Source organism: Bos grunniens, chromosome 1 (assembly GCF_055505025.1).
Source record: "Bos grunniens cultivar Pamir isolate PY7600 chromosome 1, Bosgru_T2T1.0, whole genome shotgun sequence".
Taxonomy (NCBI): Eukaryota; Metazoa; Chordata; class Mammalia; order Artiodactyla; family Bovidae; genus Bos; species Bos grunniens.
In genome coordinates this window covers 89,800,379-89,943,202 of record NC_141165.1, presented here as the reverse complement: position 1 = coordinate 89,943,202, position 142,824 = coordinate 89,800,379, and the positions used below count along the sequence as shown (strand labels likewise).

Below are 142,824 nucleotides of genomic sequence, written 5' to 3'. Positions count from 1 at the left end.
GAATTCCATCACCTCCACTAGCTTTGTTCGTAGTACTATTAAAAAATAAATGTCATGAGCAAGCTGCTCTAACTTGGAGACACTACAGAGGATTTCTTCAGCCTTGTGACAATATTAAAGATATGGCTTTCATATTGCTTGTGCCTAAGAGTCTGTTGAAAGTCAAACATTAAAAAGAACTTGAGGAAATTGAGACCAGTGGCATATTTGGAGAAAAGTATCCCCTGGTGAAGAGGAGGATGATAATAGTGATGTTTTGAATAAACTGGTGTCTAAACACTTCTGCACCATCTCTTGGCAATGGTGAAAGATAATCTTCCTTCACATCCAATCACAAAGCTCCTACATGTGAGGAAGGCACTGTGGGTCCCAGTCTAACTGATGATGGTAGAAATGCAGAAATAACTGATACAGTTACCACGCTGCAGAAGGGTTAAAAGACACAATGGCCACAGCCAAGAAGAAAAAGCTATTCTAGAGGCCTGAGCAATTGCTGGGGAGAAGGCAGCTCTGACCTTTGATTTGCTTAATTTTGCAGAAGAACAACTTGCAGTATGGTGCCCCCAAGAGCAGGCTGGATACAACCTGCACCCAGGTTTATGAGAGAGAAACAAATAGCCAAAAAGCAAGCTGACTTTGTGGCCTTTCCAAGAGAGCACTCTGCAGGGCATTTCCTGGGGTCAGTGACCATTCATCTCTATGGGCCATCCTGTCTGCCACCATTACCTCCCTGCAAAGTGAAGGCTGTAGTTTGGGAGGCTGACCAGAGACTGCGTGGCATGGAGGGACGCCCAGGCTTTGAAGGCACCCAGCTCCGACCACCCCTGCCTCCAGTCTCCACCTCTCCCTAGCTGTGTGTCTTGGGCGAATTCCATATCTTTTTTCAACCTTAATTTCTTCACTTAAAAAGTACAGATAACAGGCTCATCCACCTTAAAGGTTATTGGAAAGATTAATGGAAATAATGCAAATGTGCTTATTGTTTTGTGGATCCTACTCCTTTATCTGGGGATCCCTCCAACTCCACCTAGAAAGTTTCCAGGGTAGTCATCCTATGGGTCTGAGACACACACCAACCAAACTGGACCAACTGGAGTCCTATCCCCAGGAGTTCAGGAACTGATTCAACCAAAGAGAGCAGGGCTATTTTCTTTCTGAAACTGAAGACCTATAAACTCGAAGATGAAAGCCCTGTTCTGCAGAGCAGAAAAGGATGGTCATCAGTGAGATAGAACAAGAAAGCGGGAGCCCAAAGATAAGCAGAGAGAAGAAGGAAATTTCCCTGGGCCCCCCGACACACCAGGGCTCCAGCTTAGTCCCAGTGATTGCCTAGTACTCAGACTCCAATTAGAGACTGCATAAATTCTTCTGATCATCTCCATTTTTTTGCTGAGCTTAGCAAGAGTCATTTCCTGATACTTATGACCAATAGAGTTCTTCATAATATAGCATATTATACAGCAAGGGGTTCTTACTCATTCAACAAATATGTCTTGAGTGCCTGCTCTGGGCTAGGCATGTCCTACACAGTCTAGTGGGGAATACAGGCATTCACAAATAATCACCCCGAAAATATATAATTCCTGGTTCCATTTCCTTGTGTTGTTAGAAAAAGGCTGAAGTATGTTCTGCACAGACAATTGAGAAGATGGAGAAGCACCTTAATGGAGTTAGAAGTCAATCCTGGCTCTTGGACAGTTAAAACGTCAGTCATGTGGAAAATGTACTAATCCCAAGAGCGGACTCCCTCCTGCCACGCGAGTCAAGCCTTGATGTGTATCCATGGGCCTCACGTTTCCCATCATCACCTTTATTGCTCTCTTTAAATCCTGGGGTTTCAATTTCCCTTCCCATCAGAAAGATTCTGCTTTTAACAACCCCAGACCTTTCCCCCTGTTATTCCGTAGCCCCAGGCTGGTGCATCCACATGATAGGAGAGGTGTCTCTTCCAAGCAGAGGGCTTTGCGACCCCAGGGAGCTGTGTTGTCATGATTTATGGCTCCCTGTCCTTTGCCTGTTGAGGAAAACCACTTTATCAAGATGAAAAGTCAAGGGTGGGGGTGGAACAGGGCTTCCTGTTTGGCTCCACGCACTCTCCTGTGTATTCCAGAGGCGCTTACATTTACAAGTCATCAGGACTACATGTGAACGATGTGGAGAAAAATCACCAAATATTGAAAAGCAGTGTGTGATTTGCCTTTCATTTATTCAGTTATGCTTTCAGGATTTTAATGTGAGGCAGGGAAGGGGAGCAATTCTGCATGTGGAAACAAGGAACAAAGCCAGCCTGCCTGCAGACGTTTTAAGGAGATACTTTTCTGCCTCTTAATCTGCCATTTAATGCTATTGAACGCACTTGGGGTTCATTAGCATTGTCTTAATTGTCATCAATATCACGATCATTACGTTTCAGAACCGGAAGTTTCTGAGCATCCTTCTAGTTGAGTCTGTTGTTTCACAGATGAGGAAACTGAGGTTCAGAAAGGAGGAATGACGTGCTCAAGATTAAACTATTAAACTGGGGCAAGAGCTAAAAATCAGATCCTCTGATTTCTTTTCCACAATGATCACACTTTTGTTTTGGGTGAATCACTGGATGTTGGCCTCAGCATGGTAGGTGGAGTTTCAGACAGACATGAATAAATACACAAGGCAGAATTCTCTTGCTATTTGTTTCTGTCTAAGTAGCAATGTAACCATATTGTAAAAACTTGGAAAGTAGGGAAAATTATTCCCATCATCCTAATGCAGTCTATGCTAGCATTTTGTTCTTTTCTAGTTTTTTCTTTTGGAGAAGGCAATGACACCCCACTCCAGTACTCTTGCCTGGAAAATCCCATAGATGGAGGAGCCTGGTGGGCTGCAGTCCATGGGGTCGCTAAGAGTCGGACACGACTGAGCAACTTCACTTTCACTTTTCACTTTGATGCATTGGAGAAGGAAATGGCAACCCACTCCAGTACTCTTGCCTGGAAAATCCCAGGGATGGGAGAGCCTGGTGGGCTGCCGTCTATGGGGTCACACAGGGTCGGACACAATTGAAGCGACTTAGCAGCAGCAGCAGCAGCAGCAGTTTTTTCTTTTACATTTAGTTTTCTTTGCATGTGATCAAAGTGTATCCACACACTTGTATCCTGTGTTTTCATTTAACATTACAGTACAAGCATTTTCCAAGTTACTGCTTTGTCTTCTTAGCCATAATTTTAATGGTTATTTAATAATCTAGCAGATAATTATACCACAATTAACTTACCCATACCTGTACACTGGACATTTAGATTTCTCTAGTTTTCCATTAATATAAATAATGCTGCAATGAACATCTTATGCATATAGCTTCCCCCTATATTTATGTTATTTCTCTAGGATGGATTCCAAAAGTAGACAAAGTATGCCAATGATTTTTAACAGTTTTATGGTTTCTGATATGTATTGCCAAATTGCCTGCTGAAAGCTTCTTAACCAATTTACATAAGCAATTTTGAATGAATCAAAATAGTGATCAAAGAAAAACTTAGCAGGAAATGAAGAACCACTTCCTGTATCCATCATAAACACATGCTGGGTAAACACATTCTAGGCTGCTGGTGTGGGATAATCCTAATCTCACAGGGTTGAAACCAGAGGAAGAAAGTAAAGGCCCTCATGTTTGTTGTGCCATGTTTATCTCCAGACTTCTGGGGTGCAGTTTTTGTGGCTGCACAGGGGAATCACCTAAAACAGTTATCAAACTGGATGTCCTGGGCCAGCCCTCAGAGATTCTAGCTGAATTGACCTGGGGTGTGATTCAGCTTCGGAGATTGTATTAGGTGATTCTAATGGGAGAGAGAACTTTCTTCCTTGGACCCAGAGACAGGCAGGGAGGCTGAAGAGGTCAACAGAGGCAATGATCCTGAGTGATGTCTCCAGACCCACTTCCTTCCCTGCTTCCTGTGCCCCCAGGGAGACCTCAACCCACGGGTGCCGATAAGTCTCTCACTGCTCCTCCCATCCTGAGGCCGGATGTGCCTGGCTGCATTCAGCTCCCACGAGCCCTGACTTTGGAGGCCCAAGAATTCCAGTGAGGAGGAAACTCAGAAGAGCACAATGTTAGGGACAATTGTAGAGTCTTCATCAGCCAGCTTGAAGTACCTTAAATGGATGGGAATCCTGAATGTCTGACCTTAAGGGATCGGTAAACACGTAGTATAGTGTGGAGTATCATGTAGCCGTTAAAGAGTATGTTCATGCTAAATGCAAAGATCTTCAAAATACTAAAGGAAAAAAGCCAGGTACAGAAGAGATGTACAATATATTCTGATTTGGAGATAAAAAGAACCCATTGCCTGCATAGTCACTTGCATGGGCCCACAGGTGTCTAAGATACATAAGAAATGAATAGAAGTAGTGGTCGTAGGAGGGTGAGATTGGGGCCTTGCGGTAGGGAGAATGAGGGCAACTTGAACTATTTACGTTAGGCCCATCTCTACTGCTTGTATTGTGCGCCTCAAGAATGTATTGCTTTTAATTTTATTTTTAAAAAATATTATAAGGTTTTCCAATGGCAAAGTGGCATGAAAGAGAAACAATAATAGGAAGAATAATTATCTCGTACATTCCTCACAGCCCATGACACTTTTAAAAGTGCTACCACTATCCATTTTGGGATGAGTTGGGTCAGTATTATTCCCATTTTATAGACAAGGAAACTGAAGCTCACCAAAGTAAAGAGATAGTCAAAGCATCAGGACCATGTCAAGAAGTGGACTGATGTCCAGGGCTCTGGACTGCAAGGCTCTAACCTCAGTAACCTTTTTCCATTTCCATACTTCAGAATTAAATTCCCAGAGGAGCAAGATTCTGATGTCCCAGAAACCACTAATTTCCACTGGTCATGGCTTCCCCTGCTCCCACCCTGTATGTAGTGGAGCCCAAAGTAGGGACCTCAGTGCCCTAGAACCCAGCTCCCTGAGGAGACAGGAGATCAAGAAGAGCTGGGGAGCTCATGTGCCAGGAGACCAATGGCAGAGATGAGGCCAAAGAGGCAAGCAGGATCCTCTCCTGGAGGTCTCGTTGTTATAGTTCTTCTGCCTCCCGGGTGTGGGTTGAGCAGAGGAGACAGGCAGTCTAAGGGTGAACTTGCTGGAAGTGTTTGTGGGGAAAGAAGGAAATACAATCTGAGAATTGAAAATGTGACATGCACCATGGAGCTCACAGGTAACACTAGGGAGCCACAAGCAGTCCAACCCCATCCAAGCACCAGCTGAGTCTGGGCCTTGATTCCTTTAGGCCAAGGGTGGAGCCTTTCAGAGCAAGGGGGAGAGAGAGAGGGAGAGAGTGGGGGAGAGGATAGCTTATAAATTCCATCAGAGTTCCATAAACCACCACACCTAAGAGAGAATCTTGTAAAGGTCACTTGTGTACCTGTCTTCTGCACTGTACCTGCTCACCTCTCCCTACTCCATCTGGTGTGCTTGGGGAGGTGGGAGATGCATTTCCTTCCTTCTATGTCCTCTGTCGGAGAAGGCAATGGCAACCCATTTCAGTACTCTTGCCTGGCAAATCCCATGGACGGAGGAGACTGGTAGGCTGCAGTCCATGGGGTCGCTAAGAGTCAGACACGACCGAGCGACTTCACTTTCACTTTTCACTTTCACGCATTGGAGAAGGAAATGGCAACCCACTCCAGTGTTCTTGCCTGGAGAATCTCAGGGACGGGGGAGCCTGGTGGGCTGCCGTCTATGGGGTCACACAGAGTCGGACACGACTGAAGTGACTTAGTGGTAGTGGTGTCCTCTGTAGTAACTTGCCAGCTGGTTGTATAAAAACTCCTTTATGAATATATATCAAAATAAGACAGAATGGACACCAACAAAGATGGTGATGGTCAATATTTATTCCATTTTATTAATCAATTTATTAATTTTATACATCATATAAATTAGATGGACCTTATATAATGTCATTATATTGCATCAATTTAATACATTTCCATAAATTATAGAAGAATTTATAGAAATTCCATAAATTACAAAAGAAGCTAACCATTATTGACTCCATTTTACAGACAGAGACTCAGCCCAACAGAGATAAGGGAGCTTGTCTGAAGCCACACTGAGTCAGGGGAGCCAGGCCCCCTGGGCAGGGTGATTCAGAGTCCTCCAGCTCCGCCATGGCCTACACCACTTTCCAAGGGCAGCACAGTTCTCCAGCAGAATGTATTGAACCTTAGTTAGGCAGTAGGAGATTTCCTGCCGCAGGATGGGGTAGTTAGGGTGATGGTTTCAGGGATAGCTTTGATAGGGAAGGATGCAGGATTATTATATGAAGAATGAATCTGTGAGATGTGTTCATCTGATGAAAAATCAATCCAGCCACACTTATGATTTGTACACTTTTTGATATGTAGGTTATGCTTCAATAAAACTTAAATTAAAACGAATGAGCCAGCAAACAGTCCCTGGAACTCCTGGTACTGTATTATACAAAAGAATGACTAGTTAATTCGTCTCCTCCCCCGTGGGGCGGGAGATGGCATGTGTTGGTTTCTCAGCTGCTCAGCATCCTCCACACTGCCACCGAGCTGTCATCCTGAAAAAAGGCTGGGCAAGTCATCCTCTGTCTACAGTTCCTCATTAGCTTCTCATTCCCCCCAGAATACACTCCAGACTCCTTGGCAAAACTAGCCATGTTCTGTGCCTAACCGACTTTCCAACCTACTCTTTCACAGGAGACGCGACATAAGACCCTGAGCTCTACCATCTCCTGGCTATGTGACCTAGGCAAGTGACCGAACCCTACCTGTAAGACAGAAGTGATGGTGGGCTTCCCTGATGGTCCGGTGGTTGAGACTCGGCCTGCCAGTGCAGGGGACACGGGTTCAATCCCTGGTCGGGGGAGAGTCCACACGCCACACAGCAACTAAGCCAGTGCGCTGCAACTACTGAAGCCTGCTTGCCTAGAGACTGTGCTCTGCGACAAGAGAAACCACCATGATGAGAAGCCCCAGCACTGCAATGAAGACCAGCCTGCACTCACTGAACTAGAGAAAGTCTTAAAAACAAACAAACAAACCAGAAAACAGGAGTGATGGTTATCTACCGAGATCGTGGTGAAGACAGCAGAGATTATGTCCTTGGAGTTCATAAAACAGTTGGGGGCCCAGTTACTACTCAGTAACTGATATCACGTCTCTTTTTTCACTTGACTACCCAGACACAGTAGGTTTCTTCCCCACTATTCTCTGATTTCTTCTTCCTCTCTCACCTTTACATTTTCTTCACTCATCCTAATTTTCCTCTCCTAAGAGAAGCTCCACCCTCACTCCTCCAGAGAGGCTCCTTTTGCTCCCCCCACCTCCATTCTGTTTGTAGTGGGGGTTCTCAATCCTCTCTCACATTCTCATGATGCCTGTTTGTGCTTCCACTGGAGCACTTATTCTGTGGGACCTGTCATTAGTGCTTTTGTAGGGACCTTCTCCCTTGCTCTAGTGTAAACGTCTTCTTGCTCATCTCTAGGAATCTCCCAGTGGCTGGCACTCTGCACATTGGAGTGGACAACACCTGAGATGTGTGTCCAGCAGGTGAGCCAATCTCCCAGCCCTTTCTCTGAGGCATGTCCACGAACACTTTATGCAGTGTGACTCCTTGTCCCTGCTGTCCCCTCCAGACAGTATTGATAGCACTAGGTATCAGTCGCTGGCCCAAGCTGGGCTGATCAGAATGTTTGGTCCTGGGAGCTGGAAGTAGAGGGGACCTTTATGTTGTTCTGCCCCAGCATTGTCCCACCTCTGTTATGACTTGAATTTCATGGGCTTCCCTGGTAGCTCAGCTGGTAAAGAATCTGCCTGCAATGCAGGAGATCCTGATTTAATTCTTGGGTCAGGAAGATCTCCTGGAGAAGGGATAGACTACACACTCCAGTACTGTTGGGCTTCCCTAGTTGCTCAGTCAGTAAAGAAACTGCCTGCAATACAGAAGGCCTAGGTTCAATCCCTGGGTTGGGAAGATCTCCTGGAGGAGGGCATGGCAATGCACCCCAGTATTCTTGCCTAGAGAATCCCATGGACAGAGGAGCCTGGCGGGCTACAGTCCATGGGGGTCTCAAGAGTCGGACACAACTTAGTGACTAAACCACCATCATGTGCGTCCCCACTCCCCCGCCTGCAAATAATGTTGAAGTCCTAATCTCCAAGACCTGTGAACGTGACCTTATTTGAAAATAGAGTCTATGCAGATGATTAAGATGAGACCCATTGGTATGGGCCCTAATCTAAAACACTAGTGTCCTTATAAGGGGAGGAAATCAAGACATAGAGACAGATACATACAAAGGAAAGATATGAAGACAGAAGAGAACCTACATCTACAAATCAAGGAATGTCTAAGGTTACCAAAAGTGAGGAGGGAAGCCTGGAAGAGATTCTCCATCCCAGCCCACGAAGGAACCACCCTGCCCACATCTTGACTTCAGATTCTACACTCTAGAGCTGACACAATTAATTTCCATCCTAAGCTACCCAGTCTGCAGGACTTTGTTACAGCAGCCCTAGAAAATGAACACACACTCCTTTGGTTGAACTTCTCCTCCTGTCTCAAGCATATGGTTCAAGAAGAACGTGTCTCCTCTTGTCCTCTCTTGCTGCGGTTGTTGTCATAATCGTCACCATCATTATCGTCATTGCTGACACATAGAGTCTTACCATGTGGTAGGCATTATTCTAAGCACTCGGAATTTAATCTTAGTAGCAATCTATGAGATGGATCCTATCATTATTCCTATTTTACAGACAAAGAAACTGAGGCATAGAGAGGTTGATTACGAAGAGTTACACAGCTAATAAGTAACAGAGCCAGGATTTAAACCCAGGCAGTCTTACTCCAAAGTCTATGCTTTCTCCTCTACCCTTATCTAGTGACCCTCTCACCCAACCCACGAATGGAGTCATGCCCCAAGCTGGATCAATTCAAGTCCACTCTAAGAATTTTTCTTAAATTTGAATTTATGGAAACGAGCCGATCTTCTCAGGTGGCAGATTAAACAGGTGTCACTAGTGTCCTTTAACATGTGGATACTAGGTAGAGTCGATCCACCTTAAGAAAAGGATGATCACAGGCAGAGTTGGGAAATGGAGAGAGAAATGACATCCAGTCTCTGTAACCTCCTTTCCAGGAGGCCTCACACAAGCCCTCCCTTCCCAAAGCTTGTTTATCAAAGCCTATAAGTGACATTTTTGCTGAGGTTAGTTATGTTGGGTGTCCATCATTTGCAGGCAGAAGATTTCTCACCAGCATACCTGCAAACTGGAAACTGGGACCAAAAGACTCCCTTCCCCTGGGGGGTGGTCTCTTGAGTGGTGTCAATAAGAAGAAACCTTGGTTCCTGTGAGGCAGGCATCTTCTGCACGTGACTGAGTACCAGAGAGAGCTGGAGTCTGCAGGGGAGATGGAGGGGCAGATGCTAAAAGAGGCAGAGAAGGCATTGTCAGAAAACACCATGGAGTCCTGAGAGTTTTCTAGGTCTGAGGCTTGGCTGCATTCCTGCCCATGAGTTCTGTGAGATCCCACCCGTAGCTATGTCATCAAATCCCATTTTCAGTTTAAACTGGCACATGTTGTTTCCACTAGGTTTTATGCAAAGAATCATAAATAATTCACATGCAGTTGGGACTTGATACTGTTGACTATAATAGAAAGTTTCCAAGTGAAGTGATGGTAGCATAAGGACTATTCCTGAGGAATTATTGCCCTGGAGGCTGTATGTAGGAGAGATTATTTGGGGGAACATGGATGGGAAGCAGCAGGGATAATAAAGAGGGATGTTCCTGCAAAAGGCCAGTCTGAGAGGTGTGTAGAGCCTGAATGACTGGAGAGAGAGGTGAGGGTTGCCGAGGCAAGGGATGTGGTTGAACTCAGCAACTGAGAACATGGGGCAGTAAGGGAGATGGATTTGTCAAGGAAGACTGGGGATTTGAGACTGGTTTCAAGAAGGGAGGAGGACACCACAAATGGAAGGAGGGCAGGCAGGAGAGAAGCTGAGTGGCTCTCACACATCAGCCCTGAGCCAAAGTACCAGTGACAGAGCTAATTAGAGCAGCTAAACAGAAAGAAGCACGTCCTGGTGTTCAGGAGAGTAGCTGGCTGTAGAGCAGAGACTGCAAGGAGGCTGAAGGAGAGCACAGAGGAAGAAAAGGCAGTGGGCGCCTGACAGGAAGTGAGAGAATGAAAATAGGGAGAGAGCACTCAAGAGGTATAGGGCAGACATGCAGCATGGGCAAAGCTGAGGAAACCGACAGTTTCCAGAAAGAAGGACAAGATCACAGGAAACCTGTAAGGGAGCCAGGAGTGGATAATGAGGGGGAAAGGCAGGTGGCAAGGCTTGCGGGAGAGGACAGGCTAGAAGTAATTCAGTGCCCCTGTGGTCTGCAGCTGGGTTTGCCTTCTCAGCGGGTGGTGAGACTGATTTTGCAGCTAGGAAGATGTTTGGACAGCCTGCTTGAGTGAGGAAATGAAAGCTCCCGGAAGTAACCTGGGTAGGCTGGTGACATGAGGAACCTGAGTCTGAACTACTCTGCTTGATAAAAGGGGAGGGTGAGAGCCTGGGGCTGTGGGTCAGGGGTCAAGGAAGATGTAAATAAGTAGTACCAGTCCAGGCTCTTGATTGTAAACAACAGAAACTGGATAATTTATGTAGAAAAAGAAACATTGGAAGGCTTTTTGGTGGCTCACAGAATCCAGAAGTGTAATAGCTATTGATGCTCCATAACAAATCATCCCAAAAGTTAGAGGCTAAAAACCATGCACATTTATTATCTCCTAGTTTCTGTGGGTCAGACATTTGGGAGCAGTTCACCTGGAAGGTTCAGGCTTGTTAGTCAAGGCATCAGGTGGGGCTTCCATCATCTGAAGTTTGACTGGGGCCAGGGAGCTGCTTTCAAGATGGCTTGCTTATTTGGATGTTGGCAGGAAGGCTCAATACTTCATTAGTTATTGATAGGAGGCTCTTATCCCCTGTACAGATTTATGAGTTTTTTCCACAAGACTGTCTGAATGTCCTTATGGCATTGGAGCTGGCCTCCCCCAGAGTGAGGGATCCAAGCAAGAGTGTCAGGAGGAAGCTGGAGTGCCTTTCATGACCTAGTCTCGAAAGTCATACACTGTCACTTCTACCATATTCTGTTCATAAGAAGAGAGTCACTAAGTCTGGCCCATCATCAGAGGCAGGGGGAAGTGAGCCCCAGCTCTTAGAGAGAGGAGTATTGAAACTTTGTGGATGTGTTTTTAAACAATAACCATTATAAAACAGTTAGAGGATCAGACTTGAAAATCAGGCTGGAAGCCAGATACTCATCCAAGGTCACACCAAGGAACAACTGGTTAAGGGTGTGTGACCTGCTGCCCAAGCATGGGTCCTCCTCTTGTAAACATTCCGTGTGTTTATGTAGCATTTGCTCCAGAGACATAGTCACTCTGGCCTAAGCAGCTGATTGGCTGATTTGGATCACGTGCCCATACCCTGCCTGCCACACAGCCTTTCAGTTCAGTTCAGTTCAGTCGCTCAGTCGTGTTCGACTCTCTGCGACCCCATGAATTGCAGCTCGCCAGGCCTCCCTGTCCATCACCAACTCCCAGAGTTCACCCAGACTCACGTCCATTGAGTCAGTGATGCCATCCAGCCATCTCATCCTCTGTTGTCCCCTTCTCCTCCTGCCCCCAATCCCTCCCAGCATCAGAGTCTTTTCCAATGAGTCAACTCTTCACATGAGGTGGCCAAAGTACTGGAGTTTCAGCTTTAGCATCATTCCTTCCAAAGAAATCCCAGGGCCGATCTCCTTCAGAATGGACTGCTTGGATCTCCTTGCAGTCCAAAGGACTCTCAAGAGTCTTCTCCAACACCACAGTTCAAAAGCATCAATTCTTCGGTGCTCAGCTTTCTTCACAGTCCAACTCTCACATCCACACATGACCACAGGAAAAACCATAGCCTTGACTAGACGGACCTTTGTTGGCGAAGTAATGTCTCTGATTTTCAGTATGCTATCTAGGTTGGACATAACTTTCCTTCCAAGGAGTAAGCATCTTTTAATTTCATGGCTGCAGTCACCATCTGCGTGATTTTGGAGCCCAAAAAAATAGTCTGACACTGTTTCCACTCTTTCCCCATCTATTTCCCATGAAGTGATGGGACCAGATGCCATGATCTTCGTTTTCTGAATGTTGAGCTTTAGCCCAACTTTTTCACTCTCCACTTTCACTTTCATCAAGAGGCTTTTTAGTTCCTCTTCACTTTCTGCCATAAAGGTGGTGTCATCTGCATATCTGAGGTTATTGATAGTTCTCCCGGCAATCTTGATTCCAGCTTGTGCTTCTTCCAGTCCAGGGTTTCTCATGATGTACTCTGCATATAAGTTAAATAAACAGGGTGACAATATACAGCCTTGACGTACTCCTTTTCCTATTTGGAACCAGTCTGTTGTTCCATGTCCAGTTCTAACTGTTGCTTCCTGACCTGCATACAGATTTCTCAAGAGGCAGGTCAGGTGGTCTGGAATTCCCATCTCTTTCAGAATTTCCCACAGTTTATTGTGATCCACACAGTCAAAGGCTTTGGCATAGTCAATAAAGCAGAAATAGATGTTTTTCTGGAACTCTCTTGCTGTTTCCATGATCCAGTGGATGTTGGCAATTTGATCTCTGGTTCCTCTGCCTTTTCTAAAACCAGCTTGAACATCAGGAAGTTCATGGTTCACATATTGCTGAAGCCTGGCTTGGAGAATTTTGAGCATTACTTTACTAGCGTGTGAGATGAGTGCAATTGTGTGGTAGTTTGAGCATTCTTTGGCATTGTCTTTCTTTGGGATCAGAATGAAAACTGATCTTTTCCAGTCCTGTGGCCACTGCTGAGTTTTCCAAATTTGCTGGCATATTGAGTGCAGCACTTTCACAGCATCATCTTTCAGGATTTGAAAGAGCTCCACTGGAATTCCATCACCTCCACTAGCTTTGGCCTATGGGGCTCCTCTAATATGAGGCAGAATCTTGACTCCCACCAAGACCTACATGCAGATCTTCCAAACACACACATCTCAGAAGACAATGCCTATCACAGAAGGACTCCTGTCTGATTCTCTAATGGGTATCCAATAATTCAATTCTGACACCAACTCTCGGATTTAACATGAACCCTGTAGGTTAAGGGCTCAGTCCCATAAGATTGCCCCACTTTGGATGCCAGCTAGAAATGGAGTCCCTGGGAGACCCACACTTCTGTCTGGCTGACTACATATTTGGAGGTTCCCACAATCACCTTCAGGCTTGATAATTCACTAGAATGACTCACAGGATGCAGGAAACACTTTACTTAGGTTTACTAGCTTATGATAAAGGATTCCACTCTGTTACAGTCTAATGGGCAAAGTATTTGTGAGGGCACAGAGCTTCCATGCTCTTCTCCACAGGCATCATCCTCCCAGCACATCAATGTGTTCGCCAACTTGGAAATCTTATTGTTCAAGAGTTTTTATATCTCAGTCTCCAGCTCACTCAGAGAAGGCAATGGCAACCCACTCCATTACTCTTGCCTGGAAAATCCCATGGGCGGAGGAGCCTGGTGGGCTGCAGTCCATGGGGTTGCGAAGAGTCAGACATGACTGAGCGACTTCACTTTCACTTTTCACTTTCCTGCATTGGAGTAGGAAATGGCAACCCACTCCAGTGTTCTTGCCTGGAGAATCCCAGGGACAGGGGAGCCTGGAGGGCTGCCGTCTATGGGGTCGCACAGAGTCGGACATGACTGAAGCGACTTAGCAGCAGCAGCAGCTCCAGCTCACTACCTCTCCCTGGAGGTTTGGGTTAGGGGTGGTAATTTCCCACTCTGTAATCAGGTGTTTGGTCTTTCTACTGATGAAAGTGAAAGTGTTAGTTGCTCAGTCGTGTCCAACTCTTTGTGACCCCATGGATTGTAGCCTGCCAGGCTCCTCTGTCCGTGGGATTCTCTGGGCAATAATACTGGAGTGGATTGCCATTCCTTTCTCCAGGGAATCTTCCCTACCCAGGGATTGAATCAGGTCTCCTGCATTGCAGGCAGATTCTTTACCATCTGAGCTACCAGAGAAGCCCTTTTCTACTGATGTGCGTGTGTGCTAAGTCATTTAAGTCGTATCTGACTCTTTGTGACCCCATGGACTGTAGCTTGCCAGGCTCCTCTGTCCATGGGATTTTCCAGGTAATAATACTGGAGTGGGTTGCCATGCCCTTCTCCAGGGGATCTTCCTGACCCAGGGATTGAACCCATGTCTCTTATGTCTCCTGTATTGGCAGGAGAGTTCTTTACCACTAGTGACACCTGGGAAGCCCTTTTACTGATGGGTTCTGTTCTATTCAGAAGCTTTCTAGGGGCCCCATCCTGAGTCACTCATTAGCATAAACTCTCGTGGGGTCCACAGAGGCTCTTATGGATGACAAAAGGCACTTCTGTCACCACTCAGGGAATTCTAAGAGTTTCAGGAGCTCTGTGCCAGAAACCCAAGACAGGTGATGCACAATGTGGGTGTGGGCAGGGGGTCTGAGAAGCCTTAGCCAGCAAGGAGCTCCGTGGGATGGAGTGTGCAGTGAGCTTTTATTATATATTCCAATTTAGGTCATTTGCCATTTGTGGTATTGCCTCGTAGTTGCATGATAATGTAACGCTCCTTCATAATCAATAAATCCTTCAATAAAACTCTGCTGTATCCTTGTGCTTGTGCTTGCCTTGGAGAATCAAAGGCAAGGGTGGCTGCATCATGTTTGTGTCAGCACCGGGGGGAGAGAAACCAAAGTGAAGTTTACATGCTGCAGTGGAAGCCAGATACCAGAGCTCTCATCTTGGAAGCCCATCCGGGATGGTTCTAGGGACTCTCCAGAGGTGCATGGTGGAGGAAGGTTTTGGGCAAGGTGTTGATTTGTAAGTGTAACTATCAACAGAAGAGTGAACCCACCAGGTAGAGGATGTGAGGACATCCTGGCTTTTGACACTTGGCTTTAGATACAAGCTTGGTCTTTAGTAAGGTGAACACTGTTGTTAAGGAAGAAAACAGATCATCTAAGGTCAACTCTGAATTTAGTTTTAGCAAGTCAATTTTTTTTTTAATGAGCTCAAGCCTGGGGCCCTGTAGTTGAAGCCAGTTAGAGGACTAAGTCCTGAGGAAAAAAAGAAGGTGAAAAACATGCAGAGACATCAGGGACACAGTCTAGGAGACCTGACCAGTACAAAGAAGTACAAAGCACAACATCAGGCTGCTGTGGTTTCACACTGGGTTCAGGCCAGGGGGACATGGCTGGGTAGAGTGCTAGGGGCTTAGAGGGAACCCAGTCACACAGGAAAGATGACTGTTTTAAGTGAAGGCCCAGGGGTCGGCTTGGGGGGACCTCAGGTTTAAACATGCTGCTGGCTGGAGTTAGGACAGGCAGGAGGAAGGTGTGGGGGGTGAGACCATGGGAAGAACTGAGGATCAATGCCAGAGAGGACAAGCAGGAAGTACTCTTACTAGCTTGAGGACTGGTCTTTTAACATGATACTTTTTTTTTAAACAAAATGTCAGAGGGAGGCCCTGCAATGAGCCTATGTTCAATCAATATCCAATAATGAGTTACTAGTTATTATTCAATAGCCAAGCACACTCTTTCCAGGCCTGCCACAGAAACGAGGGGCAGACCTCTAAGCTGTCCCTTCTATACCCCTGTTCAGAAGTACATACTCTAACCCAGATCTCTGAGGTTCTTTTTTGGTCTCCTCCACATCCTTGATGACACTTGTTTTTTGAGGGTTTGCTTGTAACCCTTGTGGCAGAAAGTGAAGAGGAACTAAAAAGCCTCCTGATGAAAGTGAAAGAGGAGAGTGAAAAAGTTGGCTTAAAGCTCAGAAAACGATGATCATGGCATCTCGTCCCATCACTTCATGGCAAATAGATGGGGAAACAGTGGAAACGGTGTCAGACTTTATTTTGGGGGGCTCCAAAATCACTGTAGATGGTGATTGCAGCCATGAAATTAAAAGACGCTTATTCCTTGGAAGGAAAGTTATGACCAACCTAGATAGCATATTCAAAAGCAGAGACATTACTTTGCCAACAAAGGCCCGTCTAGTCAAGGCTATGGTTTTTCCAGTGGTCATGTATGGAGGTGAGAGTTGGACTGTGAAGAAAGCTGAGCACCGAAGAATTGATGCTTTTGAACTGTGGTGTTGGAGAAGACTCTTAAGAGTCCCTTGGACTGCAAGGAGATCCAACCAGTCCATTCTGAAGGAGATCAGCCCTGGGATTTCTTTGGAGGGAATGATGCTAAAGCTGAAACTCCAGTACTTTGGCCACCTCATGTGAAGAGTTGACTCATTGGAAAAGACTCTGATGCTGGGAGGGATTGGGGGCAGGAGGAGAAGGGGACGACAGAGGATGAGATGGCTGGATGGCATCACCAACTCGATGGACATGAGTTTGAGTGAACTCCGGGAGTTGGTGATGGACAGGGAGGCCTGGCGTGCTGCAGTTCATGGGGTCGCAAAGAGTCGGACACGACTAAGCGACTGAACTGAACTGAACTCAATGGATGTGAGGTGGTAGCTCATTGTGGTTTTAGTTTGCATTTGCCTATTGATTGGTAATTTTGAGCATCTTTTCATATGCTTGTTGGCCATGTGTATATCTTCTTTGGAGAACTATTGAAGCTCTTTGCCCATTCTTAAATCAGGTTGGTTTTTGTTGTTACTGTTGAGGTGAAGGAGTTCTTTATACATTCTGGATATTTACCCCTGTCAAAAAATATCCAGACAGCTTTACTTGATATGAATATTTTATTGAGTGAGAAATAAACTGTTAAAGAACAGAGAGACCTCAGAAGCTTGTTTTCACCAGTTGCAGCTCAGTTTGTGAAGCATGAATGAGGAATACCTTGTTTTTAGTTGTGACTGGTTCTTAGAAATTCACGTTTCTTTTCATTGCATAAGCTTGTTTATTTGTAGCTAATTGGCTGGGAAGCCATAATACCACATTGACATGAAGAATGCTTAAGCTTTGTTTACGGTCAGAGTCAGTTTTTTGGGAAAATCAGGACACTTACACGTGACTATGAGCATTAGGTCTCTGGTTATATTCAAACTGTGGCCTCTGTTTTGGTTTACTTTAGTGCCTTTTATTGGATAAATCGTATATGATTTGCAAATATTTTCTCCCATTCTGTGGGTTGCCTTTTCACTCTGTTAGTTGTGACCTTTGATGCGTGGAAGTTTTTAATTTTGATGTAGTCCAATTTACCTATTTTTACTTTTGTTGTTTGTGCTTTTGGTTTCATATCCAAGAAATCATTGCTAAATCCAAAGTCATGAAGCTTTCCACCTGTATTTTATTCTAAAGCATTTTATAGTTCTGGCTCTTATATTCAGGTCTGTGACCCATTTGAGTTAATTCTTGTATATGGTTCAAGGTAAGGGTCCAACTTCAATCTTTTATGTGTAGATATCCAGTTTTCTTTCTTTCTTTTTTTTTTTTTTGATATCCAGTTTTCTCAACACCATTTGTTGAAAAGACTGTCCTCCACTTTAAACCATTTTAAAGTCTACAATTCAATGCTATTAAGTGCATTCATATTGTAGGGCAACCACTATCCATCTCCAAAGCCTTTTCATCAGTCCACTGAAATTCTGGGCTTCCCTGGTGGCTCAGTGGTGAAGAAATCTGCCTGCCCATGCTGAAGACGTGGGTTTGATCCCTGGGTCAGGAAGATACCCCGGAGAAGGAAAAAGCAATCCACTCCAATATTTTTGCCTGGGAAATCTCATGGATAGAGGAGCCTGATGAGCTATAGTCCATGAGGTTGCAAAGAGTCAGACTTGATTTAGTGATTGAGCACAGCACTGAAATTCAGTAACTATTCAACACTAAGTCCTAGGTCCCCTCTCCTCTCATCTCCTGGAAGCTACTGTTCTACTTTCTGTCTCTATAAATTCATCACAGTCCATGTTCTTAAGGACCTCACTCCACATGGGAAATTGTGGGAGTACAGAGAAGGGACACTTAGGCCCAGACTGCTGGGTGTGTTGGTGGGAGAATGATGAGTGTCAGAAGAAGCTCTTGGAGGAGGGGTTACCCAATCTAGGTGGGTATCAGCCAAAATTGGGGGGTGCAGGTGGAGTGACATCTCTCAATGAGCAGAGGCAAATGCTTGTGAGCATGGGGTGTTCTGCTAGGACTAGCTTCTCACCCAGGTGTAGGGATTACTAATGATCTCCCAGCTATCTCATTTTAGACTTTGCCCCTCCTTCCATCATCCCTATGCAGTGCTGACTTCTTTTTCCCTCCATTTCATTTCTCCTCTTTTTTGTTTTAACCTGTGACTTCTTATTCAAATATAACTTAAGAATTGGATAACCTATGAAAGTGTGTGATGAAGTTTTACAAAGTGAACGTACCCAGGTAGGTACCCTGTACTCAGATGGAGTAACAGAACCCCAGAACCACAAGAAACCCCTTCCAGTGACTACCCACATCCTTCCCTCAAAGGTAACCACAATTCTGACTAATAACAAAACAGAACTTTTGCCTTTCTTGTAGCTCACATAAGTGGAATTATACAAAAGAAGATACTCTTTTGTGTCTGGCTTCTTTGACTCAGCATTCCTTCTATTTCGTTCTGGCCAATTCTCATCCAGACTTAAATGCCAGAAAATGGTCTTTGTGCTAGTCTTCATCTCAGCCCAGATGATGGAGAGGAACTGGCTACACAAATATCAGGTGGCGGTACAATTCACAATTCACAATAAACCTCAGGACGAGAAGTTTCTCTGGCTGGCCCCGTGGGGCTGCTGCTGGAGAATGGATGGTTTCCATTGAGGGCTGTAATGGAGGAGGGACAGCACTTGCCCTGCACTATTCTCCTAATATTTCAAGGAGAGTGAAGCTTAGAATTGTTAAACATTCCCAGAAGGGACATAAATCTCATTTTAGCTTGTTTCAATTGCAGGATGAAATGGCTTGTTTTCTTGGCAATTTTTATTTTTCCCTCTCAGTCCCCTGCCCTCTGGTTCTCCGGCTCATAGGCGCATGGCTTCCTTCCTTCCTTCCTCTCCTGGACTCTTTCCCTTTTGGCAGTCACATCTCTGCAGAGTTCAGCCCTCCTCTGGACCCAAGAGCTTTTAGCTAGTCTTGGACTCAGGAGATACAAGGGATTCTGAAGATTAGCTGATTCATTCTATCCTTCGTTTTTTGAACTTTTAAAAAATCAAGATATGATTTACATATAGTCAAGTGTACAAGGGCTTCCCTGGTAATTCAGCTAGTAAAGAATCTGACTGTAAGGCTGCTGCTAAGTTGCTTCAGTCGTGTCCGACTCTGTGCAACCCCATAGACGGTGGCCCACCAGGCTCCCCCATCCCTGGGATTCTCCAGGCAAGAACACTGGAGTGGGTTGCCATTTCCTTCTCCAATGCATGAAAGGGAAAAGGGAAAGTGAAGTCGCTCAGTCGTGTCTGACTCTTTACGACCCCATGGGCTGCAGCCTACCAGGCTCCTCCGTCCAAGGGATTTTACAGGCAAGAGTACTGGAGTGGGGTGCCATTGCCTTCTCCGACTGTAAGGCAGTAGACACCAATTGTCCTGGGTCAGGAGGTTTCTCTGGAGAAGGGCTGGGCTACCCACTCCAATATTCTTGGGCTTCCCTGGTGTCTCAGATGGTAAAGAATCTGCCTGCAATGTGGGAGACCTGGGTTCAATCCCTGGGTTGGGAAGATCCCCTGGAAGAAGGCATGGCAACACACTCTGGTATTCTTGCCTGGAGAATCCCCATGGACAGAGGAGCCTGGTGGGCTACAGTCCACAGGGTTGAAAAGAATCAGACAGACTAAGCAACTAAGCACAGCACAAAGTATACAAATCGTATCATATAGCTCAATTAATAAATTAGTCTTTACATATGTAGACTGCCACATAACAGTCGTTTAATCAAAATATAGAACATTCCTAGCACCCAGAGGTTTGCTCATATTTTTTCCCAGTTGATCTCTCCTGCTCCCCTCCCTCCCCCGACCGTGGGAACCCTTAGTTTTCTTCTATCACCAGAGATCGTGCTTGCTTGTTCTTGAATTGCAGATAAATGGAATCATACAGTATGTGCTTTTTCATGCCTGGCTACTTTTGCTCAACATCAGGGTTTGGAGATTCATCTATGTTGCTGTGGATATCTGTACTTTGTTCTTTTCTTGTTGTTGCTGTTGCCGAATAGAGTATCATTTACTTATCTACTTTTCTTTTCAAGGGCGCTTGGATAGTTTTCAGTTTGCCCCTATATCAGTTTGTTAGGGTTACCATAACAAAGTACCACGGAGTGGTTTAGATAACACAAATTTAGTTTCTCACAGTTCTGGAGGCTAGAAGTCCAGGGTCAAAGTATCAGCAGGGTTGGTTTCACCTGAGGACCTCTCTCCTTGGCTTGTAGCTGGCCACCTTCCCTTTATGTCTTTACACAGTCTTTCCTTTCCTTTGTCTTTTTATAAGGACACCAGTCATGTTGGATTAGGGCTCACCCCAATGACTTCATTCAACTTAACTACTTCTTAAGGCCTTATCTCCAAATACAGTCACATTCTAAGGTACTGGGAGTAGGACTTCAATATATGAACTTGGCGGGGTGGGGGGGCAGTGGTGGAGAAAGAATAAAATTCAGTCCCCAACAAGCTACTATGAATAAAGCTGCTATGAACATTTTGGTACGCGTTTTGTACGTGCACCATTGTCCAAAGTGGTCAAACCAATTCACGCTCCTGTCATCATTTGGGAGTACAGTTGCTCTGCATCTTCACCAGGTGCTTCATTTTACAGATGAGAAACAGAGACCCACAGAGAGGAGCTGAAAGGCCCACTTTCCATATGTAGATCATAAGCTTGAAGATGCAGAGCATGCAGAGGAAGCCCCGTCTCAACTTGCTTTGGGAATTTCTGAAATTCTCCAACACTTTACTCCATTCAATCATTCAGTTACTCATCAAAAAGAATTCCAAAAACCACATGAGGCTCAGGTCCTATGCTAGGCTCTGAAGTTAAGTGGTTAACAAGAGAGATGTGAACCTTATATCCCACTTGTAGCAACAGAAAATGAACATACCAGCTAAAGAAGTAATTGCAGAATATGGTAAGTGCTAGCAAAGAAACAATGGAAGCTGAGTTAGAGAATAAGGGGGTTGGGGTGGAGAGGGTATAATCGCCTTTAAATGGGTTGCTCCAAGGGCCTTTGTCTTAAATAGAGGCAAGCCCTGAAGGGATGAGAAGGTGGCAGCTGGACCAAGGGCCAGGGAAGGTGTTAAGGCAGGGAGAATAGGAAAAGTACTAGCCTTGAAGTAGGAGCAGCTCTGATGGCCGGGAATGTGCAGGAAATAATGGTTTGTGTAACTGGAGCCAAGTAGACAACATAGAGGAGAGACAGTAGATGAAGTCTAGAGGTCAGGCCCAGACCATTCACGGCTCACAGCTCATGCGGAAGTGTTTGGATTTCATTTTATGGGCAATGGGAAACCATTGGAGGGTTTCAAGGAAATGGCAAACAAAATCCAACTGACATTAACAACTGTATTGTAGGGGGTATAGGGAGGAAGGAGCAGCAAATGGAAGGAGCAGTCTCACCCTTGCATGGGGTGAGACATGTCAGTAACTTAGACTTGAGAGGTGGCAGAAGAGAGATATTGGGTTGGCCAAGAAGTTTGTTTGGATTTTTTTCCGTAACATCTTATAGACAACCTGAACAGACTTTTTGGCCAATCCAATATTTTGGCAGTAGAGCTGACATGACATGGTGATGGGTTGAATGGGCCTGTTGAGAGGTGAGGATGGATCAAGGATGACTTTTAGGCATTGAGCTTGGGACCTCCAGACAGTATGAAAAGCTCTTTCAGCTATAACCTATCAATCCTAGATTGTACATCCTTGTCCATCTCAAACCTCAGAATATAGTAGGTGTTCAATAAACATTCTTGAATGAATAACTGATTCCATGCATGAATGTTTTAGCACATGAATGGGTTCAATAAAGGGTTTTTAATGAGATAAAATTCACAAAACATAAAAAATAACCATTTTAAAGTGTACAATTCAGTGGCATTTAGTACATTCACAAGGTTGTGCAATCATCACTTATGTGTTGCTTCAAAACATCTTCATCACCCCCAAAGGAGATCCTGCACCCACTGAACAGTCACTCGCCAATCCCTCCTCCTCTCAGCCCCAGGAAACCACTAATCTACTTTCTGTGCCTCTGAATTTGCCTGTGGATGGTTCATAAAAATGTAATCATACAATATGCATACTTTTGTGGCTAGTTTCTTTCTTAGCATAATAGTTTCGAGCTTCATCCACATTGTAGCATGTATCAGTAGCTCATTACTTTTAATGATGGAATAATATCCTGCTGTATGAATATATCCCATTTTGTTTATCCATTTATCTCTCAGTGGACACCTGGGTTGTTTCCACCTCTTGGTTATTGTGAATACCGCTGCTGTGAGCATTTGTGTAACAGTAGTTGTTTGGATGTCTGTTTTCAAGTCTTTGGGGTACATGCCCAGGAATGTGGTTATTGGGTTATATGGTAATCTGTATTCAACTTTCTGAGGAAATGTCAAATTGTTTTCCAACAGATTAATAAAAATTTCTTGAATGAAAAAAAAGCAACAGTAGGTGGGAGACAGGGATGAGGGCTTTTCGGCCCTCCACAAGCAGCACTGGACTGTGCCATTTGCAGGCTATGTGATCTGGGTCAAATGACTTAAGTTCTCTGGGCCACCTCTTCATCCTCAAAGTGGGGAAAATAAAACTTTTCTCTGTGAGCCGAAGGACATGTTTTTTCTAAAGTTCTAGGCACAGAGTAAGCCTCCCATATTAACTGCTTTCCCTTACTCTGACCTTGACCATATGGCACTAGGCTCTTGATTCTACCTGGCCAGGGGGCTAAGTTCAGCCGTGCTGCAAACTACAACTCCCAGCACGCACTTCTCCCGGGCCGGCTCTCCCAGCGTGGTGCGCATGCTTTGGCAGACGTGGCACCGGGAACTCGGAGGCGGGGAGCAATTGGGAAGTGGCGGCGGCGGTTGCACCCGGCGAAGCTGCGGTCGCGGGAGCCCGAGTGGGGACCGGAGCCGGCTGGGGGCAGCGGCAGCAGGGATGGCGCGGGTCGTGCCGGCGTGGCTGCTCCTGCCGCTGGCAGTCTGGGTAAGGCTGTGGCGCTGGGGTTCGGGCCGGGACGGCACGTGCGCCCGGCGTGCAGGTCCAAGCTCCCTGCTCCCGGCGCTCCCGGGGCTTGCGGGGAGATGATGCCTCCGGGCGCCTGGGTGGGGGCATGCGTGCTGGACGGGCGGAGACCCGGTGGCTGTGCGGGAGGCGGCGGAGCGGTCGCCGTGCCCTCCCTGCGGAGTGCTTCGGCGCTCAAAGGTCGAAAGGAGCCCGGAGTCGGGGAGCCTGGGGGCGCTGGGCAATCGCTGGCTGGGGGCTTGCGAGGTGGACACGACTATACAGGGGTGCAGGTCAGGGGGCGGCCACGGGCTAGGGCGGAAAGCCGGCGGCTTGCGGGGGCACTGCGCCCCAGACTCGGGGCCCTGCACCTGTGTGAGTTTGGGGTAGGAAGGGGATGCTTGGCACCTGCACTGCCGGAAACCTTGTTTTAGGGCCGTCTGGTTCTTGGTTTTGGCCCTGAGCAGCCGGGAAACTGCCGGCCACCTCGTGGACTGCCCTCCCGAGCAGCCCCCGCCGGCCAGACTTGGCTGGGCCGGGTGGGGTCGCCCGGGCGGGGAGTTCTGCTCCTTTACCCAACTGAGGTTCCAGCCACTTTCTGGCTTGTGATGCGGCCTATCGTTTAATGTAGGTGACTTAGTCTCCTCATCCATGAAATGGGGACGCTTTAGATACCACTCCAACCCCCCACCTCCCGCCCGGTTGCCAGGATGACAAATTGGAGGAGGAAGCTCTAAATTTCGAAACCCTACAAGAGGGGAGGAGGGACGGGCCAGGGTTATGGGAGTGTGGGATCTCCGGAGCAATTTGCTACGCTTGGGGTTGGGGGTGGAGAGTGTACCTCAGGGCATCGCTGAGAGAGGTCGGAATGGGTGTGTCCACAGCACCCAGGGCCGGGGGTTGGCCCTGGTGTTCCCGTGGGTGTGTGATACCGTCTCCTTCCATACCTCTCTTGTAGTTTCTGGTCTCCCTGATTATAGGACAGTTTTGGCTCCTTCTTTTCCTGAAGGTCCTGAAGAGAGACTCCTGCTGCTGGAACTCTTTTCAACCTGGATTTTCCAGTTTTTTGTGTTTTTTTGGGGTGTGGCAAGGATGCTGGACAACGCATGAGGAGAAAAAATGGAGTGTGGATTGAGTTGTTTTAAACACTTCCAGCTCTCAATACTGTGCCCTTCTGGGATCGCCATTGAGGAGTGGCCCAGTAGTTTCTGGTTGTCCGAAAGTGGGTAGAAAAGGAAGCTCCCTGTCCCTCTAGATCTGTTTCTCCCTCTTAGAAGCAGGGCTGGAGTAGGGCAGTGTCACTCTCCCAGGTTTGTTTAGGTTTGTTTGATGCTCTGTTTGCATTCTGTTCCCTCGGCCAGTTGGCCTGGATGGTCTCTGTGCCAGGCCGCGATGCTGGACTGTGTAGAGGGGGCCATCTCCAGTGCCACCCGGGAAAGGTGTTTGAATGCAGTCTGTTTTAGGAGGTCTACTTTCTTCTTCCCCTTCCTTTTCCCTCCTGTGAAAATGAAAGACTTGGGACTCTGACCAGAAAGAAGTTTCATTCGGCAAACATTCATTTATTGGCTGGCACTGGGTTGGATTTGGGATCGAGGGCAAAATACACATTGTTCCTGCCCTCTGGTGTTGCCCTGAGTTGGGCAGGGAAGTCAGTCCTGTGGGCAAATAAAGACAGAAGAGTGAGTACCCATACTCGAAGTTCTGGGAGCACCACTGAAGGAGAGCTGTACATTAATTTGCAGGGAAGGTCAGCCATGACTTTCCTGAGGGGTGAGTTGAGCTGTCAGGAGTGAGTGTGGGAGTCATCTAGGCAGTTGAGATCTGCTGATGCCCTCCGCTGGGAGGTGTGGAGAGTGGGTAGGTTTGCTGAGAGCACTAGAACCTGGGAGTCATCAGCAAGGAATTGGCATTTTCTCCTTTCCCCAAGCCCAAGATTGGCTTAGCAGGTGTGAGACTGAGGTGTAGAGTCAGTGATGAGTGGTGAGTGGACACCAGGGTGCCATGCTATGCTGTTTCAGTTGTGTCCAAGTCTTTTCGACCCTATGGACTGTAGCCTGCCAGGCTCCTCTGTCCGTGGGATTCTCCAGGCAAGATTACTGGAGCAGATTGCTGTGCCTTCCTCCAGGGATCTCCCAACCCAGGGATCGAACCCATGTCTCCTGCGGCTCCCGCATTGTAGGCAGATTCTTTACCACTGAGCCACTGAGGAAGCCGGACACCAGGATGGGCCTCTGTGAGTATAAACTGTGTCCATGTGATAAGGGTTCCCCAGCTCCTGGGAGTGGATTGGGTTTCTTTGTTCACTCATTCTTTACTGAGAGCTGAGATGTGCAGGGCACTGGGCTGTGACCCAAGAAATGCAAAGAAGTGTGAAGGGGTCTACAGAGATTCATGGACAGGGGTGTACACACATCCTATTTTTTACAGTAGCAAAAATATGGAAGTGGCAAAAAAAAAAATATGGAAGTGGCTTACATGCTTAACAGTAGCACCATGTTTAAATGACTTGTAGCCCTACCCATACCATGGAAAGTGATGTTTATAAAGGATGTATGTATTTGCTAGAATGCTGGATTTATTGTCAAAATATTTTATAATGCTTATGAGGACTATCTAAGGACATGAAAAAGTACTTGTGTATGATAATTAGGGGAAAAGCGGGATACAAAACGGAACCCCAGGGTGGCTGAAGCTAGCTATAGAAGTGAGGGATTAGCCAAACCTCCAAATGTCAACAGTGATTGCTCTGGAAGGTAGAGTTGTGGGTGACTTTTGCTTACTTCTTTGTTTAGGCTTTTTTTATATTTCCCAAGTTTTCTTGAATTTAATGAATGTGTATTAGCTTTTAATCAGAAGTTAGTAAAGGAACTTAAAAAAAAATGTTTCTTTGGGGACTCCCAGTCTTCCAACACTGTGACGTGGAAAGAGGTGCAGTCAACACTTGGACAAGTTGGTCCCAGCCTTCCAGGCTGGGTGTCCCTGCCTGGGGCCTGCAGCTGGGGGGGCCAGGCTGTCCTGTCCCCGACGCCTGTGGCTGCCTGGCCCTTCATGCTGTCCCACTTAGCTCCTCCCTGCAGTCAGCCCTTCCTCAGGCCATCCATGCCGACTGTCCTATAGTCTCCATCCAGAACTTGGGAGGACATGACCTTACCCTGCTCAAGGGTCTCGGTGTCAGGCCAAGGCCCGGAGTGGGCCTGTGATGACCTTTTCACAGGTTCATAGACAAATGGGAAAAATAACAACGGTGAACTTTTTCTTTCTTTTTTTTTCATGATTCCAAATATTTCCAATTCAAAAACTTAATTTCTCTGACATGGTATCCATATTGAGAGGGTGCTGGGAGAGTGGCTTAGAGTGTCCTTTTGGAAAAAAAGATGAAAGCAGTGATACTGTAATGTGATTTTTTAAAAAAGCCTTCGATTGATAAAATCTAAATTCAAATATGTATGTTACATACATAATATATTTTAACATATTTTAAAAATATATTTTTTAATTATTTAAACTATATTTTAAAATACATCCTGTTACTCTGTGAGCATCAGAAGTCTGAGAACTATTGACCTAATTCAAAATTCTCTGATTTCACAAGAGAAAAATGAGGCTTTGAGAGAGAAGGGACTCACCCACGTGAGGCCACCAAGTTTGTAAAGACAAGGCGGGTGTGAGAGCCAGGCTCCTGAATTACAGATGGGTATTCTTCCCACTCCATGTATGTCATCCAGCTCCCACCTGCTTCCTTCCACCCTCGCCACTGCCCAGGCCTCTGCCCCTGAGGGTGGCATGAAGCTCAGAACCTGGTGGGACAGGGGGCGGAGGTGCAGGGAGCAGCAGATGTTTGCCCCATCTCTCCTGCAGAGCTTTTAATGTATACGAATTTAGGTTCTACACCATTATATATTTAATAGGCTCTTGTGGGCTGGCCTGGGGGCCTAATTGCCAATTATAATGCTGCTTGGAACCTGGAGTGCACTTTTCCCACAGAAATAAGTACTTTACAGAGGAAGTGTTAAAACAGAACTGGCACATGAGTTGGGGGGATGGCCAGGTGCCTTAGGAGCGGCAAACAGGGTGCTGTGGATCCTATCCAGGGTCAGCCTCTGGGGCACCCAGCGACCAGAGAAGGGCCCCAGCTTATGCCTCACAAGGAGGGCAGACCCTGGGCTCTGTGACAGTGGGGATCCTCTGTGTGCTGGCACCTCGCCCAAACCTGACATGCAGTCACCCCTGGTCCGTATTTGCTGGAAGGAATCAGTGTTGCAGGCAGGGAATCCAAGACAGAATTGTAGGCAATGAGGAGCAATGGACGAGGCTAGATGGACAGAAGGATTTCCAGGCACCTGGGGCTGGGGAAATAAGACTAGAAAAGTGAATCCAGTAAAAAAAAACCTTAGATGCCTGGCAAAGCTTTCAGGACTCAAATCTGTAGGCAATGGAGAGACATGATGAAAGTTGCCCTTTTTAATAACAAGAACAGTGAGGCCACGGTGCAGAGTTGAGTTGGAGCGGGAGAGACTAGATTAATTTTCCCAAAACAACACTTTCTTCCTCTTACTTTCTTCTCTGTTATCTACAAGATGAAGTCCAGTGTGATGTTACGGAAAGAACACGAGCTTTTAGCCACACTCAGGAGCTGTGTGACCTTGGGCCCTGCCTATTTTCTTGTTTGTCAGCAGTGGTAATAATACCCATTGTGCAGAGTAGAAAGGATCAGAAATAATACAGGGAGCACCCAGCACAGCGCATGGCACATGGGCACGCCCAATAAATAGGAGCCGGCAGGCACCTCGGGTGGTTGGAGAAGGGGTGCCTGGAAGCCAGTGAAGGGCCAGAGGGGCTGTGAGTGGAGGCTGTGAGCCGTGGGTAGGGGGCTGAACCATAGGATTCTTGGATTCTTGCCATCATGGGTCCCTGGAGCCGAGGTCCTGATGGCTCCTTGCCCCTCTGCACTGGGCCCTTCAGAGCCTCCTGATGGGTGGGGGGTGTGGGGGTGTGTGCGCAGAAGGGCTAAGAGTTTAAGTGCTCTGCTTCTTCCCTTTTTTTCTGAAAGTGGATCCTCTCTTGAGACTGGAGATACCAACCACACTGCCTCCCTGGAGGGTTTGCCCCAGCTTTGTGGTTTTGTTTGGTGAGGCTCTTGTGTTTCCCTTGGTGGTTGTAGTAGGTTTGGGAGGCTGACAGTGGACCAGAGAGTGACCCCCGGGGTGTAGGAGAGCCTAAGTTCTCCTGCATTACCGGACTTTGGTGGTTTTCTTGCCCTCCTTTCGTTTCCCCCACACCTGGCATCTTGGTGGGAGAGGGAAGGAGCACTGTGCCTTGCCCATCCTGCAGCACTGACCTGAGTCTCTGGCTTCCCATCGACCTATCAATGAGAATTATAAAACACCTGGTACATTGTAGAGGGCTTGCAAAGTATTTCGGTGTATCTCACGTCTGTGTAGTTCTGCGTCCCACACGAGCTGGGTGAGATGAGCTGGTTGAGTACTGTTACTTCAAGAGAGGGATGGGTAAGTTGACAGAGAGTGGGGAGAGAGAGACCATTGATGGACATGGCCTGGAAGGGGAGGGCATAGACAGATGAATGGGTCATCTGACTGAGCAGCCTCCTTGGCAGGTGCTATTTTCTGAAATAGCAGCACCAGCCGGTTACCTGGGGTGTCCGTGATCCTTGCTCTTTAGCTCCTTGATGGCCTGAATACGGGAGGCGGGGCCGCAGCCAGGCTCTCACTGACCACCCTCCTTGCCCTTCTCATCACCCTCCCTGCAGGGCTCTAGGTAACTGTCCCCTGTGACCACCTACGTCCATCAGGGCCTCATTCCATTCACCAGTTTACAGTCACTTCTAAATAATTAGCTTTGCAGTTATGTGGTGAGGGCTGGGGATGTGGGGTTGGAATAGCCTTTTTGTATCTTTTTATTCCCTCAAGTCATACTGAGCCCCCAGCTTGGATGTGTGCTCTGTGCCCAGATGGCCTGGTCATGAGCCTGTGCCCGGCTTCAGGGTATCCCGCTCCTCACAGCTGGCCGGGGCAGGAGTAGAGATCCATCACCGCAAAGAATCCCACCATTCCTTTAACCTTGGCATGAGCAAATGTCTTTAATTCGTGAGCAGATCCTTTAATCCTTGCCTTGGAAGGTATTCATGGAGATCGAGGTCGAGGGCTTATGCTGGGGCTTAAACATAAGGGTGATATAGCTTCTGAGCCAAGTCGTGGGCTTGGCTGGAAAGCTCTGCTCCAGGGCCAAGTAGGGCAGGCTCCCGAGGAACAAGCACGTTTGCTGTCACCAAGGAATCTGACCTGGCTGGGTCCTGGGCAGGGTGTTGTATGCTATGCTATGCTAAGTCACTTCAGTCGTGTCCGACTCTGTGTGACCCCATAGACGCCAGCCACCAGGCTCCCCCGTCCCTGGGATTCTCCAGGCAAGAACACTGGAGTGGGTTGCCAGGCGGGGTGTTGTACATGCTCCTTTATTTCAAAGGAACATGGACCACCGTCTGCGTGTTACATATATCATGTTCATTCATTCCACAGATCTTTTTTTAAACAGACACCTCATGAGACTCTTTTATGAGCCAGATATACTGTGCCAAGGCATTGGGGACAAACTGATAAAAAGGATGGATACCATCCCTTCCTCCCTCTGCCTGGTGAGAGGCCACTAATTTATTATTTAATTCAAGTAGGAAGTGCTAGAAGGAGGGAGATAAAGTGGTTAGAGCGTGTGTAACAAGGGTCCCTACCCTGTTGCAGGGCGTCAGAAAAGGCCTCTCTGAAGACTTATGGACCCTTTCTCAAAAAAATGTTTTTAAATGTATAAAACAGTATGCATATGATTATAGCAGAAACCCGTGATATTGAAATAGTTATCAAAATATTTTAACAAATTGTGACAAAATAGTATGTATTTTTTTTAATGCATCATGTAGGAAGATCTAGTGACAGAGTTGATAATTTCTATAAATTGTAAGTAGTGATGAGCATAGATATCTGCAATAATCCTCTTGTTCTGAGAAGATGTGATTTCTATTGGTGACAAGGTCACGGACGTTGTCAGTGCTACTGTAATTGGTTACCTACATTCATAATAAAGGGAAGACTAAATTTCAGTGAAATTAGTGAAAATAAAGATCCCATCCAAATTCACAGACCCCCAGTGTAAGAAAAATTATCCCCAAACTTGGAAATTAAATCTGATTTCATGACTTTCTAATGTCACACTGGAGCATTGTCTAGGAAGCCCATAGGGATTGTCACTATGATTTTATTTCTTAAGACCCATACTCTGTAAACTTAGAAAGGATGCAGATGATTTCTGTTAGGGAAGAGAGAGTCTTCAGGACATTAACTGGCTTTTTATCTCATTTAACAATCATATCATACCCTTTTTCATCGATCATAACATCTTTTTTTTAAAGAATTTGGCTGTGGGCTTACAGGATCTTAGTTCCCCCAATAGTGAAAGTGTGGAGTCCTAACCACTGGACCACCAGGGAATTCCCTATAACTTCTTTAAAAAAATATTTCTATTAACCTTTTTTTTTTCCTTTCTTACATCCTCTTTTGACCTAGCTTTGTCATTTTAGTGGACCCCTTATTGAGTTAATAACACTTTGAAATATGCTCAATCTTTGCATGAAAATTGGGTTTTTAAATTTGAAAATTATACTGGATCCCTGTTGAAGAGCCATGGAGTGAGCAGAATGTGAGGTTGTGGCACTCAGAAGGGAGGTCTGGGTGGGGCTGTTAATGTAGGGGTGCGGCTCAGGTGGGGTACCCCAGGGGACAGTGTGGGGCGGGTAGAGAAGATGGACTGAGTGAGCCCTGAGGAACTTCTGCATTTACAGGATGGTGGCAGTGGGTTAAGGGAGGCCAAGTGTATTGTGCTGGGGCTGAGCAAAAGGAGAAGTGGAGGTGCCCGTCGGGTCAGCCACATGGAGGTCATTGCCGAACCTCCACCAGGAGCCTCTTTGGTGGTGGGGGCAGATCTGAGGGATGCTGAGGACTGCTTAGACGGGGAGGAGGGAGGTGGAAAATTCTGGCTGTGAAGGAGTGGGGAGTGGTATGGGGTCCAGAGAGGAGGTTTTTGAAAGATGGGTTAGTGGCCTTCCAACCCAGCTGTGACTCCAACCACCTCAAAGAGGTATGTGTAAAAATGGATTCTTGGTCTCTCCAGACCCACAAGATGATTTTCTTCAAGGATGAGGCCCAGAAAGCTATCTTTCCAGAAAGCTTTTACTTACTGCTGTTGTGTAGCTACAAACCAGAGATGTTTACAAGCTAACATTAATTTTACGTGGTGGACATATCTTGCCAGCCAGAGTTGCCTCTTTGGGCCGAGTGGCATGACACAACGTCTGCCCATGATAAGAGCCACATACACCAGTGACGCTGTGAGACTCACTTGGCTGGAGCATGTGCCGTTTTTGCTGTTTTCTGTGGGCAGTGAGGGAATTGTGCACAACAGGTAGCAGAGAAGAGATGACTCCCACTGTCCTTGAAGCTCTTTCCAGTTGGTTGCACTCAGTAGCTAGATTGGAAGGGGAAGCCAACTTGCTGGCCTCTCAGGTCTTGTTTGGGTGGAGCTCTGGGGAGTGGAGAGAGCTTGCGGGACATCAGTGGGAAGTGTGTGCATTGACAGGCAAAGACAAGAGCTTGTGATCTGTGCCTAGAAGACCTCTGAGTCCCAGTTCTGCTGTTTTAGGCTTCACCTAAGTTGAGTGCCTTTACTTCTTTGAACCTCAGTTTTCACATCTCTAAAGTAGGGATGGTACACCTCCCACACAGATTGTTTACAGCAGGTTTTCAAACATTTTTACTGCAATTCCTGCAAGAACAGTTTTGCATTTTACATTTATAACCAAGTACATATATCTATATATGAACATAACAGTTGCAGATTTTTCACTGAATACACAGTCTTGCTACAAATGTACACACTGATGTTTCCTTCTTACTGTTATTTAAAAAAAATGCTGGTGGTAACCCACTGAAGTGATTTTATAACTCTGCTCTTGGGTTAAGGCCTGAGGGATAGAAAATACTTATTTCAACTCTCAGCTTTAGGGGATTGAGTGAAATACTGTATGTCAAAGCACAGATGTATCTCATGGGTCATGAGCCCTTGAATTGTTATTTTCTTTTCAATTAATGGAGCTTTGAGACAGGGTTGGGTTTCCGGAGTGGGAATTCACCTGCTCTTCCTCAGGCCCTGCTGCCTACTTCTCTGCTTCCTCCTCCAGCTCTTCCTCGTTAGCAGGCCTGGCACACCAGGCTGGCAGCAGCCCAGAGCCCTCTTGGCTCTTGAAGAGGTTTTCCACAACATTAAAAGCTTTAGGGACTTAAGTCCTGGTTAAATGCACTGCAGTTGCAATTTCAGGATAAAAAAACCTGTTTTTATAAGCTCCTGGATCAGTCGTCCTGCCCCCGAACTGCCCCTTGTTGACAGTCACGTTTGTGCCACGGAAAATGGGTGGGAAAACTGTGGAGCCCACGTCAACGGTGTGGTTTTTAAAGGAAGCAAAATATAAGACATAACCTGGCTTTGCATTCACGGGAGCAAGTGGTGAGACGTGCGTGGCTCTTGGTCTTTCCACTTCATCTTGGGTCCGAGTCAGAGCTTCTACCTACTTGCCGGGTAATGTTGAGCAAGTTTCTAACTCTTCATTTTGGCTTCCTTATCTATAGACTAGGTATAATGAAAGTACCTACTTAATTCACTTGTCAAGAGAATGAGCTGAACAGTCATGTGAGCAGTTTTGCTGGCTCCTGGGCACACATGAACACTCTAAACTCACAGCTCCTGGAATGATCATGGCCTCGTCCCCAGACCTTTGGTGTTGGGATTAAAGAGTCCTCTCTCGGGTTGGGTTCCATCCCAGCTGAGTGCTTTCCAGTTTCCCTCTCTTTCTTTAGCGCGTTTAGCTCCTCAGCTGCAGCTAGTCAGGGGTCCACATTCCAAGGGCCAGGCTTCTGTCTTTCTGCCACACAAACACACGCACACACACACACACGCACGCACGCACGTGCCATCCAGGCAGTGTTCATTTTTATTTCAAAGGCTGCTGGGTGGTGGACTTTTGAACACTGGGAAATATCAGTGGTGAAATCTTCAAACTTGGTTTGAGGTCAGGCCTTAGCTCCTTGTGAAGAGGGTATTTAGCCATGGTGATTGGTGACAGATGCTTACAATTTGTCCATTTAAGGCGCATAAATTAACCTGTATTTAAAAGTGAACATTTCTCTCTCTCTCTCTCTCTCTTTTTCTCTCTCGTCAGAGCCATTCTAGGTATGCGTTGCATGCAGAGTTCTCTGCTGATTCTGTAGAATAGTTCTTATTAAAAACTACGTGTCAGGTGAACAGAGGAGCCAGCAGTCAGTCCGCTCAAAGTGAAGAGGGGAAGATAAGCACTGCTCTCGCTTGGGAAGGTGCCAGTGAACGCTGAGATAGATGGTCGAGGGTATCAGGAGGCCTGTGAAAGAGCGGGGGCAGTATTTGGTTGTATTCTGGGCATCTGGGCATCTCTCTTTTTTTTTTTTCTGTCTTATTTTAGGTGTTTTTTCCCTAGCTCTAATTTTGAGATAGAGAAGAGCTGCAAGAAGAGTATAAAGGATTTCCATCTTCCTTTCACTCGATTCTACAAATATTAACATTTTATCACATTTATCATACTCTCCCTCTGCATATATAAAGTTTACAGACACAATTCTCCTTTGTCCCATAAATACTTTATTGTTTCTTAAGAGGGAAGGACATTCTCTTATATAACCAGAGAACAACAGTCAAAATCAGGAATGTAGCACTTGGCTCAGGACTTGATCTAGAATCACGTGTTGCATTTGAAATTAATTGTCATGTCTCTTTAATCTCCTTTAATCTGGGCCACTTTCTCAGTCTTTGCCTTTGGGGACGTTGGCATTTTTGAAGAATGTCCCTCAGTTTTGTTTTGGATGATGTTTCCCTTCCTTCGGTACCTTTTATCAGGAAACATATGTTCATTTGACCCATTCCTGGTGGTGTTAATGTTGGTCCCTTAGTTGAGTTCTCTGCCAGATTTCTCGTCTATGAAGTTACATTTTCTTGTAGTGGAGAAATACTTGGAGATTGTTAATTGTTTCCATGATGGTAGCCAAATGATGGTAATTTTAAAAAAGTATTTGTATCAGGTATGCCTATTATGGTTAGAAAAATACACAAAGGAGAAGAATAAAATCTATTCAAGGACAAAGCCTTACTTTGGTGAATTTCTTTTTCTTCCGGTCATTTTCTTAGCATAATTGGCTGTATAGTTGTAATCATACCATGTACATTTTAAATTCTATTTTAAAAACTTAACATTAAAACAAATATCTTTTCACTGCACAATCTTTGAAAACATCTCTTAAATGCCTGTTTCATCCTGTCAAGTGGTTTATTCTAAGAAACAGTTCCCCCGATGTTGGATATTTAAGTTGTTTACAATTTTTGACTCTTATGAGTAAGAATGAGTGAGTCATATATGTGTCAGAATCTCTGCGAATTTCCTTGGGACACATTCCCAAAAGTGGAATTACCACGTGGAGAAGCAGAAATGCTTTTAAGATACTTGATTAATTGTGCCAAATAGCTTTTCAAAAGAATTGTACTGGCTTAAGTCTTTGCCAGCACTATATGACAGTCAGGTGTCATATTTTAAGAGATTCACTAACGGTGTTTTTCAATTTTTTTTAAAACCCATGATACAAAAATCAAGATTGGTGTTGAGATTAATTTCCTGTATTTTGAATTATGAAAGCATAGATATTTATTTCCAAAAGTAAATTATAGTGTAATATGGCACGTTACTCCCTTCAGTCTCTGCCACCCCACTCCTGGCCTTGGGATAGCTCCGGGAACTGGGAGCATGGGTGTGTCTAGGGCAGACTATTCAGGACATTGAGGGGCTTGGGGGCACGTGAGGAATTGGGGAATTTCACCTACAGAATCCTAAGAGTGAATGTGTTTGCTGTCTTCAGAGTGTGGTAGGCAGGCAGAATGGCTTGGGACGGGGAGGGATTGGAACTTTCTAATGACTGGAGCTGTCCAAGATGAAATGGTAGGACATGGACTTCTGTGCATTAACATGTTTAGTTTCCACAACCTTCCGGACTCCAGCGTGCTGAGCAGCCTCAGGAGATTTTGAGTACTTGGCTCTGGAGGCTGGAGACGGCATGGAGAAATGTTGAGAGGAGTCTTCTATCTGGAAACCAACCAACCCAGCTCAACTCTGAGGGATGTCCTGGCCTGTTGGTCTCCTGCAGTGGTTTCCTTACTATTAATAGTGAAGGGCTGGGGTTGCGGGGACTGAAGAGTTATTAGTTTTTCTTTCATTTGTGGGTAGCCATCACCAGGTGACCAAGATACTTGGGATGGGAATAGGCACAGTGAAACTCGAGTAATTAGGAGGAAGACAGTAAATCAAACCCTTGGTAGTCTGTCTCCTTCCTTGTAGCAGTTGATCTAAAGTATAATGCATGATTTGATGCCTTGAAGTATCCCAAATTGAGTAGTTGTTAATATTTCTTTCTAGTTAAAGCTTTTGTTTCAGTAGGCACTCAAGATCTATTTGCATGTGTGCCAGAAAACCCAGAATGATAGTGCCTCAAAGAGATTCTTTATTCCACTCACATAGAAGTCTGGAAAGGGGTGTTCCAGGGCCAGTGTATTCCTCTGTGGTATCATAGTCCCAGGTGCCTTCTATTTTGATAACTCTACATCTTTAGCAAGTCCTTCAAGGCTATGGTTTTTCCAGTAGTCATGTATGTATGTGAGTGTTGGACTGTGAAGAAAGCTGAGTGCTGAAGAATTGATGCTTTTGAACTGTGGTGTTGGAGAAGACTCTTGAGAGTCCCGTGGACTGCAAGGAGATCCAACCAGTCCATTCTAAAGGAGATCAGTCCTGGGTGTTCTTTGGAAGGAATGATGCTAAAGCTGAAACTCCAGTACTTTGGCCACCTCATGTGAAGAGTTGACTCCTTGGAAAAGACTCTGATGCTGGGAGGGATTTGGGGCAGGAAGAGAAGGGGATGACAGAGGATGAGATGGCTGCATGGCATCACCGACTCGATGGAAGTGAGTTTGAGTGAACTCCGGGAGTTGGTGATGGACAGGGAGGCCTGGCATGCTGCAATTCATGGGGTCGCAAAGAGTTGGACACGACTGAGCGACTGAACTGAACTGAACTGAACTCCACCTCATTGTCTCAAGGTAGCTGCTTGAGTTCCAGCCATCTTTCCAGATTCTAGGGAGCAGAAAGGAGGAAGGGACTAAGAAAACTCTTAGACTGTCTATTAGGGACACTTCCTAAAAGTTGCCGCATAACACTTCGGTTTACATTCCAGGGGCTGGAATTTAGCCACAGGGCCACACTTGATGCAGGGAAGACTGAAAGGTTTGACTTTTAATGTGGGTGGCCACATGCCCAAGGCAACTCAGCAGTTTCTTCTTGAGGTGTAATTACCTCACTGTACTTCTCTGGTAGTGGTCACTAGATGAGGTTTGCAGAATATCATAATTGTAAAGGACTTTGGAAATCACTTTCAACCCCTTCATTTTACAGAGAAAGACACAGAGAAGGAGGCATGGCTTGTCCAAAGTCACATAGTCAGTAAATATCAAAACCAGCACAAAACTTGGGTCTCTGACTCTTGCTACCAAACCTCTAGCTCTCAAATATTCAGCCAGCTGTGGTTCTCTGACCTGGGGTTCAGGTCATGTGTTTGTAACCTTATTCCTGGATCCCTTTACCACCAGCTTCCTAAGAGTCTAGACTTAGATTCTGACATTTCAAAACTATTTTGAGTAAGATGTGGGCTACACTAAATTAAACCAGTTTCTTCACAGCTCCAAACATAAGAAGGCTATCTTTTTTCCAGGTGACAGAGCAAAAAGAAGGTCAAGTCCCACCTCCACCCTTTTTCCTAAATGTTAAAGTTCTGTCCTCAACTCTTCCTCCTTTAGCAAGTCGCTTTTACATACTTGAATACCTCTGGCTTCATAATCTGCATTGAATAGTGAATCTGTAACAACAGACAACCTCCTGGGCTATAGAGAATGTGAGGGTGCTGGCATGTACCCCAGAGATCTGGAGCTTTTTAAAGCTGAGGGTGTAATGTGGCAAGGACTGATCTCCTGTTATCTTCCAGAATTGCATGACTCTGTGTCTAGCCTTGGTGGTGATGGTGGGTGAGGTTAAGTGAAGACAGCGGAAGTTGTGATGCGATGTATTAGAGAGAATGAGAGGAGGCAGAAAGGAGTCCAGACTCTGCACATACCTCTGATGAACCGCAGATCTGGGCTGACTGCCCCAGGGTCTTGAGAAAGGTGGCCAACAGCAGGTGTTCTGGGCTTGCAGGAAGTAGAGAGTTGGTGTAAATCCCTGCTGGGACCCTGCTTGCCCATTCTGGAAGATCTTGTCTTTTCCTGGTTGATTTGATTTTCCCCCAACCGCGGGAAGGAGGTGCTTCTGGGAAGGATCCACTTAAGGTGCTGTGAGTCTGGGAGCTTGTGGGGTAGAGGTAAGCCACTACCTCTGGCCAGGACCTGGGAGGCCCGAACTCTGTGGCTTGACCTACTGTGTGACCGTGGTAAGTAAGTTAACCTCCCTGAGCTTCAGTTTCTTCATCTGTAGGATGAGGCTAGTGCCCACTTGTCCCGGAGGGGCAGATGGGCACAAAGCCAGGAAGGACCGTCCTCCGTGTGCTGTGTAGCCGGGTAGTTATTCTCGGTGCTGATGCTGGATTTGTGTACGTGCACATTTCTTCCTGCTTGGACGTGCTGTCCTGCCTGATTGCAGGCAGGGCCCTGAAGAGGAAAAGGTGGTGCTGGGTCTCCTGTTGTCCTTGCTCTGCCTGTGATTTATCTCTCTAATAGTACTAATACAGATAATTACGAGGTTTGTGTGCTGTGTGCCAAGCATAACGTTAGGTTCTCTGTGTAGTTTAACTGCCTTGTTTGATCCTCAGCCAACACTGCAAGGCAGGTGTCAGTATTATCTTCTCCTCTTTGTAGGTGGGGAAGTGACACTCGTAACCCCTCAGATCATTCTGCTGTAAATGACAGTGCCTGGATTTGAGCCCAGGTTTGCCTGGACTCCAGACACAGTGCTCTTCCCATGTGTCTTGGCGGTGGTGAGACCACAGGGGGAGGAGAGCAAGCTTCTTGGCTGGAGGCCCCTGTTTCCAGCAGGCCCTAAAATGGGCAGACACCTATTCAGAAGATGAGGGGAGAAGCCAGTGTCCTCGACCCCATTGCCTCCAGCTGTAGTAGAGGGTGGGGGTGAGGGCCTTTGTGTTGGGCACCCTGAGTGGCTGCTGGGCTCTGCAAGGTGCCTTGTGCTCTGATTGGGGGAGGGGCTCGCGTGGAGGAGACTGCTTCTCTGATGCTGGGTCCTGGTGTTCTGAGAAGGGTGCTGTGACAGGGCTTGGGAGCTCTGGGATCAGTACTCTGATGGGGGGCACTGGCTCTCTGATGCAAGTGGGACCTGGTTTTGGGGCCCGTGTTCCCCAGCAGTAGAAGGGAGTGTCCTTCCCAGGTGTGTTCTGCCCTGCACCCAGGGGAGGATTTATGGGTCTCAGCCCAGCCGGTGGGGTAGTTCAGCCCTGATGGAAATACTGTGAAGGCTGGGGTTGGCGAGCAGAAAGAAAGCAATTATTGGGGGAAAGTCAGAAGGAGTTTGCACAGGCAACATAAGGGGATTTTTTTTTCTCTTCTTCCTCCAAAGTGAAAGACTTAGGGTGTAAAGAGCCTGCTTGCCTGCCAAACCCAGGAACAGCTCCATGGTTGGCTCGGATGGTGGCTGGCTTCCTTCGCACACATTGCCGTGTCCCCTCCTGAGGGCTTGACAAAACAGAGTTTGTGCATCATTAACATTGTTATTGTCGCCTTAGTTATTGTTATCAAGGTTTGTGGGTTGTGACTTATGAAGTCTGCAGGAAGGCTCTTGGCAGGGCTATCCAGGGCTCCCTGGAGCTGCATCTTAAGGGAGGGAAGGAGTGTGCATGCTGGAAAGGTTAGACTGAAGCGGAGGAGAAAGGAGAATGCTAAGCGGCTGGAGGAGAGTCCCCTTCGTTTAGAGGAGGGAGGAAAGGGCCGTGCTCCTGCCTGTCCCTGTGGTTGCTTGCTAAGGTGAGGGTCTGTCTGAGGCCATATATAGGGGCCTCTTACCCTCCTGTCAGAGATACTAAAGCGAGCATCTGAGCTCTTTGCACACCAAGTCCCCTGATTTCCCCTGGATCTACCTATCCTGACTATTTTCCTCTTGTTCCCTTTATTTCAAATCCTCTCCTGGCAAATCCTGCCTCTCCTGTGCCCACAAACGTCCACGTGGCTCCCCGCCTTTGGTGGAGACAGCCCGCGCTTCTCCCCACCCTGAGCCGCCAGTGCTCCTGCATGTGTGTGCTTCTCTCTGCAGCCTGGCCTCCCACTGCACTTGGCCTGGCCTTTGCCTGTGTATCTCCTCCCTGGTCTGCGTTGATGTGGTACTTCCTGCCTTCTTCCTGACTTTTCTCCTGGTCCCTCCTCCTCCTCCTCCTTACTTCTCCCTCCGGACCCTGACCTCTGAGACTTCACTGAGTCTCACTCTCCAGTCTGGAGGACACCTCGGTGGGGTGTCTTGTCCACATATCTGTGCCTAAGCTCATTATCACCTTCCTCAATGGAAACAAAAGCCTTCTCTGCTTCTCCATTCTTGCAATTTTGATTTTTGTTCCATTTGGGTCATTTCGGCTTCTACTCTTCCTCCCTTGCTTACAGATGAATAGTCATTGAGTTCTGTTGTTTTTCTCTTGAGCCTCTTGGAGTGAACCATTTCTCTTTACTTGGGTGCCCCACCAGGGAGTCCCTTCACCTCCAGCCTTCTGACTGCCCAGTCTGAGATCACAGCCAGATGGGGCTTTCGAGCCAGGCTTTCAGGGTCCCACCCCACCCACCCTGGACTGGCCCCACCGGCCCTTTCCTACCACTCTCCAGCCCAGACCCTCCCTGAATGCCCTGGGTCTGTCTGGTTTCCGTGCTCCCTCTGGGTCTCCCAAGAGCTGTCACAGACTCACCTTGTAACATGCTCCCAGCGGAGGACCTCTGCAAAGGTCAAGTGTGTGGCAGTCGTGTGTGTCATGTTTATTGTGTTGGACAAACGTATCCTAAGGGCTTTCAAGGGGCAGGTGCTCCTAGTTTAGGGAGTGGAGTAGGGATGGCGCAAGGTGAGGAGGAGATGGACCCTCCATAAAGAGTTCTTAACCAGGCCGGCTGCAGACAGTGCTACGTTTAAGCCCCAGCCTCAGTGTATTTCTGGTAGACCTGAAGCTGTCTGCTGTGTGAGGGTGAATGCTGGGGCAGAGGCTTCGGTGGTTTGTGTACTCTGAGAGTAGCTGTTGGTTAGAATATAACCGTTAGATGACCTGAGGGATTCACTGGGCTTTCTAGGAAGGAAGCTGTGGATAAGCCTTGAGACTTGGTGCTCTTGTGGTTTCTGCTGTGGACACTTTGCTGTCGCTTGGCCCAGCGGAATGCTGCTGTGCTGCCTGGGCAGGTGGGCACAGGGCCCGCCATCCCTTCCCCTTTCCTGACCCTCCAGTCCAGAAATGCAGGTGCCTCTCAGGAGCGCTGATCTGCGGGTCAGAGTTCTGAGGCACTGGTCAAGGGCAGTTGTTTCTATTGACTACCCAGGTTATTTGAGGATTAAAAACAGCAGCATCAACATGTTTTTCCAACAGATTCTTTTCTTTTTTTCTTTTAACCATGTGCATTTTGTTATGGACCTTTCTGGAACAACTTGTAATAATAAGGTGGAGTGGACTTTCTGGTGTAGTCTCAAAGCTGCTGTGTGAAGGCGGGGGGTCCTCAGGCATTGCGCACATCCTGCCAGGGCAGAATAAAGGAAAAAGCATTCCTGGACAACTCCTTCTGATGGTTTTACTCTGTGGAGAAGGTTAAGTTGCATCCAATGGCAGATTATATTTAGAAGCACTAGAATATGGACACATTTCTGTCTTGTACTCTGCTGAGATGGAAATTTACATTATATATTACAGTAACTGGTACTGTTAGAGTGCTGTATGATTTATAAGGCATGTTCGATAAGTTACCCCCTTTCATCCTCACAGCTGTCCCACGAGGGGAGGTATCATTATGTCCACATTGGATGCGAAGCACTAAGTCTGTAGAAGGTTGAGTGATGTTGCCTGGGCATCTTCGCTATTGAGTGGAGCTCAGACTCAATGCAAGACTTCTGGCTACAAAGAGGCAATGGCCTAAGAGGACCTGGGGTCACATAGAGAGACGGGGGTTCAGATGCTAGCCCTGCTTCTTATTAGCTATGCAACTTTGGTCAAACTAACTGATCTATAAGATCAAGCGCATCGGATAATCTGTAGTTGCCTCTTCTTACTACATTCCTCCTCCAGAACCCTCTTGGGGGGACTAGGTTAGCAACATTCTGGAAGAGGGAGGGGAAGGTGCTGAGGGGTAGAGGCCTAGAGAAGATGGGTGATCTCAAGGTTCAGTTTGTCTGCACCCTGCCTGGTGTCTCCTGGCAGAGCGTTTCTTATTCCGTCTCTCCAGGTGTTAACTGCGGTATTCTTTGCTGGCTGTGCAGGGGCCTGTTGGCCGGCTGTGTGGGTGAGGGGCTCTGCTGTGTCACAGTTTTGTTCAGACATTTAACAGCCTCCCCGTCCCTGCTCCTGCTTTCAGCCCACCTCTCATGCCTGCAGCAGGGCCTGGTACTTCCAGGGCCCAAGGTGTTCAGGGTTTTCTGTGGGAGAATTGGCTTGTTTCTTGTTGGCTGGTCTCCTTAGACCATTAGCTAAGTGGGGGAAGTGGAAAACCCCTCACCCACCCATTCATTCCCATCCTGAATGGGATCACATTAAGAGGCGATCATACTTCTCTGTGGATTTGGGGCTTTGGTGCTTCTAGGCGGGATGGAGTTTTCACATCGCTCCACTGTGTGACATTTGAGGGCAGGGCAGAGTACAGACCTTGACCTCGCAGAGAGGTCTTGATTGAAAGGGTGGCAGGAACGTCCATGCAGCATGCTTATGCACCCATGCAGTCCGTATGGCCTCATACAAAAAGTGCACGAAGAGGAAGGGGGAGCTGGTGGCTGGGAGTGGGCTGGAAGAGTCCCTGTGGGAGGGGTGCTACTTGGAGAGTACGTGCGTGAGTGCTAAGTTGTTTTAGTCGTGTCCCACTCTTTGTGACCCTGTGGACTGTGGTGCTCCAGGCTCCTCTGCCCATGGGATTCTCTAGGCAAGAATACTGGAGTGGCTCGCCATGCCCTCCTCCAGGGGATCTTCCCAACCCAGGGATGGAACCCGGGTCTCCTGCGTTGGCAGGCGGCTTCTTTACCACTAGTGCTGCCTGGGATTTGGAGAGGGGGTGAGGCAAAAGGCAGGTGTCGTGTTGAAAGGAGGGTTGTACCTTATCCCTCCCCAGTCAGTTGTGCCTAGGGGCAACACATCTGGGGGTGCTTCTTGTCCTCGGGCCCACTGGGACTTGGGACTCACGGTCCTTGGCTCCTTGATCCCCAGGTGGTCCTGCCGACGTGGCTGTCCTCCGCAAAGTTCTCCTCACTCATCGAGAGAATCTCTGACCCCAAGGACTTGAAAAAACTTCTCAGGACCCGGAATAATGTACTGGTGCTTTACTCCAAATCTGGTGAGTGCCTCTCCTGGCCTTGGGGCCGTGGTCAGGGATGCAGTGGGATAGAAAGGAAGGAGCGGGGGCAGAGATGGGAGGCAGAGACCCCAGGACTAAAAACTGCTCACCGAGGGTCCTGACGAAGGGGCATTAGTGCTGCTGCTTTGGATCCCTAAGAGGTTATTTTAGTTCCCTTTTACCAGGGTTCCTTAGGAAAAGCCCCCTGGAGTCCCTCAGTGCCTCAGGAGGGAGACGAAATGTGTGTGAAGGAGGCCAGAGGACACCCTGGATGGACTCTCTGGCTGCTGGACAGCAGGCCATCCCCACCAGGGCCACACTTCACCAGAGCTGTGGATTAACTGACTGACTGGGCCAGCCTGTCTCCAGCTGATGCCCCAGGCATGGGGGCACACACCCAGGCTGGCAGTCCTGGCCTTGCCTGGCCCCAGTCTGTCTCGCTCTGGGGTCAGAACAGGAGACTGAGTTTGGAGTGGGCTCCGCGCTCAGTGTGGGGTGGAAATAGCGGTTTGCTTCTTCTGACCTTGAGGCTGGAGAGGGCATCATAGACGGAGAGGTTTGCTCAGCTCTTGGCTGCGACTTCGAACATCTGACTTGACACTGTTCCAGCAGAGTTAAGTGTTCTTGCTGCCCTCAAGGATGCCAAGTTTTCTGTGCCCCAGAGAAGCAGTAGCCGGTAGTCGGGGCCAGTTCCGGCACAGCTCTCTCAGCAGCTCATACTCGACACCCAGCCCAGGGCGGGAGCAGGGAGGTGGTGGTGCTGATGGATCTTCTGGATAGACACGTGTCCCTCCTGAGGCCTGCGTCCTCCACACACCCGGCACGTGCTGGCCCATGCCGTTCTGAGGGCCTGGCACACGCTCCCAGGGATTGTTTTTCTGTTGGGAATGGGGGAAACTGAGGCAGGGGGCAGTAAGAGTCGCTCCTGAGGCCTGGGCTCCAGGGCCCTGAACAAGCGTGTCTCAACATCCTTGGGTGCCCCTGGAGCTAGGGGGTCGTCAGCCCACCCAGGAACATGCTCACTTTCTTCCCTGTGCACACCCGTTCCCATAAGCTCACCTTCTTAGAAGGGCTCTGCAAGGAACTTCTGAGACACACTCTCATTTGCTGCCTTGCCATGAGGGAGGCGGAGAAGGCAATGGCATCCCACTCCAGTACTATTGCCTGGAAAATCCCATGGACGGAGGAAACTGGTGGGCTGCAGTCCATGGGATCGCTGAGGGTCAGACACGACTGAGTGACTTGACTTTCACTTTTCACTTTCATGCATTGGAGAAGGAAATGGCAACCCACTCCAGTGTTCTTGCCTGGAGAATCCCAGAGATGGGGGAGCCTGGTGGGCTGCCTTCTATGGGATCACACAGAGTCAGACACGACTGACGCGACTTAGCAGCAGCAGCGTGAGGAGGCAGTGCAGGTTGTCAGGTGATGTCCAGTTTACGAGTGAGGAAATTGGAGCTGCCTGGCCTAAGGTCCTTCAGGCGGTGGACGCTAGGGCGGGTCCCTCTGTCCCCTTTTTTTGCCTGGCCTCCTCTGCTGGAGGCAGGAATAACGTGCAAAGTCTGCAGTGATGGAGGCTCAGCCACCAGGAAAAGATGCGGAGAGTAGAGAGTGGGAAGGTGAGGTGTCTAGCCCAGGGCCTGAGGGGCTGGGAGCGCTCTTGTTTTCTCTTCTGCCCTGGCCCAACCTCTGTCCCTGCCTCTTGGCAGTGGAGCTCTCAGCAGCCCTGTGCACCTGGCTCCTCCCTGGTCTGGATCTCTGGGCTTGGACCCCAGTGGTCATTTTACCTTCATGCCTCCTGCCCAGGCCTGTCCTGACACTGGGGACCTCCCGTGGCTTCAGGAGCACTGGCTTCTCTCCCCTCCTCTTCCTAGCCAGTGCCTCCCTTTCCATGGCTGAAAGGCAGGCTTAGGGAGAGGGCTTCATGTGCTCTACTCAAGTTTCCCTCCCCCGCCTCCCGATCCCAGTCTGAAGGGTGAGGACGACCTTTCCCACCTCGGCTGAGCCCCCGCAACCCCCCACCCCCCGCATTGGCCTGGGGGTTTCAGGGAGGGCCTCTGTGGGTGGCTCTGTGCAGGGCTCTTGAAGGATGTTTTCTGTTCACTGCATAAAAGACTCAGCAGGCTTTGTGTTCACAAACAGCTTCCATTATCCACACTAGAAAAGGAGATCTGAGGAGGCAAATAATTCAGATATCATTTCTGCTTGGCTTTGAAACATATCATGCAGTTTCTGGCGGGTGAGGGCGGCAGCCTGCTGTCCCCACAGTGTCTGCATAGGGGCCCTTTCCAGGGAGCTAGCTGACAGGGACAATGGGGGAACGTGACAGCCCGGCCACAGCCACCACGCAGTGGAGCACCACAGGCTGGTGGCATGGTGATCCTGGCCACAGGGGCTCCATGTCTAAGAGCCTGCCCTCGTAGCGTACATTCCAGGGGCTCTGCCCCAACACTTCGTCCTTTCTCATGCTCACTCTGCCTGGCCCTGAGGCGTAGTCCGTGGTCCTGCAGCTGACCCCCCCGGGGTACTGCCAGGCTGGAGAAGCAGGCTGTGAGAGTGACTTGGGTACATTTAGCGTCAGTCCATCAGAGACCAGAGTCGCAGGTAAACCTCATTTAATCACGGTGTTATGCAGAGCCCCTAGGTGAGTGTGTGATGCACAGGTGAAGGAAAGGGTCTAGTCCCTGCCCTTGTCAGTTCCCAGGTTGGGCACCAGGTCAGGCAAGCGTGGAACCAGCAGACTCATTGCCTGCTTAGTTATAGAACTGTAATTGTTTGGTTATAGAATTTTCAAAGTGTGTCCCAGAAAGGTAACGAGTCAGAGATTCTACAGGGAGTTGAGGATCTACCTGAGAGACTTGGCAGAGTGAGGTGTGAGACGTGGCTTGAAGGAGGGGTGACGGGTTCTGCGTCTGTGAGGGTGGCGGGAGCGGGGCTTTCTGAGAAGAGCTGGATGGTCCTCAGTTAGAACCGTTGCCCACAGGGATGCATTCTAGCTGGTGCTCAGAACCTCGCCTCTAGGACTGGCCTCCGTCCTTCCTTGCCGAGGCAAGATGGCAGGGGTGGGGGCAGTGTGCTTGGGTACAGGTGTTTATTTGTTTGTTTATTTTGCAGAAGCTGCAGCTGAAAGTCACCTCAAGTTATTGTCTACTGTCGCCCAGGCAGTGAAAGGACAAGGCACCATCTGCTGGGTGAACTGTGGGTATGATCCTGGGGACGTGGGACATGGTGGCTGGAGGGCGAGGGGTGGGCTCTGGTAGGTTGGGTGGGAATTGTTCCTGATTGATATTCTGGGAGAGGAGGTATGATGGAGAGACAACTGCAGAAGGACGCCCTCCCCCGAAACCCCCCAGTGATGCTGCAGGACCGCTATGGGCTGGAGAAGGGTAGGTGTGGCTCCCCCTCCTGTCTTTCCCCACCCCTCTTCTTCCCTTTTACATAGTACTTTTACTTGTTACTCTGTTAGTCATGCACTTGATTTTTGTCTTCTCAGAGGGTGGCAGAAGGAGCCTTGATGCCCGAAGAGGCAAGATGATTTTCAGGGCCACTTGGTGGGCTCGTTTATGGGGGGAATCTGCGTTGAGAACCATGTGCTTTACCCGCAGCCCAGGCCCTTCATGGGGGTCTCCAGGGCCCACAGGGCACAAGTTGGGAGTCAGCTGGCAGACCTGTCTGTTGCCCTGGCTTCCGAGGTGGCTCCGTCACACGGGTCAGTCCTGGACAGGTGGCTGAGTCCTTCCAGCTCTTTGCTCTGGCCTGTGTCCCTACCCCAATGTGTCCCGATGACAAGGCTGTGAGCTGCTCCTCCTCCTGCTGCCCCTGCCCCCTCCCAGAGACTCTGTGTCACTGTCATGGTGGCAGAATCACACGCCAGCCCACAGGAGGCCCCTTCTGAGTGTGGCAAAGGGGGCGCTTTGAACTCCTCAGATCCTTCTGAGTTTGGGGGTTTTAAGTCCATGGTGTTTTCGGCTTCCCTTCCTTCTCCTCATTAGGAGTAATTGCCACATCTCTCCACATTCAGCACTTTTGCTGCTGGGATTTATATACACACACCTCTTGTCACATAATTAGTTCCCAATTGGGCATAGATTGGCAAAAACAGAGCAAAGACACAGACAGTGAAACATACGGAAAAGGTCGGGAAGAATAGGTTTGTTCTTTACACGTTTGTTGAGCACTGTCTGCCTGCAAGGCACTGCACTGGGTGGACACCAGCATTTACATGTCCTTCTGATCGAGGACAGGAGGTGTTCCCAGGGCCGCTGGGTCCTCACCTGGATGTGGGGTTTATTGGGAACGTGAGTTTGGGAAGAGCAGGGGAGAGGATCACAGGTAGTACTACAGTTTTGTTAGTATGGGGACGAGGTGGGGCTCTCCTGGGAACATGGCAGTTCTTTTCCTGCATGGCCCATAAGGGTCTTTGTAACCTTTAATATCTCTGTCCTTGCCTGAGTCACAAACCTTTTACTACTCTGTGGGTTCCGTGAGCTGTTACTCACGGGGCTCCACTCCAGTGCAGTCATCTCCCTCTTCAACCTAAGTTCTCAGTGGCTGTTTTGCAAATAAACTTCTGGGACACAACTGTTTTATAAGTTGGTAACCTCAAGCTGCAGAGGAGCCTGGTAGGCTGTAGTCCATGGGGCCGCTAAGAGTCAGACACGACAGAGCGACTTCACTTTCACTTTTCACTTTCATGCATTGGAGAAGGAAATGGCAACCCACTCCAGTGTTCTTGCCTGGAGAATCCCAGGGACAGGGGAGCCTGGTGGGCTGCCGTCTCTGGGGTCGCACAGAGTCGGACACAACTGAAGCGACTTAGCAGCAGCAGCCTCAAGCTGGTCCTGCCTGTCATTGGAGAGAACTGATAGAAAGTCATATTTTGACAAAGCACTGAATGAGAGCAGAAGACGTCTTCGTCAAGCAGTGTTTGCTGTACTGTGTGTGTGTGTGTGTGTGTGTGTGCGTGCGTGTGTGTGCATGCGTGCGCGCGCGCACCTGTCTGGCCTCACACCTCCCGATTGATTCAAACACCAGTTTAATGGAACAGATGGCTCACTAAACAGTTGACGAGATTTCAGTTGTTGGTTGCTTCTAGTTCAGAGTGGGTCTGGAAGTGTTCTTGTCTCCCAGGTGTGTCTCTCTCCTGTATTTTACCAGGACTGCTCTGTGTGACTGGCAAAGTGATAGAGCCCGTTAGAGGGGATAGGGTGTTCTGGAATCTCCATACCAAGCCAATGGAGCCTCATCACAGGGAGTTCTTCCCAGGCTTGTAGGTGGCGGAAGTGGGCGGGAGAGCTTGGTTTAGGTGGATGAACCCCATCCACCTGGGTCCATTCACTTGAGCACTTACTCTGTGCTTTGAGGCACAGACCTGGCTAATAGTGTCTTTGAGGATTGCAGTGTGCAAGGAGGCAGCAGACATCTAGCCAGGTGATTACAGTCACTTCATTCATTCTGCCTAGAAAGGTTGAAGACAACTTCACAGAGGAGGTTGAGTTCAGACTTGGGGCAAGCCTTCAGAGGACCAAGTCTTTCACATGCCCGGGGCTTCCCTGCAGGCAGCTCCCTGTGGTGTGGCCCCTTGGGTTGTCTGGCCGATGGGACTGGAGGTGACAGTCCTGCCTTGCTCCCTGGACAGGCAGGACTGTATGGGACTGGGCTTGGTGTGTAAAGACAGACTAAGAAGAAGAGAACTGGGGACTCATTTGGAGACATAATGTCTGGAATCAATAAAAAGTGCCACTGGGAGAGAGAATCCTGTGATTTGATGCTCTAAGATGAAGATCTAGGGGGCAACTTATGACTTTAAAGAGGTAACCTGAAGACAAAGGGTTGACTGTTCACATAATTGCTACTCAACTCATGCCTCTAAGAGGAGGCATAAGCTGAAATATTAAGTAGCTTTTAAAAGTTTAGATAAGTAGGTGGATTATGGAGCTATAATGGATGATGTTGGAAGCCAGAATATCAGAGGTAGGATACAACTAAATCTTCCCCAGAACAACCACAGGGGTAGAACTGGGAGCTCTGGTCCATGCGGGCCGCCCTGGGGGGCAGGGCACGGATCACCATTACACAGGGAGATCCCCATGGATGTGAGCTGGAGAACCCCTTCTGTCAGCTCTCCTGCTCAGAGATTTCTGAACGTGCCCCATAAACCATTAGGGGAACCCAGTGTGTTCTTTCCAAGCCCTGTGATGACAGCTCTTAACCGTCGCCTTAACAGCACTCAGCTGTGTTCTTGAGTCTGAATGAGATGCCCCTGGGGTGGGCAGATGGAAGGGCAGAAATGCTCCGGCGAGTGCTCTCCTCTGCTCTGCAGGCGTGTGAGCGGGGACCACAGGTGAACAGCCGGAGCACGGCTGCCCTTGCATGGGCCCTGCTGCATGTGGTTCCCCACCTCTGCGTCCCGCCTTGCCAGCGAAGGGATGGAGGCAGAATAGGGATGCCGGGTCTTGCGGTGGGATGATGGCCCCTCTGCTTTCCTCCTTTAGAAGGCAGGTGAGGGGGCCAGGGGGCATCTGGGGGAGAGAAGACAGTGCTCCAGGGTGGGGAGTCTGTAGAGTGTGTGCTGTAATGACACAGCCCCTGGCTGAAGGGTCAGCTCAGCTGCTTAGTAGCCCAGTGACCCTGGCCAGGTCGCTTACCCTGAATCTGTTTACTCATCTGTAAACGGAACAATAATACATAGTCTGCTTTCTTTCTGGGTCCGTGGTGAGGATCAGGTAAATGAAAGTTCTTTGTAGAATAGAATTTAAATCTGAGATCCCATTCTACTCTTTTTATTTTTCATCTGGGCCAGTTTGTTAGGGCATCAAGAAGCTGGAGGGAGGGAGATGATGTATTTGTCTTCAAGAGCTTTTCCTTGGGTGAGGACCCCTTGGTCATTGTGAGGATGCCTCTGAAGAGAGATGAGTCAGCTGCAGTGCACAGGCTGTTCTGTTTGGACCCTTAAGAACTATGGGGTGCTGTGAAACTTGTGGGACTGTAGGTTTGAGGCCTGGCTTTGAGCCTAGGCTCTGACAGCAAATAGCTGTGTGACCTTTGGCAAGTCACTGCCTGTCTCTGGGCTTCAGTCTACTCTTGGGTGAAACATGGAGTTGAATCTTCCAAGTTGCTCTCATCCCTACATAGCCTGGTTGAGAACATTCTGGAGCTACCAGGCTCTTACATGTGTACACATAGGTGCCTGTATGTATGCACATGAAGGCACATGTATTCATCTAAGTGTGTGGGAGGGTGTGTCTTCTGGTCTTCATGCCTTTCCCCACCCTAGGTATCTGCCTCTGACATCCCTCCTGTCCTTCCCTCTCAGCCTCTCTCCTCCTCTGTTCCTCTCCTTTGATGGTTTCTCTTGCCTCTTCCTTTCTCTGGTCCCTGCCCATTCTTTTGGTCTTTTTCCTCCTCTCTTCTCTATGTGGATATTTCTTCTCTTTTCCTTGCTTTTCAGGCTCTTTCCTCCCTACCCCTGCCTACACACCGACAGCCACACACACCCTTCTCTGCCGGTTTTCTCCCAGGCCCCAGGCCCGTAACTTGTTGCTCTGAGGTGTCTGTAGGCTTTCTGGCCTCCGTCCAGGGACCTGTCAGCTCTCCCTTTCCCTCACTCTACCTCCTGGCTCAGATGTCAGCAGCCACACTCGGGTTGGCTGGTGGTACTTGTTCAGCTCTTAAGTGGGTTGTGTGTAAGGGAGTTGGTATTCCCTGCGTGCTCTGCAGCCTGGCATCGGGCTCGGCCTTGGCTCGGAGTGCTGCTGTCTGGACAGCAAAGCTGGAGCCAGCAGGCGGGACCTGTGCCCGGCGTGCTGATTCCAGGGGCTGATTCTCACTGGGCCGAGGCAGCCTTATGGGGTGCTTGCCGCTTTCTTCTCCCGAGGGTGAAGGTCATTATGTTACGGCATTTTCCTCCTTCCCCGCTCTCATTCTCCCATCTGCTGTCTTTCTCCAGGAGCAGCACTGGCTTCCCAGATCCGAGATGGGGGGGCCTGCCAGGGCAGGCATAACATATTTTGAAGCCCATGTTTTCTTCCAGAAATTATTTGCTCCTTTACATGTAAGCATGTGGAATTACCATGGGATATAAAGTGGGCTTCCAGAAACGGTTGTCGTGCTTTTGTTGTAGCTTCAGACACCTCCTGGCATGCTGCCATGCTCTCATGAGGGCTCTGTGTCCCCTCCAGAACCGCTGGGCTGGGGAAGCAGGTGGAGGATGGGATGACACACTCCTCTTTCTTGTGTCCTGTCTCTCTTATGAGCTCTGCTGGGTGATTCATGCTCGATCAGGTGCCTTCTTGAGGTCGTACCCAGGAGGACAGGCAGACCTGGGAGGATCCTGCTGTGGGAGTCCCGTTGTCAGCAGGGCTAATGACCAGCCCCCCAGGTCCTGGCAAACTGGAGGCCTAGCTCTTCCAGGGCTGTTCTCTGTCTCCCGGCTTTGTCCTCCAACCCCTTCCTTCCATGTCGTCCTCTACAAGTCACTCTGATGCTGTTTCTTGCTCACTCGCTCATCTTTCATTTTCTTCATGTCTCTGAAGGGGGGAACATGTCCCACCTTTCCTCTCCTTCTCACCCTCAGGGTCACAGGTACATCTGCTCAGAATCCTGCCGTGTTAGACCCAGCAGATAGGGTCTCTTCTTTGGTGGGGAAACGGACCCCAGGAAGGCTGAGTGGGCCAAGGGCACACAGTGTCCAAGACAAGCTGGGGATCCTTATAGTCTGCTTTCTGCCTGCTGCAGGAGGCTGCCCAGGGTTTGAGTGGATGTAAGGTTGTTGCCTGGCCAAGCGAGGATCTGATCGTGAGTTAGGAGAGAGATGATGGAGGTTCAGATCTTTTTTGAATCTCCACCATCTGTCCTGGCTTCTGGCTCCTGGTTCATCCGTCGTATGCAGGCAGCCTGCCTTGGTGTTTTAGTAATACTTGACCCCATAGGGGGATGGAAAGCTCTGTCCAGCTTGTGTGACAGCTCTGCATTTTGCAGCTGGGGAACCAGGGTCCTGCTGGAGGTCACAGGCTGGCTAGTGGCAGAGCCAGACCTAGATGCCCAGTCGCTGCAGCTGGCGGCCACTGCGGGAGGATTTCCTACTTAGGCTGTGACTTCTGTAAGTCGAGTACCCCCTTGCAGAGCCTCCAGCACCTTACTTCTCCCTCTTCTGCTTTCACCCTCTCACCTTTTATCTCTGGTGGGTCTCTTGAATGATCCTCATTGCACGTGCAGATCTAGTAAGCACAGCACTGTATACCTGCAGCCACTCTCTGCACTGCTGGCCAGCGACCCACAACAAAGTTGAACAAAAACACTGGGCTGTCTGGGCTGGGGATAGGGAGGGAAGTGTGAAAAGGCTTCAGTGATCTTCCTCCACATTCTCTGTAGAGCAGAGTCCAGGGAGGCGGGGGAAGAGGGGATGTGGCAGGTCGGGGTGAGTAACCAGTAACCAGGCAGAGGACGGTGAGGAGCCAGCAGAGAAGGCTGGTTCCTGCAGGACAGTCTGGGGAGTGACAGGTGAAGACCTCTGCACTGCCAGTCACTTTCTGTGGTTGTCCCCTCCCTCTCATCCCAGCAAAGCAGCTCATTCCCTGTTGTCTGCCTTTGTCTCCTTCCCTGCCAGAGCATTAGTCATTGGCTAGGGAAGGGCGGGAGCACAGTTAACTGCGAAATCTATCAACCCAGATCCTTTTAAGTCCCTGAGCTTGGGTAATTTCTCCCCTTCTTGAACTCTTACGACTTTTCGTGTACTGCACAGTTAGTGCATATGTGCGCACACACACACACACACATACACACTCTGAGAGTCAGAATCATAGGACGGAGGGGAGCCGATCTGAAAGCGCACTGTCAGGAATTGTCACCTGGCAGGATTCCTGGAGCTAAGTAGGCAGAGCCCAGAGAGCCAGCCATGAGCGCCTCATCCCAGCACGACAGCCAGCATCACTCACTCACTCACTCAGGCTATTTATAGAGCGCCTGCTATGTGCCCTCAGCCGTTGTAACCCTGGGGAACCAGCCATGAACAAAACAAAGCCATTGGCTTGGTGGAGCAAACCTTTCTGATGGGGCTGACAGTCAGTGGACATATTGGGGGAAGGGCAGAGAGCCAGTGGGGAAGGGCGGGCGGCAGTGCCAGATGAGGGGGCATGAGGTGCTGGGATCTGAGAACAGAGGTGCTCATAGAGGTTGGGAAGCGGGCTCCCCACCCACCGTCCTAGGTGCCTGCGCGCGCTGTGTGTGTGTGGGGGGGGGCGGTGGGGGGTGGGGGTGTGTGAAGCAGAGGAGAGGAGAGGGTTGCAGAGTCAGCCTGAGGGATCCTGTGGCCAAGATGGAGTTGTGGTTGCTGGAGGGTCATGGGGTCCTAGGCTGGCAGCGGGTGGGGCTGGACATGCCTGAGAGGAACCTCCATGCCCACCCCCAAAGCTCCACCCAGCCCAGCCAGCTGCTTTGGGACAATACTCCTAAGCCTGGCCTGGATTCCCCGGGACAGCAAGGCTTTTTCCCAAGGAGTAGGTTTTTTCTGCACAGCCAGCCGGGGTTGGGGTTGCAAAGACTAGGCCCCGTCTCTCCTCTCTTTGCTTCATAAAATCACAGGAAGAGGCTGCCAGCCAGGCTCCATGAGGAGAGCGCTGGTGTGAGGCTGCCTTGCAGTCTGGGCGCCCCTGCTGGATGCTAGCATAGGGCAAGGGTGCGGCAGGTACCTGAACCTGGTTTCTGCCATAGCCGCTATTTGTTGTCATGTTTGAGTGGACAGTAGGTGGTCCCAGAAATCGTTGCATAAAGCAGAACAAATCCGGACAGGGAAAGTGCCAAGGGAATGGTTGTAAACATCCCAGTTGAGCCCTCTCGTCTTCCTTGGGGCACGGAAAGGGCACCTCGGACACAGTTGTCAAACAGACCCTGCTGCCTGTCCATGTGGCTTCACCACAGAGCACGTGTGGGACAGGGCAGACTAGACGGTAATCACCACCGTCAGTGGGTGCGTGGCTTCGTGGCTGCACCTTACAGGCCCCCACGCTCTTGGCCCTTCTGGGTCCCCTCCGCACCCCAGCTTCTCTGTCCTCTCTGGACTCCCTATCTTAAAAGATTCTCACCTCCCTGGGGGAGCAGCCATGGCTGCGTCATTAGCCTTCCTTCCTGAGATCATTGAGCGTTTCTTGAGTTCTCTGTGAGCTGGGGCAGGGTTGTGGCTAGAAGCTGCAGGGGCTACAGTGATGGCCACTACAAGTAGGACTGCGTAGGGAGGGATGGTGTGGAGGTTTCGGGGGGTCCCTGAGTGTGCCTGACACACCCTCTCCAACCCACGCACCTGGCCGGTAAGACATGCTTCTTGAATTGCAAATTGCATATTCACACTTGAAATGAGGTTCCATAGTGTTGCCTGTCCATTGTGAGTGTGGCTTTTAGAATTGAGCTGAATGGTGTAATTAGTCCATCTGCTCCAGGGCTGGTGCACAGCTGTGTGAAGCTGATGGCTGTCAAAGGTGAACAGGTGGGAGCTGACAGGACTTCCCTCAGGTGGTGGTCATACCAGGCAGAGCAAATTTTCTCATGCAGTGTGTACCCACTCCAGTGTTCTTGCCTGGAGAATCCCAGGGACGGGGAAGCCTGGTGGGCTGTCGTCTATGGGGTCACACAGAGTCGGACGCAACTGAAGTGACTCAGCAGCAGCAGCAGTGTAGTCAGCTGGGATTGGTGCAGGGTGGGGGGGCTGCTGAGAGACCCTCACTGAGTAGTCCACTGAGATGTGGGGAGAGGGTCCTGGCATGAGGAGCAGGGCCGTATGAGTGGGGTAGCTGGTTGCCTCTGGTTGGAAGTTGGGAAGACTTGGCTGAGTGTGGTGAGGTCATAGGGAGGCTGCAAGAGCAGGTGAGGTCTCTGAGGGGACTGGTGCAGGGCACAGGGCAAACCAAGCCTCATGGGGGTGGGAGAGGGGTTGGAGAGATGAGGGAGAGCCAGGCAGGGTAGCAGCAGGCATCAGATCACCTGGGAGCCTCCTTAAAACACGGTTGCATGAGGACCCGCTGGGCGTTTTGATTGAATAGGTCTGGGAAGGAGCTGAGAATTTGCACTTCTGACAGGCTCCTGGGCTGTGGTGATACTGCTGGTCCAGGGACCACGTTTTGAGATCAGAGGTCTAACAGAACGGGAAGCAAGATTAGAGGGGTCATGCATAAGCACTTGGGGAACAGTGGATGGCACCCGGCCGACGCGTCTCGTTAGAAGGGCTGCAGGGGTGTGATCCTGCAGACGCTAGCACCTCACTGAACCTTTCGCTGTTCTCTCTCTGGCTTTTATCAATAACTGATCAGATTTTGTAACTCCTTCAACATCATAGAACATTTTTCTCCTACCCTGGTCTGGTGGTGGCACATGCCGCAAATCAGAGGTTTAAAAAAAAAAAAACTCGCTGGGGCCACAGGTGGAGCCTCTGAGTCATGGTCTGCGAGAGGGTCAGGGAATCAGTATGTTTGAAAACTTCCCCCAGGTGATTCTAATGAGCAGCCGGGATTGGGAACCACTCCCCTGAGCTTGTTTTTCTTAAAATGTGCCACCTGCCCACTAAGCTTTTAGGGAACTTACTTTGTCTGGATCCACCAGATGGCCCCTTACAGGCAGTGATCTGTCCTCCCCATCTGCTTGCCTCTGTCTTTCCAGATCAGTCCAGATCCTGCTGGTTTCCCTCCTTCCTCCAGTTCTCTGAGAACTCATTTGTAGTGAGGGCCTCACTTGCTATTGAGAATCCTAAGTTATCTCCTTTACTCTTAGGTCACCAGCAGATTTTCCTCTGTCAAAACCTTCACAAGGACTTTAGGTAACAAGTGTCTTTTCCCCAACATTTGTGTCTTTCAGTGACGCAGAAAGTAGAAAATTGTGCAAGAAGATGAAAGTTGACCTGAGTGCAAAGGACAAAAAGGTTGAATTATTCCATTACCAGTAAGTACACATGGACTTTTCCAATTTCCAAATAAATACTAAAAGCTTTCATTGGTATTCTCTGCAAACCAGTTTTTAGTGAGATTAATTTTATTTCAGAATGATGTTTTTTGTGTTTACAATTATTTCTTAAAAAAAAAAACTTGAGCTGTGTTCAACAGCTGAATCTTACTAAGATTCTGCAGGAAATCTAAAGGTTAAGTGTCTTCAGGTGAGTGTGTGCCAAGTCGTATCTGACTTTTTGTGATGCTGTGGACCATAGCCTACCAAGCTCCTCTGTCCCCGGGATTCTCCAGGCAAGAATACTGGAGTGGGTTCCCATGTCCTCCTCCAGGGAATCTTCCCTACCCAGGGATCAAACCCAAGTCTCTTATGTCTCCTGCAGGCAGCTTCTTTACCACTAGTGCCACCTGGGAAGCCCATGTCTTCATAACCAATCCTAACATTAACACCTTTTTCTCGTGTTTTCACAGGGATGGTGCATTTCATACTGAATATAACCGAGCTGTGACGTTTAAGGTAAATTTCCCTGCCTTGTTCTCAGCAGAGGAGGAAGGGCAGAGTGATCTGAGGGAGTCTCATCTGTAGAACACAGGTCAGCAGAATGCCTGGAGAAGTTTGTAGCTGTGAAACCAGAGGGGATGGCCCGCTGCTTGGTAGACAGTTTATGACTCTTTCAGTGAGAGAGACATCTGACATCACTCTGTCCAGTGAGACATCTGACATCATGCCCTCCTCTGCAGAGGCCAGAGTCTCCCTTCAACTGTCCAGAGCCCTCCTTCACCTCTGCAGTCATGTCCCTGGGGGCTGCCCATAGGCCTGAGGGGGCCAGTGGTGCCCAGGTTAGCACAGCATGCAGGACCCGGGCAGGGCAGCAGCTGGGTCCAGATGAGATGCCCACGTCACTGAGCCATTCTCGGCTACAAATCCGATTCAAAAAGAGATAGAAAAGCGTCAGTGAAAATAAGGATGGAGATTCTCTGCCCTGCAGGTGTTATCCTGTATCCCCTGGCAGCTCTCCGGGGCCCGAGTCCTTCCACTGCCCTTGGTTCTCCTCCTTCGTGTTCCCTCCCTCAGATCATTCTTCTCCTGCTCTGGTCCAGGCGGCAGCCCCTGCCCTGGCTAGGGCCATGTGTTCCTTCTGTCGCAGCATATGTTGAACCCACCCTCTCTGATTCTCCTGCTTAGACTGCATTAGACCCTGGGCTCCTCTCTCTTTCCATCTGTTTCCTTCCATTCTTTTCTGTCTGTCCATCTGTTTGTGTGGCTGTCCATGCCCTTCTCCCTCTGCCTCTCTCCCCCTACCTCCTTGGTCATTTCTTATTTATCCATTAAATCTTGTTTTTTTTTTTAAGTTGCCGCAGCTTTTACTTAATACAGACTCAGCCTGATTACTCATCATCTTAACACCCACTTAGACACTTAGAGATAATTCTACCAACTAGAGTTGCTTAACCCCTCTTATTCTGTGTTAAGATGTCAGCTGAAGTGGTAACACGTGCGCCTCAGATGTGGAAGCTGGGTGGTGTGGGGGCATTGCTGATAGAGGCGGCGGGGCTTTTTGTTTTGTGTCTGGAGGTTGTGTTCAGTGTATATTTAGCTGGCCCTCTGAGGAGTCCGTCCGGGGCTTGAGGAGCAGGGAATAGCAGCTTCTCAGAACTGCAGTGGCAGGAGAGACACCCAGGTAGGTGGTCTGGACCTGCCTGGGTCGGGGAGTCTGAGTCCTGGCTTCTGTCCACCTTCTCACAAAGACCAGGTGTATGGGATCTGCTCGCTCCCATCCTGCCTGTGATCTTGGCATCAAGGAGCTGGAGAAGTGGCTGAGCATGGTACAGGGTCAGGGTCATAGGTGGGGACAGGGCATCCTTGGTCCCAGGGTCCCTGAAGCCCATGGGACCATCAAGGACTGGGGAGGAGTCCCTGGGGTTCTCTAGGGTAGGGGGGTGTGATGGTGGAGCTCCCCATGGCTGCCCGACAGCTCCAGGTTCTCAGGGGGAGCAGCCGTGAGCAAAGCCCTCCCTGGTCTCGGGTCCGTTTTCCCTTCAGGGTTTCTCCTGAGCTTCTATCTCTGGGAAGATGGAGGAGTCCCCCGGCAGGGTGGGTGCACAGTCTGGCTGTTGTTGCTGTACCCTTGTTCAGAAGGGGCCTTGATGCCGAGGCAGGGGTGGGGTGCTAGTACTTTAACTCGGCTGGTGCTGGCACAGGCCAAGAGTGCCCCCCCCCCAACCCCCCCAGGGCAGTAGTTCCTACCTACTTTGAGTTCCTATGCTACTGAGAATCTCCTGGAAGCTGTGGACCTTATCCCTAGACACTGTGCATACATACATCGGAAGGAGTGTTTTCCCATGAGTCTCAGGCTGCACAGACTGTTGAGGTCCACGGTGTACCCTAAGTTGATAGCATCTGCACCAGGCTTTCTGGAACAACAGGCGGGTGGGCTCCCATAAGCATCTTAATCGCATGGCTCGTGGGCGTGCCCTGTGGCTGTGGGTGAGTGGGGCTTTCAGGGCAGCGCTGCTGGCCTCACTTTGGCTGTTGTCATCACAGTGAAGCTTTGACAAGGTGCTGAGAGAAGGCTGATCCGCCTCTGCCTGGTAGGAATAGCCGTCTTCTCTTGCCAGCAGGCATTTCATAGCTCTGTTTGGACAGACAGGGACCACTATCTGAATGAAATTCTGCGAAGTCCTGGCTGACTCCCACTCTCCCACAGAGCTCTTTCCAAAAAGGAATTTCTAAGAAATAGCAAGCCTCCCAGGTCGTCTGTGTGTGACCGGTGGGGGGCTGGATGCACAGCCTCACTCAGGGGTTTTTCCGTCCTCACCACAGACCTCCCTCCCTTCCCAGCACACACGTGGCACACCTAGCTCATCATCTGCTCACAGGAGCGTGCTCAAAGCGGGTAGATGTAATGGAATCTTGCATCCAGTTGCAGAACACTGAGGGCTTGTCTGATGACGAGGCCACCTCTCCAGGGTTGGAGGGAGGCTCAGCTGGTTTTTGGTACCTGGTCCTGGCTCTCAGAGGCTTTGAGCGGCATTTCTCAGATGACTGTTTGAAAGTGAAGGGAATGCAGCTTCCGTCGTGTGACTGGTGGGGAGGGGAGCAAAGGGACGTGTCCACCCCCCACCCCCCCACATTCCTGCTCCATGTGTGTCCTGCCCAAGGGGAGCAGAGAGCTGAATCAGTTGTCCACAAGACAAAGGCTAGTTAAGCCCTTTATCCTGAAGGTCTTGGTCCGTCTAGAAAAGTGTCTAAGGAGAGAAGTCCAGCAACCAGGGGGCCACAGTTATGAGCACCCTGCCTTGGGGGGCTTCCCACTTGCGTCCCAGAGAGGGTGATGAGGATTTAATGCACTCCCAAACCAGTTTAGATCGTGAAATACCAAGCAGGTTACAAGCAGGTGTGATTAACTTGCTTATGCCATTGACAGTTTTAATGGCTGTGTGAATGTGTAAGTATCTTACATCGCACGTGACTGGAGACCTTTATTCAAACTGGTCAGGGAGACTTTTTGGAAGAGATGAGATTTATTAGAAGCATGTGCCTCTGTTTTGAATAAGCCAACTAGTTGTCTCGAACTTTCTCTCTTGTCCCTGAAGAAGCATCGTAGGTGTCAGTGGACCAGAGTTAGTGTCATGTGGGATGCATTTTTAGGGTGCTTAGCAGTGCTGCCAGTGGGTGATGGCATGGCACACCCCAGTCGTTTGCCCATAGGCTGTGTGCCTCCGGTTTCAGGCACTGTAGTCTCCAGGTAGGGGATGGGACAGGTTTCTGATCCCCTTACCTCCTTTTTTCCTGGCTAAAATGAGTTTTCCCTTCTCTCTCCTTTTCCTCAGTCCATAGTGGCCTTTCTGAAGGATCCAAAAGGGCCCCCGTTGTGGGAGGAAGATCCTGGAGCCAAAGATGTTGTCCACATTGACAATGAAAAGGTATCTGATGGGCTTTGGACGCTTCCCCCCAACCAGGGTTCCCCAGGAGAGATGACTGAGGAACTGAGAAATAGGAATATTATGGAACCTCCAAGGGAGCCCTGGGCCAGGCCTTAACATTTGGTTTCCCTTCCGAGCTCCGAGATGGAAACAACAGGAGATTAGCTGCCTGGGACTTCTGTTCTCCACTGCCTTATATAATGTATTTTAACATGTGTACATTTTCCTTATAGGGACATTTAAATGTTTCTTTCTCATTATGTAATGTGGTTGTTGCCTTTATGTTTTTTGGTATTATTTCTAAGGTGGATTTTGTGTTTGCCTTTTTTCTTGTTTAAAAATATCTGAGAGGTTTGGGTTGGATTTTCAGAGACTTGAATCAGGTCTTTACAATTCTGGGACACTGTGTTAATTTTGAACAAGTTCAGTTTCTGGGTTTGGCTGGGGTTGGGGGTGGAAGGGTAGTTCTGAAGTACAGTCTGCATACAACCCTGAACCTCTTCCTTTCGAAGCCTGCCCCACATGACCTAAAGGTGCCTCTTTGTCCATGGGTGCCTGTGTTTTTATCATGTGCACACGTGACCTAAACGTGCCTCTGTCCACGGGTGCCTGTGTTTTTATCATGTGCCCATGTATGCCTTACTTGGTTGACTGCGCCTTCCCATTGGGATGGGCAAGAACTTCTTTGTCACATTTCAAATGGCCTGTGCAGCAAGCAGTGCTTTTTTGTAGATGGAGGGAGAACGTTCGTTTTATCCTGAGAAGATAAAACGTACGTTTTATCTTCCTCTGACTCCCTTCCCTTTTCATTTAAAATCATTGACTCTTGATGCTTGTTACTAGCTCAGGAGAAAATGATGCCATTTATACTTTCTGGAGGAGGGATCATGTGTGATTATCATGAGATAACCAAGTGGGCCTTTCAGATGAAGGTGTTTTGAATTAAGGCGCTGGGCATCAACATTTTGGGGATAGAAAGTGCCGGTGTCATCAGCTGGAAAAAGAAGGAGGAGGGGAGGAGGGCCCAGTGTCTGAAGGTGGTGGCATCTGTACCCATAGCCATGAAAAGACAGACAGCCTAAACCGATGATTTCTCCTGGGTGGATTTTATCATAATACGTGTTTTTAAAGCCTCTCAGACAAACGATTGCCTGCTGCCTCCTTCCCCCCAAATGTTCATGTCCTGAAACTCCTAAAACTGCTCTTCTGTAACTAGAAATATTAAGCAGAGATATCTTTTCCATGCCTGTAGGCAGTCTTCTTCTTATACTGTGTACTATTTTCTCTCATGTAGAAATATTAACTGCTTTTGTGCTAATAAAATCCACACATAAAATAACTGAAGTTCCAAATTCAGGTTTGAATTGCCGACTTCTGTTTGTAAACTTAAGAGTTCCACGCTTATTTGAAGGTAATTAAGCATCTTTGGATGTAATAAGATATTTGTTACTGTTCAGGGTATGAAACCAAATTGCTGCAGGCTCAGGAAAACCTTTTCTTCTCAGATCTTTTTAACAATTTTAGCTCCGGGGATTCCAGAAGATCATTTTCAAAGCATCCTCCACTCCTAGTCAGGGTCAAAGATCTTGGTTACTGCTTCTGTTCAAATGGATGCCTCTGCTCTCTATATACATAAATAAGAGTTAACGTTATCAGAATTGATTATGTGCTGTTTTAAATTCTCACAAAATATTTTAATCTTTTTTCTCTTACTGGAAAATTATAACTAATATACGTTCATTGTTGAAAATTTAGAAAATACAGCTTAAGCATAAAAGAAAAAAAAAAATTACCCCATCCCTGCCTATTGAGAGATACTCACTGCCAGTATTTTCTGTAGCCTTCAGGCTTTCAGTGTAATACACACAGAAACATTACATTTTATATGCTGTTTTGTCACTTGCTTTCCCCCATTACTTAATGTGACATGCGCATCTTATTGTGACATTAAATATTCCTCTCCATCGTTTTTAATGATGCAGTAGTATTCCATTGTGCAGGATGTACCGTCATCTATTTACCTAATGCCTTGTTGTGGCCAGGAAGCCTGCATTTTGAAATTTCCTCTTATTTTCTTTATTATTCAAGAGAGAAAAACCTCTAATTTTCTTCCATGGAAACTGGTTAGAGGAGCTTATTTTAATCAAAATGTGCTCTGTCATGGTGCTACTCTGCAGTCCTTGATAGATTTGCTTTTTCCCGAACATCATTGACTGGTTGGAAGAAAAGTCTCCTGCCCTGCTTTGCACTGAAGTCTCTCCATTAGCATTGTTGTGACCATTTGTCTTTTTACATTTATTATATTCATTTAACAAATGATTATATATTGCCTGATAACAAGCCAGGCGCCGTTCTAAGGGTTTTACAAATACAAATGATCCACTTAGCCTGTAGCCTCCTGGGGATGGGTGCATCTCATCCTTATGCTCCTGTGTGCACCATGGTCTTCTGGGCCCTGGATGGTTGGTAGCATGACAGGGCTGGGCTGGGGAAGGTTCATGGGGCTGGGTGAGCAGGGTTGTGTGACGAGCAGATCCCTGCCTGGCCAAGTTGGGCCTCCATGAAAACAAGCACCCACCGTAGCAGAGCCGTAGATCATAGAACAAGAGACAGCCTCGTGGGGCCCAGTCGGGTCCTTGCAGTGTTTTCATTGTTGGGTGGGAGCTGAAAGTAAGGCTGGTAACCTGGTCCCGACTACCTCGTCCCGCCAGGTGGCCTTGGGAAAGCCATTTGTCCCCTCGGGCCCTCAGTTTCCCCATCTGTAACGTGTGAGGTAGCTAGAATAGATGGTCTCTGAGGGCCTTTCAGGCCCTGACTTGCTAGGATCTGTACTGCACTGCATCCCCCAAGTCAGACCTTGGGATTTCAGAAGTGCTTGCCGCACTCCACCTGCAAGGGTCCCCAGGGTGTCACCCCTGTCCTGTGCTGTCTCTAACTTGTGATGTTCTGTGTGCCTCAGGACTTCCGTCGGCTCCTGAAGAAGGAAGAGAAGCCGATCCTGATGATGTTTTATGCTCCATGTGAGTGCCTTTCTCCTCTGCACTCAAGCTGGACGGTCAGACTCTGGGTGGGGCCGCTGTGGCTGTGAGGGGGATGGAACACTAGCCCCCGGCCTCCCTCTGGAGCACCTAGGCCTGCCTAGTTGCTGTGCTCACCCCGTCTCTCTGCCTGCACCTCTTTCATTTGTCTGTGCCTTTTCATCTGGCCCTGCCCCTCCATCCACACCAGTTTTTCTCTCGCTGGCATTGGCATCCTTCTGTCCCCTTCCCCCGGCATCTGCTCAAGGTGCCTCCGCCTTCCCTGCCCTCTGCCTCCTGTGGCCTGAAGCCCTTGGCTGGCAGCTGTGCAGCCGGTGGAGCCGTGCCTCGGCCCTGGCGTGCTCTCTGTGGTTACCGCTGCTGACCATCCAGAGCCTGGCCAGCCTCGGGGCAGCCACACATCCAGCTGGGAGATCTGAGGGATCAGGACCAGGGAGAAAGGGGCCACTATTGGGGTCCAGTCTCTATATGAGGCTAAAGGTCGTGAGAACAGCAGAAGGATCACTGAGACAGTGAGCAGAGGACCTGGGTTCTAATTCCAACTGTGTCATCAATGAGCTAGGTGACCTTGGTCAAGTCCTCACCGCTCTGTGCCTCAGTTTCCATTTCTGAGAGGGCAGAAGGGGGCTGGATCCGAGCTGTGGCTTTCACACTTTTGACTGTATTTGTAGTATGAGCATATTTTACACAGCAGCCCTGTACACTGTAAGTATATAAACTATATATATAAGCTGCAAAGTTTCACTAAACTAGACTTACCCTTCCTTACTGCTTGCCATCCACTCTACCAGATGTGGAAGACCTGATATTTTCTTTTTTATTGTTTTTTTATTGGTTTTTCCTACTGCTTCATAACCCTCTAATAAAGGGTCAGCAAATCATGGCCTGGGGACTGGCTGCCTTTTCTGTAGATTAATTTTTGTTGGAACGCAGCCACATAGCTTCATGCGGCTCTTCACAGCATGTTGTCTGTGGCTGCCTTCAAGCTGCAGCTGTGGAATGGAGCAGTTGTCCTCCAAGCCACAGATACGCTCCCATCTGGGCCACCTCTGAAGTCTGATTTGTCCCTACCCATGGATTGAAAAGCAAAGACCTAAAGGCCTGAGCAAGAGATGTGTGTGTGATGGGAGGTGGGTGTGTCCAGACATGTCTATGGCTTGAGTGGGTGGCACAGGGTTCTAGTTACTTTTTTTTTTTAACTACAACAGGAAGTGGGATATACATATTGTAGTGTGTGTGTGTATATATATTTGAAATTTGTTTATTTTAATTGGAAGATAATTACAATACTGTGGTGGTTTTTGCCATACATCAGTATGAATCGGCCATAGGTATACATGTGTCCCTCCATTCTGAACCCTCTCCCACCTCCCTCCCTACCCTATCTCCTGGATTGCTCGGTGACCCCTACCCGGCCCCCCACCTCACCCCAGGACTGTGCCTGCCCATGGAAAGAGGCCCTGGAGTCCCACTTCCTGTTAGATCTGGCTCTGCCCAGGCGGTCTGCACTTTAACCCCTGATCTTTCTATTAACGTTCACTGGTTGGTGTCACCCCTTTTTGTTTCTCCTTGTGTGCATGCATGCTAAGTTGCTTCAGTCGTGTCCGACTCTGTGCGACCCCATAGACGGCAGCCCACCAGGCTCCCCCGTCCCTGGGATTCTCCAGGCAAGAACACTGGAGTGGGTTGCCATTTCCTTTTCCAATGGATGAAAGGGAAGTCGCTCAGTTGTGTCCGACTCTTAGCGACCCCATGGACTGCAGCCTACCAGGCTCCTCCATCCATGGATTTTCCAGGCAAGAGTACTGGAGTGAGGTGCTAAGTCGCTTTACTCATATCTAATTCTTTGCGACCCTATGGACTGTAGCCTGCCAGGCTCCTCTGTCCATGGGATTCTCCAGGCAAGAATACTGGAGTGGGTTGCCATTACCTACTCCAGGGGATCTTCCCGACCCAGGGATCAAACCCAGGTCTCTTAGGTCTCCTGCATTGACAGGCAGGTTCTTTACCACCAGCGCAACCTGGGAAGCCCTTTGTTTCTCCGTGCAAGTGAAAGTCGCTCAGTTGTGTCTGACTCCTTGCGACCCCATGGTCTGTCCATGGAATTCTCCAGGCTAGAATACTGGAGTGGATAGCCTTTCCCTTCTCCAGGGGATCTTAGGTCTCCTGCATTGTGGGCAGATTCTTTACCAGCTGAACCACAAGGGAAGCCCAAGAATACTGGAGTGGGTAGCCTATCCCTTCTCCAGCGGATCTTCCTGAACCAGGAATCGAAGCAGGGTCTCCTGCATTGCAGGCAGATTCTTTACCAACTGAGCTATGAGGCCTGCCCAACTGTGAATTGCTTCAGGAATTATCCTGCTCGCACAGTTCCTGAAGATGGGCCTCCTTTGGGTCATCTTAGAACGCTTCCGCTCTCAACATATTGGCTAAATGAGACTAAAACAGTGAGGTCAGTATGCAGTCCATGTCATGAGGCAGATTCACGGTGCAACTGGGCAGGCTTCAGTGTAATGATCTAGGAGTCTCAGAGAGAGGTCCCCTGGCAGTGTGCACCTAAGTGCGTGTGCCATCCCCTCCCCACCCCACAGCACCTCCCCAGGCTGGCGGGGTGACCATCCCCATCACAGGAGGCAGAGCTGTGAGCAGAATTATCTTCCTAGAGCAGAAAGCTAGGACAGAAGAAGCTAGGTTCCTTGTAGGTGTTACGGAATGATTAGTAGTGAGGAGGGAGGGAGGAAACTCGGAGATGTTAACACTTGTGAGGGCCGGATTGGATGGCTTTCTGGGTCCCTGGTACCCCCAGATTCTGTGGGTACTGTTGTGCTCTTATACTGATCCTGTCAAGCCCTCGTGGCCTTATAATTCAGCTTATTCCTGGGAGTCGCTAGATGCCTCGCTGGGAGGTCCTTTAGGACTCTGTTCCTTTGATCATGACTAGGGTGAATGAACCCAGAGCCAGTGGGAACTTGTAGTTGTGACAAGAAATCTGGGTCCCCAGGACCTACTGAAGTTACTTAGTAAATGCTTGTTGACTGAACTGATGGGAAAATGAATGGGCTGGTGCTCTAAGCTTTGGGGTTTGAGAGTGGTCATTAGTCTTCTCTCTTTCCCTGCCTCCCAGTTATGTCAGCTGAAAGGTAAACTCAAATAAGGACCACCATACCCGCTCTATCTCTGGTAAAGTTCAAGTGGCAGCTGACCTGGCCCGGAGCTTCCTGTTACTCTTCCATTCTCTCTCCCCTGCCAATAACCTCTCCACCTGGTGCTGCTGATTTCTACCCTGGGGACAGCTGGCCGACTTACCATTCATTTAGAGGTCACGGGGGATAATGTGATTTGAGGTCATAGGCAGAGCTGGGGGAGAGAGGCCACAGCTCTGAGGACAGGCAGTAAGTTCCGGACTGCAGAATGTGCCCTAGTGGGTGTCTGACTCCCCCATCTCATCAAGTCACTGGCTAAAGAGAGGGTGAAGGGCTCAAGTGTGCCCCCATCATCCTCCTTCCTGGGGAGTCAACTGACATTCCCGTTCCGGGTGGAAGTGTCTCCCCACCATGAACTGAAAGGCGGGCTCTCGGGCCCTGTGTTGGCAGAGCCTCCCCTCCTGGCGCCGGTCCTGCCCCCCGCCCCCGCCCCCAGGTGTTGGCTCTGCCCTCTGCCTTACAGATGGGGAAACTGAGGCTCAGACTGCTCTCACCACTAGCCCTGGGTCACCCAGCAGCAGTCCAGGAGAGATGCAGACCTGGGTCTCACCCTCCCCGGAGCCGAGCTCCTTCCTCTGCTGCGTGACCTCCCATCCCTACCACGTGCATCTGCCTGGTGGAGCTTGGGCATCCCAGGGAGCTGGCACTGCCTCCTCGGTTTCCGTTCTTCTCCCTGAATCCCCACAGTGGGAACAAAGCCCCCTGACAGGTGTCACATGCCTCCCTTCCCAGTGCTGGTGGGGACCACGCTGGTGGTGGCAGCTGCTGGGGAGAGGGGCCGCTTGTCCTCTGCGGGCAGACACTAAGGGACCGTGCTGCAGGCTGACCTCGTTGCAGCTCCCATGTCTCCCTGAGTCTGAACTAATGGCATAAACTTGAGCCCAGATGTGTTGGCTTGTCTGTGTGTCTGTCTGTCTGCTGGGCAGGAACGTCACAGAGGGGCTGTGGGCATGTTGAGAGTTTCACATCAGAATATCCTGCACTGCGTCTTGTCTGGTAGATGCGGTGCTGGGGAGTTTCGAGCGGTCCCTGGAGAGATCTGAGCTGTTCACGGTCTCCACTGTTTGTATCTGGCGATGAGGGGGTGAGTGCTCCTCTCTGAGCCGTGTTGCTCTGCCCACGGCCTGCTGAGGCCTTAGCTAAACGTAGATCAGAGCTTGTCAGCCTGCTGCTGCGTGGCCCTGTCCCCACTGTGCCGTGTGGAGCTGACGTCCAGACTGACGTGGGCTTCCAGGCAGCTTTGGTGTCTGTGGCCTTCAGAAGCATCTCAGAGTCTGTTTTGCAGCAGAGCAGCTGTCAGGAAGAGTAACGGCCTTGTGTGTCAGAATTCCTCCTGTCTGAGGAAACGGGCTCATGTTCTTTGGGGTCAGTGCCTGTGTGTGGCTTGTTCTCATTGAAGGGATGGGGCAGGTTTAAATCAGAGTCTCTCTGAGGTAGTACTGGGTGTCGGGGACCTTGAGTCCCCCAGGTTGGGGGCTTCACCACCCAGGAGAGGAGTGTGACTGTAATGGACCAGAGAGGGTAGAGCCAGAGACATCACAGAGAACGAACGGCAGTGTCAGTGCTGGAAGGGGCCTGAGGCCATCTGGTCCAAGCCCCCTCATTTGCCGGGAGGGGCAGTAGAGAGAGGAGGTGACCTGTCAGGGTCATCGGGCAGGTCAACGGAAGATAAGAATGGAATGTCGGATCCTGGCCAGCGCTCGGCTGCCTCCTGTCATGGCGTGATTATCTGTTAATGAAGGAAAAGAGGCAAGAAATCCCCAAAGCCACTGTATGTGTGGTTGTACGTTTTCCCTCCTAATAGCATTTGCTCCAGGTTCATCTGCAGCCCCTGGCTGGGCAGCGAGGGGAGGCTTTCAGCTGTGCATGAAGCGGGTGCTCCCCTGGCTCTCTGGATTCCTGTTGAACTCTTAACCCGCTCTCAGTTACTCAGTGCTTTGCTCTCCCCCAGCCGCGTCAGGTTTGACAGTCCCGCACCTGTTGAGGGACTGCTGGGCTGGGTCCTGTTTCATGCCGTGGAGTTGGTCCGCTCTCGGGGACTGGGGCTTTTGCCTCTGAGGCTGTGTGTTCCCAGAGCCTGGGCGGTCCTGGCTTCTGGAAGTGGGATAAATGCTTGTTGGTAGAGGTGGGCCTGAAGGGAGAGAGGGCTGAGCACGGGGCCCATTGTAACCATTTCATTTCTCTCCTGCTGGTGACCAGGGTGCAGCGTGTGCAAGAGGATAATGCCACACTTCCAGAAGGCTGCAACCCAGCTGCGGGGCCAGTTCGTAAGTGAGGCACCAGGGGCCAGGCAGGGCTGGCTGCCGGCTCTCGACTTCTCCCTCTCACTTGGGGAGGTGGCAGGGGGAGGGGAGAGGGCACACTTTAAAATCATGAGAAGGACTTATTATGGCTGCCCCTGGCATGTGGTTCAGAGACCTATCCTCAGTGGATGTTGAAGACTCCTCCCCAGATTTCTGGGACCAGGAGAATTTGGGGCCCTTCGAAGGCCAGTGATGAAATAGCCAGGACGGTAGCAGGAAGCCCTGTGGTGTGCAGAGACCAGGGGCTGACTGTAGACCATCAGGGTCTACAATGCTGGGGGCTGGGCTCCAAGGCAGGCTGAGGCTCCGGATGCTGGGCAGCCTAGTGGCAAAGAAAGAGGGCACAGTGACCCCGGTGGTGGGCCCAGAGCACACGCGGGCCCACGAGGCAGCCTCCTGCCCAGGCATGTAGGGCTCTATGGTTCCAGGGGACCAGGAGGGACATCGTCTATGGTGCAGGAGGGATGTCGGGACCTCAATGGAGCAAGGTGGTGGGGAGCTGGAGACCCAAACACACCAGTTCTCTGAAGAAGTGTGCAGGGGGAGTGGACAGGAGACAAGGTCACCTCAGGGTCACCCACCTTTGGGAGACGGGAAGGCGAGCCACAGAGAAAACGAGGAAACTTCAGAGAAGTAGGAGCGACCAGGATGGTCAGTGAGGAAGGAGGGCAGGCCAGGGCGGCCAGACCTCATCCAGGTCTGAGCATCAGTCACTGACCCTGCTCGTCTCTGTGTTTCTCCCGCTGCCTTGCCAGTCTTATCTCTTCTGTGCCATAGGTCTGTCCATTTTCGCACTTACCCCCAGCCACAGAGGTTTTGAGGTTTTTGTTTGGTTGGTTTTGGGTGTTTTGCCTTTTTTTTTTTTTTGCTTTTTGGTGGCAACAGAAAAGTAACTGCTGACTCCTCTGGGAGCATGGAAAAGTCCATATGCCTTTCCTGAAAGGCAGTCGGGAGGTGCCATCTCAGTGGGCAGGTCAGAGTGCTGCTACAGGACTTCTGAGATCTTAAAACTCATCCTGATCTTTATGGATCAAATTGGTGATTAGTTCAGAGTCAATTAAAAAAGTTTAACTGGCGGCCTCTGCTAGCCAGCCCCAGGATTGGGTTGCAAAGAGCCACGTGCTTTCTCTTCTGACCTCATTTCTTGGGTGACACCAGGGTCCTGCTTGTTCCTCACTAATGAATTTTTAGCAAGCTGCCTGGAGACGTTTGGCCCTGCAGCACATACATCACTCTGGGGAAGTTTCACTGTACATTCTGGGGCCTCAATACATACCATATTTTAAGATGATTTTGCCTGAAGGAAAGACATAATTACCTACAAGTTCTCACCTGCATAGGCTTCCCTTGTGGCTCAAATGATAAAGAATCTGCCTGCAATGCCGGAGACCTGGGTTCAATCCCTGATCAGGAAGATCCCCTGGAGGAGGGCATGGCAACCCACTCCAGTATTCTTGCCTGGAGACTCATGGACAGAGGAGCCTGGTGGGCTACAGTCCATGGGGTCGCAAAGAGTCAGACACAACTAAGCGACTTTCACTTTCTCACCCACATATCCTTAGACAACCACTCAGCTCACCCTCCAAACTCTGGTCCAGCCCCAGTCAGATCACAAATTAGCTGGCCAATCCCATCAAAGCAGGTAAGGTCTTGGTGCCAATTTCTAGCACCTACTAGAAGATTCTAGCTAATGCTGCATCTACCTGCCAAAAGCATTTTTCCAGGCCCCTCCCATGGTCCCCCAGAGCCTGTCCCTGCCTTGCATGGTCCTGTCTGCTCATCTTTGCTTATGTTCTGAATCACTGTATCCACAGTTGATGCTAATTATGAGAAGGTTTTCTAACTGAGAGATGAGTTTCTTGAGCATTTCTTCAGTACAGAGTATGGGCCAAGCACAGAGTAGGAGCCCAACACCCCTAATGAATCAAAGAATGGGCATGTGGCTTACCACCCCTGAGTACATTTTGTTAAGCTGTGTGTTTACATTAAAAGTGACATTCTCCTTTTTAAAGGAAGTCAGAGCATCAGTTCCTAGGGACAGAGGCAAAGTAGGAAGGATGTTTGTGGAACAAGGGCCTTCTTTTCTGGCCCTGAGTTCACACTAGGTTCATACAAGGCTCTACAACGTTTGCCCTGAAGATTACTTGTTAAGGGTTCAGTTCAGTTCAGTCGCTCAGTCGTGTCCGACTCTTTGCGACCGCATGAATCAAACGCCAGGCCTCCCCCCATCACCAATTCCCGGAGTTCACTCAGACTCACGTCCATCGAGTCGGTGATACCTGCTTCCAAAAAAGGAAAGAAAGAAAGAAAGAAAAAACAAAACAAAACAGTGCTCGCTGCTCCTGTTTGGGCCCAGGTCAGAGGGTCTGGCCGACTGACCCCAGCTTTGGCCAGGTGTTAGTTGCCTCTGTGTTACATAAACTCATCCATTTCTTTGCTTCTGAATTTTCTTACTTGGGGCTTGTTTTGTTCTTCTTTCCCTTTGGTTTCTTAGGAAAGTATCTTTTGAAAAGTTTTCACCTTTCCTAGCTCCTTGAGGGGAAGGGTCCTCGCCACTATGAACATCACCTACTTCAGGAGGTCCTTCGAGGCCAGGGCTCATGGTTGCAGCCGTAGCCTCCGAAGAACAGGGCAGCCAGAGGGGTGGATTCCTTTTTGACCTCGAACCTGGGGCAGAGATGGACTGCTTGTTCCCTGAAATCGAAAGCTCACCCCCTCCACACTGCTGAAATCCACTGGTTAGCACCTCCTATCTTCTCTTTGTCTCTGTCATCTTTGAGCCCTCTTTGGCTGGCCCTGTCTGTGGCAGGGGCTAGAAACCTTCCTCCTCGACAGATTTCTTGGGAGGCATCCAATCTGATGATGTCATTAAGGTGGAAGCCAGGCTGGGTCAGGGATGCACAGCCTTTGCCATTTTCCAAACTCAGATCCTCCTCTTCTTTTTTGCTGTCACTGAGTCATCGCATTTGTCCCATCTAGTCCCACTGATTGACACCCTTAGCAGCCAGCACAGCTGCCAGAACGAGCCCATGCCCGCCCACCTCCTCTTCCCAGCCTTGCCAGTTATCCACGTCCACACCAAGTCTTTTGTTAACCTTGGCCATGATGGGCCATCTGGGTGTAAATGGTGAAATGGGTTGGTCTTGGCAACAGGTTTGTGTACAGCAGACTTTGCTGATGGCTGTTAATAACTGGCTGGGAGATCTTGGGAAAGTAGCCCTGGAGGCTTCATTTCCCCATTCTTAAAATGGGGATGGATGATAACACCAGCACTGCCTGCCTCACTGGGCTGTTGGAAGAGTGAATGGGCTGGTGCATGGGGACGGCTCTGTAACCTCCAGACACTTCACAGATACAGGTGATGGGCACCCCCCACCCCACTGCTCTGTGCTTGCTGTTCCTCACTGCATGGAGTGCTCCCAGGGTTCTGCTTTCCACTCTCCTTTCTTAGTAACACACTGGAATGAGGGCCTGACACTGTGCTCTCCTTGTCTTCTACGGACTGTCCCTCAGTGGTTTTTATCTGTGTCGGTAGCTCAATAAGAGGTAGCTCCGTGGAGACTGAGTCTCTAAGCTCGAAATGTGTCAGACTGCTTGCTTGACGTCTTGGTCTGGATTTCTCTCCCTGGGTCCCAGATGCAGGGAGTCTAACATATTTACTAAAATTCAGTGTCTGGCAGGCGGCCAGCTTCCCTCCATGCCGCCTCCTGAGCACCACAGGCTCCTCTGCCAGGCTGTCACCATCCATCTCCCCCTCAATACATCCTCTATCCGAGAAGAGACCTGCCCACCAGCCTGGGTCAGACCCCACTCAACCCACCCAGCGTGGCTGCTGTGACTGCTCACTTATCTCCCTGATCCCACAGCTTTCCCCTTACAACCCCCAGGAGCTCTCTGGCACCTCCTGAATAAAGTCCTGGTTTCTTAGACACTAAAGGCTGGTCCACAGCCTGAGCGAACCTGCCCACCTTCTCTCACTGCCTTCTCTTGTGTCCTGCAATTAAACCAACATGGTCCCCAGTTCTTGAGCTGCATCTTGGTTTGTCTTACCTCTGTTCTCTCTTTCTGGACTGTCTGTGGAAATCTTACCCTCCTTGACTACTCGCTCACATGCTCCTGTTTTGTGGAGTTTCTGTGATTCTTCTGTGATTGTCCCCACAACCACGGGATGTGGGCTGGACAGGAGGAAGGCCATGTTGTGCCAGCTGACCGACCCCCAGCACACACGGTTCCGTGTCAGGCAGCCCTCACTTCTCTGTAGGCTGAGGTCAGTTCTGCCTCATTTGGAATCACAAACTCTAAAAAGTGCTTGTCAGTAGTTGTTCAAAAAATAATCACCTTGTTAACTAATAAATGCCCCCAAAGTAGTCAAAACTACTGCAAAAACCCAGAGAATTAAGACTTCATCACAAGCAAAGGTGGTTGACAAAGGCCACCTTCTGGGTGGGATTTGCTTTGCCTTAAGAGATGGATGCGTCTTCTGTGGTGGCCAAGAGAGGGGGTGTGGGCAACCTGAGCACAGGGCTAGAGGACTCAGGAGTCGGGGCCAGGAAAGCACAGTCTGGGCTCTGGGGATGTGAGCGGATTTGCAGAGCTTCTTAGTGGTATTCATATTAGTGGTGACAGCTAACAGATTCTGAGTGTTGTGAATACTTTGCTCGCACTGTCCCATTTAGTCTTCACAGAAGCCAGAAGACGGAGCTGCAGATGAGGAAACTGAGGTGCGCGAGGCAACTGTGACTTGCTCAAGGAGAACATCTGCTGAGAGGGGAGTTAGGCTTTAGCCCCAGCATCCTGACCCCCGAGCCCACACTGTGGTACATTTCCATCTTCAAGGTGCCCTAGATGGCGAAGAGTCCAGCTGCCTCCCTGTGCAGAGATCTCAGACTGTGTCATTCCTGGGAGAATAAAAAATCTAGAGTCTAGCAAATGTACAATTAAGGGTTTTGTAGGAAAGAAGAATTAAAAAATGAGATAGGGACCATATGATCTTTGAGTGTGGAGTCAGATGTTGGCCTCCATTCAGTGGAATTGAAGGGTTTTGTGCAGGGAAGTGATGTAATGAAAGAGGAGGATGTGGAAGATTAATCTTGTGAATGTGCACTGACAATGAGGAGATCAATTAAACATAAAAAAAGAACTTTAAAGTAGACAGTTATTACTGGAACTGGCTGCTGAATCAGTCTGGAGAAATGAGCAGAAGGGCTTTTAGAGGGTTCCAGAGCTTCTAAGTAAATCTATCTCAGGTTTATTTTCCCTGTATTCCTTGTAGCACCCCAAAATGGGATGGGAGGAAAAAAATCAGATTAGCAAGCATTTATTGTGCGTCTGCTTTATGTCAGAAACTGTGCTGGGTATTTAAAATGGTTGGTATGTTTAGCTGCCTTGTGGGATGGAGCTGCCAGAGGCCCAGGTGATTCCCACCACCGAGAATTTGGTAGGAAATAAAGAATTTGAGCAGCAGTTTCGTGCTAAGTTTCTCAGTTGTGTTCAGCTCTTTGTGGCCCCATGTGACCTGTGAAGCTCCTCTGTTCGTGGGATTCTCTAGGCAAGAATAGTGGAGTGGGTAGCCACTTCCTTCTCCAGGGGTCTTCCTGATCCAGGGATTGAACCCAGGTCTCTGGTGTTGCAGGCGATTCTTTACTATCTGAGCCACCAGGGAAGCCCTCTGACTTGGGTCATCTCCTTCAGTTCTCTTAAGAACCGTATGATCTTCTCCTGAACCACATCTTCCAAACAAGGAACCTCAGGGAGGGTGACTTGCCCAAGGTCACACGACTGCCAAGTGGAAGCAGTCTTCTGAGTCAAGTTCACTGTCCACTGAGACTGCTCTTCCTCGTGTTCTCTCCATATGCCTCCTTATGTATTGTTCAGCAAAATTCCACTTCCTGGTTTCTCCTCTCCGCTTCTCTAACCACTCCTGGCTCTTTTGAACTTCTTCCCTCCCCTCTATGCTTTGTGGGAGTCTTCCTACATCTGGTTGTGCTGTGTTCTCTTGTGATGACAGAGCCAAAGTCCTCTTTCCAGGCACCTGATCCTGCCCTACAGGAAAAAGTTGCTGCTTTGGGAAAAGAGTTCCTGGGGACTCATTCTGGGTTGCTCTTAGCGTACAGTCTTGTTGTCGGTAACACAGCTACTGAAGTTCCTTATCCATTCAGGGGTGTTGGCATATGTGGACCCCAGGACCCAGAGTATGTTCAGACTTCAGAGATGATGGTCAGGTCAGGCCATAGGTGATTGTCACCCGCAGGTCACCTAACAGGGTCTGAAGGGAGCAGAGTCAGGCAGGTGGGTCGTCCTGAGAACTACACACCCTCTTTGGCCACATGAGCTGTGTAATCTGAGAATGTGGTACATAAAGCCAGGCTGGACAGACTGAGGTGTCCAGGAAGGTGTCTGAGGACCCCGTGGAGTGACTGAGTGAAGAGTACACCCTTAGTTGACATGGGCAGAGAAAAGGCATAGTATGAACTTGGGAGGCAGTGGCCCTACTCTCGGACCTGGTTGACCTTGGTAATGAGGCCAGGTTTCCTCTTCAGTCCTCAGAACTGTGTTTTGCTCTGGGATGATCTTCCCTGCAGGGCAGGCAGGAGGGAATGCCTGTCTGGGGGGGCAACCCTCAGCCCAGATGCCTGTCTTTTCCAGAGAGCTCGGGCATTGTTCCTAGCTGGCTTGGCGGGCCTTGCTCCCCTCTGCACCACACGCATCAGTCTCTGAGGCTCAGTCCCCATCTGTTTCTGGTGGGACAGCTGAACGAGCAGTGTGTGGATGAAGTGAAGGGCGTCTGCGGGCAGAGAGTGGATGGGTCTGTTCTCCCTTTGCTCCCAGGTGCTGGCCGGGATGAATGTCTACCCCTCGGAATTTGAAAACATCAAGGAGGAGTACAGCGTGCGTGGCTACCCCACCATCTGCTATTTCGAGTAAGTCCCCTGCCTCCCTGTGGACGCTGCTCCCCCCACGATGGCGTCTGCCCCCTGGCTGAGCCCACGGTTTCTCCCCACGTTTCACAGGAAAGGACGGTTTCTGTTCCAGTATGACAGCTATGGGTCCACAGCTGAGGACATTGTGGAGTGGCTGAAGAAGTAAGTTGGCGTTTGCCTTGGTGGGGGTACCCAGAGGGAGGGATATCTGCTGGGCCCCAGTATTTCCCTGGTCACAGGGCTCTGCCTGGCGGTTGGAAAGTGAATGAGGAAGGAAAGGACCATTTCTTGCTGCCCACACAGCTGATTGTGGGTAGCATCTAGGTGAGGGATCTGTGAGTGCAGGATGTGAAAGTTGGGAGAATTTCATGTGACTCACTGTGATGACTGCATTTCAGATAAGTTTTTTTTTCCCCCCCCTTACTGTCTACCTGATGGATAGAAGCATTTCTCACCCGGGATGGCAGGTTTGAGAGAGGTTCCACTGCAGGTCTCTCTGAAAATAGAGTTGTCAGTCGAATGCTTATTTCAAACATAACACTTTGTATTAGGTGCTGTGAAGCTAAGAAGTGTCCTAATGCCTTATATTTGCAGACTGCTTTGCGGTTCACCGTGCATCCCTGCAGAGCGTTTCATAGCACTCTGTGATCCTGTTTGTAATGTGATTAGATCCTTACAACCCAAACCACCCCTGCCCCGCGCCCACCATGATAGATGTGTGACTTTTGTGTGATACTTGGACCCTGACCAGTGTGTTGGCTAGGGAGTCTGTCTCCCCCACCCCTTCTTCGTGGCTGGAGTTCTGACCACCCTGACACGCCCCAAGCACTCACCTGCTCTGGGCTCTGCAGTCATCGCCCATGTGTAGCTATTTGTGCACAGTCCTTGGAATAACAGCAGCGTTTTGGGGGCTCCACTTTGTGCCTGACTTTGTTCTAAGCACTTTATGTGGATTCTTAAGGAATCCTCAGAACAGATGCTATTATCCTTATTTCATGATTTCATGAATGAGGTAACTAAGCAGAGTGATGGAGTGGCTCGTCCAAGCTCCTGACAGGCAGCAGGGCCAGGCTTGGCCCCGGGCAGCAGCTCCCCTGAGTTCTGGCTGGAGCCCCTCCTGTTTTACCCAGGTGCCAGCATGGTGGACATTTATTGGCATTATTACTGCATGGGCACAGGATTAAAGAATTAGTTATCCAAAGACATGGAGGTTGAAAATGTGTATTTTCAGAATGAGAAAGGAGGATAAATTTTGTACACACACACACACAAACCACCAGAATCCACAGAAAACAAACTGATTCTAAAGGCTGGAACTCTCAATCTTCTGTTCCATGGGTTCCCAGGGGCCCAGGAGATAAAACAGCACAGCCAAACCATGTTTGCATGTTGTCTTTTATTTCTTGGAAGCATTTTCACATCTCTGTCTCCATCTCTTACTTCAATTCCAGCCCGTGCCCAGGAAGGCAGCTCCCCATTATTCTGTACTCATTGTCTTAACCTGGGCCTTCACACCCCTGTTTTCCTTTTCATTTGATAATAAGCATGTCCTCTCCTCCAGCCAGACATGTCTCGCTCTGCGTTGGGAGAAGGTTTCAACAGATGGCAATCTCATTTGTCACCAGAGCATTAAGTCTGCCTGCTTCCCTCCCCCTTCTCTAACCTTTTCTGGTTTCAAAATGCACTCATATCTTCTTGGAAGGATAAGGTTTATTATTTATTTTTTTAGAAAGTGTTCAGAACTGCTTGCTGTCCTAGACCAGGGGAGCATGTCAGTGGAGGCTCTGAGACAGGTTATTTTCTACCCTCGGGAACCCACTGCTCTGTCCCCACCCCACACACAGCCCCAGCCTGGTTCCTCCACCTTGTCCTGGGCTGGCGTCTCCCCATTTCCCACCTCTTCTCTCCTTGCCCCCCATGGAAAGGAGATCTTGTTAGCAGCTTTTGGTTCACCCTGGGTGTGCAGTCTCCACACTGAGGTTGATGGGGTAACTCTGGGGAAGGGAAGGCAGCCTCTGGGTACCCCTGGGCAACAGCTTCTCCAAATGCAGGCCCATAGGCCACTCTCCCAGCATGGTGGGGGCAGAGAGGCTCTTCCTGAGGGACCCCTCATGGACTGCCTCATCTCATGCCCCAACAAGATCTAGCAGTGCCATTGTGCTTCCAGTTAGCTAAATTTTTTTTTTCAAAGTCTTTTCTGATTTTAAGGTTATTCAGTGAGGTATGTTATTACCGGAAAACTCAAATATTTAGTTAAAGGGAAAAGTGGCCCCCTTATCCCACTACCCAAGAATAATGTGTTGTGACATTTGGCATTTCCTTACAGATTCCCCCCAACAGATAGCCAGCTCTGTGTGTTTTTCCCTGGTACCAGGTGTTTTAAGTCTTTACCAGGTTTCCTCCACATCCTGGTTCGTGGGTCGCAGTGTTCCCACCTTTCCTGCTGCCCTGCACTTCTTCCCTGGGCCTCTCCATTGGCTGCTCATGGCTTACGGCAGCCAAATGCAGAAGGATGAGGAGGATGGTCCAGCCTTCCTAGTTCTCCAGATGACTCTCAGAAGCCCAGGAGAGAAGGGCCAAATGCTGCCCTGTGGCACGTGACTCTGGCGAGTGGGCAGAGCAGGGCAGGGCATCCCTGTGTTGGAGCGCCCCGGGGCTCTGGGGTGGTTGCAGTGATCCTGGCGGTTGTGCCGTCTTGTGCTCCCAGCAGCTGCATTTCTCATTCCGCTCTCTGCAGATTTCATGCTGCTGAGTTGGGCTTGGCAGGTAGAGTGTTCACAAGTGGCGATCAGTGTTGACCTGGCTATGCAGTTCTGCCTATGTATTTTTATACTAAGCAGAAGTGGATTGGAAACAAGCACAAAGTGTTCTTGACTTGTCCTGCTTTAAGTTGCCTCTTCTCTTCTCTGGCATGGGCGCCTCCCTCAGGCAAGGACCTGCTTTGTGTGCATTTCGCAGTCCTGGAGAGCCCGGGATTTAGGGTCACAGGATGGTAAGGGAATGGGAATGTCAGTGAACTGCCCCCAGCAGTTCCCTTTCAGTGTTGTTTTACCTCTAGGACAGGTGGAGTTACTGATGATGCTTGAACAACTTAGAGAACAGGGCCTCAGTGTTACTGAGTCCAAGCTCGCTCTGCTTGCCTCACGACAGGCCCACGATTCCGAGAGATGAGGTGTTGAGGCAAGGAAGAAACTTTAATCCGGGAGCCAACTGACCAAGAAGATGGCAGACTAGGGCTTCAAAATAACCATCTTGTCAGGGCCTGGTTGCCAGGTTCTTTTATGGATCAGAGATGAGGGGGAGGTGAGGAAATAAAATTATAAGACTGTTCAATCCTTGCAAATGTCCCCTAGAGTGGCAAGCCTCAGGCAGGGAGGGGAATGTGTTGGTTTCACTTCCTTACAGTCCTTCACAGGAGGCAGGCCATTATGTATGTTTATAATAACAAAAAAGGGTTAAAGTCACTGAAGCTGATCCTGTGTAAACTTAAAATTAACCTTTCGCGGTTACATCGACTCATTCTGAGGGCCCACTCTTGATTGAGTGATTCTTATGATTTAAGTTATGAGTGATGTCCAGGGACACCTGGGTAGCATTTTATACATTTACAAAGTATCTCAAGGCCATTGTCTGTCTGGATGTACCTGCAGGGCAGATGAAGAAGGGCCTGCACGTATGTTGAAAGATGTTTTAAGTCGGACTGGTTGCCTCAGCCCCTAGAGCTGAAAGGTGGAGGAAACGACTCAGAGCCAGGTATTCTGACTCCTAGTCTGGCTCTTTCTCTCTTATCTGCTGTAGATAGGAGGTTCTTACTTCTGTTGAGCTGAAGTTTCCTTCTCTGGAGCTTCCATCTGGTGTTGGTTCTCCTTTATGGGGCTGTAGAAAATCAATCTTACTTTCTCTTCGCACTACAGTGTGAAATGTTTGAAGAAAACTATTATGTTCCCCTTGTCTCTTCTTCTCCTGGCTAGACACCTCCAGTTCCTTCAACGATTCTTCTCTCATTCCTGCATCGATTCAAAGAGTGTTTATCGCGTACCTGCCTTGTGGGAGGCGCAGGAAGTAGAGAGATGATCTAGAGGGAGCCCCTGTCTTTCAGGGGAGACACAGTAAAGGGCATGATTCAGTCATTGTGCCCTCTTACCGCTGTGCCTAGGTCTGCAGGCCCCTCCAGAAAGCAAACTTCCTACTGTCCACTGGGTGGGAGAGGGGCAGCCACCTGGCTGCTGGAGATCCCAAGGTCTCCCATTTCCAGTGCTGCGCCCCAGCCCCGCTTCAGGGGGAGCCTCTGGTCCTCCGGAGCCTTTGCATGTTGGGGTAGTTCTTGGGTCCCTGCCCCTTCTGAGCACCCAGCACCTCTGGTTTCTGTCTTCTAAAAAAAGCAAACATTTTTTTGCTAAGTCAGTTTTCTAGCTTCTAAATTTGCACTGACCTCTTTTTCTCTCTTTGCTTTTGCTCCTGTGAGTTCATTACCTTTTTCTTTTTTAGCTCTTGTGATGTTATTTTAGTGGCTTTGGAGTGTGTCCTCCTCCATGTTTAATTAGAAAATTTTCAGTCACTTTCATTTACTTGTACTGCCACTAAGGCATGGCTTCTCCATTCTCTGTGTGTACTCTTGCTGGATTTTTAAAAATTATTTTAATTTTAGAATAGATTCCATTCACATAATTTAAATAATTTTTTAAAAGATACTTAAAAATTATGCATTGACGTCTTCCTTTTACCTGTTTCCTCCATCCTATTCTCCCTCCCACCCCCTAGAGGTAGCAACTTTAATTAGTTTCCTTATGCCGACGCATGCAAATATGAATAAGTATTTTTTATCTCTATTTTATGCAAAAGTTACCATATTATGGCCTGTTGTGTCTGACCCTGCGGTCTACATGAGAGTGTAGGGAGCTTCGTTGTCCCCCTGCACCATGCTCAGCCCTCTGGGGTCCTGATGGACTGCAGTTTACCTAAGCAGTTCGTATACCAGTGGGTACTGGGTTCTCCAGTCTTTGCTATAACAAATCATCTCTAATAAATACCTTGGAATGTGTATAATTCTGACCATGTCCAGGTATATTGAAAAAATAAATTCCCTGAAGTGGAATTGGGGATGCTTTCAGGAATTGGTATTGAGTCTGTGTATGGGAGCCTAGGTTTCCTGGTGTTGGGAATGCTGAATGGCTGGCGGTGACTCATTCTAAAGCTTGATTTTGCCATCAGCCCCGTCTAACATTGGATGTACATGGGCTCAGAGTGGTTTGACCCTCTCCCTGCTACTTCCCATTGCTGAGACCACCAGTGGGGCCTAGTCAAGAGCACCAGAGAGGGTTTCTGAAGGTGCTGTCAGACCCAGGCTCTGCCGTGGGGCAGGGGTGGCAGGTTCCACCGCGTCAGCCACACGGGAGGATGGCAGCTTCCATTGTTTGGGCCACATTGCTCTCATGACTTGTCAGTCCTGGCCGCTGGGACTTTGCACTTTTTCTTTTTTACTGTAGGCTCTCAAAGGCAGGAAGCAATGGTTGTCTTTTCACATTTGTCACCTTAAAGGGTATTTTTTCAAAGTAACGATTAAGGTGGCTCTGGCGAAGGTGTTCATAAAGCATCAGGGAGTTTGTGTCACTGGCAGACTTACCCTTGGCTTTGAAGCAAGAGAGGGCAGCTGTGAGCCTCCCCCACTGTAACAGCTGGTGATGTATATGTCAGCACACAACTGTCCCAGGTGGGGCAGGCTCCAGGGAGGTGGGCCACCACCCTGAGGTTTTGCAGCTCATGGTGGCAACAGGGATTTGACCTGACCTCTGAGCCTGGCCCTTTCTGCTAGAACATTCAGAGAACTTTGTTCCTGGTCTTGAGGAAGGGTTCCTACTGTGGGTGTGTTCTCATAGTTAGGGGGCCCCCAGCCTTGTTCCCCTGGGCCCCACTCTTTCTCATTACGACCCTCCTCCCACACTGGTTGGTGAACACCTCTCAATCCCCTCTCCACCCCCAGTCCTTCCCTGATACTTGGTCTTTCTCAAGACCCCTGGCCTCTCTCTCTCTCCTCCTCACCCACCACCCCTCCCCTCTTATTCCCTCTACTTCTCACCCCTCAGCCTGTGGGCACCACTCAGCACAACAGTTAGCTTTGTCAGAGGTCACTCTTTGTTGCCATAGTTTATATTCTTGCCAGTTGGCTAAAGTGCTAGTGAATCCCCCCACCCCACCCTGATCATGGGGAGGAAGTGAGGTTTCCTGACCTGACTAGAGAGCCACAGCTGGAAGCCACTGTTTGCCAGAGGATATCAGCTGAGCACCTCTGGGCTCTTGAGGGGATGATGGAGGTGGGCAGGGCCGAGGAGTCCCCCACCCCCTGCTCCCCCCGGGGGGTCGCGGGGAGCCCCTGAAGCAGGCTGTGTGAGCCAGTGGGGGTGAGGGCTTCACCGGCCCCGGAGTGTGCTCTGAGCTCTGCCTGTTTTTGGTCTTCCAGTCCGCAGCCGCCACAGCCCCAGGTCCCCGAGACTCCCTGGGCAGATGAGGGCGGCTCCGTTTATCACCTGAGCGATGAAGACTTTGACCAGTTTGTGAAGGAACACTCCTCTGTGCTCGTCATGTTCCACGCCCCATGTGAGTGGAACCTTGCTCCTCCCCGCCACAGCCTCTCTCCCTCGGCTCAGAGTGGACACCTCTCTGAGCCTTTAGCTGTTTACCTAGAGCAGCAGTCATCCCTTAGCTTGCAGGTGAGGACACTGAGGCCCTGAGAGAGCCTGTATCTTGTCCAGTAGTTGAAAGGGCACAATGAAGCCAGGGCTGGAGCCTCAGTCCCCACAGCACCTAGAACCCCTTCTTTCTGTTTCACCTGGTATCCATCACAGCCTGCAGTGGCCGTTGTGGATCAAGGGAAGAAAAACTGAATCCTGTAATAAACGTTTGCAATATTGACCGACAACCCTGTAGCTCAGGGTTTTTCTAGGCCAGTGTCCTTCCCATTCCCATGAAGGATAGAAATGGATTGTAATTCCTTTCTAAGAGAGAGAAGGCTGCTCCTGGAAAGATGAGCAAGGGATGACAACCCCTGGCCACAGAGTTCCTGGGAGCAGCTTCTGGGAAAAGCGGGCCCATCCTAATGGGTGATGAAGCTGGGTCCCCAGCACCCTGGGACAGGATACATGTGTGGGGTGCTCTTCTCTTATAGCTTCTTGCCAGCTCTTTGGCCCAGTGATGGTGGGTAAGGGATTGTGAAAGAGGAGAAGAAGCAAAAATAACCTCTGCACAGATCAGTGTCATAATTGCCAGTCCACAGAGGCATCTTTAGTGGGAGATTACTTTATTAATTGTCTTAGTCATAGAGATCTTTCTGCTGTTGATTGTGATTTGCTCTGTGGCGACAAAGTGGCTGCCCACAGGGCCATCTCCTTCTGTCTCACCCACAGTGCTACAAAGCAAATACGATTAACTCCACTTTACAGACCAGTAGACAGTCATATGGAGAAATGGCACTGCTCTTTGAGTCCTATACCGCTGAGCCCACACTCTGCTTCCCTGCAGTATCACAGGGGTTTGGTTAATTAGCAGTTGTTCATAAGTAGACCACTCCTGGGGATTTCCCCAAGTCCGTCTTATAAGTGCCAAATTCTGAAGAGAATCCAAAGGAAAATTATTGGCCTTTCTCCTGAAAAACGACCCCCAAAAAACCCTTTAAAAAACCCCCAAATTTCAAAGGGCTTCTGATTAATGGCAGTGACAGAGAGGGCCCTAGGAGCATGTCACCCCAGCCCTGCCAAGGCTCAGTCCCTGTGGCTGGAGGAACCCTGATGAATGAACATCCTCCAGATAGCACGGCAGCCCTCTGCCTGCTGAGATACACTCTCCCAGCAAGTCTCAGATTTGCTAATGAAAGCAAGTCTTACGGGAAGTCAGGCTGCATCCAGAGCTGAACCCACCCTGCCCCAGTTCCTGCCCCAGTGGTAGAGGCAGAACCCGGGCTCACTGTTTTCAGTTCCTTCCTGGGAACTTCACCCCGCATGTCGGTGCTTCTTGTCTGTGCCAGAGAGAGCCCTCTGGCTCCTGGAAGATTACAGAGTGGTTTGAACAGTGCTTAATGCATCAGAGCATGAAAAGTACGTGTCCCCTTTGATGAATCCTAACAACATGTACCTGACAGATTGGAATTGTTTAATAATTGTTTATTAGTTGTTGTTTAGTCCATAAATCATGTCTGAGGCTTTGCAACCTCCTGGATTGCAGCCCACCAGGTTTCCTCTATCCATGGGATTTTTCAGCCAAGAATACTGTAGTGGGTTGCCATTTCCTCCTGCAGGGGATCTTCCCAACCCAGGGATCGAACCCACATCTCCTTCATTGGCAGGCAGATTCTTTACTGCTGAGCCACTGCTGCTGCTGCTGCTAAGTCACTTCAGTCGTGTCCGACTCTGTGCGACCCCATAGACAGCAGCCTACCAGGATCCCCCATCCCTGGGATTCTCCAGGCAAGATCACTGGAGTGGGTTGCCATTTCCTTCTCCAGTGCATGAAAGTGGAAAGTGAAAGTAGGAAGTCACTTGGTCATGTCCGACTCTCAGCGACCCCTTGGACTGTAGCCCACCCGGCTCCTCCGTCCATGGGATTTTCCAGGCAAGAGTACTGGAGTGGATTGCCATTGCCTTCTCCGGCTGAGCCACTAGGGAAACCCAATTGTTTATTAAGCCCCCCCCCCTTTTTTTTTAATAGAACCCTGGTTGCAAACTGGGAAAATTTTTGTCTGTATTCTTTCTTGTACTCTTAGGTTGTAAGGAATTCATTGTAGTAGCAGATGCTGGCAGGGTCTGGGCCCCGGAGCCTGGCTATTGAGTTCTTCCCTGCCCTCTCCCCTTGCAATGCACCCACCTGGCTCCCTGAACCAGAGTGATCATCACTTCCACATCTAAGTCATCTATGGGCATAGAGTAAGGGCTTAATGAATGAGAAAACGAACAAATGAGGTTGTTGAGACCTAAATTAGAAAATGAGAACTAGAAACCAGATGGCAGCCTTTTGTTTCCCCGTTAGTCATTGTGAATGAGTATTATGAATACCAGCCCTGTTGAGGCTGTTCCAGCTTCAGACTTAACAAATGAAAAGAGCTGAGATTTTGCTTGTTCAGTTCAGTCGCTCAGTCGTGTCTGACTCTTTGCAACCCCATGGACCGCAGCACCCCAGGTCTCCTTGTCCATCACTAATTCCTGGAGTTTATTCAAACCCGTATCCATTGGATCAGTGATGCCATCCAACCATCTCATCCTCTGTCGTCCCCTTCTTCCGCTTTCAATCTTTCCCAACATCAGGTCTTTTCAAATGAGTCAGCTCTTCACACCAGGTGGCCAAAGAATTGGAGTTTCGCTTGTTAGGTGTCTGCAGATCACAGACCCTACATTCTCTAACAAGGTGTTTGCCTGTCCCCTGCGCACGTGTGCACGTGTGTGTGTGTGTTTCTGCTGGACTATCAGAGTGACAGGGCCAGGGCAAAAGCCCGAGGTGAAGCTCCCTGAGGAACTGCCCATTTAAATTCCCATCTGATGGATGTGGCTCCACATTAAATAATCTCTCTACAGAGTCCTCCTTCTCTATCTAGGTGCCTGGGCTTTAGAAGGGATGGAATGCACACTGTTTCGAGGGGAATCTGAGCCCAGGAGGTTGACAGACAGCAGGGTCCCTTAGGTGCCTAGCTGTGTATCTTATACTGGAGTGCTCCCGAGAACCCACCCTGATCAGGAGACCACTTCTGTGATATTTGAGGGACCTAGAGAAAAGGACAAATGTCAGGAGGCCGGAGATTGCGCTGCTGGCTCAGGGTTCCCAAGCAAATATTTAAAAAAACGTGAGTTCTGGAAATCACAGTATTATAGGTGCCAATCCCAGACCATATAGGGAGTGGTTAAGAAACAGACCATTTTGGAGACCTAGGAACACTAGTTGGGATCTATCAACATAGAAGACCACGGATTCTACTCAGGATTGTCATAAGCTTGGTTTGTTTCCTAGTATGGGATTGCCAGGTTGATGAGTTAGTGTGTCTTTCTTTTATCAAAGGTGAGTTGCTATTTTCCCAAGTGCCATTGGGAGAACTGGGCAGGGTGGGGCCACCCCGAGCGGAACACCTCCCTTGGTGCTATGTGACTGTGAGTCTGGCCTGGTTCTGTCTAGAGGGTGCTACTTGTTTTTTAATCAGCACTTTTGTTGAAACTATAAAAAAAAAAAAAAACAAGGCAAACTTTCAAATCTACAAGGGTTAGAGTTAGAGAAAGGAAAGCTAGTTAAAATACTGAGCAACTGCATGAAGATTTTAAAAGATCCCCACAGACTGAAATAGTGGAAGTCAAATTATAAAGCTGAATTTATCTTTATGATTTTCTGCTAATTAAAAAGGGAGTGCATATATGTTTTATAAAGGGATAATATAGGAAAGTACAGAGAAGAAGATTAACCTTGTTCCTGGTACAGATTCCCAGGAAGAGCCATGGTCCCTCTTTGCCGTGTTATTTCTTTACAGAGGAAGTGCTCAATGTTAGTTTCCGTCAGAGTCCCACTTGCCTGGAACCTTAATCAAGTGCCTGTGGGACTGCACTCCTGGGTTCTTGGCAGGAGAGGCGCCTGGTATTATCAAACACCTCCATGGCCCCCCTGCTTCTTTACCCTCTTTTCCAGCTTTCCTGCCACGCAATTCCCATCTCAGCCTTTTCCTCCATCTCCCTCCCAGCTGGAGTCCTGGAGAAATCCCACACAGATTTTTCTGCAGCTTGTACTCCCGATGCCCGAGTTGTCATTGAACAAATAAACTCAGCCTGGCCACAACGAGCAAACAGTCACAACAAGGGAACGGGGTGCTGAGACTCACAAGCAGGTGTGCCCCCAGAGCCCACTGTCCAGGTCTGGGCCACCTCCAAGGAACAGTGTGTTGCAAGCAGTGGGCTCCTAGAGGGGTGGCGCCCCATGCGGGGCAAGGACAGAGCCCAGTCCCCTCTGCTCTCCATGTGGCCCTTGACACGGGGCTCTGAGTGGTTGTGGGGAGGTCACAGCCCCAGGCCCAGTCCTGTGATCCGCAGAGCAGTAAATAGTATCTGAAGATGGCGAGGTAGCAGGACCCCAGTAGCCAGCGCTCCGTGGTGCCTTGTGTTTCTTTCTGCAGCATCCGAATGAGAAAAGTCACTGCCCGTTGTCACTCATCTCTCTTCACTGTTTGCTTTGCTGCTGTAATGAGTACCAGCTCCTCCCTCTCTGTGTGCCTGCAGCCCGGCTAACGCAGGGAAGGACATGCTGCTGTAATGCCCCCCGCCCCCGGGAGTGACTGTCACTCACGTGGGGAGATAGAAGGAACAAAGTGGGGCTCCAAGGAGGGGGGTCTGAGGAGCAGCCTGTGTCTCCCACGGGGGTCCTGGGGCCTAAGGAGAAGCTACTGGGGAATCAGAGCACCCTTGCTGCCCCTTCCCCAGGGCAATGGCAGCCTGCCCACAGCCCTGTCCCATTTCTTGGCAGCAGCCCGCCCAGGATGAGAGGTTTTCTTTGCCATAACTCCTGGTAGCAGGTATGTGCCAGAGATTCTGGGCCCAGCCTGCCTTCAGGAGCTGGGCTGCCTGTCTGGATTCAGTATCAGACCCCTGTCAGACCCCAGAATTTCTGCTGCTTATTTCATTTATGTCTACTCCAAGTAGTATGTGATCCCTGGAACAGTACAGAGAAATAAACAAGGAAAAAAAACTATGTATAATCCCATTATTCAGAAGCAGCCACTTTATTTTTGTCATCATTCTTTCTAGTTGCTTTTTCTTTTTTATTTTTCCCTTGTTTTCAACTTTAAAAAAAATTGACATAAAGTTAAATTGACTTTTTTTCCTAATATATGTAGATTTGCATAACCATCTTGCCATAAAACTCCTTTGTGTGATCACTCTTATTTTTTAAGGGCACAAATAATTTAAGAACAATGTTAACATTCTTGTTATTGGGGGCACAAAGTTCAAGGGATACATAGAATATAGTGTAAGCAGTGACAGTCCCCTCCCCACGGGGCCCCCCTTCTCAGGGTTGACCAGTGCTGACTGTTAGTTGTCCCTTTCCCTCCTGTGCTTCTTCCTGAATAACAGGGATCGTTTCTTACCCATTTTCCTGTGATTTGCATTTTTTTTCACTTATCACTATATAGGTCTTGAATATATTTTGTGTAAATGTAAGATGTTAGTATATAAATCTACCGCAGTCTTTTAAACTAGTAAATAGTATTTTATAATTTACATATGCTATGGATTTTAAACCATCCCATCATAGACATCTATCTCCAGTATTTGTCCAGACAACACAGTAAACCTTTATAAACACATGTATTAGGAAACATGTCTAAAGGTTGAGATGTGTTAGGCTCCCGGAAGGGAGGGTGCTAGGCCCTGTGTTAAGTGTGCTTGAGCCTTGATAGATGCCACCCACTTCTCTCCAGGAAGGGCTCACCACACCCGGTGAGCAGTGCGTGACAGAGCCTGCCTCCTCGCCAGCCCTGAATACTATCAGCCGTTTATATTCCTGCTAGATGGGGCAACGGGACAACTTGTCCGCAGCTCCCAGGCCTCCAGGGAAGTGAGCATCCCTTCATGTGGTAATCAGCCTTTCGTACTACTTCTGTGAGCCAACTGTTCATTCCCTTTGTCCGTTGTTCTATGGGTTGTCTTTTTCTTCTTGACCTAGAGCTCCGTACTTAGGGTTATTAATTTATCTATTTTCTGTGTTCCAGATGTTCCCTGTTGGTCTGTTGCTTACTTTTGGTCTATGCTGCCTTTTCATTGTACAACAGCATTACCTTTTTATAGTCACATACAAGCTAGAATGTTTATTGAGCACTTGGTGTGGATCAAGCATTGTTCTAAGCACTTTCCATATATGAACTCATTTAATCTTCACAAGAAGTCCTGTGAAGTGGGTATCATGATTATCTCCATTTTACAGCTTAGGAAAGGGAGGCACCAAAAGGTTGAGAAGCTTGCCAGAGGTCATATATCCAAAAAGGTAGGGCCAGGGAAAAACCCAGGTCCTAGGGCCACAGCCTGCAAGGACCAAGCCCTCTGAGAACCTGCTCTTTCCCTCTTGACCTCTGGGATATCCATCCCCGGGATGTAAAAATAGTGTCCTAGGACTTCTGGGTGGTGCTAATGGTAAAGAATCCAGCTGCCAGTGCAGGAGACAAAAGGTGCAGGTTCCATCCCTGGGTTGGGAAGATCCCTTGGAGGAGGGCATAGCAACCCACTCCAGTATTCCCTGGAGAATCCCATGGACAGAGGAGCCTGGCGGGCTACAATCCATAGTGTCTCAAAGATTCAGACAAGACTGAAGCAACTTAGCACAAATCTATTTTGTGATATTTTTGTTTTTCTCATTTTGCTTTTTAATTCATCTGGCTTTTTCATTTGTTTTGCCAGGTGGGAGGAAGGGATTTCATTTTAAGTTCTGTTTTCCATGCTTTTTCATTTATGTTTTTCTTAACATAATACAAGATAATGTTATTAAAAATGCTTATTTGTTCATACTTTTGTGGTCACATAATATTCCATTATATAACGGCACCATAAATTACCTAACCAGCCCCATAATGTTGGAGATTTGAGTTGTTTACTGTATTTCCCCTTATAAATCATGCTGCAGAGGGTAATTTTTGTGTATAAATATTTGTCCACATGTCAGATTATCTCCTTAGGATAGAAGCCTGGAAGAAAAAATTTTACAGCTTGTTATTTACATTTTATACTAATGTAAAGGAAGGGGGGAAAAATCCCATGCTTTCTCTTTAAACGAGAAAGATGAGCCATTCATCAGGATGTGTCTGCCCCAGAGTGTCTGAGTGTCTACAGTCAGCTTTGGTGCAGGTACAGCTGGAAGCCTTGAGCCTGAGGTCTCTAGGGGGGGCCTGTCACAGTGTTAAATGTTAAAGCATTAGTGTTTCTGCTAGCATCTTTAGCAGCCCCACCTCCCTGGCTTGTCCAAGCCAAGGTCCAGGCAAGGCAGCAGGAATGTGGGTAGGAAAATCCAGGTTCTTCTCGAGTGCCAGGTACTAGGAGCTTTCTAGAATAATCTGGTCCCCTGGAAGATTCTGGTTACAAGAGCCAGGAAAGTCTCCGTTGCTGGTCTATAATAAAACCCTAGGTGTAACTGAAGTTAATGGAATCCAGAGGAATGCAAAGGCCTGAGGTTGACGGGAGGCCAGCATTCCCACAGCCAGAAAAGAGTGGTCGCGGAGCTGCTGGGCAGCCTCTTTGCCAGGTCGTGAAAATCGGTGTAAGTGTACTTACACAGCTGATAAAAACCCAACAAGGAAGTTTGGCAGTAAAACTTAATGGCCCATCAAATCACAATCAGGATAGTAAAATGCAGCGGGCCGGAGTTCTGTCCTGTCCACATAGCCGTCCTGGAGGCTGGGGTCCAGACAGTCACCACTCACACTCTCAGCTCCCCAGGGCAGGCAGCTGCCAGCGAGGGAGACCTTTGCTCAGCCAGACAGCTCTCCTCCCAGAGGCCTGGCTGGTTTCCTCAACCCAACTGTTTACAGAAGTTTATTGCTTAGCCTTTGTATCTTGTTCAGGGAGCAGAGGGAATAGCGGCTGGTAGTGAAAACCAGTAACTCTATCGGGAGAACTCTTGGAAATGTATGGGAAACTTCAGGATGACATCCAGATATATTGGAGATTTCCAAAGATGTTTTCCGGACCTAGTAAGGAACACAGAAGTGTATAAATTTGGGGGTGGGGGTGGGGTGCGGTGAGGCTGTGCACATTGTAAATGACATAGCTACTGGTTTTACTAAATAGAGGTTTAGTCAACCTAGTAACTGGTGTGGCTTTTGCCCCAAAAGAAAGCGGATGCTCTCCTGACCATCCCCTCCTCAGCCAGGCATGAATGATTCAGTTCAACCTTGTATGCACTGCTCTAAACCTGAACAACACAGCCATTCATTCACAAAGTGTGTAGGATGCCATCCTCAGTACCAGAGATGTGGTGGGGAGTGAGACTAAGTGAGATCAGTGTGTACAGAGCTTCATCCCAGTTGGGGGTTTGGAGGGTTCAAGTAAGCAGATTACTCCAGCTATTTGGAGAACAGTCGAGAAAATAAACAGGCTGTTCGAAGCGAATGTGATGCGTTGAGCCTCCCTGGGGTTAGGTGGTCAGGGAATTTCTCTGTAGAAGTGAAATGTGAGCTAAAGCCTGCGTGATGTGAAGCAGTCAGTCATACAAAGACCTAGGGGAGGATCATGTTCCAGGCAATAGCTCGTTAAGAGCTGTGAGGGTAGAAATGAGCTTGCTGAGATAGGAAAACAGAAAGAGGTCACAGGTTGCAGTGTAGAGGACAGAGGGACACTCCCTGAGTTGAGGTTGAAGGCAGGAAGGTCTGATTATGTGGAGCTTGTGGCTGTGGGAGGGAGTTTGGATTTCAATCTGCTTGTGATGGAAGCGATTGGAAAGTTTTGACCAAGGGAATTTGATAAGACTTATGATTTGAAAAGATGCCCTGGTCACCCCCTAAATATCAGGAGACAGCAATCTAACAGTCACAGGGCATTGCAAAATGAACTACCATAGGAGTATATGAATAAGACGTCCTTTATGAATAGAAGAGAAATAGGTGGTCTAGGGGAGCTGAAGTGAACTAGAGAGTCAAAGTCTGGGCCAGAGCTGGGGTGGACATTGTCTAGAGAGGCCTTGTCCATCAGGGCTGCGGCTGTGATGGAGTGAGCTGGGGGCTGTGGACAGAACTTTGGGAAAAAGACTGGCTTGTGTGGTTGCAGTGTGCTCCAGCCAGAAGCCTTGTAATCCTACTTTGTAATCCCATCTTGTTTATCCGTGGCCCCTGGAAACCCACCCCCAGTTTATCACTTCATCTCCCAGAGCTGTCATTTCTGGTGATCTCTGTCCTGTGTTTCGTGAAGCTGCTGAGACAGTGTGTGGAAAGCCAGTGCAGAGAGAGTGAGCCCTTTTATTACTTGGTAGAGTCCTACAGACGGGGCTGGAGGTTCAGGAGAGCCGTGTGTGCACACCACAGAATCTGTCACCTCCACATGTCCTCCAGCCACCCCTCCCATGTCTAGGGCAGGCCTCACGGGTCGATCACAGCTCCTCTTCCCTGTGAGCTAGTTTTCCATCTCAGGAGTCCATCTCCAGCCCGCCGCTGATAGAGGCTGGCAGGCGATGTGGAGTCCATTTGCTTCCCCAGGGAGCAGTAGCATCAAAGGACTGAGTCTGTTAAAAGTATGAAGGTGAACTCACTCATCTTCAGGGGTCCTGCCTCATTGACTGGTACGTTTTGGAGAGAAAAAATGGTTTTCTGTGAGTAACTTTGTCTTTTTTGTCTTCTCTGCCCTCACTCTCACATAGTCCCACTGCCCACCTTGAACGTGGGCCCTGCTGGCACTTGCTTGACATCACGTTCTTATCCTGATGGAGGAGGGGGTGGTCAGGGGAGGATCCCCTTCCTGCCCCTCCTGCCTGCCGTGGAGGCCTCTTAGAGCCGGAAGCCCGGGTCTCCTGAGGCTTGCCCAGGCCTCTTTTCCTTCTGCTCTTCTGGGTTGAGTGGCTCTGCTCAGGCCACTCACTACTTACTACAAGGCAGAGAGAACTCTTGCGTGTCAGTCCTCCACAGCAGGGGGAGAGCCTGTGAGCTTCTTTTTCTCAATGTCTCTTCATGCAAGGTGAGCCCCTCCACCCCAGGGGGAGTCAGCCTGGGAGCTGCGGGTAGTGGCGAGGAGCGGGTGGTTACCTCGGGGCAGGGTGCCGGGAGTTCTCAGCCTGGAGGCAGGCCTGCGGATTTCTCTAAGAGCTGTAGACCCCCCTGACTGTAAACCCCAGAGAGTGATTTATTCCTTTTATTTTAGTCAGATAAAAAAAAAAATTTTAAGTCAATATATTTTATGTTAAGTCAGTAGAATCCTCCTTAGAATATCTGATTTACTCCAGACATGGGGATCCACGTGGAAGGGAACCTCAGTCTGACACCTGTGTAGACAGCTCCTTGTTCTTCTACCCCGACTACTACGGGAAAGTGACTGCCTCGGAGTTAGCCCTTCCCTGTCTTGGCCTCTTATAAGACCAGGGGTCTGTGAACCAGTCAGGACATTCAGAGCCCTCTGAAGTTATTCATAAATATAGACTGTATATACATCAATATGGGAGAGGTGAGAGAGAAGCTTCCATTAAATTCTCAAGAATGTCAGTGACCCAGAAGAGCCCAGAGTCCTCCCAGACCAGAGGAGGATGCTCTCTGTTTGGCTGTTGTAGGCGGCTGCTGCCTGCAGGTAGAGGCCCGTGGGGGAGTCCCAAGCTGGACTGTGGGCTTTAAACAGAAATAATGCTGTGCTCTACATGCTTCAGGAACATCCTGTTAAATGGGCTTTTGTGGTCTTTCTTGAGGCTCTACATAGAATCTGTGTAGAAGATTGCTTCTGTGGGGAAATCACATTTTCAGTTCCAAACAAAGTTTACCAAAACAAAACGAAAGATACTTTTGTAGCCCAGTTGTTTATAAAGTGCAAATGGGTTCTGATCATGCTAAATGTTCAGCTCTGGAAAATAATGTTCTTATATTTTAATATTGTGATGACTTTGATATCTGCATGGTTCACCAGCGTCCCAAGTGGGCTCTAGTCAGACCATGAGCCCACAGGGGTCCTCTTCCTCTGGCTCATTTGAGAAGGACCAGCATTTTAGTGCCGCTGAGAATCGTGGCCACTCCCCGGGCTGGATTCCATCAGTGAATTTCATCCATCGAGTCATCTCATGGCTTCCCCGGAGCACTCTCTCCAGAGGAGGGCTTGACAACACTGGCCTGCATTTTCTGGTGTGTGTGTGTGTGTGTATTTGTGTTTGGGGGGTTGTAGTTAGGATAGACACTGCGGGGCCCCTGTATTTTCTGTTATGTGTGTGTGTATTTGTATTTGGGGGGTTGTAGTTAGGATAGACACTGTGGGGCCCCTGTATTTTCTGTTATATGTGTGTGTGTGTGTGTATTTGTATTTGGGGGGTTGCAGTTAGGGTAGACACTGTGGGGCCCCTGTCAGTGGGAGGAACAAAGTGAGCATAGACTGAGAAAGCTGGAACAGACAGAGATTGAATGTGTGTCTCAAGGCCACGTGGAGCTGAGCTCTGCAAGAATGACCTTGAAGGAAAGAGGAACTTTTGTCCTAGCCAAAGTGCTCAGATGGAGGCAGGAAAGCTGTTTACGTGGCCCAGTGGCTTCTGGGGAGAAGGGGGTATGTGTGAGAGGGCTCCTCTGGTAATACTGGTGTGTGTCTTCCTTCCTTCCTTCTTTTGTCCCAATTCTTTTTTTTTTAATTAAAGTGTAGTTGATTTACAGTATTATATTAGTTTCAGGTATGCAACATAGTGATTCAATATTTTTTAGATTGTACTCCATTTAAAGCTTTTACAAAGCGATAGCTATACATCCCTGTGCTCTGTCCTTGTTGCTTATTTTATACATGGTAGTTTGTAACTTTGCATCCCATACCCTTATCTTGCCCCTTTTCCCTTTCCTCTCCCCACTGGTAACCTCTGGTTTGTGCTATCTGTGAGTCTGTTTCTGTTCTGTTATAAACATTTGCTTCTTTTATTGTTTAGAGTCCACATATAAGTGATTAACATAGAGTATTTGTCTTTTTCTGTCTGACTTCACTAAGCATAGTACCCTCTATGTCTATACACATTGTTACAAATGGCAGAATTTTATTATTTTTATGGTGGGATAATATACCATTGTATACATGTACTGCCTCTTCTTTATCCATTTATCTGTTCATGGACACTTCAGTTCAGTCACTCAGTCATGTCCAACTCTTTGCGACCCCACGAATCGCAGCACGCCAGGCCTCCCTGTCTATCACCAACTCCCGGAGTTCACTCAAACTCATGTGCATCAAGTCGGTGATGCCATCCAGCCATCTCATCCTCTGTCGTCCCCTTCTCCTCCTGCCCCCAATCCCTCCCAGCATCAGGGTCTTTTCCAATGACTCAGCTCTTTGCATGAGGTGGCCAAGTTGCCTCCATATCCTGGCAGTTGTAAATAATGCTGCTATGCATTGGGGTGCATATATCCTTTCAAATTAATGGGGTTTTTTGGTTTTTCTTTCAAAATATATACCCAGGAGTGGACTTTCTGGGCCATTTGATGGTTCTATTTTTAGTTTTTTGAGGAGCCTCCATACTGTTTTCCATAGTGAATGCACCATTATATTCTCAATGGTGTACCAAGGTTCCCTTTTATCTACTTCCTTGCCAACTTTCATTGTTTGAGGACTTTTTTGACGAGAGCCATTCTGAAAGCTGTCAGGTGATATCTCATTGTGGTTTTGATTTGTATTTCTCTAATGATTAGCCCTGGGATTTCTTTGGAAGGACTGATGCTAAAGCTGAAACTCCAGTACTTTGGCCACCTCATGCAAAGAGTTGACTCATTGGAAAAGACTCTGATGCTGGGAGGGATTGGGGGCAGGAGGAGAAGGGGACGACAGAGGATGAGATGGCTGGATGGCGTCACCGACTCGATGGACGTGAGTCTGAGTGAACTCCGGGAGTTGGTGATGGACAGGGAGGCCTGGCGTGCTGCGATTCATGGGGTCGCAAAGAGTCGGACACAACTGAGAGACTGAACTGAACTGAATGATTAGCAATGTCTTTGGGAAAATGTCTGTTCAAGTCTTATGCCCATTTTTAACTCAGATTGTTTGTTTTTTTTGATTTTGAGTTATTTGAGCTGTTTGTTTTTTTATTAACCCCTTATCAGTCATATCATTTATAAATATTTTCTTCCATTCAGTAGGTTGTCTTTTCATTTTGTCAGTGGTTTACTTTGCTACACAAAGCTTTTATGTTTAATTAGGTCCCGTTAGATTATTTTTGCTTTTGTTTTTTTGCCTTAAGAGACAAATCCAAACAAACTTTACTACAATTTGTCAGTGTTCCACTTGTGTTCTAGAAGTTTTATATTTAGGTCTTGACTCTGTTTTGAGTTCTTTTTCATATATGGTGTGATAAAATGTTTTAACTTTATTCTTTAACATTTAGCTGTTCAGTTTTCCCTGCACCACTTATTGACGAGACTGTCGTTTTTTCTTTATATAAATTTGCCTCCTTTGTCATAGATGAGATTAATTGATCCTAAGTGGGTTTATTTCTGGGATCTCTATTCTGTTCCATTGATCTCGGTTTTTGTTTCACTACCATAGTGTTTTGATTACTGCAGTTTTGCAGTGTTGTCTGAAGTCAGGGAGTGTGGTATCTCCAGCTGCTTTGTTCTTTTTTCTCAAGATGACCTCGGCAATTCAGGGTCTCTTGTGGTTCCATATAAATTTTAGGATTATTTATTCTAACTCTGAAAAATGTCATAGGCATTTTGATAGGGATTGTATTAAACCTGTAGATTGCTTTGGTAGTGTGGACATTTTAATAATTAATTAATCTTCTAATCCACAAACACAGGTCATCTTTCCATCTCTGTGTATCATCTTCAATTTGTCATCATTGTTTTATAGTTTCAGAATATAGGTCTTTCATCTCCTTAAGTTTATTCCTAGATATTTTGTTCTTTTCAATACAGTTTTTAAACAGGATTGTTTTCTTGCTTTTTCTTTCTGATAGTTTGTTATTAGTATAAAGACAATGACATATTTCTGTGTATTAAGTTTATATCCTACAACTTTACTGAACTCATTTGTTTGTTCTAATAGTTTTTTGGTAGAGACATTAGGGTTTTCTATATGTAGTTTCATGTCATATGTAAATAGTGATGATTTTATTTCCTTTCCAGTTTGAATGCCTTTTATTTCTTTTACTTGTCTGATTGCTATGGCTAGGACTATGTTGAATAAAAGTGGTGAGAGGAGACATCTTTGTCTTATTCCTGATTTTAGAGGAAAGGCTTTCAGCATTTCACTGCTGAGTGATGTTAGCTGTGAGTTTGTCATGAATGGCATTTATTTTGTTGAGCTGTGTTGCCTCTGTGCCAGCTTCGATGAGAGTTTTTATCAAGAATGTACGTTGAATTTTGTCAAATGCTTTTTCTGCATCTATTGACATGGTCTTTTTGTTAATATGTTGTATCACATTGATTTATTTGCAGATATTAAACCATCCTTTCATCCCTGTAATAAGTCCCACTTGATCATACTGTATGATTCTTTATATATATTGTTGAATTTGGTTTGCTCAGATTTTGTAGAGAGTATATTACATCTGTATTCATCAGAAAGTTAGTTTGTAGTGCTTTTACCTGGTATCAGTGTCAGCGTAATGGTGACTTTGTAGAAAGAATTTGGGAAGTGTTCCATTCTCTTCCATTTTCAGGAGCTAGTTTGAGAAGAATAGATATTAGCTCTTCTTTACATGTTTGGTAGAATTACTCTGTGAAGCTATCTGGTCCTGGACTTTTGTTTGCTGAAAGTTTTTTTTTTTTTTTTATGAATTCAACTTCACTAGTAGTGATCAATATGTTCAGATTGCCTATTTCTTCCTGATTCAGTCTCCAAGGATTATGTTTCTAGAAATTTGTTCATTTTTTCTAGGTTTTGGTGTATAACCATAGTAGATTTTTTCATATCTCTGATAACTGGTTGTTATTTCTCCTCTTTCATTTACTTGAGTCCTCTTTTTTCCTTAGTGAGCCTGGCTAAGGTTTATTAATTTTGTTTATCTTTTAAAAAAAGCCAACTCTTGGTTTCATTGATCTTTTGTATTGTTTTCTTGGTCTTTGTCTTATTTATTTCCTCTCTGATCTTTGTTATTTTCTTCATTCAACTGACCTTTAAGTTTGCTTGTTCTTTTTCTAATTCCTTTAGATGATAGATTAGGTTGTTTATTTGAGATGTTTCTTGAAGTTCCCCTTTATCATTATAAACTTAAGTCTCAGAACTGCTTTTCTGCATCCCATAGATTTTGGAAAGTTGTGTTTCCATGCCTCGGTATTTTCTGATAGCCTCTTTAATTCTTTATTGACCTGTTGATTTTTTAGTAATAGCATGCTGCTTGGTCTCCACGTATCTTCCTTTCTTGTCTTCCTTTTTCCCAATAATCAGTAGTAGAATCATGGTGCTCTAAGCTCCCAAGCAGCAGCACACACCGCAAGAAGGCCAGGTCACGTCCCTGTATCCAATTAGCCTTGTCTGTGTGTACCCACCCCAGCCAGCTTTCCCTTGAGAGCGGTCTCCAGCTAAACCAGTCTGGTCCTACTGGCCTCATAGCCCCCTTTGCCGAGATGCTAGAAAATTCTCTTTCTGCTAAAATGAAAGCAATTTAAAAGTGTCCTGTTATCACCTACAGAAAGTAGGTGGGGCTTCCTTTTTAATGTATCAAATGTTATTATTTGTAGCATTATTGCATTCAAGTGGTTGTAAGGAGAAGAGGGCAAAGCAAAGCAGTCTATCCCAAGAAAATGCCATTTGTTTGGAAATGACAAGTGCTTGTCAGATCATACCACCTCCCTTGTGGGGACAGTCAGAACTTGATTTTTCCCCCATTCTCTTGCTTTTGTGAATTCTTATTCTCAGTTCAAGGCCCAGTTCACTTCTGCCTGCATGGTGCTAGGAAGCACACGCTGCTGGTGGCCGTGGCCTCCAGCTAGATTGCTTGGGTTTTCAGCCCAGCTGTGTGACGTGTGGCTGTGTATGAACCTTGGGCAGTCATCCACCCTCTCAGTGCCTCAGTTTTCTCATCTATAAAATGGAGATAACATAGTTCAGACCTTGTAGGGCTGTCATACAGACAGTCACCTGGAGCAGGGCCTGGCACATGGGACCTATATATACACATATCACCAGTATTGTTGATGCAGTTGATTCATTTTTGCCTCTTGTACCCCTCCCACCCCCAGTGGATCAGGTGAAAGCTTTCTTTTCTCTGAGCTGGTACTGTTATTCTTTTCTCCTGGGTACCCCTGATATCTAGTACTAGGACCCAGCCGTTTTCCGGAGGCAGGAGACATCCTTGGAGCCTCCATGCCATGGGGATGGTTTCTCTTGATTTCTTCCCACAGGGTGTGGACATTGTAAGAAAATGAAGCCAGAGTTTGAGAGTGCAGCAGAAGTCCTCCACGGAGAAGGAGATGTAAGCTTTCTTTCCTTAACCTCCCCCGTTGCTCTCTACTAAATTCGTATCATTCAGTAATACGAACCATTAGGACAACTTTCCCCTGCAAACTCTGTAGCAGCTCTCCAGCTCCATGGAGCCCTGCAGGCCTTCTCTGTCCCTGAGTAGATGTGTCTTAGTCAAGCAGGTGGGGCTCCTACCAGGGGTGGAGCAGTGCTCAGAGACCATGGGGTCTGGTTCAGAGGAATGTACCTGGAGGTACCCATCCAGGTGACCTATGCCAAGGTCATGGGCTCTGGGATAAAGCCCCATGGTTCTTTTTCTGTGGGACCTTGCCTATCGGGAACTGCCACAGTCTACTCCAGGCCACAAATGAGATTGGTGGACATGCCGGTGTCCAGTTGTTCCTGGGATGTATGGAGTTCCCGCCCCATGAGGTTCTAACAGGCCCAGGGTGGGCTGGGGCCGGCGTCCGGGCTCCTCTTCTGCCAGCACCGCGTCTGAGGGTGTCATGCATGGTTGGCCTCTCCCCCGTCCCAGAGCTCTGGTGTCCTTGCAGCTGTCGATGCCACCGTCAACAAGGCCCTGGCAGAACGATTCCACATTGCCGAGTTTCCTACACTCAAATATTTTAAGAATGGGGAGAAGTATGCAGTGCCTGCGCTCAGAACAAAGAAGAGCTTCATCGAGTGGATGCGAAAGTGAGTCTGATGGTCTCGATAGCACGTGCTGGTCCCTGGCTGTCGGCCGCTGGACAGGGCCTTGAGGAGATGAAGTACACTTAGGAGCTGCTGACCTTGGCTCAGGGCCTAGGAGCCAAGACAGATAGGGCTTCCCAATCCCAATCCTCAGATGAGGACCCCGTGTCCTCATCCAGCAGGTCACAGTAACCTTTCTAGGTGTGGTGGCGTCAGCTGCAGGAAGCCATGTGATTCTTTATTAGGACACCCTTCCCCAGTGTGCTAGCCCCAGGTTTCATCATATACACTTTATGCCATTCCTTGTGAGTGGACAAAGGAAACCCAGCTCTTCACATCCAGAGCTGGACTCCAGGGGCCCAATTCTGGGCCTTCAGTAGTGTCCATGGGGCGGCCCCTGGTGGTTTCGGGTTGAAAAGAAAGGGTTGAAGAGCTCCCTCTGCCTGGGTGTTAGTTTGTGAGGGCTGCCACTGCCAGGACCACAGGCCAGGTGGCTTAATAGCAGGAGTTATTTTTTTTGTTTTGTTTTGTTTTGTTTTTTTTACAATTCTAGAGACCAGATAAGACATCGGGGGTGTTGCTTTCCCTGAGCCTCTCTGTGGCCATCTGCGTGTTCTCACATGGTCTTCCCCCAGCCGTGTCCTAATCTCCTCGTCTATAAAGAACACCCGTGAGATCAGATGAGGGTCTACCCGAATGACCTCATTTTAACTTACCTCTCTAAAGACCCTCTCTCCACATACAGTCCCGTTCTAGGGTATTTGGGATTAGGACTTCAGCATAAGAATTTGGGGTAGGAGACACAGTTCACTCCATGGCAGCTGGCAAGTCCAAAAAACATCATGAGGAGCCTTGCAATTGTTCATTCGAGGACTTTGGAACCTGCAGTTATTAGCCTGTCCCCCTCCTGCGAGGGGACTAACTGGGCCACCACACAAGTGCTTTCTCCTGTCCTCACCCCTCCCCCGAGAATCACACCTATACGTAACTTGAATATTTGAGAATACTGCCCCATTTCTGGACTGAGGGAAAGGTAAAGTCAAAGAAGACACTCTCCAGCCTTTGCAGAGGCCCCTGGTGTGTGGCATAATCGTGCCCGTGTGAGAACCAAGACTTGAGAGTCACCCAGTGATGTGAGAACTGTGCAAAATAGCAGCATCCAGGGGCAGTTACTTTGTCAGAACACTGGTCCTCAAACTTGGATGTGTGTAAACATTACCTGGTGTTGAGGTGCTTATTGAAGTGCAGATTCTGAACCTTTGATTCGGAAAATGTGAATGAAAGAAATCAGTGATGGGGTTTTGAGAAACACCAACTTATGGAACAGGAGCAAAGTTTCCACTTGGTTCAGGAGAGGCTTCTGGCAAGAGGTGAGTGGACTGGTCAGGTCCTGGTCTCAGCCCCTCCAGTCTCCTGCTGATCACTAGGGGTGGATGTTCAGAGTAGCCAGGCCTTGTCTTAGGACCAGAGGGAGCAGTGGTTCATCTCCAAGAGGAACGAGATGCTCTCTCTGCTGGTCCTCTGGTGCAGGAGGCAGGTTGCTCTTCACACCTACCTCTCGGGCCTCACTCTACTGCCAGGGCTGGTTCCCTGGGAAGGACTGAGCAGGGCAGGGGCTCAGGTGAGGTCCCTGGTGCTTGCACTGTGGTTAGAGGGCTGGGGGAACCAGAGGATTGATCATTACCAATCCTTGGTCCAGAGGACTGGACACAGATGGCGAGCATGGAGGGTCTCTGTCCTTCCTGTCCTAGTCACCACCTGAAGAAGCACAAGGGTAAGAGCGTGGGCTTCGGAGTCTGAGAACCCTGCACTCAGATCATGACCCTGGGCTGTTTACTTGACCCTGCTAAGCCCCAGCTTCCCATCTGTAAAGTGGAGACAATACTTTTCCCATAGACTTGTTCAGAGGATTAAATTGGATTATTGTGCATGGTGTTTGTTATTGATGCCAGTTCTCATGTGGTGCAGTAACTGATGGTGCCGCCACCTAAGTGCTGGAACCTCCCAGCCTTGGCAGCATGCTTGTATAACTGTTGCCCCATTTTATACTCAGATCCTACCGAGGCCTATCCCTATTTCCTTGGTTCAGAGAGGTGAAGTGCCTTTCCTTGGGACAAATTGTGGTTCTTTGGGAGCTCAAAAGGAATCCACCAGGCAGAGCATCATTTAACAGCAGATGCTTTGAGATGATGAGGGGCTGAGGCCACCAGCAGGAGGGTGAGCAGATGGTGTTGGGTGAGGTTGATGGCGCCTCTAGGCTTGTGCACGAGTGACCCGATCAGGTGACTAAGATGTGCCCACCAGCAGACCAGCCCAGGGAAGCAGGATCCTGGGACAGAGCAGAGCAGAGGGTTGGTGGGTCGTGTCAGCTGAGGAACCCAGGGTGTATGAGGGGATCTGGAGGGCAAAGAATGGGGCAAGACAGGAAGGCTGGGAGAGGCCAGTCTTGGTCACAAGAGCAGGGGTGCCATTAACCAAACGAAGAAGGTGGGGAAGAAAACTGTTTCAGGAGGTGTGGAAGAAGGGGAGCAGTTCTAAACCTTGTTGGGATTGGGGTGACAGTTGGACCTCCAGGTGGAAATACTGGGAGAACACCTGGAAATGGGCTTGGATGAGAGGTCAGGGCTCGAGTCATCCTCAGCCTAGGGTGTTATGGAAGCCACGCAGATGGATGAAACCTTTTGAGAATTGCAGGAGCATGGAGATGGAACCAGAAGAAGAGAATGGGCTTTGGGGAAGGTGGATGGGGTCTCTGCAGGTGCCTGGAAGGAGGGCTTCTGAAAGATGAGCATGAACTTGGGGCAGCTGGCACTGCGCTTTGCTGCCTTCACTGGGTACAAGGCCTGAGGTCTGGTGGGCAGGAGCTGTGTGGCACCAGGAGAAGAAGGGAGTGCAGGCAGGGAGTGGATGTGGCAGCATGGGTTATGGACCACTCCCCAGAGCCACTTCTCAGAGAAGGGAGAGAGAAGCACGATTGTAGGAAGGGGGTCAAGGGCAGCAAGGGCTTTAAAAGACCCTGGAGATCTATACTTCTGTGAGGCAGAGTGGAGGGACCAGTGGACAGAAGTAGCCTGAAAAATTGTGAACCTTTATCGAATGGCTGTCCTGTATGAGTGCTTACAGGCTCTTAGCAACTGTTAGTTGCTTGACCGACTAGGTGCTTTACATGCTCTGTCTCTGCTCTTCTTAAGGATCCCAGGAAGTAGGTATCATTGTACTCATTTAACAGAAAGGAAAGTGGGAGCTCAGAAGGGTTTGGTAACTTAACCTAAGGTCACGCAGGTGATCGGTAATCTGGATTTGAATGCAGACCCTACCTCACTCTTTGGCTCATGCTCTCTCCACCAGAACAAAGGCTCGGGAGCAGAAGATCATGGAGTGCTTAGGGTACCAGAAGAGGCAGGAGGGAGGGAAAGAGGGAGCCCAGGTGCTGGGGTTCTCCCCAGGGCGAGGAGACGACTGGAGAGGCTCCTTGTCCCCAAAACAGGCTCAGGTCCTTCACACCTTCACAAAATGGCTTCTTAAGAGGCTCCTTGGAGGGAATCTTTGCAGACAGTTCACTTTTCTTTCTGTTTAAACTGAGGATTTGAATTCAGTTTTGGAAAGGATGCCAAGTGATTTTCTCTTATGTGCTCCCCTGAGTGGTTGGGGGTTGGGGGGATGGTGGAAGCATTTCTCCCAGTGACTGTCTCCCCTCCACTCCGATTCCTTTAGCCCCGAGTCCCCGCCACCCCCAGACCCCGCCTGGGAAGAGCAGCAGACCAGCGTGTTGCATCTGTCTGGGGACAACTTCCGGGAGACCCTGAAGCGGAAGAAGCACGCCTTGGTCATGTTCTACGCCCCATGTAAGTCTCTGGGGTGGTCGCCGAGGGGTGAAGGATGGGGTGAGAAGATCCCCTGGGGACCTGGGCAGCCGCAAGCCAACCCTGGGCCATTTTCGCTGTGAGCAGGGCTCTAGTTTCATTCCTGGCTGAGGTCCTTCAGAATCCAGGGCCGGCTCGGTTGGGTTCTGTTCTCACAATAGTCCTAAAGCCCTCTGCTTCTGCCTGTGCCTGAGGCCTGCCTTGTATTAATGATTACTCAGCCACCTCACGTCCCTGGACTCTCCCCATCTGGCTCCCTCCATCCCTCCAGCCATTGACTTCACCTTTGAACCCTGGCACTTCTTAGCTGGGAATTCAGCCCGCCTCATTAGGCCTCTGTGTTCCTATCTTCCTGAGCACCGCCAGCCCAGCCTCCTCTCCCTGACCTTCCTGAGTGGCTCTGAAGCAATGGGGTTGAAGCTGTGGTGGAAGTTCAGTCACATTTGCTCAGAGCTCCCCACCAGGATCCCCATTTTAATCAAAGCTTAAGTTGAGGGAATGACGTGTCTGCTGATGTAGGTGTTTGTGATCTCAAATTGTGTGTTCACTGATTCGTAAAGGAAAGGCTCTTGAATTTCTTGCTCTGCCCTTTCTCCCCCAGGTTACAGCTTAGTGTAATGGAATGGGGATAACAAAGCTGCACTCCACAGAGAAGCAGGCGGCTCAGTCTAGTCCTAGCCTCCCGTGCCTTCCTCTCCAGTGAGGAAGGTCTGCTCAGCTCTCACTGTCCAGGCAGGTCGCCTCCTGGCCTAGCCTCCAACCCCGCCCTCCTGTGGCTGACGCTTCCTCTGGTTGTGCCTTTTCTTCTGCAAGTGGGCCTTGCGCTCTTTCAGTCCCTTGCAGAGCTTCCTCCTGTCCTCCTCTGTCCTGAGAGTAAGTCCAGAAGACTGTGTGGATCTTAAGAAGCTATCTTCCTTCCAGGCAGAGTTGGGGGTGCAGCACTGAGACCAGGAGATGCCTGACTTGCCTGAAGCTTGGCAGCAAGTTAGTGATGATGGAGCCCTGCCCGCGGCCTGGGCTGATACCCTGTCTTAGTCACAATCCTGATTCAGAGGGTAGTTACTTCCCAGCACCTGGTGAGAACCTGGCTGGAGAGAGAGCCTTTGACCAGCCATGGGGTAGACTTGAGAGAATCCAGACTGAATACTTTCTCCAAATTCTCTCCCCTTGCCCCCAGACCTCAGTGGGGACACCTACCCTGAGGGGGTGCTAATGACCTCCTTAAAGTAACAGCTTTGTGCTTCATGTTTGGGACCCAGGATACTTGGGAAAGAGGCCCGGTCCCTGCCCACCTCAAAAGTCTCACAGTCCATACCAATGAGAAATAACTAAATGTGATCCATTCAGGACCTGTTGCTGAGCGACTCAGCTGCTGGCAGAGGGCTTGGTGTCTGGAGTCTCCTATCTCTCTGGCTGCCATGTCCTGCCCTGAGCTCTGCTCTGGGCTCTGAGATGTGTGTTCATCACTGGACAGGAGCAGGGGGGAGGGGACTACCTAATGGAAAAAAATCTTTAAAATGTTTTCAGCAATAAAATCAGTTCAGTCGCTCAGTTGTGTCCGACTCTTTGCAACCAAATGGACTGTATAGCACGCCAGGCTTCCCTGTCCATCACCAGCTCCCGGACCTTGCTCAAACTCATGTCCATCAAATTGGTGATGCCATCCAACCATCTCATCCTCTGTTGTCCCCTTCTCCTCCTCCCTTCAATCTTTCCCAGCATCAGGGTCTTTTCCAAGGAGTCAGTTCTTTGCATCAGGTAGCCAAAGTATTGGAGTTTCAGCTTCAGCATCAGTCCTTCCAATGAATATTCAGGACTGATTTAATTTAGGGTGGACTGGTTTGATCTCTTTGCAGTCCAAGGGACTCTCAAGAGTCTTCACCACCACCACAGTTCAAAAGCATCAATTCTTATAGCGCTCAGCTTTCTTTATGGTCCAACTCTCACATCCATACATGACCACTGGAAAAACCATAACTTTGACTAGACGGACCTTTGTTGGCAAAGTAATGTCCCTGCTTTTTAATATGCTGTCTAGGTTGGTCATAGCTTTTCTTCGAAGGAGCAAGCATCTTTTAATTTCATGGCTGCAGTCACCATCTGCAGTGCTTTTGGAGCCCAAGAAAATAAAGTCTGTCACTGTTTCCATTTTTTCCCCATCTATTTGCCATGAAGTGATGGAACCAGATGCCATGATCTTCATGTTTTGAATGTTGAGTTTTAAGCCAGCTTTTTCACTCTCCTCTTTCACTTTCATCAAGAAGCTCTCTAGTTCTTTTTGCTTTCTGCCATAAGGGTAGTGTTATCTGCATATCTGTGGTTATTGATATTTCTCCCTGCAGTCTTGATTCTAGCTTGTGCTTCCTCCAGCCTGGCATTTCTCATGATGTACTCTGCATATAAGTTAAATAAGCAGGGTGACAATATACAGCCTTGACATACTTCTTTCCTGATTTGGAACCAGTCTGTTATTCCATGTCCGGTTCTAACTGTTGCTTCTTGACCTGCATACAGATTTCTCAGGAGGCAGGTCAAGTGGTCTGGTATTCCCATCTCTTTCAGAATTTTCCACAGTTTGTTGTGATCCACACAGTCAAAGGCTTTGGGATAATCAATAAAGCAGAAGTAGATGTTTTTCTGGAACTCTCTTACTTTTTTGATGATCCAGCAGATGTTTGCAATTTGATCTCTGGTTCCTCTGCCTTTTCTAGATCCTGCTTGAACATCTGGAAGTTCACGGTTCACGTACTGTTGAATCCTGGCTTGGAGAATTTTGAGCATTACTTTGCTAGTGTGTGAGATGAGTGCAGTTGTGCAGTAGTTTGAACATTCTTTGTCTTTGCCTTTCTTTGGGATCGGAATGAAAACTGACCTTTTCCGATCCTGTGGCCACTGCTGAGTTTGCCAGATTTGTTGGCATATTGAGTGCAGCACTTTAACAGCATCATCTTTTAGGATTTGAAATAGCCCAGCTGGAATTCCATCACTTCCACTAGCTTTGTTCCTGGTGATGCTTCCTAAAGCCTGCATTCCAGGATATCCGGTTCTAGGTGAGTGATCACATCATTGTGGTTATCTGAGTCATGAAGATCTTTTTTGCATATGTCTTCTGGGTGTTCTTGCCACCTCTTCTTAATATCTTCTGCTTCTATTAGGTCTATACCATTTCTGTCCTTTATTGTGCCCATCTTTGCATGAAATGTTCCCTTGGTATCACTAATTTTCTTGAAGAGATCTCTAGTGTTTCCCATTCTATTGTTTTCCTCTATTTCTTTGCACTGATCACTGAGGAAGGCTTTCTTATCTCTCCTTGCTATTCTTTGGAACTCTGCATTCAAATGGGTATATCTTTCCTTTTTTCTTTTGCCTTTAGCTTCTTTTCTTTTCTCAGCTATTTGTAAGGCCTTCTCAGACAACCATTTTGCCTTTTTGCATTTCTTTTTCTTGGCAATAAAATAGCAATAAAATAATATATTCTTATATTATATAAGTGTATATAACATAGTGTATGCCACTGCTAAGTCATTTCAGTCGTGTCCGACTCTGTGTGACCCCATAGACGGCAGCCCACCAGGCTCCCCCATCCCTGGGATTCTCCAGGCAAGAACACTGGAGTGGGTTGCCATTTCCTTCTCCAATGCATGAAAGTGAAAAGTGAAAGTGAAATTGCTCAGTCGTGTCCAACCCTCAGTGACCCCATGGACGGCAGCCTACCAGGCTCCTCCGTCCATGGGATTTTCCAGGCAGGAGTACTGGAGTGGGGTGCCATTGCCTTAGTGTATAGCGTATAATATATTCTTATTTAGTGTATAGTGAAGTGAAGTAAAAGGGTTAGTCACTCAGTCATGTCTGACTCTTTGCTACCCCATGGACTGTAACATATACTTAATTTGTATATAAAGAATCTAAATACTGCAGAAAGGTCACATACCTGATAAAGGTAGGTGGAAAATAAAAAGCAAGCACCCATTTGCCTGTCCCCCTGTATCCCACCTCCCCCCACATCCTCCCCCCATAGTTTCTACACAGCTCTTCTCCTGCTGTTTTGTTGTTCTCTCCTGTTCCAAGCCCCTCTGTTTGCTCTGAATGGTCTGGTCATGGTGACTGCCCCTCTTAGGCCAGCTTGGCTGAGTTGGAATTTTCTGTCCTGTCCTTGGTCTTTGTTCCTCTCTCCCAACTCTGGGAGGCTGCTTTAGTTTCCTGCGACACAGAGGTGGTGCCTTTTTAAAGAGCCCATATTAAAAAATCATGCCTCTTCTGGCCCACCTGACATGTCTGGGGAACATCTTCATGCCCTTTCTAAAACAACCTCCCCTCTAGTTATTCATCTGCCATGCTCTTTCTTTTGGGTAATGAGAAAATGAGATGTAGCAGAAGGCCATTAATCTGAGGCCTGGATGCTTTAAATTGATGGTAGCAGGAATTTGCACTAAACTGACAGTGACCTTTATGCTTTCAGTAAGCAGAGAAGTTAAAAAGGAGAAATTAGTAGTGATACAGATTTGGGGGAAGGGAGTAGCTTATTTCCTGCCAGCCTGATGTCTTAGTGGACATTCACGTGCCACTCACAGGGGACCTCTAGGTACTGCAGGACACACTTTGATGAACTCTTGACCAGTATATTTTGCTCTTTAAATGTTTTGAAAGCTCTATACTGTCATTCCTTTGTAGTATTGATATTTGCATGAATTTGAGCCATTCTTCCCTCTATTGGGAAAAATTAGTACCATGTTCTTATAATTGCCATTGGCATCTGCCATGAGTTAGGCTATGCTCAGTACTTTGTCTCAGTTCAGGTGTAACTGTGACCAGCCCAGCTCTCATCTCTACTCCTGTGATGGATGTTGGGAAAATCCTCCCATCACCACCATCCATGCTGCTCTGGGGCCATCTGGCCACTCCACTAGCCAGGCCATGTGGGTGGTCCCGCCCATCTCAGAAACCAGCTCACGTGCTAAATTCAAATTAAAGTTGTAGCTCTGCCTTAATTTGGTTTCACAAACCCTTTGAAATGCCAGTCATTATTACCTTATTTTAAAAAGAGAGAGAGCAGATGAGCCAGGCTGTCTCTGTTCTCTGCCTTGGCTTCCCCAAGGCTGTGGGAGGGCCCGAAGGCCTGGTCCGACTGTTGGTCAAGAAGTTGGCTGGAGCCCGGGCTCCCCAGGGTGCATCTGGCCTCTCCCACCTGTGTTTTGATCAGAATTAATTACCACAGTCAGGGAACTCCTTCCCTCAAAGCAGTTCTGTTCTTTTGGCAGTTGGGTTCAGTGTCTGGAGAGCGGTAGGGAGAGGTGGGTTTGGGTTTTAGTGGACCAAAGCTGAGGGGAAGGCTGGAAAAGCGGGTTTGGGCCAGAGCAGCCTTCAGTTTCTTGGGCTTCCTTCCTGGAGGACGGTGTCTTGGGCTTGCCAAGACAGGAGAAAGAGGCCGCACGCAGGTGGGCCCCATGCCGGGGACCTGTCGCTGGAACCGGAGGGGCTCGGGGCAGCACACATCCCACTGTCCCATTCAGGGCCTCTGGAGCTATGGTTCTCTTCCCTGGGTCGGGAACCCAGGCCCTGAGAAGCGGCAGGGACTCCGGCAGTTTGTCCTCCTCTTAGCCTGACCTCAACGCTCCTGTTCCTGGATCCAGAGTTCAGGCGGACTCTAGGGCAGGAGTGGAAGGACAGCATGACAACCAGGGGTCCTCGGTCCGGGGGTGAGGGCTGGGGGGAATGTGGGAATCAACAGCAGTGCATGAGCTGCCCGAGTCAGGCAGAGTGCTTGCTCCCACCCTTCACTTTCCCACATGCGCCTTTTCAGTCGTGAAGTGGCGAACTCTGCCATTGTCACTGGGGCACAAGAAGGAGCTTCATAACAGGCTCTGAGAGGCCAGAGCACATGTCCTCCTCTTCTAAGCCTGAAGCTCCCGCTGCACCCTGGATCAGGCTCTTCTGAACCCTGAGGGCAGCCCTCCGTGCAAGGAGCTTGCAGAGCAAGACCACAGTGTCTGTGTCCCCCACCCCCAGCCTTGGGGGTGGGTGTGGGGTGGGAGGGTATGGGGTGGGAGGTCCCAGGCAAGAGTGAACCTCACTCTGGCACAGGCCTCCTGCAGAGCCCTCGTGCGGACAGCAGACGCACAATGGAGAGTTCGAGTGGTGGGGTTGATGCCTGAACCCTGACGGTGGGTGTGCAGTGGGTGGGAGTCAGATGAACCCTGAAGTCTGCTGGGAGGAGAGAAACTCCTGCAAAGGCCTCTCTGGAGGCTCCATGTGCAAGGCTCTCTCCTTCCCTCTCACACAGGGTGCCCGCACTGTAAGAAGGCCATTCCACACTTTACTGCCACTGCTGATGCCTTCAAAGATGACCGAAAGGTAAGGATACCCTTCCTCTTCATCTCTTGTCCCACCTCCAGCTTCCCATTACCACCAGTGCCCACACCTTCCTCCCTTCTGTTCAGGTCGCCCTCCCCAAGCAGCTTCTGCTGAGACATAGGGATTTCTGGCAACCAGGACATCCTGTTTAGAAGGCAGGATAGAGCTGGCTGCATTTATGCTGCAAAATCGACTGAAAGGGATACACTGAACCGTTACAGCCCTTCCTTGAAGGAAGGGGTGGTAAAGGGGTCATTTGTTCATTCTTTTTTAATGCTCACATCTTTTTACGGTAGGATTTGTAGTCATGCACTACTTGTATAATTAAAAGTACAAATAAAACTATCCCACAAAAGTCAACTGGAGGCGGCCAAGGTGGAGGAGAGCAAGGCCATGGGAACGGAGCCTCATCCCGCCTAAGTGAAAGGCTCCTGCAGCTGCTGACTGATGAAGCAGAAAATTAACAAACTAGAGCTGCAGATCGGCTTAGAGCACAGGGAGGGGGCCTCAGGCAGTGCTCTCGGCAGCTCCAGCAGACCAGGCAGACTCCGAGGCTGCAGGGGCATATGGCAGCGAGAAGACCCCAGAACTCAGGCTGGTGCATCTGCGCTGCTGCTAAGCTGCGTGAGCTGTAAGACTCTCCAGGTCTCAACGTTTCCTTCTTCTAAAGTCACAGCGCTGGTTAGATGGTCTCAAAGTCTCTTCCCAGTCTGGGACTCCATCGTAGGAACCTGTCCCCTGAAATGCCCCCCAAACACACTCACACATACCCAAATCCAAAGTCCGATACATCTCTGCCTTATTTTTCCAGGTGGAATTGTCAGGCGCAGCTGGGGCAGGTGGGATACAGATGCTGAGATTGCCTTGCATTGGCCCCACGGTGGCAGTGATGGGGTGGTGAGAGCTATATAGGAACAGTGAGTCAGAGGAAGCCAGGCACATGTGGGAGGACTCAGACTCCAGACACCTTCCCTGAATCAGGAAGTCCCATGGTCACCTGCGAGCCCTGCCTGTGCCCTTGAGACACCCTTTACCATCAAGAGGGAATATAAGGACAGAAACTTGTCCTCTCCCTGCCACTTGGCTTGCATTGAGAGGGGCATGGCAGGGAGGTGCTTCCTGTCTTCTGTCTCCCTCACCCCTCCACCCACTTCTGCCACCCTCGACCTGAGCAGGGTGGCTGCTCCCAGTCTGGCCGCTCCAGCATAGCCCAGGCTGCTCGTCCCTTGCAGGGCTGGGCATGGGTTGGTTCGGGGAGGCCTTTACTCCCCAGGACCAGAGCTGGACTGGCAGTCTCTCCAACAAAGCTCCCATCATTCTTTACCCAGAACACTTGGTGCCCTGGGCACCAAGGTCCGGTCCGAGGGTGACCGGAGTGGGGGTTCCCCACCCCTTGGCTGCTCAGGTCTCCAGAGCCCGTGAGGGGATCACACCAGTCCTCATGAGACTAGCCTGTCTGTGCCCGCCATTGGCAGCTGAGGGCTGTTCCTTCTCTTCTCCATCCCCCCTGCTGATGTAGAGGGGTCTCGTTTCCATGGTGACCCCCTCCTTCTCTGAGATACTGATACGCCTTTGCTTAATTATCTTAACTTGGGCCAGTAACGTTGCTGACCTTTTCCTAGAGTTATTCCTTGTCTCCTTCCAAGCCAAGCATCACCCTCACCCATTTTCAGGAACACACTTAACTCTCTGTCCCCGGCAGCTGGCAGGCCAGCGTTCCTGGAGATGGCTCTCAGTAGCAGCAGGAAGCATCCTGTTTTCAGCCGGGGCGCTGGTCCCGTAATGGCTGGGTGCCATCCTAGAACTATCAGATCAGAGCCTTGGGGGATGGCTCCAGGAATTTGTGCTGACCACAGGCTGGTGTTTAGGGACTGCTGGCCTGTCCAGCCCGCTCCTCCTCCTGAGGGATGAAGGCCCAGAAAGGAGGAGCTGTGTCTTTTCCTCAGGAACACCCTGTGTGTCACTGACAGCCAGAAGTGGGTCTCCTGACTCCCGATTCTTCCTGACACCCCATGCTGCCACCTGTGAGGCAGAATTGCATTTTTCTTCCCACCCAGAAGCTTGTCCCTGTTCCTTCCCCAATCAATATGCAGTTGGTTGTTCACTTCCATTTTCATAGCCAAAGTCAATATTAGCTCCTGCAGAGATTTATTTTACTGAATCAATAAAGCCACATGAGGCAGCTCATATTTTAACTGGGGAGCCTCCCCCTCCCAGGAGGTTACTGGGGACTTTAGCAGTTGACATGCTGGGGGTAGAAAGGGCCGCACACTGTTAGTGTTGGAACAGGAGGCATTCTGGAGGTGGCCGTGAGGACAAGGATCTCAAGTGGAAGGCTGACCACTGGCCTGACAAAGTGGGGCCCGTCTCTCACGGCTCAGCAAAGTGTCCCAGCGCGGGGGTGGGGGTAGGGGGTCAGCAGTTCAGCACAGCCCCGGCCAGGTGCAAGGTCATCCCAGGAGCAGGCCCTGGAGCAGCGGGATCCCCTCTGTGATTGGCTGGTGAAGCTAGGGTGGCTCTGGCTGTGCGGTGTGTGTTGTGTATCATCCCCCGAGTTCATAGAAGGGAGCTCTCCCTGAGGGCAGAGACCTCATTTGCCCTTGAATCCCCCCGAGTCTTGACGCCTGAAATCTCTGTAGATGTTGACTGGATAAAGGACCTGGGTAACATGTTTGATAGTTCCTAAGTGCTCCTCCTCTTCTGCTGGTATTACTTCTAAAGCCTTTTGTTACATTGTCCTCACAGTAGTTTAGTCACCTCGATATTATTACTCTCTCATTTTACAGATGAGGAGATTGTCAGCGAGGTTAAATGACTAGCCCAAAGTACCAGATGGAAAGGGGCAGCATCAGAACCGAATGTATAGGCATTGTCAGAGGTCTCCCAGAAGTGGAATCGGGGCCTGGACTCCCGTGCAGGGGATTTCTGGGGAGGTGGTCTTGGGGATCAGTGGAGGGGACGGAGGAAGGGAAGCCAGAACAGGTGTGTTAATGAGCAAATCACTTCATGGCTAACTAGGTTCAGTCCCTGGAGACCTCAGCAGGGACAGGGTCATCCCCCTCGGAGGTTGAGGAAACCAGGCGAGGTGTCCTCAAGCCTCTCCATCACTGCCTCATTTCTAGCTCCCTTCAGCCAGGAGTTGCAGGTGCCATTGGCAAGTGCTGGACGGACAGGGCGTTGCAGGACACTGAACAAATCTAGAAGTTAGTGTACATTCAGCACTGTGGGTGAGCTGGTGCAAATCTTGAGGGGGTGTAAGGGGGGCAGCACTTAGGTGAAATTGGGATAGACGTGGAGAGGTTTATTTGCTGCCTTCTTTCCAGAGAGTCTAAGCCACTTCCTGTAGAGGGCCCATGCTTGTTTCCCCTTCTTCTATAGAGACTGAAAGCTAAGGAGCCTTTGCAGCTGGAAGAAGCACTTTGGATATGTAACTGGCAGCTATATTAGGGGATTCAGAATAAGTACCCATTTTTTATTTAGTCAATTTATAAAACCATACACTACATTTCCCACAGCTCCAGGGAATGTATACAGATTAAATTCATAATTTAAAGTGGATGCAGGAAGAGTAGCGGCCTGGAGCGAAGCTCATTAAACACTTTCACAGCCTAGCAGGGGAGCGACGGCCCCTAGACGAGGGCTGCCCTGGTGCATGATTCCCACCGGGCCGGCCGCTCAGCACCTGCCTTGAGAAACGGAGCCCTGAAGATGGCCAGAGGAGCCTCTGCCTCACATTCCTAAATAAATCAGGAAGGGCTTTAGAGGATGAGCTGGAATTCTCAGAAGCCTGCTGGTATGTGTGGACACAGACAGACAGCAAGCTGACCCTGCCTGAAGGAGACAGCTACCCCACTTTCCTAGCCACATATTGCCCATGGGAATGATGCAGGGCAAGTGCCCTCAGATTTGGCTTTTAAAGAAAAGCTGGAAAGCCAAACTTTATATAAAAATCTCTGGGCTCTTTTTCTAGGTTGGCGACTAAGTCAGATTCTTTTTTTTTTTTTTTTTTTTTTAATTTTCTGTGGGCCAAACAGAAGAGGACTGAGAGTCAAATAGCGATTGTGGGCAGTTTGCAGACTCTGCTCTAAGAGGTCGCATCGTATAGAATGCTGTGTAGCCGAGGAGGGGCGGCGTGAGGGTGGGTAAGTGGGGGACGAGTGACTGGTAACCAGAATGCAAGGCTTGCTCTTCACTGCCTGTCAGCCCTGGGCACAGGTAAATAAGCATGACTCTTGGTGCCCTGCAGGGCTCTCCTGCCTGGAAAGAGGGCCTCCATCCAAATGTGAGTAACCAGCAGCCAGACAACCCTGTGAGTCACGGCTATTCAGCAGTTTTAAACTTCCAGCACAGTCGTAGTTCTGTGTGGGCTCCTGAGTGGGTTCCGGCCCTCAAGGTGCCTCGCCGATTCCTCTCCCGGGTCCTGGCATGGGCTGGTCCTAGCTGGGTGCTCTTCCCTCGGGCCTTCATGCCGCTGGCTGCCTTATCACTGGTGGCTCAGATCAAATGTTAGCTCCTTGGAAAGGCCTCCTGGGCCATCCTGGTGAAAGCAGCCCCTCTGGCCGTGGTCTATCCAAGCACCCTCTTAGTTCCTCAGGGCATCCTTTGGACTCCACAGTGATCTCGCTGGTGATGTGTCTGTACTGCCTTCCTGTAGTAAGAATGTCAGTTGCTCGATGGCTGACTTTGTCAAGGTCACCACTGTCCTCGTAGCATCCAGAGCAGGCTTGGCTTCATCAGTGCCACCCCTGTTCTGTAACGCTTGTGGATTGCTCTTGCCATTAAGCAGCCCTCTCCTCTCCCCGCCTGCTCCGTGACCCTCAACAGGAGAAAAGTTCCCCATGTCTGCTTTGTACCCTCTTATTGGGAAAGAGCAATAAATAAGCAAAAACTGCCCAGCATGTGGAATTTGTTAGACAGGCAAGAAGAGGGCAGTGGCCAATTTAGGAATCTCTTTCTGGCCAAAACCTGTTTGCTTTAGTCATGTTGAACTCTGTCCCGGCTTCTGGAACGTGTTCCCTAGGATGGAATCTGCTTCTCCCCCTCCATCAGTCCTCCACCCATGGGGCAAACTTGGCAGAATGCTTCTGAGCCCCTTTGCAGGCCATCCTGGCACCCTGGAGCACCTCCACACACCTCCTGTCATGCCTTGGATTTGCCTCTTTACCCAGCTCCCTGACCAGATTGTGAGCTCCTGTTGGGGACAGAGCCAGTGTCCTGGGCCAGTAGGAGTGCCTCTAACGGCAGCTAGCGTGTACTGACCTCTGACCATGTGCCCTTCACCTCCCCTGACTTATCTCACTCAGTCTTCAGGATGTCCTGATAGCCGGGGTATTGGTACTGTCTCCATTTTACAGATGAGGATGTTGAGGCATGAAAATGCTAAGTGACTTCCTGTAAGTGTTAATATGCAGCCAAGCCAAGACTTACACATGGAAAACTTGACTTCGAAGCTCTTATTCTTGACCTTGGTACTACACTGTCTCCCCAAAAAGATGTTCAGGAAATATTAGCTGATGAATGAATAAGTCCCACAGTGCCTCACAGAAAGTATCAAAAACTTGTAGTGTTTACAGATGCTTTCAAGTCATAATTTCCTTTACATTGTACTCTTGATTCTAAAGGGTAGTCTGAGGGCATTCCTCACCTGTCTGCCTGGAGAATTAAAACCCAAGTGCTGTTGGCCTCAGTGGAGCATGGGGCTGGGGGTGCTTTGGTTCATTGTGTCCCTGCTGTTGGGGAGGAGCTCAGAAATCACAGGATCTGGGCCTCGGGTGCAGCCTTCACACAGAGAGTCCAGGCCTCAGGTCTCAGATTGGAGACCCCCATGCTGACCCTCGCATTCTTGCTCCCTGCAGATCGCCTGTGCCGCTATTGACTGCGTCAAAGAGAACAACAAGGACTTGTGTCAGCAGGAGGCTGTCAAGGCCTACCCCACTTTCCACTACTACCACTACGGGAAGTTTGTGGAGAAGTATGACACCAATCCGACGGTGAGTCGTTGCGGGGCGCTGCCCTGAGCTCTGTCTGCTGGGGGGCACTGCCCCGAGCTCTGTCTGCTGAGGGGCAGGGAAACAGCCACTGAGGGGGCTTCCCAGATAGCACAGTCAGCTGCGACGCTCAGAGCCAAGAAGGCAAGGCTCCGGCCCGGCTGGAAGGGAATCCCAAGAGGTTCTCATACAAGTCCTGGCCCAAGAGCAGGGTGGGGGCAGAGAATTCCAGGGTTCCCGGGTGTGGGAGAATTTCCTCACCCACTTTTCAGGGCTTCTCCATAGTCAAGCCGATGCTGCCCACATGGCCCCGGCCACCCCCTCAGGCGCCTCTCTGTGTCCAGAAGTGTGAGCACGTGGAGGGTCAGGGAAGGGGCGGAAGGGGAGGGCGCACATCCTCGTGAAGTTACAGGTCCTCTCCTCTTCCCCTTCCCTACAGGAGCTGGGATTTACCAGTTTTATCCGAACGCTCCGGGAGGGAGACCATGAGAGACTAGGAAAGAAGAAGGAAGAGTTGTAATTTCTGCCTCAGAGAAAGCTTTTCCATTACACTGTGAACGATACCTGTTTTGTTGTTCTTTCTGAATTTCCACGTGTTCTGAAGACGAAGTTTTTTATAGCCGCATATGGCCGTTTTGTACAATTTTGAAATAAAATTCAACCAATTGTTCGGTGGTGTGGGTTATTTCCGCAGAGCCCAAAGGTGGATGCCGTTTCCTCCCACCTTCTGTGTCCTCTACTGGTGGGCGGGGAGCCCCACTCCTCGGTCATGTCTGTCCAGGAGAGACCCTGGGGCAGGCGGGTGAGGACGGAGGCAGGGATACTGGCCCCAATCAGCCACTGGAGAGCGGAACAGGGGAATCAGATCATGAGATAGCCTGTTGGACAATGACTGATTTGGGTGGGGGGGGGGGAGGGAAATGCATTAGGATGGTCAGGAAAATGGGATTCTGAAGCTTATGGGAACCAAGCATTAGCTTTTTCTGGATCATTGTGGTTTTAGTTTGGGTGTGTTTTCCTGGAATGTATTTGCATCTTTCTCTGGCTATTTCTGTCTTCCTCTCTCCATCCCCTCCCAGCTCTCCCATTAAAGAAGACTAAGTCTCCACTCCAGGAGATGGTGCAATGGTCAAGCCCAGGCTGGAAGGGCATCTAGAGTGGACTGGGGAGTGTGTGGGGGGAGTGCTTTGGGCAGCCGCTTGCTCCTCACCCTGGCTGGAAGGGATGGTGTGTGGGATGTGGGGGCGTATTTTCAGTTTGCCGATGCTGGTCTGTATACCAGCTCCTCTCGCCCCATGACAGTAACCTCCAGATCTTTACAAGCATGCTTCTCATGGACGGGCACCATCCAGGCCTCACTCTGACACTCATGTCTCTTTCCTGACTATCTTTCCCACTAGGCCTGCTCTCTCTATCCCCGCATGAGTAGCACCAGCCCTGAGCTTAGCACTGCTGCCAGAGCCATGGTCCTTCTCCACAGGAAGTAGAGCAGCCTTGCTCCGCTATCTGGACTTCAGTGTTCTGCAGCGGTCCTGCACTCCTCGGGGTAGTTCAGAGGTGGCGTCTCCAGAGCTGCAACACTGGGCAGCACACTTTGGTGGCCTTATGGGGGAGTTGGCCTGTGGGCACAGCCCTGTTTCCTGGACCAGACCCTCCCTTGCAGCCCCTGCCTTCCTGCTGATGGGTTGCCCAGTAAGGGGTGGGAGCTGCAGAGTTCCCCTTGGCAGTCTTGACGAGCTACCACTGCATACAGTGCTGTTACGTGAGCACGAAGGCTTTGAAAACCCCTGTTCTGGGGCAGTGTCTCAACTTCCCAGTCCACCCACTCCAGGTCAGCCTTTTATTTTCTTTAAGCACCCACTTTTTAAAGTGGCCCCTGGTCTCCCTCCAGGTGAACGGGTGTGAAAGAAGCACATGTTTATCTTCACTGATCTCCCCTGGTGTCATACACTGTCAGACAAGGAGCCATTTAATCCTGATGCTGAATGTCATATACCTTCTGCAAGGGGCTTGTGAGAGCGTGTGCGCATATGGGCATGCTTAACAGTTGTTTGGAGTATTTGTGGGAGAAACGTATTTGTGTCTCCAAAAATGTTTTTAACTGCATCTTTAACACCTGAGAAAAGCCACTCCCTGGCTGAGGGCCACTGGTCCTCACATTCAAAGCACAAGGCTTTCTCTCCGTCTTATTCCACAGTCTGGGTCGGCGTCTGTGTGAGAACTTGAAAGCATCAGGAAATGGCATTCTTCTCACTCTTTATTTGCAGGATTTGTTAGTTATGGAGCCCTTGTTAGAGTGTCTAGTGTTTGCTCTGACTTTGGGCATGACCAGAGCAAGTTCAGCCCAGCTCTGGGCAGCTGCATCTGCAGACAGAGCTCCCTTCCTCCACTCCGCCGCCCCCTGTCTCTCCCCCCATGCCCCAGTTCTTGAGCTCTGTGCAGCTTGGTTAGAGCATGGCCCCGGGCTAGTCCCATTCCCAGGGGTTGGTTCATTCCCATGCTTGGCTCACTGGGGGTTCACTGGTCTTCAGGACTGTGCGTGCTCAGTAGCTTCCGTTGTCTCCAACTCTTTGCGACCCCATGGACCATAGCCCGCCAGGCCCCTCTGCCCATGGGATTCTCCAGGCAAGGATACTGGAGTGGGTTTCCATGCCCTCCTCCAGGGGATCTTCCCAAGCCAAGGATCAAACCCAGGTCTTCAGGTTCTTTATCCATTGAACCACCTGGGAAACCCAATCTTCAGTCCAGACCCTTCACTAACCCTCACTCGAGGACCTGCCATTATCCCCTCAGTTCCCCTAGATTTTACCTTTGCTGGCTGATTTCTCTGCAAAAAGCAAGGGTATGAGTTAGGAAAAAATGGATTCCCAGCCTTCATTCTGGTGGCTTTGGCATAACCTTCATTTCAGTTTCTCTCCTTTGGGTCATTGCTTCCGGTCCATTCCCTCCTGGTCTGCCTTACCCTGTGGCCCCCTGTGTCTCTCGCCCATAGGTGATTGCCTATCAGCACTAACTGGGGCTCCCAGAGCTGGCTCCCCAACCCTTCCCATCTTCCCCATGTGGTACCCTCCCTTTCTAGAGATGTTTCGCTTCCAGAAACTCTCCTATGCCAGGCACAGGCAGGTGGTGCTCTGAGTTCAGGAACAGATTTGCTCCTCCAATGTGAAAAGATGTGTAATTTCATCTAGAAAGCACCAAGAGGTGAAGCCTGGGGCTCACATGGCTTGCCCAAATCACACAGAATGGAGGAGGGGCCACTCCTGTTCCCAAGAGGCTCCTAGGTGCAGTGACTGGGCATTGCTTGTTAGAACTGAGCTCCCTGCAGCTATGGTTTTGCTGTTTACTCAAAGCAATATTTCCTAAAGGAAATCAACCTTGAATATCCATTGGAAGGACTGATGCAGAAGCTGTTGCTCCAATACTTCGGCCACCTGATGCAAAGAGCTGACCCATTGGAAAAGACTCTGATGCTGGGAAAGCCTGAAGGCAGGAGAAGGGAACAACAAAGGATGATGGTTGGATGGCATCACCGACTCAATGGACATGAGCTTGAGCAAACTCCGGGAGATGGTGAAGGACAGGGAAGCCTGGCGTGTGGCAGTCCATGGAGTCACAAAGAGTTAGACACAACTTGGCAACTGAACAACAATTCTTTTATTACTTTAAGGCTGGAAAAATGGAACTGATATCCTTGAGCTAAATGTGAAAACCAAATGACTGTTATGTTCCTACCAAATATATGCCTGCCCCCAAATCCTTTTTTAGGCCTAGAATGTCCAACATAGTGGCCGTTAGCCACATATGGCTATTGAGTATTAGAAATGTGGTTACAACTGAGAAGTGTGTATGTGTGTGTGTGAGTGCCTTTTTTGTTATGAAATATATATAACATAAAATTTACCCTTTTCAAGTTTATACAGTTCATTGGCACTGAGTATATTCACATTGTTGTGCCAACTCATATCATTATATCATTAATATCCGACTCCAGAACATTTCCATCACAACAAACTGAAACTCCATATTCATTAAACCCTCCTCCCTGCCCCTAGTCACCACCATTCTACTTTCTGTCTCTCTAAATTTCCCTGCTCTAGGTACCTCATATAAGCTAGAGCATATGTCCTTTTGTGTCTTTTTTGTCTATTTGTCCTTTTGTGTCTGGTTTATTTCACTAAGCATGATGTTTTCAAGGTTCATCATGTTATAGCATATGTCAGAATTTCCTTCCTTTTAAGGCAGGCTAATATTCTATCATACGAATACACCAAATTTCGTCTATCCTCTCACCCGTCAATGGACATTTACGCTATCTGTGCCTTTTGGCTATTTCAAATAATGCCCTTGTGAACAAAACTGTGCAAATCATCTGTCTGAAAGAGTCCCTGCTTTCAGTTGTCTTGAAAGTGGAATTGCTGGATCATGGTAATTCTGTGTCTAGTGTTTTGAGGAATCACAGTAGTATTTTCAATAGTGGCTGCACCGTTTTAAATTTCTACCAGCAATGCACATAGGTTCTGATTTCCCCACATCCTTGCCAAAAGTTATTTTCTGGGGTTGTGTGTGTGTGTGTGTGTGTGTTGATAATAGCCATCAAAAATTGAGGTCCAGAGGAGAACGAGGCAACCGAAGATGAGAGGGTTGGATGGCATCACTGACTCAAGGGATGTGACTTTGAGCGAACTCCAGGACGTAGTGAAGGACGGGGAAGCCTGCCGTGCTGCAGTTCGTGGGGTCACAAAGAGTCAGACACGACTTAGCAACCGAACAACAGCAGTGGCGGTAGAGTGGTATCTCATTGTGGTTTTGATTTGTATTTCCTTAATGATTAGTGGTGCTGAGCGTATTTCATTTGCTTTTTGGCCATTTGTGTATCTTCTTTGGAGAACTGTCTATTAAGTCCTTTGCCCATTTTTGAAATGGATTGTTTGTGGAGTTTTGTTATTGTTGTTTCCATGTAGGAGTTCTTTATGCATTATGGATATTAATCCTGTATCACATATGTGATATGCAAATATTTCCTTCCATTCAGTGGATTGTCTTTCTTTTTTCTTTTCTTAATAGTGTCTTTGGATGCACACAAGTTTTTAATTTTGGTGAAGTCTGATTTATTTTTTCTTTTGTTGTCTGCGCTTTTCCTAGTAAATCATTCTAAGTTTGAAGCTTTTCTCCTATGTTTTTTTCTAAGAGTTTTATGTCTTACCTTTGTGACTTTGATCCAGTTTGAGTCAAGTGTAAGGTAAGAGTCCAGGTTTATTGTTTTGCATATGAATATCCAGTTTCCCCAACACCATTTGTGGAAAAAACTATTTTTTCCTCATTGAACAGTCTTGGAACCCTAATCAAAAATCATTTGACCATGTATGTGAGAATTTAACTTCTGAGCTTTCTATTCTATCCCATTGGTCTGTGTGCTTGTCTTATACTGTGATCACACTGTTTTGATTGCTATAGATTTGCAGTAAGTTTTGAAATCAGGAAGTGTGAGTCCTCTAGGTTTGTTTTTTGTCAAGATTTTTTTGGCTATTAAGGTCTCTTGAAATTCTTTATTTCTATGCTGTTTATTTCTGCTTTGTTGACTATGCCAAAGCCTTTGACTGTGTGGATCACAATAAACTGTGGAAAATTCTGAAAGAGATGGGAATACCAGACCACCTGACCTGCCTCTTGAGAAACCTATATTCAGGTCAGGAAGCAACAGTTAGAACTGGACATGGAACAACAGACTGGTTCCAAATAGGAAAAGGAGTTTGTCAAGGCTGTATATTGTCACCCTGCTTATTTAACTTATATGCAGAGTACATCATGAGAAACGCTGGGCTGGAAGAAGCACAAGCTGGAATCAAGATTGCCAGGAGAAATAGCAATAACCTTAGATATGCAGATGACACCACCCTTATGGCAGAAAGTGAAGAGGAACTAAAAAGCCTGTTGATGAGCGTGAAAGAGGAGAGTGAAAAAGTTGGCTTAAAAGCTCAACATCCAGAAAAGTAAGATCATGGCATCTGGTCCCATCACTTCATGGCAAATAGATGGGGAAACAGTGGAAACAGTGTCAGACTTTATTTTTGGGGGGCTCCAAAATCACTGCAGATGGTGACTGCAGCCATGAAATTAAAAGACGCTTACTCCTTGGAAGGAAAGTTATGACCAACCTAGATAGCATATTCAAAAGCAGAGACATTACTTTGCCAACAAAGGTCCATCTAGTCAAGGCTATGGTTTTTCCTGTGGTCATGTATGGATGTGAGAGTTGGACTGTGAAGAAGGCTGAGCACCAAAGAATTGATGCTTTTGAACTGTGGTGTTGGAGAAGACTCTTGAGAGTCCCTTGGACTGCAAGGAGATCCAACCAGTCCATTCTGAAGGAGATCAGCCCTGGGATTTCTTTGGAAGGAAGGATGCTAAAGCTGAAACTCCAGTACTTTGGCCACCTCATGCAAAGAGTTGACTCATTGGAAAAGACTCTGATGCTGGGAGGGATTGGGGGCAGGAAGAGAAGGGGACGACAGAGGATGAGATGGCTGGATGGCATCACTGACTCGATGGACGTGAGTCTGAGTGAACTCCGGGAGTTGGTGATGGACAGGGAGGCCTGGCGTGCTGCGATTCGTGGGGTTGCAGAGTCAGACACGACTGAGCGACTGAACTGAACTGATGCCGCTTATCATATGTGTAGATTTGCATCACCAGGACTGCAATCAAAACACAGAACTGCTCCACCAAAGTTCTCTCCTATAAAGCTGTATGTTCACACATGTTCTCCCTTTCCCTCTCACCATTAAAGCCTGGCATCCACTAACTTGTTTTCCCTGTCTATACTTCTGCCACTTGGGAATGTTATAAAAACAGGATCATACAACATACACTCTCTCGAGATTAGCTTTTCTCATTCTGTGTAATGCTCTTGAGGGCTATCCAAGTTGTTGCATGTACCAGTATTTTCTTCCTGTTTAGTGCTGAGCAGGGTATCGTGGTATGGATGTACCACAGTTTGTTTACCCTTTTGCCTATCAAGGAACATTTTGGTTGTTTCCAATTTTGTACCTTTTCAGTAGAGCTGCTTTATGTATAGATGTAAATTTTTATTTCTCTGGGGTAATTACTCAGGAGTATGATTGCTGGGCCCTGTGTGTGTGTGCTTTTAAGAAAACTGCCATACTTTTCCAAAGTGACTGTATCATTTACTTTGTCCCCAGTAATTGTGAGAGATCCAATTTCTCCACATCCTCACCAACATTTGGTATTACTATTGTTGCTGCTGTTGTTTCAGTTTTAGCGGTTCTAACTGGTGTGTAGTAGCCTCTCATCCTGGTCTTACTGTACACTTATTTCCCTAAAGATGTGACGCTGGACATTCTTTCATGTGTCTGTTTGTCATCTGTGTATCGTATCCAGTGACATCTCTATCTGTGTCTTTTGCCCATTTTCTAATTGGTTTGTTTTCTTTTAACTGTTGAGTTTTGATAATTGGTTTGTTTTCTTTTAACTGTTGAGTTTTGAGAGTTTTTTTTTTTTTTTTGTATATTCCCCTCTAGTTTATATCTTATTTTTTTTTTCATCTGCTTAACAGGGTCTTAGAGTTTTAAATTTTGATGAAATCCAATATGTTAATTTTTTTTCTTTCAGGGATCATGGTTTTGGTGTCATATCTAAGAACTCATCAAGCTCTAGTTCCCCAAGATTTTCTTCTATGTTTTCCCCTAAGGTTTTACATTTAAATATGTGATCTATTTTGAGTAAATTTTTATATGAGATGTAAGACTCAGGACTTCCCTGGTGGTCCAGTGGCTAAAAGTCCATGCTCCCAATGCAGGGGGTTCGGGTTCGATTCCTGATTGGGGAACTAGATGTCACATACCACAACTAAGAACCCAGATGTTGCAATGAAGATCAAAGATCCTGTGTGCCGCAAGTAAGACCTGGTACAGCCAAATAGATTAAATGAATATTTTGCAAGAAAGATGTGAGACTCAAGTCAGGATCCATTTGTGACCTACCTATGTCCAATTGTTCCAGCTCCGTTTGTTGAAAACCACCTTTCCTCCACTGCATTGCTTCTACATTTTTGTAAAAAATCAGTTGGCTAAAAAATCAGTTAACAGAGTTCTATTTCTGGTTTCTCTGTTTCATTGATCTATGTCTATCAACACCATACAGCCTTATTTACTGGTATCCATATAGTAAGCCTTGAAATCAAGTAGACTGATTTCGCCCACTACCTTTCTTTTTCAAAATTGTTTTACCTTTTCATATAAATTATAGAATAATCTTATCTATATGTGAATTTTTCTTGAATTTTTAATATTTCAAATTACTCAGGAAAAATATATATGTGCAAACAAACACAGATAAAGAGACAAGGCTAAAGAGACAAAAGGTAAATAACTGCTGAATCTAGGTAAAGGGCATAAATTTTAAAAGTTTGAAATTACATCAAACATGTCTCATAATTTAGTGACCCAGATTAACAAATAGGGCCTGAGTTTAACTCTCTCTAGGCAGCCCTGTTTCCTTTATGGCTGAGACCAATTTCTGTCCCCAACAGAGGGGTATAGAAGTGGGCTAAGAGTCTGGCTGATGCTCTTGCCAGAGAATGTCACCTCAGTGAGATTACAGACTAAGCTAAGGGGTCCACAGCACCAGCAGGAATGAGGTGGTGCCCAGGCAGTCCTGGAAAAGAAAGGAAGGTGCATGAGCCAAAGCTTCAGGAGCACACAGCAACAGGATACCTCAGAGCAGGAGCCAGTGCCCCTCAGCAGCCACCATGCCAGGTGCAGCCTAGACCAGCAGGGGGCGCCAGGATCCGCAGGACCCGGTGTGGATCTAGGTCCCTCTCCCTGGTTGTCAGTTTTCACTTTGTCCAGACACGACCGAGCGACTTCACTTTCACTTTTCACTTTCATGCATTGGAGAAGGAAATGGCAACCCACTCCAGTGTTCTTGCCTGGAGAATCCCAGGGACGGGGGAGCCTGGTGGGCTGCCTTCTATGGGGTCGCAGAGAGTCGGACATGACTGAAGCGACTTAGCAGCAGCAGTAGGTAGCAGCAGCATGAAGAAGGGGGCCTCTGAAAGACTGAATATTTACCTAAAGAGTCATTCTAAAGCTACCTAAGGAGAGATTTCAGTTTATTGGATCAGACTGAGATCACCAGTTCTACTAAATCAATCAATAGAAAAATACACACACACACACACAATTTCCCTCTACAAATAGGCAGTGTAAATATACATCCTCTACAGTCCTGACAAAATGTGGTACCTGGTCCTGAACATAAGGGTCCAGGTGAGACCTGGCCAGTACAATGGTCAGAGGACCATGAATCCCTTATTCCAGATCTTATAGGATATATCTCGATTAATCTAGTCTAAGATTGCAGACTCACTGTCAGCAAACACCATCAAAACTTTTTCACACTGTTCACAGAAAAGACCTTGATAGTTAATTTTCATTGAATAGTTTTCTTTATTTTCAAGATACTACATGTATTATAAAAAACTTTGAAAATGAAGAAAAGCATGCAAAAGAAAATGTGAATCATTCATAGCCCTGCTCATCAATTACTACTGATTACTTTGATTACATCTTCCATTTTTTAAAAATCACACACAAATGAAATCTCTTAGTGTTTTATAACTTAAAATATTTAGAAGATCTTAAACATTTTCCTGTACCATTAGATATTCTTTCTCCTCATTATTGTTAAAGACCATATAGCAGAGTTTCTCAACACTATTTTTGGACATTATTGACATTTTGGAACATATAATTCTTTATTGTGGGGAAATTTTCTATACAGTGTAGAATTTTTAACAATATCTTTGATCTCTACCCACTAAATGCCAGGAACATCTCCCCTTCCCCACAGGTTGTGACAACCAAAAATATCTCCAGGCTTTGTCAAACGTCCCGTGGGGGCAAAATTACCCCCAGTGGAGAATCACTGCTTTATAGTACTTTATCCTATGTAAATACTATCCTTTATTTATATAGTCATATCACTAAATATATCGATGTATGTTATACATAGCTGTTCTCTGACATAATGCTGGGATGGACATCTCTCATTTTGTTATTTTATATATTTTACACATTTTCAAAAGTGACTTTTTGGGTCTAAGAATATACTTGTTTTAAAGGTCTGTTTTTTAAAGGCCAGTGATATACGTTGTTAATTTTCTTTTAGTAGCATACCTCTTTATACTCTTACCAAGAGTTTTTGAAGTAATCTGTTTTCCCAACCCTTGCTAGCTCTGGGATTTATATTTTTTTTTAAGATTTTTGCACATTTTATTTTTGATGTACAGTTGACCCTTTGATAACACTAATTTGAACTTCACAGGCCCACTTATACTTGGATTTTTTTCAATAATAAATACTACAGTGCTACATGGTTGATCCACATGGTTCCTGAATCCATGCGTGCAAAAACACAGATGAGGAGGATTGGAGGATGTGGAGGGCCAACTGTAAGTTACAATCTTATAATGCTATTTTTGACTACCCAAAGGGTCGGTGCCCTCAACCGCCAAGTTGTTTAAAGGTCAAGTGTAATTGTAAAGCACAGTCATTCTAGTTATATTTTATCTTGAAAACTCTTTGTTTTAGTGTGTGAGGACATTTTATATTCTGTTTCTGTCTCTGACAAGTTTTCTGTCTTTAACTTCATGTCACTTCCAACTTTGATGAGAATTAAAACACTATAAAAGATAGTGAGTGTATCCTAGACTCCTGCATCAGGCCAATAGAAATTTCCCATCAATGCAATAGTTGGGCTTCTTTAGGTTCGGCCACCCAGCAAGTCCCTCGCTTGTCCCAGCACCCAGCTCACATTTTCCAACCTTTCCTAAAAGATACGGTGGAAGATGCTGTCAGATGTTTTGTTGAGGTCTGGGTATGCTGTGTCTACCACATTCCTCTGATCAAACAGTCTAATAATCCTCTACCTGTGCCTAGTCCCTTACATATGGGAAGCGGTTTTAGGACCATTTCATGCAACATGCACACAACTCCATGGTATTGTAATGAGGAGGCTGAGGCTCAGGAAGTTTAGGTAATGCATAAAGGCTGACAGAGGTGGTAAGTAGCACAGCTCAGATGGGACACAGGATTCCTTACTTTCTGCCATGACCAACACAATTTTTAGTGGTGATCCTTGCTTCTAGCAATTATTGCTTCCTTTCCAAGTCCCATTAGTCAGTATCAAACTCCCCAGCATAATGCCTGCTAGGAAAGTCTTAGGAAAGTCCTAGGAAAGTCTTCCCTTTCCTAGATCATCATTTAGCCATGTCCCCCATTCTTTCAGAACCCTGGGGGCAAATGTGTCTGGGCCAAAAAAATCTGAAATTATTTAGAGAAAGCAACTGCTTTCCCTCAAACTCTTGACCAATGTTGATTTTTTTACAATTTAAAAAATTTATACTTCTCTGTAAAACTAAATCAACTAATACCTAAATACATATAAATATATTATAGATAAAACATGTATTTAGTTATGAACTTAATGTATCTGTGTCTACATCTATATGTCTCCCTCTGTATATATATATATATATTTTTTTGGTGTGTGTGTGTGTGTATATATATATATATATATATATATATTACACATACATAGAAAAAAAATAGAGAGAGAAGAGAAACTGTTTCACTTTATTGACTTCTGGTTTCATGCCCCCAAAATAACAACTGTTAACTGTAATATGTATCTTGCCAAGCATTTTCTTAGGGGATTTTTTGTTTTGTTTCGTAAACAGACATGTAGCATGCTTTTTATGTGTGTGTATGTATATGTATATGTGTATGTATATATAGATATCTGTGTGTGCGTGTATTCGTTCACTGAGTTGTGTCTAACTATTTGCAACCCCATGGACTATAGCCCACCAGGCTCCTTTGTCCATGGGGTTCTTCAGGGAAGAATACTGGAGTGGGTTTTCGTGCCCTTCTCCAGGGGCTCTTCCTGGATCAGAAATCAAACCTGTGTCTCTTGCATTGGCAGGCAGATTCTTTACCGCTGAGCCACCAGGGAAGTCCCCATATAGTTATATAGATTCAGAAAATTCTTTTCTTCTCTGAGACCATCATTTTTACTTTTGATTTCTGGTATCTAAAAATACACCTCAAATCCAAGTTTATTTTAAGATAAAGAATGAAGTAGGAATCCAGCTTTTTGTTTTTCAGAATGACTAGCCACTTGCCCCAACATCATTTTGATTAATTTACCTTTTCCCCACTGAAATGCCACTTTTATCATATGGTAAATTTCAAAATGTGTTCAGATGCCTTACTTTTCTGCCAGATTCCACTAATCCATTTATTCCTATTTTATTTTATTTTTAAAATTCCATTTTAATTGCTTTCTTTTTGAATAGAATTTTCCTAGCTGCTTAGACTGTTTTTTTCAGTTAAACTTTCTATCTTTGATCTCAGTTCTTTCTAACCCAAAGTCATCCTAGCCTTTTCAGTACAGTGATTACCTCCTTTAATGGAATAAACAGGAATAAAAAGTTGTGGAGTTTCATTTTCTTTTCTCATCCATCAGCATTATGAAGTTGTCTCCAAGTAATGAGCCCAGATCAGATCGCCCTCCTTGAACCTCTTACTCTGGACTTAACTGAAGCCGCCCTTTCTGTCGTTGTAGCTTTTTGCTGCAAGCCTCAATAGCTAGACTTCCAGGAACTCTTCTCAGGATCACTTTCGTGCATCCTCCTTGCTCCCTATGTGACCTGAGTCCTTCTCACAGTGAAACGCGCCCCCTCCCACACCCCGCCCCGCCGCCCAGATTCTTTTATGTAGACCTTTCTTTTCTTCCGTGGTGGCTCAGACGGTAAAGCGTCTGTCTACAATGCGGGAGACCCGGGTTCGATCCCTGGGTCGGGAAGATCCCCTGGAGAAGGAAATGGCAACCCACTCCAATCACTCACTTTCTTTTCTTATCACTGAATCACTTTCAACAGTAAAGTCTTGGTCTGTACCTTCTTCTTCTTTTTTAATTTAAATTTAATTTTTAACACCCAAAACATTTTGTATTGGTGTATAGCCAATTCACTTTGTTGTGATAGTTGTGATAGTTTCAGGTCCCTATCTTCTTACTCTGAGTATTTAGCTTAGAAGGAGGGCATCTTTTCTATGACAGTCACCTTCACAGCCTGAGCTGAGTGTTGTGCCCCAGGGACCCCAGATACCCTCCTACCTCAAACCCTAAGTATGTCATGATGAGGAAAAGGAAGAAAGAGATGACATCATCATGTTGTCATTGGAAGCTGGTAACCCCCAGGGCTAAGTTCTCTGCAATCACCCGGATTTTCTGCTACTTCACTTCTTGGGAAAAGGATAGATCACCATTCATGCCATCTTATCCCAGGTTCTATGATTCTCAGTCCTGAACACTTGATTAACCACTTGGGGGAGCTTGGAAAGCTATCAGAGCCAGAGCCCCACCCCAAAGCAACTGAACCGGAGTCTCTGGGGATGCAGTCCTGTCATTGATATGTTGCAGAAGAGCTCCAGATTGTTCTAAAGTACAGCTGGAGTTCAGAAATGAGCTGAGTATTACAGGCTTCAGCAGTGTGTTGTTTATTTTTTATATGTATGGAAAATGAAAGCCTGGAAAGCCTGGAAAAATGAAAAAATCAAGGGAAAGACATTTTCAAACAACATTATTCTCTAAAATGTTGGTCATTTTTCATTTTGATTAAGTAATCAAGTTGCTTGTCATCTATTGCTACTTTTAACTCTCCTGAAAATTGTTTCTAAAAAACATTCTCTAGGGAGCTATATATGTAAATCCATCCACATTATCACTGCAATACAGGATCTGTGTAGGTGATATAACGGTGGCTCTAATAGTCAAAGGCAGCAAAGTAAGTGACAGTAATAATACCACCACTCTATTTTTCCAGACCATAGAATAAGCAGCACACGCAGAACATGTTTCAAAGGCTGCCGCATCACTTGAGTGTTCCGCGTGGCATCCAGACTGGGAGTCTGCCAAGTAAATGTCTCCTCTAACAGGATGTTAAAACCTCAGCAGACTCAGACTTTAATTTCTGTCATCATCTGATGCTTTCAAACCTTCCGCTTTCTGTGGCATGGAAGCAAATTGGTCTGGGTTTCAAAATTCTGTCAAGAAATAAACTAACACGTGAAGGCATAGAGGGTCTTATCTGAATGCAAGCAGACACTGGGTTTTCAGAAGACTTTGATGTGTTGAAAAAAAACCAGAGGTGTCTGAGGAAGGTGAATTGCTGATAGCAATAGGTCAGAGAATGAACTGAGTAAACCAAGCTCCGTCAGCTGGGGTGATGCAGGAGGTGGCCGTAACTTTTTGCTATATGTGTATATACAACCCATCCTTTTGTTTAAAGCATCGCTTTCAGATATACTTGTGGCCCCAAATCTTTTTATTTTGTCCACGCCCCTGCAGTTTGCAAGATCTTAGTTCTCTGGCCAGGGATCAAACCTGGACTACAGCAGTGAAAGCCCTGAGTCCTAATCACTGCACTGCCAGGGAATTCCCAATCCAAATCTTAAACCTGCCCCAAATTATGTAATGTGAATCTGCTTCTGGGCTTTTCTACTGCCAGTTGGGCTTGTAGTCTGCTAAGTCAGTGACCACCCACCAGTATGACAGTCTAAAGACTGATGCCCAACCCCATTCTCCCTTAAAGAGTTATATCTGCCAGCCTCCCTCATAGAGAGCACTGCCAACCACAGATCTGCGATTTGTGAGCACAGGTGCCCATACAATTTAGGGGTCCTCTTTAAGAAAAAGAATACAAAAATTGGGATAAAGGCAGATGTTTATTTAGAATGTAAAGGAAAAATCTCAAGTTAAATAATTAAAAAGCTTAAGTACACCACAAATAACACAAAAATCTAGAATAATAATAATTTATAGTTGTTCCGTCGCTAAGTCATGTCTGACTCTTTGTGACCCTGTGGACTGCAGCACACCAGCTTCCCTGTCCTTCACTGTCTCCCAGAGTTTGCTCACATTCATGTTGATTGAGTCGGTGATGCTATTTAACCATCTCATCCTCTGCCACCCTCTTCTCCTTTTGCCTTCAGTCTTTCCCAGCATCAGAGTCTTTTCCAAGGAGTTGGCTCTTTGCATCAGGTGGCCAAAGTATTGGAGCTTCTGCTTCAGCATCAGTCCTTCCAACGAATATTCAGGGATGATTTCCTTTAGGATTGACTGGTTTGATCTCCTTGTTGTCCAAAGGACTCTCAAGAGTCTACTCTAGCACCACAGTTCAAAAGCATCAATTCTTCGGCGCTCAGCCTTCTTTATGGTCCCACTCTCACATCTGTACATGACCACTGGAAAAACCATAGCTTTGACCATATGGACCTTGGTCGGCAAAGTGAAAATAACAATACTGTATTTTTTATTTATTTTTGTTTCTTTAGGTGTCTTCTAAAATATCATCTTCCTTGGGGCGGAGGGGCCCTCCTTCTCTCACCACCGCACACAAGGAAGGCAGCACCCTTATATTGGGCTCCATCCCCTCACTCTGCTTTCTTTTCCATAGCACCTGTTCCTCAGGATGTCGTATCTATTCTTATTTGTCTGCTTGTTGTCTTTTTTCTTTCCTCACTAGAATGTAAGCTCTGTGAAGGTAAAAATATTTTCTGTCCCCTCCTCTATATTGTCCAACAACCAGGACATGCTAAGTACTCAATGAATGTTTGTTGAGGAAATGTTGAAAATTTTCACACAAAATTAAGTATTTTATAAAATATACATAAAGTATGATCCAGCTTTTGTAATAATATGCATAAGAATAAAGAAATAAATAGATCAAAATGTTAAAAGTGATTATTTCTGAGTGATTTTCATTTTCTTCATCTTTCTTTTCTATATATTTCAATTTCTCTTCAATGCTGTTATACATTTTAGATAAATTAGAGGTGAAATGCTTGTAGATGAAATATGAAGAGAAGCGAGATAGAAAATGTAGCTAATAAGATCCTGATTTAATGTTTTTTTTTAAAATTTATTTATTTTTGGCTGTGCTGGGTCTTTGTTGCTGCGGGGGCTTTCATTGCACGGGTCAGTCTTCTTATTGCAGTGGCTCCTCTTGCTGCAGAGCACAGGCTCAAGGGCACTGAGCTTCAGTTGCTGCAGCCTGTGGGCTCAATAGTTGCGGTTCTTGGGCTCTAGAGTGCAGGCTCAATAGTTGTGGCCAACAGGGCTGAGTTGCCCTGCAGCTTGTGGGATCTTCCTGGACCAGAGATCGAACTCCTACGTTGGTGGGCGGATACTTTACTACTGAGCCACCAGTTCAGTTCAGTCACTCAGTCGTGTCTGAATCTTTGCAACCCCATGGACTGCAGTATGCCAGGCTTCCCTGTCCATCACCAACTCCCAGAGCTTGCTCAAACTCATGCCCATTGAGTTGGTGATGCCATCCAACCATCTCATCCTCTGTTGTCCCCTTCTCCTCCTGCTTTCAATCTTTCCCAGCATCAGGGTCTTTTCCAATGAGTCAGTTCTTCGCATCAGGTGGCCAAAGTATTGGAACTTCAGCTTCAGCATCAGTCCTTCCAATGAATATTTAGGACTGATTAAGGAACTCTCAAGAGTCTTCTCCAACACCACAGTTCAAAAGCATCAATTCTTCAGTGCTCAGCTTTCTTTATGGCCCAGCTCTCACATCCATACATGACTACTGGAAAAAGCCACCAGAGAAGCCTCTAATGTCCTTTTTTTTTTTTTTTTTAATGAGAAGAAAAAGGGAACGTAGTGATGAATCAATAGTAGTTACTTATTGGAATAACTGGTGGTTTTCAATTCTTCTTACTTTTTCTGTTTTTCCAGTTTCTATCATGGGAGTGAATTACTTTGATAATCAATGAAAATTAAGATAACAAATATTAATATGAAAAATAAGATAACTTAGAGATGTAGCTAGACATTTGGTGGTGGTCAGAGAAAGGTCAGGGCAAGATAAAAGGAAGGGCACCCAAAAGGAGGGAATAAAGTAGAAATAGGGATCTGGATGAGATTAAAATAAAGGAGTATCAGGGAGAGAAAGAGGAACCCACCACAGCAGTGGATGAATATAAGAGAGGAGAAGTGGAACCGAGAAATGCCCTCATTTTGATTCAAATAAGTGCCTCCCCTCAGAGTGTCCTAAATTTCTAAAAAAAACCCAAAATTAAGTGGTAAGTGGAGAACATTTTGTAAACTTTTGATGGGCTGTTTTAAAAAGCAATGAAGGAAAAAATATATTCTGAAGTTGCCCCAAATGCCTTCTTAACTTCAGTTTTTCAAGATAGACATCTGAATTAGAATATTTATGACTTAATTGTGCATTAGTTCTGGGTGCGATGATTGACCGTAACTGCAGGTAACTGGACAAATCCTTGTGGTCTCCAAGGACTACTTGTTTAATGGAATAATAATGATAACTAGGATGTGGTGAATCCACCTTCTCACTAAGAAATAGAATGCCAAATAGAAGTCGTTGGTATTCATTGAAAACAGCATGTGAATAATCAGATAAAAGAAGGGTACTTAGTGAAGGCACAAAAACACTCAGTGAAAATCCTTTAACAGGTATTTTTGTAGCGCAATAAAATAAAAATGTGGGTTAGTTTTAAAATTCATAGCTTATCTAAAGGAACTCCTTGAGACTTGCTGGCTACATATAAAATTACTTTAAAGAGCAAAATAGAGACTGTATTATAAAATGGAAAGAATTCAAAGCTCCTTCTTACTAGAATACATATTGATATGTAAAAGTTCTTTTCAGTTCAGTTCAGTTCAGTCGCTCAGTCGTGTCCGACTGTTTGCGACCCCATGAATCGCAGCACACCAGGTCTCCCTATCCATCACCAACTCCTGGAGTCCGCTCAAACCCATGTCCATTGAGTCAATAATGCCATCCAACCATCTCATCCTCTGTCGTCCCTTTCTCCTCCTGCCCTCAATCTTTCCCAGCATCAGGGTCTTTTCAAATGACTCAGCTCTTTGCATCAAGTGGCCAAAGTATTGGGATTTCAGCTTCAACATCAGTCCTTCCATTGAAAACCCAGGACCAATCTCCTTTAGGATGGACTGGTTGGATCTCCTTGCAGTCCAAGGGACTCTCAAGAGTCTTCTCCAACACCACAGCTCAAAAGCATCAATTCTTTGGCTCTCAGCTTTCTTTATAGTCCAACTCTCACATCCATACATGACCACTGGAAAAACCATGGCCTTGACTAGACGGACCTTTGTTGACAAAGTAATGTCTCTGTTTTAATTGAAGATAATTAAAATAATAGGCTATCTTTAAAATAATTACATACTAATGTCTACAAAATGATGGGCACTTGGTTATAAAATTTTAACATGAGCAGTATCAAGACATAATAATGCCATATCTAAATGAATATATATATTTTTACTAATTTATCTATTCATCTTACATGCTTTTCTGCTTAGGAGGGAGGGGGTGAAATCTCACTAATATATAGACCCTGATTCAGCAGGTACAGAAGAAATTTACTGGAGTTAGAGCTCTATGACAAAGTTATAAATGTAGATTTACCATTGAAATAAAACTTGAAAGTAGTGGGCCCCCTGAAATATATATTCATATTCATATATCTATTGATATAAATAGCTACACATTTAATTTATGATAGGCTTAACTGTGTTCCTTACATTAATAATTAACTCCAAAGGAAATGAAACTAGAAGGTCCCATCTATGAGGGATGTTTAACTTAAGGAGTAATAAAATGAAATGCAACTTAACAAGAAGCTTTTTTAAAAACTTATATTAACAAAGTATTTTAAAGCTGGTAGTATCCAAAGCATCATCATCAGTCATCACCAATAGCATTTCAAAGTGATTCAAACCTCTTGGGAAGTAATCTGGCAATATAATATTAAGAGACACAAAAAATTATAACTTTCAATTTAGCAATTCCAGTTCTAGGACTGTATCCTAAGAAAATAATCCCAAGTGTGGAAGCAGCTATAAACAAGAAAACATTAATCTAGGCATCACTCATAATAGGGGAAAAAAGGAAGTAGATGTCCCAGAAAAAATGCTAAATATCTAATAAAATAATAGTTACGTGGATTGTATAGTACATTCATTTGATATATTCTGCAGCTGGTAAAAATGACAGTTATGAAAACTAGGGAGAAACATGGAGGAAATCTTATGGTGTGTTAAATTTTAACACTAGAATGCAAATGTATGTATACTGTATGATTGTAACTCTTCAGAGATATGCTTTTTTAAAAGTACCAGAATAAAATGCATTAAAATGATAATGATGGGGCTGTTAGGGTGAGAAGAATATGGCTATTTTTATTTTCTCTTCTTTCTACATTTTTTAACATAATTATATTACTTTAAAAATAAATGTTATTAAACTTTTTGTATTGGAGATTTGATTTGCTAGTTTGAAGTGTTTTTTGGAATGTTTTCCAGCATCTTCTCCAATCCCGTAATATCTCTGAAGGTTTGATAAAACTTAATAGCATAACCTGAAAGTAAATTTGGGAGGAAATTTTAGGTGAAAATGCACATGAGAAAGTATAATATGAAAAAAAAGCTGGACATAAAATGCTTCCTCTAATATGATTCTGGTTTGTTTAAAAATATTTTTATAAAAATTAAGGCAAGAACTTCTTGTATATGACATCAAAAGCACAAGAGCACAAGCAACCAAAGGAAAAAAAAAGATAAATTGGACTTCACTGAAATGAAAAACTTTTGTTTTTTAAAAAATACCACTGAGAAAGTGAAAAAAATAAGCATAAAATGAGAGAGAATATTTGCAAATCAGATATGTGGTAAAAGATCTGTATCCAGAATATATAAGGAACTCATAACTCAGTAATAAAAAGAAATAATCCAATTTTAAAAACAGACAAAGGATTTAAATAGATTTCTGCAAATAAGATATGAAAAGATGCTCAACTTTACTGGTTATTCAGAAATGCAAATCAAAACCACAGTGAGCTACATTCAGTCAGCTATAATCAAAAGACAGACAACAATTAGCACTGCTGAGGATGTGATGCAATTAGAACTCTTATTCGTTGTGGTGAGAGTGTAAAATGGTACACTCGATTTGAAAGATAGTTTAGAATTTCCTCAAAAATTAAGCATAGAGTTACCTTATAAGCCGGCCTCTTCCCTTGTAGCTCAGTCAGTAAAGAATCTACCTGCAGTGCAGGAGACCTGAGTTCAATCCCTGGGTTGGGAAGATCCCCTGGAGAAGGAAATGGCAACCCACTCCAGTATCCTTGCCTGGAAAATCTCATGGACAGAGGAGCCTGGTGGGCTGCAGTCCATGGGGTTGCAAAGAGTCGGGCACGACTGAGTGACTAACACTTACTTACATACTTACCTTATAAGCCAAAAATTCCATTCCTGGGAGAAATGAAAATGTGTATTCACACAGAATACCATATGTGGATGTTCAAAGCAGCATTATATTTAAGAGCAAAAAGTACAAACAACTTAAATGTCCATCAACAGATGTCTAGATAACAAAATGCAGTATATGCACATCATGAAATGTGACTCAAAGAAACAAGGTTCTGATACATTCTACAGCAGGGATGAACCTTGGAAACATCATGACAAGTGAAAGAAGCCAGTCACAAAGGACCATATATTGTATGAGTCTATTTATATGAAATGTCCAGAATAGGAAAATCTGTAGGGACAGAAAGTAGATTAGCGGTTGCCCATAGCCAGGAGGTAGGAGGGTGGGGGAGTTGTGGAGCATTTTTTAAGGTTGGCTTTATTTATTTATAATTTATTTTATTATTTTTGGCCGTGCTGGGTCTTTGTTGCTGTGCGTGGACTTTCTGCGGTTGTGGTGTCAGGGCTCAGTTGCAACCCACAGGCTCAGATGCCCCAGTATGTGGAATCTTCCCGGACCAGGGATTGTACCTGTTTCCCCAGCATTGGCAGGTGGATTCTTAACACTGGACTACCAGGTAAGTCCTGTGGAGCATTTTTGGAGAGACAAAAATAATCTAAAAAATTGGACTTCCCTGGTGGCTCAGATGGTAAAGCGTCTGTCTACAATGCGGGAGACCTGGGTTCGATCCCTGGGTTGGGAAGATCCCCTGGAGAAGGAAATGGCAACCCACTCCAGTACTCTTGCCTAGAAAATCCCATGGACGGAGATAGTAGTAATGATTGTACAACTCTGTGCAGGTACTAAAACCAATGAATCCATAGGCTTTAAAATGGGTGAGTTATGTGGTATGTGAGTTATATTTTAACTAAGCAGTTAAAAAAAAAGAATGACACCTCTATTTTGACTTAAAGGTGTTTAAAGAAATGATTGAAGGAAATATGGCAATAAATCAGTAGCCATTACCTATGACAGGTGATTTTTACTTTTTTCCTATTTTTTGGTGTTAGACAGTATTCATAATAAAGCATTGCCTAATAAAGTATATCAGTAATTAGTGTTATGTACTATCAGAGGGCCAGTGAGGCATTACTGAGTAAAGCTTAAGCAAGCTCTGGAGCAGACAGACCTGGGTCATAGTCCTTGCTCCGGGCTGCTGATAACTAGTTGTACAACCTTGGGCAAGTCACCTGGACCTCTCTGTGCCTTAGTTTCTTCTTCTGCACAAAGGACATCATGAAGAAGACATACAGATGGCTAACAAACACATGAAAAGATGCTCAACATCACTCATTATTAGATAAATGCAAACCAAAACTACAATGAGATACCACCTCACACCAGTCAGAATGGCCATCATCAAAAAAGTTTACACACAATAAATGTTGGAGAGGGTGTGGAGAAAATGGAACCCTCTTGCTTTGCTGGTGGGAATGTAAACTGATATAGCCACTATGGAAGACAGTATGGAGATTCCTTTAAAAACTAGGAATAGCGGCTTTTCTGGTGGTCTAGTGGTTAAAGAGTCTGCCTTGCAATTCAAGGGACACTGGTTCAATCCCTTGTCTGGGAAGATTCCACATGCCTTGGATTAACTAAGTCCCTGAGCCACAGCTGTTGAGCTTGTGCTTTAGCACCCCTGAGCAGCAACTGTTGAACCCACATGCAGCAATTACTGAAGCCCACAGCTAGAGTCCCTGCTCTGAAATAAGAGAAGCCACCACAATGAGAAGCCCACATACTGCAATGAGGAGTAGCCCCCTTTTGTTGCAACTAGAGAAAGCCACATGCAGCAATGAAGACTCACTACAGCCAAAATATAAAAATAAATCTTAAAGAAAAAACCCCAAAACTAGGAATAAAACCACCATATGACCCAGCAATCCCACTCCTAGGCATATACCCTGAGGAAACCAAAATTGAAAAAGACACATGTACCCCAATGTTCATTGCAACACTATTTACAATAGTTAAAACATGAAAGCAACCTAGCTGTCCATCGACAGATGAATGGATAAAGAAGCTGTGGTACATACATACAATGGAATACTGCTGCTGCTAAGTCGCTTCGGTCGTGTCCGACTCTGTGCAACCGCATAGACGGCAGCCCACCAGGTTCCCCAATTCCTGGGATTCTCCAGGCAAGAATACTGGAGTGGGTTGCCATTTCCTTCTCCAATGCATGAAAGTGAAAAGTGAAAGTGAAGTTGTTCAGTCGTATCCAACTCCCAGCGACCCAATGGACTGCAGCCTTCCAGGCTCCTCCGTCCATGGGATTTTCCAGGCAAGAGTACTGGAGTGGGTTGCCATTGCCTTCTCCATAATGGAATACTACTCAACCATAAAAAGGAACACATTTGAGTCAGTTCTAATGAGATGGATGGAACTAGAGCCTATTATACAGAGTGAAACAAGTCAGAAAGAGAAAGATAAATATTGTATATGGAATCTAAAAAGATGGTACTGACAAATTTATTTTCAGGGCAACAATGGAAAAACAGACATAGAGAATAGACCAATGGACATGGGGGGGAGGGGAGGAGGGAGAGGATGAGATGTATGGAGAGAGTAACATGGAAGTTTATGTAAAATAGATAGCCACCGGGAATTTGCTGTATGACTCAGGGAACTCAAACAGGGGCTCTGTGACAATCTAGAAGGGTGGGATGGGGAGGGAGATGGGAGGGAGGTTCAGGACAGAGGGGACATAGGTGTACCTATGGCTGATTCTTGCTGATGTATGACAGAAAACCACAAAATTCTGTAGGGCAATTATCCTTCAATTTAAAAAAAAGGACATCATGATATCTCTTCATACTAGGCTGTTTTGAGCATTAACACAGAGAGTTTGTGTAAGTGCAGAGCAGAGTGCACTCAGTCAATAAATGCAAGCTGGGAATAGGAGTCATAATTATAGTGATATTAGTTCCAGCAGTGGTAATACTAAGGGATCCCGTGAAGCCAAAATGGTTAAGAACCACCACCCTCAAAGGCAAGGCTCTCTGACTCTAGGTTGGTCAGTTGTTCTAAGTGAGGAGGGCTGTGAGGGCACTTCCCTGACTCACAGGGCTTTTACAGATAATGTTGAAATAAACGTTCTTTTGGTTTTCTGGCCATTTTGAATTCCTAATATACTGATTATTTTTTTCTCTGAGGTTTATGGAGGCCAAAGAGAGGCCAGGCAGTATTTTTTTTTCAGTTTTGCTGTTATATAAAATTACTTTGCTCCTTTTCTTTCTTCTTTTTAAAATTCATATCAAAATAAATGGTTGAATTTTGAATTTGTTTCAGCTAAATGAGATTACCTCGTTGGGTTCAAAACTACACTTCGAGAGATACAGAGTAATGGACCTTACTGGAATATAAGGTTTATTTACTATTATCAGATCAGGCCCATTAGGAGCACCAATAATTCTACCATTTTCCTGAGCCTCTGCACGACTAAGGGGAAATTAGGCTGGACTTTTGCTCTTTCTATACTGAGACTTGCTGTCGAGATCAACCTGAAAAATCAGGATTAATTGTTTTAATGATTAGCATTGGTGTCTATAAATAAGTGGTCACATATTGGATACAGTCACAAGCATCCGAAGGTAGCGATTTCTGAGTTCTTCAATGATTTTCCTGATACCACTTGTCTGGCAGAGGTAGCAAGGGCATTCCTCATTCTGTTTGCTCTTCTTGGATGCAGCCTTCCTTGCAGTTATGCTGTGGGGTCTATGACTGGCTTCTATCCAGTAAAATGCAGGGGGTGCAATGGAAGCCACCTTCAGTTTTGGTCCTAAAATGTCCTCCAAAAATCCTCCAGCTCTCTCTTCCCTTGGATACCATGTGTTCTAGGTGAAGAAATTAAGATCTCTGGGTCCCCCTTTGGAGAGAAACTGCTAAGGGACAGCCCGAGCCCCCGGACCATGTTATAAGTGATGAATAAAACTTCACTGTATTGAGCCTGTCCTGTCTTGTCGAAAACAAACCTACATTTTAACACAGAAATCCCCAAAGTATCCCATAAGATGGTCAGTGTCATATCACATTAACCAAATGGTTTGGTTTAAATACTGTTTTATTAATATAACTAGGATCAGGTGTTCATGCAACCTGTATCCTTACATGTCACATGTAGCATCACTCGGATATTTACCTTTACATTCTTTTCACCCCAAAATGAAAGAGGAGTTCCTGTTTACTCATGCCAGGGCTGCAACACCCTTCCTCAAAGCTTACTCTTCTCCCCATGGCTTCTGTCTAACCTGGGAGCCTTGGCTCTTCACTTGGAGCCAAGTGTGACATTCCAAAGAGATAAATGCATGAAGAACGGTATAAACTATGAGATATCTTCCACTGAATGTGTTATGATAGTCTTTCCCCCTTTTTGGAAAAAAAAATGTTTGGTAACCAAATTACTAAATGCATTAGGGTAAACAAATGCATTAATGAGAAATTGTTGTTGCTGCTCAGTCACTAAGTCATGTCTGACTCTTTGCAACCCCATGGACCCCATGGACTGCAGCACGCCAGCCTTCCCTGTTCTTCACTATCTTCCAGTGTTTACTCAAACTCATGTCCATTGAGTCAGTGATGCCATCCAATCATCTCATCCTCTGTTGACCCCTTTTCCTCCTGCCCTCAATCTTTCCCAGCATCAAGGTCTTTTCCAGTGAATCAGCTCTTCCTTCGCTGCTGCTGCTGCTGCTAAGTCGCTTCAGCCATGTCCGACTCTGTGCGACCCCATAGACGGCAGCCCACCAGGCTCCCCCGTCCCTGGAATTCTCCAGGCAAGAACACTGGAGTGGGTTGCCATTTCCCTCTCCAATGCAGGAAAGTGAAAAGTGAAAGTGAAGTCGCTCAGTCGTGTCTGACTCTTTGTGACCCCATGGACTGTAGCCCGCCAGGCTCCTCCATCCATGGGATTTTCCAGGCAAGAGTACTGGAGTGGGGTGCCATTGCCTTCTCCGCTTCCTTCGCTACCTGAGGCCAAAGTATTGAAGCATATAGTAATGAGCGATTACTATTTCTTTGAGAATCCAGAAGTGCTTAGCACCTTACAAGCTATCACATTTATATTATGAAATCTTTTTTTCTCTAATATTTTAAATAACTTAAGGTCCAGGTTTCTTTGTGGGTTTTTTTTTTTTTGGTTGTGTTTTAGGGTTTTTTAAAGTTATCTCAAGTGCTGAGAGCTGGATCAATTTTACTCAATTCATAACAAATTATTACCAGTCCACATAAGGCCTCTTTCTAGTTTTATATCATTTATATCATTTTATTTTTACCCATTCATCTCTATTCACCCCCAGATAATCATCCACAAGTGCATCTGATTTGTCTTTAAGTATGAATGTATCCTTATGAAATATGTGTTGTGGTGTGTGTGTGTAAAATCTTTGTTTCTTCTCCACGAGTATTAAATGACATTGCACAAAGTCTGATGTAAAAGTCTGGGCTAGTTTCTAGAATGTCAAATAGGCCACTTTCTCCACAGACTCTCAGATAATGTGCTGATAATTAGACTGTACAACTTTATTACATTTATATGGTTTTCAATGCCCTTTGAAATGTGATTAGTTCTTTTAAGGTTCATGGACCCATATGACACTTAGCTTATAAATAATTAAATTCAATTAATACTCCAGACTGAACCAAACCTAATTTATTTCAAGTTCTGGTTCTTAGCAGAGGAGGCCTTGGTTCACTACTTTTGAAATAATTCCATTTTCCCTTCAATTCATATAGTAATAAAATACAGATGACATGAAAGGGGAAGTGATGCATATAGAGTATGTATTAAAATATGGTATTTTATTAATTTGAAGAAACTCCAAATTCCAGAAAAGTAGAGAGAATAATAAACTATAAACCTTTAAATTTCTGTTTTGAAAAATAATGTATTTCATATATATAAAAAGGCATTAAAAGAATATGAAGAGCATCACTATGTCCATTTCTTGGTTTAATCTTACAAACAGCTGGCACCTTCCTGACCCCATTCCCCTCTGTTTTTCTTCTGCCAAAACACTATCATCCTGAATTTCATGTCTATCATTCTCAGGAAAGTCTTTATGCTTTTACTCGTCATATATGCATCCAAAACAGTAGTATCATTTTGCAGATTTTAAACTTTATATAATCAACATCATACTCTAAGTATCCTTTTGTAACTTACTTTTTATTTTAATTTTTTGGAGATTTTTTTTTTCCTGTTAATATGTGCAGTTGTAATTCATTCAAATACCAGTGCCATCTGTTTTTATTACACGACTAAAGTTTATTTTTTCTCTGACAAATGATACTGATGTGAACGTTCTTTAACATGTCCTCTTGTGTATACATAAGAACATTTCGTGAGAGTTGATGCTTGGGAGTGAAGGAATTACAGCATCCGGTGCCCCCTCCCTTAGGCCTGCTTGGACTTCTTGCTCACTCTGTTTCTGGTACAGCTCTCTCTTCTGTCTCTTGCAGCCACATGGACAAGTATCCTGATGAAGGCAGGCATTGTGTTGGTGGTTGAGCATATGGAAGGTGACACTCTCTCTGGTTCCCCTTGGCTGCCACAGTTCCTCTGACTGCCATCTCTAACTCTGGCACCCAGGCTCTTGATGCAGCCTCTGGAAGAACAGTTGACAGCCCTTTTGCACAAGACCCCTGAATCACAGCCAATCAGCAGCATCTTGGCACTGCACTGACCTCTTTCTACTCATCGTCTCTCTCCCTCTGAGTGCACCCTTACTCCACTGGGACACCTCTGGCCCTTGAAGTCTTCTTGATGGCTGCAGGATGTGGCATTTATCACTTTGTTCTGGGAAGAAGGAAATCCTGTGATCGTGAGAATGCCTTTTTTCAGAGTCTGCCAGGACCAGAATGCCACATCCTGCAGCCATCAAGAAGGCTTCAAGGACCAGAGCTGTCCCAGCAACAGTAAGTAATAAGTCACCAGCAATAACACGTATTGATATTACATATCCCTCAGTGTATGGTAGACTGAGAAAGACACAACATGACTTCTGGGATATTCTTGCCCCCAAAGCATTAGCTCAATCTGATCAAGAAAACACAAGTCAAACTCTAATTGAGGGACATATTACAAAATAGCTTACCAGTACTTTTCAAGAATATCAAAGTCATAAAAATCAAGAAAAGATAGAGAAAATGTCACAGATGGAGGAGACTAAGTAGATATGGTTACTAAATGCAATATATCACAACAAAATGTGGAAAATTCTTAAAGAGATGGGAATACCAGACCACCTGACCTGCCTCTTGAGAAATCTGTATGCAGGTCAGGAAGCA

General features: G+C 47.4%; 1 protein-coding gene across 10 annotated transcripts; it reads left to right on the top strand.

The window, feature by feature from the left end:
- The first annotated feature begins 23,050 nt into the window (after positions 1–23,050).
- On the top strand, positions 23,051–115,821 carry PDIA5 (protein disulfide isomerase family A member 5). 10 transcript variants are annotated; one of them, XM_086403004.1, is made up of 18 exons: positions 33,487–33,505; positions 42,763–42,889; positions 46,004–46,091; positions 55,730–55,813; positions 56,287–56,332; positions 59,650–59,742; positions 62,702–62,762; positions 68,183–68,250; positions 72,963–73,007; positions 75,115–75,206; positions 75,297–75,368; positions 81,664–81,800; positions 98,200–98,270; positions 98,793–98,953; positions 102,665–102,795; positions 109,094–109,164; positions 115,020–115,154; positions 115,591–115,821. In XM_086403004.1, exons 4-18 carry the CDS (start codon positions 55,761–55,763, stop codon positions 115,669–115,671), a joined length of 1,317 nt encoding a protein of 438 aa, XP_086259130.1. In that variant the 5' UTR covers positions 33,487–33,505; positions 42,763–42,889; positions 46,004–46,091; positions 55,730–55,760; the 3' UTR covers positions 115,672–115,821. The 10 variants fall into 10 exon arrangements, with proteins under 10 accessions (XP_086259085.1, XP_086259130.1, XP_086259120.1 ...); XM_086402959.1 differs by lacking the exons at positions 33,487–33,505; positions 72,963–73,007 and adding an exon at positions 23,051–23,200; XM_086402980.1 differs by lacking the exons at positions 33,487–33,505; positions 42,763–42,889; positions 46,004–46,091 and adding an exon at positions 50,893–50,942.
- The last annotated feature ends 27,003 nt before the right edge of the window (positions 115,822–142,824 follow it).

Coding starts and splice junctions, on each gene's coding strand:
- PDIA5 (XM_086402959.1), top strand. CDS start 23,153: ATGGCGCGGGTCGTGCCGGCGTGGCTGCTCCTGCCGCTGGCAGTCTGG. Junction 98,271..98,792: donor TCCTCCACGGAGAAGGAGAT/GTAAGCTTTCTT, acceptor CCCCCGTCCCAG/AGCTCTGGTGTCCTTGCAGC. Junction 98,954..102,664: donor TTCATCGAGTGGATGCGAAA/GTGAGTCTGATG, acceptor CGATTCCTTTAG/CCCCGAGTCCCCGCCACCCC.